This window comes from Halichoeres trimaculatus, unplaced genomic scaffold, assembly GCF_033239565.1.
Source record: "Halichoeres trimaculatus isolate MK-OKI-2021-1 unplaced genomic scaffold, fHalTri1.1 fHalTri1_scaffold_16, whole genome shotgun sequence".
In the NCBI taxonomy this organism is placed as follows: Eukaryota; Metazoa; Chordata; class Actinopteri; order Labriformes; family Labridae; genus Halichoeres; species Halichoeres trimaculatus.
Genome location: NW_027437194.1, coordinates 30,700,460 through 30,844,638, shown reverse-complemented (window position 1 = coordinate 30,844,638; position 144,179 = coordinate 30,700,460). Strand labels below are relative to the sequence as shown.

The following is a 144,179-nucleotide window of genomic DNA, read 5'->3' as shown; positions in this document are numbered from 1 at the left end:
TTTCAGCTGAAAACGATTTCTGTGATTAATTTTGTAGTGATGGTGGACACTGGAGCCTAACTGTCAGACAGAAAAAGGACAGAAGAGCAGAAGAAAGAGAAACAGGAGAGAGATGGAGCACGGCCTAAAGGCTAACACAGGGGTTAAAAGGTTTGTGCTAATGTTGATTCCAACCCACAGTCAGCAGTTATTCTGCAGTGGTCTGTTCAAACTTGAGAGTCCATCAATAAAATGAAGGGTGAGGTTACGTTAGCTCTGATTGGTAAATGACTGGCAGGATAAAACCAGGGTTCACTAACGTTACACATTACATACACGTCGCTGACGATAGCACTACATGTAGCTGGCTACAACAATGTTTACTTGATGTCATGTCGAAACCGAAGCACTATGTAACTGTATAATAAATACGTTACCTTAGCGCATCGTGACCAGTAAAAAGTTGACCTAATCAAAGAAAATTTGTTTTGACCTAATCTCCATTTAACCCCCCAAAAAACACACACCTCTCTAAAAGTATTTTACGATCGTGTGCGTGAGACTCCGGGCCAGGAGGTGGCGAGGGAGAGCAAATGAAACAGATCTTCCTCATAGCATCTTTAACCTGAACTTTCTGGAATCATATGCAATACAGCAGGTTGGTCTTTGTTTAACTGCGACAAAAAATTGTCTTCCTAATTAATATCTTATCGGACTAAATTGAATCAGACACCAACAAAGACTGTTATTCTGCATTATGAATGTGTGCAGCAGCATCAGAAGAGATGAACTACCTCTGCTTTAATCAAAAATTAACCCTGCCTATAAAGTGCATTGATGAGATTACCTTGCAGGAGTGAGTCATAGATGAGATCAAAGGGGATTTTATGACCAGCTTTTTTATTTCAAGAGTTTTTTATTACAAGAGTCACCAATCAGCACTTCTGATTACAGCTGTCCTACTTACCATCATCGCCCTATCCATCCCATCAGCACTTCCTGCTCGAGGACACGCTCACTCGTTTGATATGTTCACATCTCACCCTTCCAACCCCCGTCATCTCGTCGCTTTTTTTCATTTCCTTCTACCATCAGTCGTCTCAGCTTCACACAGGAAGTGTCACGCTCTGCCCTGCTTCTGTCACGCCCCATGCAGCATCAGGAACTACGGAGAGAAACTGCAGGTTGAGGTTTCTCATCTTCAGAAGTGACCCTCCCATTCCGGATCCTCTTTCTGTCTCCTCACAGATGATTCTTCTGTCAGTCACCTGAAGCTGTTTCTATATCAACACTGCAGCCACAACATGAGCCTACGGAAACTGGGTGAGTAGGGTGTGTGTGTGTGTGTGTGTGTGTGTGTGTGTGTGTGTGTGTGTGTGTTAAGTGTGTGTATACATGGCATTGGCACTTAGTTTACAGTTTCTAAGCCAGGATATAAATGTGTAGGTTTTTAGTTCAAAAAAAGTTTTTGTAGAAAAGAAAAAGTAGAAACAGGAAGTAGAATGTAACAATGGGAACATGAAATAAAATGTTTACACTTGATGGAAATGAAACAAACAGAACAAACAAAGCCAGATCTTATCAGTCTTTGAATGATTGAGGCAACCCAGACATGACAACAAATCACATATTTCACACATTTCATTTTGTTCCTGAAGCATGAGGAGTTCATTAACATTACTGAGAGCACACCGCACAAACAGATTACATTCACCAGCAAACACAGTCCAAAGTCTAACAACCGGAAAACTCACAAAACTACGGTAGCCAGTAGGTATCAGATGATTCTCCAATTAAAATTGCAAAGAGGTAAACTTAAGCGGTTTTCTATTCCTCAATTTTGTAACGGTTGGCTATCCCAACGGTCACAGAGAGGTAAAAAAAAAAAAAGGATTTTTTTTTTTTTTTTTTAATTAAGCTTTGAAAATATAGCTATTGTGCTAACATGGCATGACTGATTCTTAGAGTTAGATTTAAAATGAAACATTACCGGTAAACATCATAGAAATATAAGTACCACGAAGGTGAGACCCCTACAAATCTCCATTACCATGGCTGCAGTTTAAAAAGAAAACACTGTTTTACTTTCACAACTTTTCTGTGTGCCTTAAAAAAAACCTTAAGTTGACCTTTATTAACTTCTGTCATGTTGTAGCGTTTGCGTTGTTTTTTTTTCCCCTGGTGTGGTTGTGTTTCTTTTTAAAAGCCTCTTTAATTTGCAAATCATCTGACACCTACTGGCCACCGTACAGAACACACACAGACAAACCAAGGAGAAACCTCCAGTCTGAAAATATGAGACGATGCTGAAGTGCTAAAATCTGCTGTTCCTCCAGTGTTCGCTTGGCTGACTCCAAAAGTACTGGAGGTCACATACACACCAAGCCAGAATTTTTTCTTTTCTCACAGCAGGTGTAAACATGTTTACAGCCTAGTACCTGTCTGAATCACTACTTTCACTATCAGCGCACAGTTTACAGCAGTGAATTTTTTTTCTAACACTGCAGTTTAATGCAATTTAATTCAATTTATCAAAACTTTATTCATCCCTGAGAGGCAGATAAAGACACATAGAGCAGTAAACAAAGAGAAAAAAAAACAGCACAGACAGTAATACATATTAAATTTAAATGAGTCTACTGTTAAAAATGACAAAATACTAAATCCAAGAAAATAAACCCTTAAGTTGAAAACAATTCTTTATATTGAGTACTAAAAATACTGAAATACTAAAAATTCAAATTCTAATCAAATACTAAAAATCTGAGAATTGGAGACCAACATGATGGGTACAAATAACTGTGAAGTAAAGTGAAAAAAGGGTTTTTAGATGCAGACAGAGGTACACTATATTACCAAAAGTATTGGCTTACCCATCCGAATGATCAGAATCAGGTGTCCTAATCACCTGGCCTGGCCACAGGTGTATAAAATCAAGCACCTAAGCATGCAGACTTTTTTTTACAAACATTTATGAAAGAATGGGCTGCTCTCATGAGCTCAGTGAATTCTAGTGTGGAACTGTCATAGGATGCCACCTGTGCAACAAATCCAGTCGATACATTTCCTCGCTCCTCAATATTCCACAGTCAACTGTCGGCTTTATTATAAGAACACGGAAGAGTTTGGGAACAACAGCAACTCAGCCACAAAGTGGTAGGCCATGTAAATTGACGAAGAGGGGTCAGTGGAGGCTGATGCGCATAGTGCAAAGAGGTCGCCGACTTTCTGCATTTTGCTACAGAGCTCCAAACTTCATGTGTCCTTCAGATTAGCCCAAGTACAGGACGCATTCATGGAATGGGTTTCCATGGCCGAGCAGCTGCATCCAAACTATACATCACCAAGTGCAATGCAAAGCATCGGATGCAGTGGTGTAAAGCACCCCGCCAATGAACTCTAGAGCAGTGGAAACACGTTCTCTGGAGTGACTAAATCACGCTTTTCCATCTGGCAATGTGATGGACAAGTCTGGGTTTGGAGGTTGCAAGGAGAACGGTAGATTTTAGACTGCACTGTGCCAAGTGTGAAATTTGGTGGAGGAGGAATTATGGTGTGGAATTGTTTCTCAGGAGCTGGGCTTGGCCCCTTGGTTCCTGAGAAAGGAACTTTGAATGCTTCAGGATACCAAAGCATTTTGGACAATTTCTTGCTCCCAACCTTGTGGGAACAGTCTGGATGAATTAGAGCAGAGACTGAGAGCCAGGTTTTTTTTCGACCAACAACAGTGTGTGACCTCACCAATGCGCTTTTGGAAGAATGGTCAAAAATTCCTATAAACACACCCCTCAACCTTGTGAATAGCCTCTCCTGAAGAGTTGAAGCTGTAATAGCTGCAAAGGTGGGCCAACATCATATTGAACGGTATGGGTTAGGAATGGGATGGCACTTCAGTTCATATGTGAGTCAAGGCAGGTGAGCCAATACTTTTGGTAATATAGTGTAGGTGGGCTATAGCTGTTACGCTAAGTTCACACAGGAAGCGCCGCACGCGGGACGGAGGCGCTGCCATGCAGCGTTGCACACATGGCGCTTGGCTGTTCACACATGAAGCGTTTTCTGCTGCGCTCTGTGTGAACTAACAGACATAGACATCGACTCAGCTCGGCAGTGATCGGACGTTTCCGTCTGCTCCCTCCAAACTTAATAATTGGCGCTTGCGGCGCGCTCGGCTCGCGGAAAAAATAGAGAGAAGCGGAGCGGAGGTGCTCCAGAGCATGAGCCGTTCCACGCGCGGCGCTTCCGCGTGTGCTGTGTGAACAATTACAACGGTTAACCCCGGCGCCGATCCGAAACTGCTGTGCACGGCGCTTCCGTTCCGCTCGGCGCGTCCTGTGTGACCCCACTTAAAGCCCATTTCCAATATAACTGTGCCAGCTGATCTGCTTCAAAACTCTGTTTCAGAAACAGACAGGTGATGTCAGGAAGACTACATCCATTTATCATACAGTGTAAGGAACTAACATGCACTGTAAATAGTAAAATCTAAGCAACTGTTTATATCCGATGTTTAGTTCCAATTGTTTTATTAGATTTTGTTAGATATGAGCCCTATTCACAGGGGGAAAAAATCTTATTTCAAGGTAATAAAAGACAAAAATGAGTCTTGAACTGCTTTTAAAGAGTAAAAAAATATCTGCTAATGGGAAAAATGTATGTATATACATAAAAATAAACCTTGTTTACAGTTTGATTGCTATATTTTGCTGGACATATTTAAATGATCTTGCCGCTGCAGAAAGATTGTCCTCCATTATAACTTTAAGCTGTGCTTTTGCTGCCACTGTTGTCGCCATGTCTACATATGTAGAGGACCTTCTACGATCAGCTCACTTCCCACCCTCCCAGAATGCTTAGCTGCCCTCCGGATGCCGCCCACACGCACGTTATCTGATCACGTTTATTGTTAATGTTTTACAACTTTGATTTGGCATGACCTTGATCCTTATCAGAGCAGATCCAGGTAAATCACAAAACCTATCTCACACCAGGAAAGATAATCAGTCAAATTAAGGATGTAAATATTTTTCATTTATTGTTATTATTTTGCCAGAAAAGGAATATGAGGCCTGAATCAGCTTTGCCACCTTGTTGTCTCCACATCTCATTTGAACAGCAACTAAGACAATAGCTTTTCAAAGTAGACAGTGATGATTTAAGTTAAAGCTGAGTTTTTTTTTTTTTTTTTTTGTTAATTTTGCAATGAGGGAGCAGCAGAAAAAAATGAAATCGACCAGGTTTAAAAGCATAAAGCTGATGTCTACAGCCTGGTGAAAACAAAAGTAACAGTTTTGGTCTGAGTCACTTATTTCTCTTTCAGTGGTGCTTTTCTCCATAACTTTTGAAATTATGAGTTTTGCTGCCACGCATTGACTGTTTCTTCTTTATTCTACTTCCCTTTTCAAGGTTTTAAGTGGTTTGGTAGCCTCACCAGCCTCACTTTCCGACGCTCCACTGAGAAATCTGACTCCAAGTCCCCTCAGTCAAAGTCCGGGGCAGGAGCAGGAGCTGAGGATGGCCCCACCACGTCTATGGCCCCCCTTGTTGAGACAACAGTGGATGACATGGATGGCATGCGTCCTCGCACAGCCAGTTATGTCCGCTCCAGTGAGAGCTACACACACATGGGGACGCTGCCACGGCTCCTGATGAAGAGGAGAGACAAGAGTACTAAAGGTAACTCAGCAGAAGACTGTTTGACTTAATATGGGATGTCAAGTTCCACAGAGACTGAACCTGTTTTCTCTTTCCTCTTTTCTAGAAGGCAGCAGCAGTAAGAGGAGTAAAGACAAGAGCAGCATCAGAAGAAGTCAAAGCCAGCGGCCTACAGCTCAAGAGCAACAGAAACGTGGTATAACAGCAAACTCATCCACAGATGCTCCAGTTCAGGCCAACTCAGACTTCAGCCATCACTCTTCACCTGATCCTTATCCCAAGCCTGAAACTCAGAGTGGTCCTATCATTCCGAACATCATCTCCTGGCCTGGAGCAGAGACGAAAGATTTGTCTCCATCTAGTGGATCAAACGCTGCACCACAACCAGAGATCTCCAAGGAGCAAGGAACGGCTCAGACAGATCCTGAGGTGAAACCTGTAGGGTCTTCATCACCTCTACTCAACCAGGGGAAAAGTCAAAGCCAGGTGGATGGTAAAGAGGGGTCAGAGTCCAGACCAGTGCCTGAACCAGAGGAGGAGACAAAGAGCACAGAGCAGATCCAGGAAAATCAAAAACCTGACAACATGAGCAAGTGAGTTTTCTATTTCACCGTTTCTTAAACCTCTTGATGGAAACTGTTTTGTGACAGTTTGTGAACAAAAAAACACTCAAGATGCATGCACTAAGTAAATCTGTCTCTGACTTAAACATACAGGGTGATTATTTCTAATGTTCATGAAAAAAAAAAAGTAATACCCTTACGTCCATAAAACAACACTCTGATAGGATCACCTCAGAGGAGATAAGTTGTTCCTAAGGCCCATGGTTTGGTTTCCTGTATGCAAACAGCACACTGTTACATTTTTAAGCCTAAAATCTGGCTAAATTTTGCACGACTTTCACAGTAACCTCCACAATTATCAATTGCTAAGTATTCTCACAGTAACTTTTGTAACTTTACAACAATAGCCTGTACTTTTACACTTTTACCGTGAAAGTAATACAATTTTTGGGCCTGTAAAATTACAATAACATATACTAAATGTAACTCAACTATCTGGTGAATAGAATGAAAACAAGGAAAGCTAAGGTCAGTTTACTGTTTTAATCAAAACAGTACCAAAACAGAAACTTGTTATAATCTATCTATATATATATCTATATATATATCTATATATCTATATATATATATATATATATATATATATATATATATATATATATATATATATATATATATATATATATATATATATCGACTGGTTGGAGCTGATAGAAAGACAACAGTAACTCAAATAACCACTGGTTACAACCGAGGTCTGCAGAAGAGCATCTCTGAACACACAACACGTCCAACCTTGAGGCAGATGGACTACAGCAGCAGAAGACCACACCAGGTGACCCTCCTGTCAGCTAAGAACAGGAAACTGAGGCTACAATTCACACAGCAACACCAAAACTGGACAATAGAAGGAAAAATGTTGTCTGGTCTGATGAGTCTGGATTTCTGCTCCACATTTGGATGGTAGGGTCAGAATTTGGCGTCAACAACATGAAAGCATGGATCCATCCTGCCTTGTATCAATGGTTCAGGCTGCTGCTGCTGGTGTAATGGTGTGGGGGATATTTTCTTGGCTCAATTTGGGCCCCTTAGTACCAACTGATCATGGTTTAAAGTCCACAGCCTACCTGAGTATTGTTGCTGACCATGTCCATCCCTTTATGAGCACAGTGTACCCATCTTCTGATGGCTACTTCAAGCAGGATAACGCTCCATGTCATAAAGCTGGAATCATCTCAGACTGGTTTCTTCAACATGACAATGAGTTCCCTGTACTCAAATGTCCTCCACAGTCCCCAGATCTCAATCCAATAGAGCACCTTTGGGATGTGGTGGAACGGGAGATTCTCATCATGGATGTTCAGCTGACAAATCAGCAGCAACTGTGTGATGCTATCATGTCAATATGGACCAAACTCTCTGAGGAATGTTTCTAGTACCTTGTTGAATCTATGCCACCAAGGATTAAGGCAGCTCTGAAGGCAAAAGGGGGTCCAACCCGGTACTAGCAAGGTGTACCTAATAAAGTGGCTGATGAGTGTTTATAGACCATTCAGAATCAATGATCTAACACAGAGGAGTGTTCACTCGAGAGTTGATTGGAGCACTTGTCTGGGTTGATGTTCAAAAAGCACTTTTTAACAGTAATCAAAGATAACAGTTTCAATTTTAAACAGATTTATGGTTTGCAGGCAGCATTTATCAAAGGTTCATGCAGCGGTAAATACCATATCTACCATTTTTGAGATATTCTCATTTGTGTTCAGTGTGAAGATTCTTATGAGAAACATCATCTTCAAAAAATATTTAGCTTTAAAACAAAACTTTTCCTGTTAAAGGTGTCCACTCTTCCTTCATACTGAGTGATCTGTGGTTTCAGTAGCTCTCAACCTTCTGCAAGTACACACATTATCACATGGCTGCAATAAGCACACATTAATATATGAACTGTGAGAGTAACACTTTATTCAATGCCACATCTTCCTTCAGTATTTTGGAAATGAACAGGAATTGACTGGTATTTTCTGATATTTATATCCCTATATATAACTAAAATTACCTGGTCATACACATGTAATATTAAACAATTTAGTTCTTTATGAGAAGACATGAACAAACATTTCTAATGCAATATTTTTTATTGACATTTTGAATGAGTTTATCGGGAATTTACCCCAGCTGCGTCTCACTGTCATGATTAAAGGCGTAAATATTTGTCATAAGCAAACGTAAGCCATGGTTACATGAGGAGTTTTTCGTCTTTCCGAATGGAATCTTTCCGAAAACAATAGTATACATGGAAAGGAATATTCCAATCTCTGGTCTACATGCGCCGCTGTAATCAAACAGAATAGTCAACGGGGCATGCACAGAAAAACACAAACATCACTAGAATTATCAAAGCTGGAGGATGACAGTTTGTTTATCATGGTGTTGCAATACTCCGTATTGCGAGTTTGTCGTCCGTCCAGTCTTGAAATTATGTTCATTTCTTTCAAAGTTTGAATCAAAAACAAACTTTCCACAGCGGTCCAGGGCTGTTTCCCAAAGCCAAGGTACCTTGCCTTGCCTTGGTCTGATGTGGGCGTTGGGTGGGCGTGTGCAGGCATCCACATCATCAGTCGCTGCCCAAGTGCTGTTCCAATGTTCATGTCCTCCGGAGGCATATGTCCTCCGTTTGGTTAGCATGTGGCTAATTGACCAAGGATACACTGGTGTATCCTTCGTAGCCTTGCCACGGCCATAAATACCCAACATGCAACGCGTAAATCTATGGAAAAGGAAAGAATGGAAGGAAAAGACGCACCAGAGAGAGACGCTCCAGCGGAGGCGAGCAGTAAATTCCAATTTAAATGTAAGTAACAAAATACACCTCTGAAAATAACAACTTATGTCATGTCCAACACTTGACTCTTTTGTGTGTCACTCACGTAACTATAATTACTGAGAAGCTGCACCTGCAGAGTGTCAATGATTGGCCAATAAAAAAGCAAAAAGTGTACAAAAGTGGCAAGCCATGACAATATTTGTAGCCGCTTGAGCATACGGTCTACTCCCACGTTTGTATTTAACTTTCCAAGAACTGTCCACAGTGCAACATGTGTAATGTAAGACATTGTAACTCCAATTACACAAAAATTTGTGAAAGGAATCTGATGGTAAAAAATATGCCTTTGTAGGCTGTTCCATTAGCATCTCCTTTTGAGCAGAGGCAGGACATTTGCCTTGGATTGGAAGGAAGTGGCTTCAGAGGCACTGCCTTCCAAGGCAAGGCAAGGTACCTGGGCTTTGAGAAACAGCCCAGTGCTGACGGCTCGCCGCCATTTTTAAAGTTGAGGAACATCTCTAGTTGCATCTCACGTCATATCTGAGCATGCGCTGAAAGAACGCACCCTGACAACTTTCCGTTTGAGTGGATACATGATTCCTTAATCGGTTTGGGGAAAGGAATATTCCACCCCTGTGAAACCGATTAAATGTTCATTCAGATTGGAACTTTTCTGTCGGAATGAGGTGTATACAAAGGTTAAAGTCTTTCCATTAGAGCAAATAAACTGAATGCAAGCAGAATATTTGGGTCCATGTAAACATGGCTAGTGATGCAGATGTGCCTGATGCAACTTTTACAAATGACACTTAACAGTTTTTAGATTAAGATTCTGGCATTTCCAACAGCCTAGACATGTTCATTATGCCCCCTCAGCACCTCAATAAAAAGTCCCATTCAAAAATGTGGAAATACTTAGTTTGCAGTCTGCAGGTTCACAGGTGCATCAGTTAATCTAAGAAAGAAGAAACAGCTCAGGTCACGTGACTAACGAGCACCCCATAGACGAACAGACGGATGACGTCGCGGAGGTTGCGTCCATGCTTTAACCAGTCTATGGTCTGCACATTGCAAAAAAAATTTTCTAGGTGCTTTTGCAGAACCTTGTAACTCTCTGAAACCACCAAGGGGCAGAATTGGGATTGTGAAGAAAAATGAAGCCTATGGGGAAGTGCTAAAAGTTGCTGCTCATCGAGAATCCGCTTGAGGCTGGCTGCAGAAAGACTGGAATTCTTGTACACACCCAGTAATAAAAACAGACTTTACAGCATTAAAAACATATTTACAGCCTGGTTCAAACAACGGCAATCAAGTGATCCTAATAACTTCCGAATCGCAGAGTTAGAGAAAAAACACTCACCGTACAGTGTGTGCTGATAGTGAAATCAGTGTTTTAGACCCAAGATGTTTTTTGAACTAGGCTGTAGATACGTGTTTTATTGCTGAAAGAGTCTGTTTTTATGACTGGGTGTGTGTGTGACTTCTGGTCTTTTTGCAGCCAGCCTCAAGCGGATTCTCAACAAACAGCGACTTTCAGCACTTCAACATAGGCTTCATTTTTACTGACCTGGTGTTGCCTCTTGGTTTTATCAAATTTGTAGCACAAACTAGCAGCAGACCAGCAATCCATAAAAAACAAAGACGTGCGAGACTTCAGTGAACACACTGTCTTTTCTAACCTGGCTCAATCCTTCACACTGCCAAACAAAAGCTGCTTTGACAGTGACTCCTGCAGGATAAGACATTTACACTTGAGACGGATTACTCACACAGGAAGACTTTTATTCGCATAAAGATGTTCAAATTAAAAGCTATAATAAAACTTCTTTTTCGTCTTCTTTAGTGTCTCAGTCTTGACTGAGCAGGTAACCGCTGAATGTGGTAACAAAATCATTACCCCAAACGTGTGTGTTCGCACTCAAGCGCACACACAGCTTGTCACCTTTCTGCAGCTGCAGGATCACGGCGTTGCCTCCATTATCAGCTGTGTCTTCGGTTGACTTGTGGTCAAATGTCTGGATAATAAGATCATTGTTCTTCATCAGGTTAAGACCTGCTATTTGGTTTCCTCCAGCGTGATGGAACATCATGAAGACGTAGGTTCCTGCTACAGGTGCACTGAAGAAACCTGTGAAAACAGATTTTCACACCAGGTCACTATCACAGTTTCGGTGGTGATAGTTAAAGATCTTACACATTCTAAAAAGGGTTGACAGGTTTTATAAAACTCTGCTGTGCAGCCTTTCTGGGAGAACCTAATTTTTTTCTCATGAGATGCATTGCAGCAACTCTTGCATCCATCGATTGTCAGTTGGAGAACGTGAATGGGTCCATTTCAGAAGTAGAACCCTGTGAGCCAACAGAGTAGAAAAGGCAGTAATTTGCCTTGTGCTCTTAGGCAGGCTATCGTTGAAGACAAGTCCTAAGAGACAGAAGGGGGCTTTGGCTCAATAAAAACCCCAGAAATTTTGGTTAGTGTGTTAAATATGGATGCACAAAACTTGATCAGTCTGACTCAGTCTCCGCAGGAAACTGCTTACACCTATTACAGGAGTCTGTTCAGGGTAAATTTTTGCCTACCCAGCGTTGGTAAGGTGAATAAAAAACAAATTTTTCCTTTCTACACTATTGAACTCTTTTTTAGCGTCAAGTGACGAAATTATCTCAGGGAAGTCTGTAGAGTGAGAAAAAAGAATATTAAACAGCCTTCTGGTGTTAGAGAATGAGTGCCTATGAAGCCGGTTTGAACCGGATTAACCAGAACTAGCATTACTCTTTGGAGGTGTCCTGTTAAGACTTTGGCGAGTATTTTAAAGTCCACATTCAAAAGAGAAACGTGCCTAAAGTTACCACAGATAAGCAGGTCTCTGTTCTTTTTAAGAAGCAATATAATTGAGGCCTCTGATAAAGTTGGGGGCAGTTGTCTTTTGCTGAAGGCATTGTTAAATACTCTTATTGAGAATGGGGCCAGAGGAGTAAGTTTTAAAAAAACTCTATGGTGATTTGTTAGTCGGTAAAGATGATATTGCTTCTTGAACTTAAGAAATTGTTATGGGCCCGCCTAAGCAGCATCAGCCACCTGTGGATATGTAAATAATTCAAAAGGGTTAGGGTTATCCCAGTCATTAGACATAGCCGATGAGTATAGCACCAAATGGTAATCTGGAAAAGCATTACTGATTTCACCAGGGCCAGTCGTATCTCTTGAGGATAGTTTTATCTCAGGGATTAGTCTAGATGCACTTATTGTACAAGCTTAGAATAGAATAGAATAGAATAGAAAAGAATAGAATAGAACTTTAATTGTCATTGCATCAAGTACAACAAAATTGAATTGCTTGATATGCAAGAAGCTTGCCTGCCTTATCTCCATGCTCAAAAAAATCCTTGTCTTGTGTATAGTAGCTGCTTTTCCACTTTCCCTGTTGACAGTGTGTCAAAAAAGACTGTTCTCACCTGTGCCAGTATCGTAGGCCTCGCCGATGTTTGTGTGCACCTTTCGAAAGACCAAAGTTGTGTCTGCGATGTAGGGTCCGATGGCGTTATTACCTCCTCCTGTTGCAGCACTGAATGCCACCTTGGTGGATTCTAAAATAAGAGCACACACAGATGGATTCACTCTTTTTTTTGTTTCCTTGAACCACACATGTTCTTGACTGTCTTTGAAATAGAAACGAAAATAGATTACCTCTGGCCTTCAGCTCAACAATCTGGTTTTCACTCTCCTTCAGCTTAGTTTCCAGGGCTCCAACTTTTTCCCGTAGAGCACTGAACTCCCTCACCAGGTCACACACAGGAAAGCATGGTTCATTTGTGTTCTCTGTTTCAGGAGTCAGAATGTCACTCCGGACCAAAGCCAAGCTGCCAAACAGCACCATGGACAGCAAAGCAGAGAAAGCCATCCTCCAGTCTTAATGTCCTGTAGTCTACTGGACTCTAAACTCTGAGGCTGCTGTAGCAGTTTTAAAGCTGACTTGTAAATGTTTAACATCTGTCAAATGGGGTACATCTTGTGCAATAAGAAAACAGTATTAGCTTTATTCACTTAGTCTTAGTTAACCTTTGAAATGTAAACATGAACATAGTTCAACTTGTCACTTCCCCCGCAGTACCTTTGTGTTTTTCTGCGTATACCCCATCAAAAGTTCCCCTGGAGAATGCAAAAAAAAATTAAAGCGATGTATACATGAACACAAACCATTTTTTAACCTCACAGACCTTTAACCCCAAGCAGTGTTAACCAGGCAGAAATATCCAAGTCTCTAAAGATATGAAACCCATGTGGAGAAGCTAAAATCAGCATTTCTTCCAGAGTTTGCTTGAGACTGGTTGTGGGATAGATTTTTAGGATAGTAAAAAAAAAATAATAATAAAATACAGCCAGCTTCTTCAACTGATTAACATAGACCTCAGTGATGTTTCTGTTCGCTCAAGTGCAAAAACACAAGATGCAATGAACAGTTATTTATCATCATTTAAATGAATATGAATAATGACAAAGAAAACCCCAGTCAGGTCAAAGGCTGAAAACCCCATGGAGAGGGACATCTCTTATCAGAACTGCTTAAAGGATTGTCTGAAGAGAGAAAGAGAAAAAAAATGATACAATCGATCAACACTTTGCTGGAAACACTTACAGTATTAGCAAAGGTAAAGGAATTTTGTTTGATGGAGCTTGAAAAGCTGGAATTTAAACTGAAAAGCCAAACCTCTTGCACAGATTTTATTGAGAACAGTTTGAAAAAAAAAGAGCTTACAGAAAAAAATCCATGAACCTGTTAGGGGATACAGACTGAGCCGTGCCAGGATGAGGAAAACACGGCAGACAGGGAAAACTCCAATCAGGTCGACCCTGACTTAAATCAGGCCAAAAACCTCTTGGAGGAGGACATCTCTTCTCCAAACTGCTTGACTAGAGAGTAAAAGTGCAGACGCAGCCACATTTGATATGAACTGAACAGCTGTTAAAAGTTGGCAATGTTGTCAAATAGTTAACAGCCGTTCAGTTCATATCAAAGCAACCAACCAACAGGACATTGATGCTTGTGCTGTCATGAAACCCAGGAAGAACAAAAAGGAGGACGATGGAAATGCAGATGAAACTCAAATGCTGTATAACACTAAACTAAAAAAACAAAGTTCAAATGAAAACTCTAATGCCACGGCCACACCGGATGTGAATTCACAAAGACGCGCGTCGAGATTACATATAAAGTCAATATTCATCTTCAACTTAAACGCACGTCTGAATCCTCCACAAGTGGGCCTAATGCACAATCAAGCATAACGTATAACTGGTTAAAAACTGGATGGTAGGGGTGTGCCATATCATACCGTCTACGATAATACCAGAATAATTTTTTTGATGATATAAATTTGTCATTTCCCAATATCCGTAGAGACAACAGACTCAATGATGTATGACGCTCCCTGCTGTGTACGAAACAACAAAGTCCGAGAGCAAAAGTAGCATGGCAGCATCAACTTCGTCCTCACCTGAGGATTTAGTGTCTGAAAGAGGAGCTACCTCAGTGATGTGGAGGTGGTTTGGCTGAACAAAGATCAGACATGCAGCAAAACACATTAAATGCAAAATGTGCAGGAGAACTATTACCACAAAGGGTGACAACACCACAAACATGTTCCACCACCCAAAGCTGAAACACACGGCTGAATACAACCAGGCTATGAAGACACATAAGGATTTGAAAGCTACGTCAGTATTGTTGGAGTTTTTTGCCTCCTCGACAGACGTGTAATCGAGCCACAGGTCTGAACCCCATAGCAGCATTACCCCTAATTCACACATAAAGCGTGAGCGCCGCACAGCGCAATTCTGTGGATTTTTGAGTGCCGCGCAGCACAGCACAGGGCAGCAGTGCCCAAAGCAGCTGGATACCCAAGATCACAAGATCACAGGAATGCTTTTTAATGCCATAAAAGTCTGTTTTTATGGCTGGGTGTGTACGTGACGGTCTTTCTGCTGCTAGCCTCAAGCGGATTCTTGATGAACAGCGACTTTTAGCACTTCTCCATACACTTAATTTTTACCTCTTCCCACTGTACACTTTCTTAAACCATACGTGTATGTAAGTGTTTTTTTCGTTAGCTGTAAAAATAAAAATCTAATCTAGATTTATTTTCAGTGTACGATATAAATCAAAAAGGATGATTCTGCTGTGATATGTTCAACAAAATAACTAAAATGCAAGGATCTACCCAAAGTTTGTGCTGTACATTTATAATAGAGGCAAAATAAAATCCATCACTCGTAGCTCCATTTCCTGAAACTGAAACCAGGGTAGTATCCTACAAAACAGACCCAACAGACAATCATACAGACTACATGCAAAAGCAGTAGTGAGTATGGGGTGCCCACTACATACTACATTTCTACTCACTTACTCGCCAGCCGCTGACGGTGACGTAATTACTCTTGTGTCGCTCATGGACAGTATAATAAACAACATTTATTACACACTATTTTTTTAAATAAATATTGGCCCACCAACTTGTGCTGTGTTTGAGTATTACAGGGTCTAGTGAATGCATCACCCACAGTGAACAGTTCAGAGAGATAAGTGTTATTCTCTGATGGTTTTCAATGTTATGTTATCAGCTATTTCTTCTGTTTGAACTGTAATGCATAATGGTATATATTGCTCACATAGAGAGCATCCCTAATACTCAACTTTTTAAAATGCATTGTGGGATACATGAGTTGACTATATAGTGTATGACCATGTTCATCATTTCGGACAGCACTACAGAATGGGGTATTCACTATAAAGTGCACTATAAAGTGAATATAGAGTGATTTCAGACACAGTCATTGATCTGTTGGCTGAGGCTGATATTTTTGCGTGTTTAATAACTTAGTATTGAGTTTATTAAGAAAGTAAAATCTTTTTTTAGATAATGAGGGGAATGTGCTCCCCTCCTCTCCCTCCTTCTCCCCCTAGCCGAGCAGAGTGCTTTCCCTCGCTGCTTTCCCATGACATGTCAAGATCTCAGCCTTCAATATCCCATATGCATGATAGCAGAGTGCATGTATCATGTTACAGGCGGATTTACAGTGCATAAGTATGTGCATGCGCGTGTTAAGGCATGTGCAAGCGTGTAGCATCAGCCCATTAGTTCAGCTCAGGGACCGTGGGAAATATAACAGTATGTTGTAGAGCAGGTCCAGTCTGCTGCATCAAAGAGCTGTCTCTGCTCTCTGCCCGTCTGTTCAGCTCCAAATCACAGGTCCTACAGCCTCACACTCCACGTCTTTCCCCTCCTCTTCTTCATCCATCCAAAGTACTGCTGCTCACTTCTGTGCTTGAAACCAATTTCACTTTATTCTCAGACAGTTTTCATGATGCACTGGGTGGTTGGTGAGTCTTGAACCAGACAAGAGGAGCTGTCATGGTGTTTTATAGACAGTCAGACCCTAAAACACAGGGTTTGTTCTGTGGCCTTATCATCCTTCAAGGAGCAAGGCTTGTTCTGCTTGTTTGGTGCTTGATTGATCGACAGAAATTCATCTAAAGCTGCTGTTTAAGCTGTTTTTCTTTTTTAAACAGACAAATAAATTAAAAAGTTAAATATTTTGCTTCCCCAAACCACAGGGCCAAGCAGTTTTTGTGTTGTTGTAATCAGTTAAAATTGAAGCAAAAACCTGCAAGACTAAAATATCTACACAACATTTCTCATGAGGAGTCTAAAGAGAAACCAACACATCTTGCTACATCTTAATTTATGTTTTGTTGGTTATCTCTGAGTCTGAAAATCCACTTTAAAGACGGGGTGTCATGCTTTTCCATATTTAAACATGGATATAAAGTAACAGTCCTAGGTGTTCATACTAGACCTGAAGATTCTCAAACTTCTACACTCATACATATGTTGTAGAAATCCATGAATCTTTCTGTGAACTGATCAGACCTGTTCAAAAATGCCCCTGAGATCTTCACCAGATCTTTGTGAGATCTTCGTGAGATCTTCAAGCTGAAATGATGAAGTCATCTTACTCCTAACTTGCTCATGACACATGTTATGGCCGGGTCTCAAAAAGCAAGGTCTGCCAGCAGTTTTGCTCTTAAAGGGCTTCCAGAGGGCTGACCAATTAGAGGCAAGGGGGCTCGGAGCAGGGAGCCTTAAAGAGCAAGTAGCTGAGGACACAGTCACACCAAGGGGCAACATCCGGTTTGTAAAAATGAAGCCTATGTGGAAGTGCTAAAAGTTGCTGTTCGTCAAGGATCAAAATGTGAAAGGTATCCATCCCATGTCTTGAGGGATCATACAGGGGACAGTGGAGGGGTATGCCCTGACATCCTGCCAGACCAAGTTGAACTGTTATGTTTCCCCTTTATTTTTTTTTTGGTAATATCTGATAAAATTCTTTGGTTATGTGATAAATACTTGTGACTTTTGTGGTTAAATAAGATTTGAATAAGAGTGTTTTATATTTAATGACAGTGATAAAGTTGGCAGCTTTGTTTGCACCTACAATTTCAGCTCTACTGTAAAAGCTGCAGGGACTGTTTTTCAATCTTCATCTGGTTCTTTTTCAAAGCCTCACGTGTGATTAGTATGTTGACATTTTGTGCTGGATAAGTGCTGGTGTTGTTGCTGTGAATTATGGAGGCAAATTTTCTTTTTCTTTTTTTCTTTGTAAACTACCAGCTGGGGAGGGGTTTGTAAGACTCCTCTTGTGGGACCTATTAACATTCCCCAGCCCACTGAGTGCCATGTTGGCACCCTTTGATCCAGCCTCTTTGTGGTCATGTGTAACAAGACTTTGCTGTAGGCCCTGTGAGACCCATCATGCAACTGGGATCTGGGATGATTGATCTTTTAACTTGTCTGGGGGTGTAATCACTCCCCTTTAGCTCGCTCCTGCTCTGTATCGCAAAGCTGCACAGCTCTATATGGCTCCCAGGACTGCAGCACAGCAGGAGTTTCTGACACATGATCCACATCCATCAGGAGTGTTAAAGTGTGAGTTCTGGCACCCGAGAGATTTGAGAGGCCAGTTTCATATTCAGCAACCCGAGACGCTCGCTGGGGTTTGTTATCTGTCTGTTTTCCATGAAGCTCCATTCCAGCAAGAACATGTTACTCACAGGAGAGGCCGCTGCAGAAATGAGTCATGGGAATTCAGGCGTGTTTTTTTCCCCTTTTTCTGTAACATGTAGTGCACCTGTTACCACGTCTACCCATGCATCCATTATCTTTTACTGCTTTTCCCTTTCGGAGTCTTGGACCCTGGAGTCTATCGTAGCCGTGATTGAATGAGAGGCAGGCTACACCCTGGACAGGTCACCAACCTGTTACCTCATCAAAAAGACTTTTAATTGAGCTTTAAAGCCTTTTTTTTTTTTTTTTTTTTTTTTTTTTTTTGCTGTTGTTGTAATGGTAAAAAAAAAAAAAAAACTGTTTCATCTCTTCCTTTCTCCTTTTTCTCTTCCTGTAGCCTCATGGAGCCAGCAGGAAGCCAGGCTGAATATGTTCAGGTAAGTCTACTGTGCTCATGTCAGTCCTCAGGGGAACATTCCAGGTATCCAAAAAAGTGAATTAAAAAAAATGTGCTTTTTGATTCATATTCTATTGTTTTGCAAATTATAAGCCTGGGATGGAATAAATTCATTAATTGGCAAACTCAAGCTACGACTAATTCTTAAATATTTAAGTGATTGAAAAACAAAAAACTAATCCTTATTTTGTCAACTGTGTTATGGACAAAAGTTGTGACTATTTTTCAACATAAATCCATATTGTACTGAATTTAGAGTTATTCAACATTTCTCTGTCAGACTACACTCCCTAGAAATGTACCTCATCATTTATATCACATTATAGACAAAATTTAAAAGAATTGTTGCACAAAAATCACATTTAACACAGTTGACAGCACATACTTGTCTCCATATGGAATCAGAGTAGTGCCAAAATTCATAATTGCAAAATGTGTGTGTGTGAACACATCCCAAAATGTGTAAACTGATCCATAAATGTGTGAAGAGATTTGCTAATGTGTAAATTGATCCTGTTGATCCTGTATAATTCTTAGACACACATCTTTGAAGTACCAAAATACCTTGCAATCTGCGCCTGCGCCCAGAGCTCAGGGCAACGTGACCCTCCCACAAACAATGTTTTTCTACACTTTTGCAGATCACTCACATGACAGAACTGGAGAAAACATCAAATATACACAGACAGCCAATTGGGAGGCTCGCCTCCCAGTTATAGCTTATCGCAGCTCTTAGTTGTGATTTCACTGTGCAGTACATGATCAGTTTATGCATTAGCAAATCTGTTTACACATTTGTGGATTGACTCACACATTTGTGGATCAGCTCACGCGTTGGTGGTTGCATTTACACACGCACAAATTTTGCATTGGTGAATTTTGACACAGATCTGGCTCCATATATTTACAACACTAACTATTGTGATGCTAACACAGTTGACTTTTTCTTGATGTGTTGTCCCTTTTGCAAACTGTAGACCTTGAACATGGCACCACCTGACCTCCATCAGCTCATAGTTCTGCTCCTTTTCTTCACAGTTTGGTCTTTATAACATCTATAGTAAGAACAGCAGAAAATGTTGGTAACACAGTTGATGAACAGTTAATGCGCCCCATGTACAGACAATCATTCTGATGAAATATTGGTGAGGAGAGGCTGAAACATGACACACCTTCTTCAAGGTCCCCGCCAAAAAGGGTGGGACCTCAGCTGATTTAAGTCATTTGACTTTGGAGCAAACCATTGCTGACTTATAGGAGTCTTTTTTCAGTGGGTAACACAACTGACACAGATTTCTCAGACACACACATAGTGATTTATTTTATCCATATAAATTATTAAATTAGTTTTTAAAACATCTTTGTCATGTTTAATGATTATTTTGAACAAATAATACTAAAATAGTAAACACAAACATCTATTCAAGTGTTCATTTTGAAGAGCAAACTTGACGTTTGAGAAATCGGACAGCACAAAAACAGCAAATTCCAACACATGATTTGCATTTTTTGCTAAATAAATGATGGAACCTGTTTCAGTTCTGTAATAAATTAAAGTGAAATATCACCCAAATGAGCCTCTGTAAAACTGGTTATTGCCTGAAATTAATATTCAGTAAAACTGATAAGTATACCCCATGGACATGAAATGTTCCCCTAATTAAGGTCAGTCATATGATGTAAAATAATCAACTAAGTTTCAACTTTAAACCTCTTACCTCTTAAACCCTTATTTTCTGAGATCTCAGAGAGACAAGAGCTTTTGTTTGAGTTCCCCCTCCCCGCTCAGATTTTTAAACAATTCGTTTTTTCATCCTTCAACTCTTCAGTCTAAAACAGTTTTGCTCAATTCAGCAAACTTCCTCTGCATTAAGCCATATGTGGTCTGCCATTTAGCTAATTACATTTGAAGTGCGGCAGTGCTTCAGTCAGCAGTGTAAAGCTACAGCATGCAGTTTGTAAAGCAGCCAGCAGGTAGTGCTCCATTCATGAGTCTAAGATCAGAGAGCTGGGAGTGTTAGACAAGCTGTTTCCTAACCTTGGAGATGCATTATGGGGTTTATGTGTCCTGTTAAGTACGAACACTAATTAATAAAGAGCGTAGACTTAAAACTAAGAGTGAAAAGGGAAAGACGGGGAAGAAAACAAAGGCAGGAAAAGAAAAGTGAGTGAACTGCTAAGCTCAAGGGATCTGCTTTCTATTGATCATACATCAGAGACAAGGTGGTAAAAGCCTTCTCCTATAACCTGACCTGAGCTGCTTCTGTAAAACAAACATATCCAACCACAACAAATTGACTACAGTCAAATCTAAGGCTGCTGCTAGGTTTGAAATGCTAAGCAGAGACAGAATAATAGATACTGATCTTTTTCAACAGCTTTTATTAACACAGTGAGCTAAAATTGAAAAGACTTACACTTTCATCACAGGGAGGCAGAATACGTATCTGTCATGAATGCAAAGCCCCAGTTCCTCACTCAAATGATCAATATTCCTTAAAGAGGGGATATTATGCTTTCCCATATTTAACATGGATATAACAGATGTGTATTTATGACGATACACCTAGCCTTCTTTTCAAAAACTTCAAAAATGAGCTAAAGACGAAGCTGTTAGAACTCAGGTGGAAATTCATCAGCTTCCACTGCTGTAAACATCAGTACTACTACTAAATGAACTGCCTGATCTGGGTGACGTTAGCTCTACATCTCCTCCATGTTCAATCATGAAACATGTACGGCAACACCAGAGGCAAAAGTACAATTTTCTTTAAAAAATGAAGTAGTAAAAGTCCTGAGTATTCACAAAAAACAATACTCTTGTAAAGTGCAGATACTTGAATGCTTAAATTGTATACCTCAGCGCAGTACTCAGTAAATTTACTCTGCTCTGTCCACATGGTTTGTGGCTGCTATAGATCTGTTCTTTGATTCGCTTAAAGTCTCTTACACTCAGCTTCTTCTGTGTTTGAACCAATGACTAACTGTTTGGTACAAGGACGCAGTTTCTGTGACATCACCTGTTTGTTTCTGATACAGTTTGGAAGCCCATAGCCAGGGGCCATATTGGAAATGATGGACTCAATCTGGTTTTGTTTGAGTGTGGATGAGGTAAGGAGGCGGGCCTTCAGCTGTGTCGTAGACAGCCACCATGTGCCTGGCTGTTTTTACTCATAATTTTAATGACTTAAAAGAGAAGAAAGAGGTTGTATAGAATCCCATCCCACGTACAGAGAAATGAGCGATTGTTGCTGTAAAAATCAGCTTGCATGGTGCATGTGGTTTCTGGTGTTTCTGCAGCCATCCTCAGGTAGACGCTCCATGAACTGCAGTTTGTGGCACTTCCCCTTAAGCTTCTGAATAGTTTTCCATGTTTGACTGTGCAGGTTTAACTTCCTTTTATTGTCTAGTTTTTAACAGTACAGAACATTTTAATTGTGTTGCTTTGTCAAGCACACTTTGCCAATGCTGTATTGACTGACTCTAATTTATCCGTCTCATCTCTGAAGTGTTTTTCGTGTTTGGTTTCAGAAAGATGCCCAACATTTCACATTTTCACAGCAAAGTGTGCATATTGCCTGATCTCCTCTGACAATAAATCCATTCTCCTTTGTCAAGCTACGTTGGAAAGAGCAACTGGAACATGGCTTGCTCGCCATGATAACACCGCTAAATGGATGTGATTGCGAGCTAGCAGACTGAAGGCCAAGAGATTTGCAGTGGCGCACTTGCAGGACTCAGTCCCACACAATTGAAATATATTTTTTAATGTTATTTGTTAACTTTTTACATTGCGATGTTTGCAGTTTGCTCAAAGTTAAAGGTCCCGTATTCTGCTCCTTTTCTGCAGTTTAATATGGATCATTGATGTCTTCATGAAATGGTAGTAACATGTTTTTGTCCAAAAAGCCAATAAATCAAGCAGAGCAGCATTGTTTCCAGGCTCTCATAGCCCCTCTGTTCAGAACGCTCTGATTTAGTGGGCGTGGCCTTCATATGTAAATGAGCCACCTCTGATACCGCCCAGCTCTTCAGAGTCACTGAGAGCGACGCCATGAGCTCCGAGTGCACAATGTTTAGAAAACAGTGAAGCTCCGTAACATTACAGGCTAAAACAACAGGCTAACTGCAGCTTAAGTTAGCATCCTGAAGCTAACACAGAGACAGGGGGACACTGAGGAAAAGCTCTTCCATCTGCTCCACAGCACACACCATTTAAAATACTCACATTTCCAGGGTCCCAGGTTTGTTGGTGGATGGTTGGTAATGCGACTGGATTCAGGACCAGTCTAATCGCTAGCCCTCTGTTGGACTGTCCAAAGTTTGTAAAGCAGTCGGCCATGAAGTGACTAGTACACACATGCACAGTTTTACTTAGTGTAGCTGGAGTATTTCCCTCATAAATGAAGTCTAGACACTTCGTCACATCTTCTTCCGAGATAAGAAGCTTGTGCATGAAACTATGTAGCTGTTAACAGCCAAAAACAAAGCAGTGATGGCAGTGATGGCTGCTGGAGCAGCAACGGGGAGGGGAGTGGGCGGGGAGGGGGTTCGGGGTATCTGCTCAGACTTGCTCCTGATTGATCAAAAAAGGGAATCAGTGACGTCCAAACTACTTGTTTTATGTCAGGATTTTACATTCACAAGCTCTACTAAATACAGGTTTTGTCATTAAATGTCACATTTTGTGGGCTGGGAGGATAGCCAAGGACCCACAAAGTTCAGCAAAAGACTTATTAAAGTGATTTTTACACAATATGGGACCTTTAAATGGAAAAAATACAATAGTTTTGATATCATTTATTAATTTGTTTGTTTGTTTTGTCCTCTGCCTTGTTGTAATTATCCTCTGAGGGCCAACTTGCCAGCTATGACACCTGTGCCCTAGGCTGCCTACCCTGTATTCATGAATAACAGTATTTTGTTATGGTTCCTGTAGGAGGAGCTCTTTAGCATGTTTCATGAACTTTTGTGCAGTTACAGGAGATGGGACAAGGACTTATAAAGACTCGCCCTGAAACTTGTTCTTAATATCATCTCTCATGCAAACATGCTATGTCGCCTGACTACATTTAGCTGATGAGTTTTAATTAAGCTTGACGTCTGAGGCAGAGCGCTTCTATCACCACACTTCATACATTTATCATTCCACACTCTCACAACATGCAAAGATTAGCTGTCTCTTTCTGATGAACATGTGTATTCAGTGACCTGTTTTTCTCAAATTGTTATTTCCTTTTTCGCTCTCACCCATCAAAACAACCCCCCTCCCTCCGGCACTCCCTACCCCACCCACCCCCACTCCCTGAAAGCTGCTGGCAGTCCCTCCATCTCCTCTCGTGTCTCTGAAACATTTATGACAGCTGATGATTAAATCAGGAGCTGGCCTTGGTGTTCTCTGTTATAATGGCAGAGACCAGGAGGCCAGGGACTCTGCCCCCACTGTGTCACATGTGCACGCTCGCACATGTGCACTGTGTTCAACACACACACACACACACACACACACACACACACAAACAAAACAACAAACCGAGACAAGACGTTATCTAAATGCTAAAAAAAAAAAAAAAAAAAGCAATTTGTAAGCAAAGCCCTGAAGCAGTGGGGGTAAGTTATCCATCTTTTTGGATTTATCATAAAAAATCCATCATCATTCATTTTTCATGGGGATGCACGGCTGGTCAGGCAGTACTTCCTGTTGTTGTTTTCATGAGCAAAAGTAGAAGGTCAACTTTAGGAGCTCTGCAAAAGTACATCTGAGAGTTCTGTGAAAGCAGAATGTGTGAGCTTGTTTATAAATGTGTGTTTGTGAGACATGTAGCCTGTGTTTGCACTCTGTGTGCCATGATTGTATGCGTTTGTTTTAGCCTCCAGCTTGGCCCTGCTTTGTCTCTTGTCCCATTTACCGGTTTGAAGCTGCTTTGATAGGAGACAGGGTGAAATGATTTGGTTTTCTCATTTTCATATGAGGCTTATTAACATATGTCTGGCACACTTGTGTTCTATAAAAAATATCTGTGTGTGTGTGTGTGTGTGTGTGTGTGTGTGTGTGTGTGTGTGTGTGTGTGTGTGTGTGTGTGTGTGTGTGTGTGTGTGTGTGTGTGTGTGTGCGTGTGTGGGAAGGGGCTCAGCTGTGTGTTACTGCATGTTTGATTATGAGAATGGTTTGAATTTCCAAAATTTGTATGTGTCTGTGAGCCGCCTGGTTAAATTAAGGCAGTGCCCTGTGGGTGCATGGAAGTGTGTGTGTGTGTGTGTGTGTGTGACTATTACAGTGTATTGAATTAATGTGGCGCCTCCATAAATGAGCGGGGGTGTAAACTGTCAGGGTTGGCCGACAGTAGCACAGTCTTCATTTACTGCTCCTTCCTTCATAGTGCAGACACACACACAGAGATATATCAGCCACTGTTTTTATCTGTGAGGATATTTACATCTCCAGCACTACTCAGTCATGATTAGTATTGCCTGGGAGCCTCTGGTAGTTTGTGAATTACCCTCTGATGCCAGTGTTTGGCGTGGTGCATTTGCACTTGACAAAGTCTATAATTTACTGGAACGCACTGACATCTGTGTTAGAAAAGCTGCACGACGTCCACCTCGTCTCTCAGGGTACAATCACAAACATTCAGTGCACAGCTTTCCCAAAATGTACAAAATGAAGACAACGTCTATAAAGTTTAACACTTTGTCATATAAAGTTTATGAGCTACCACGCAGTAAAACAGTTTATTCTGAGCCCAACCCCCAGCCGTCCAATCTCCATTTAGTAGTCAGGATATTGATTTCATAGTGTCTGAAAGGGTGATTTGGGAGTTAACAAACCTCAGTAATAAAGTAAGCGTTGGGTAAACATGTTATCAAAAACAAACAGCACTTCTTCATGATGTTTTCTCGCTGCTTTAAGCTGATAGGGTTTAGGTAGAGTGGCTGTCACTTATTTCAACTGTTTCCATTCTGCTCCAGTAGTCTGTAAGCAAACTCACGCCTGCAACATGTTTGTCACCATCTTTGTCTTCTCTTCTATGGTTAGTGGCTACCAGTGAGGGGTAAATTACTTTAAAATGTAATTAGTTGTAGTTATTAGCTACTTTCCACAGCAAGGAACTAGAAGAGAGGGGCTTTGGAGAGGAGTGAAATGACCAAAGATTCAACTCATGCACACTGTTGCTATATTATATGGGTGGCTCAAGGGCTTTTGACTTATGACAAAAAAAAAAAAAAAAAAAAAAAAAAAAAAACTAAGTAAATATCAGTGTTGGGGCCCACTTTGGAACCAAAACGCATTTGACAGTTCCCTCCTTGGAACTAAAGCATGGACTAAAGAGCCCCCCAGGGAGCCAAAACGGACTAATGTCCTCTTTGAAGCCACGATCGCTATATTGCCCTCTATGGAGCCAACACACACCTAACCGCCCTTTTGGGTGGAAAAAATACATACAAAACTCAAAACTGCTCCCTGAGCCGATCAAAGTATGATAGAATTGAATATTCTTTATTGATCAGCCCCGGGGGAATTGTTATGTCACAGCAGTTCAGAGACAAAGTGCAGAAATGCAATAACAACAATCAAAATAAGAAAAAAATAAGAAGAAAATGAAACTATAAATTTAAAGAAATAAAGAAAAATTAAACTAGAAACTAGAAAAATTTTACCGTTTACACAAAGAAACAAAAGAAGTAGTAAAAACATGCGCTGTGTGTGCCTTTTTTAAAATGTATTTATTTTTTATTCACCTTTCATTTGTAGATTTTTGTCTTTTTATAGCTGTGGTTAATGCTGCTGCTCTTAGAGCCTATAATACATGGAAAGTTGAGGCAGCACATATAAAGTGCTCATCGAAAAGTTGCATACACTACAAACAACAACATTTCTCCACCTTTAAGCTATAAAACCTCACTTTAATGCAGATTTAGAGACATTGCTTAAGATTTAGAAATCTTAGATAAATGTTAAGAATGAAAACTAAATGTTTAGAAACAAAGCTAAATATTTAGATTCAGGACATTCATTTTGAACATTTATATGTAACATTTGACATTTAGAGAAAACAGTCGACATACACATATATAATATTTGGCAAATATTGTTTGCAATCATTTCTCTGAATCTGCATAAAAAGTCATGTTGTAGGGTAAACTGTGGAAAATTATTGTTATTTGTAGCGTGTGCTACTTCACAATTGGTGCCCTATTGGCGCTGCCCATTAGTGGTTAGAGTACTACTCTTTTGCCAATACCACTGAGAGCCATTGCTGCCTGATGCACTAACACGTTATAAAATTAAATGTTTAAGAATAAAAGCAACCAAATCTGCTAAAACATACATAATAATGGTGCTATATCTTTATCTACATACAAAGGGTTATTTACTAACTTTTTAAATTTAGGCCCGCCCAAAATTGAAACCCTGGCTCTGTCCCTGCTGTACAGTCAATGTGCTGAATCAAGAATATCTGTAACATACTTCTGAGGTATGAATGTCAAATGTTTAACTGAGAAAAAAATTAACCCAATGTTGGCACAAAAGAGTACTTGGAGGACCACAGTTATAATTTGGCAGCTTGTCAAACCAACATATGCGTCTCTCTCTGGAGCTGTGCTGACTACGAGCAGACACTTTTCTAATTAGGTTTCAACTTTTGATGACTCATTGTGGAGCTGCTGTTGTAAAGATGATAAACAACACCATGTCAGTTCACTGAGCTCTTTGTGCTCCAGTCACAAACAGAACAAAGTCACAGTTTAGGTAGAAAATAAGACAGACAGTCACAGAAATCTGACCGGCACGTGCATGGTACAGAAAAACAACAGTAGTAAAAGGGGCACTGGCGCTGTCACTGTGCTGGAAATGTTTACATCTCATTTAACATCTGAGGAAAGAGCTTCTAAAGAGCTTTTTATCCTCAAGTGTGTTCTGGTATTTTTCTCCGTGCTGCCCAAGGTCAGCGTGCTCCTGCCACAAAGCGGAACACAATGAAGAGAATAACGACACGTTGATTCCTCTAAGACCGCTTTATTCTGGCTGAACATGTGCCCACTTTCTACAGGAACACGTTTGTGCAAGGTTGGGTCATTTTAATGCGATTAAAGCAGGAGAGCTGATTTTTAATTGCACCATTTCACACGTAATGAATATTTTTAACACGTCTGCAGGGACAGAGTGACGCCGTTTCAGCCTCTTCTTCTCACTGCTGGTGTTTCAACAGGCTTTGAAACACATATCTGCTGGTTCGATACAGATTAACCGGCTGTTGAAAGGGGTCTGCCCTGTGAAGACACACTGATGACAATCACACACATACACACTGATCATTAGCAGTAGCCTCCAACCCACAATGGAGCTGGCTCTTTGTTTTAGGACACACACACACGTGCACACAGAAACACACATTAAGATAGTGTGTGTACTTTTAATCTCCATCTGCCCTTGGTGTAGCTCTTTTCATCTCTCTCACACACACATTTTATCACACTCTCACTGTCTTTCCTCTCCTGCTATCTCCATACTCCATACACACACACACACACACCACACACACACCCACACACACAGACACACACACACACACACACACACAACACACACACACACACAACACACACACACACACACACACACACACACACACACACACACACACACACACACACACACACACACACACACACACACACTCCTTTCATTAGTGGGATGCTTGCAGGCACATGCAGGGATTCTCCATTGTGCTCCCTATCAGCCTGCGGGAAGGGGCTCACTAATTAATATTTAACTGAAGACCGCCTCCAAGCAGGGGAGGAGATGTGGAGATAGAAGTGTGCAGAAAAGGGAAGGGAAGGGAAGGGAAGGGAAGGTGGTTTGCTTCAGAGGAGAAGGAAAGGACACAGAGGAGAAGAGAGGAGGAGACAGGGATCAGAGGGAGGGAGGAGGCTGGAGGGAGGTGGTGAGCCTCATGATGAGAGGCCAGGATAAGGAGGAGAGACGAGGGGAGGAGCATGGTGATAAGGAGGGTTGGATTTGATGGAGCAGAGAGGGGGAGCTGGAGGATCCCTGGAAAGAAAAGGTTCAAAGATTAGATAAAAAAGACACGAGGGAGCGTGCATGTGTGTACACATTTGAAATGAGTAAATGAAAGGAAATAGGACAAGATATAAAAGGTCATTAAGCTGTGTTTATGATTACACTTTAATTAGTAAGATATGCTGATTTCAATATCAAGATGTGTATACTGGTATTAGGTTTCTTATATTTGTAGTTTTATCAGTATCATTGTGGAAAATAAGGAACAGGCATGTGTTCAAATGACACAGACATCTCTGTCAATATCTGCATAAGATGTGGTAAACGATGTCCCAGCCTCCATATACAACTACTTAGTGTATGACATTAGACAACAGTAGGTGGTACTGGTTGGTTTAGTGGTTTTAGCACATTCCCTTTTACAAACACAGCCCCTTTGTGTATGTCTCTCCCGAGCAGCAACCTCCTGTATTTAACCCTATAATGCTGCATGTTTAGTTTGGTTTAATTGGTCTTTATTTTTATTCATGTTGTCTTAAAAATATATGTACAATATAAAAATAAAAAAATCTCAAAAGAATGAAAGGAGCAGAAAGAAGAAAAATTCTTATTATATCTGCCCCTTCTCTCACAAAATGAAAAAACAAAAATATTGTCAGCATGCATGCCTTTTAACTTTCCATCAATTCTTTCTGACAGAGAGACGACAAGCAGAACAAGCCACATAAATGTTTATTTCCACAAATCATAAGAAAAAAAAGAAAAAACTTCTTCTTCCTATCATATATATATATATATATATATATATATATATATATATATATATATATATATATATATATATATATATATATATTATATATATATATATATATATATAATTTTTTCTTTTTTTTTTGCTAATAAATCAGGCTTTACAGAGTTAAATAAAGCCTGTGTGCAGTTCATCTAGTGTCCACTTGAGGCTGTCTGCAGGAACCACAGAAACCACACACACTTTCAAGAAAGTTTTTTTTTTTTTTTTAACATCAAAATCAAACGTGCACAAAAGTGTTCTGAAAACAGTTTTAGTCTTTAGTAAAACATTGACTAGTGAGCAAATTGCCTGTGAACAGTGTCCTCAGCCAATGTGACCCTTGTAGTTACCTTTTGTATGGCACTAAAACCAAAATCATGCTTGGTATCACTCTTTGTACTTGGTTTTGAAGCCAGTTCATATCCATTTCTCATTCTCGTTAATTGTTTTTTTCATAGTGTAAAAACAAAGAATATTACAAAACAAAAAGAAACCTGCCTTTATTATCATGACATTTACATGTTCTGAAAAGTTAACTGTCAACTGTGATGTAAATGATTTTCTGTATCAAGATAGACCAACAAGCAAGATTATACATATTTTGATCAAGTATCTAAGATAATGAAAGATAGATAAACAAAAACACAAGAGAGCTAAAACAAACAGGGGTAAGAAAGGGAAAGAAACAGAGGGAGAAAGAAGACTCTGGAAAATGAAATATGTAAGACATTAAAGAGGAAATGAGACTTTTTTCCAGTTCCCCTTAAGACACAAACTGTGACTAACTTACAGCCATCTGTCTTTCTGCTGAGGGGAGTTTGGTCTGTCACATTTAAACATCTTCAGCGATGTATTGCAGCAAAGCTTTTGATGGATGACATCCTACATTTTAAAGACATTTGTCACATTAAGCTCTGTACTAAAATCTGTTGACTCTACGTAGAATGAACAGCAGGCCTGTATGTCTGATCTTTGTGAGACGGGGAGCCAAAAGATCACGTGTAACAGAGCTGGTGTGGTGACCTACCTGGTAGAAACACGCATATACAACTTTCTAATGAGATGCTGATGATCTCTCGGGTGGGTGCAGTCCACAGATTGTTGAGTTGTTTAAAGCAGCCACACTTTGCTATGGAAGATTCATTGACTCTTGTGTTACTTTGGTTTCTCTCTTCATTCTTCCTCCACCCTGCTAATCTATTACATAACACTATCAATAAATCAACTTTGTAAAATCTGATAATAAAACTTAATTTCTTCTCAGGAAAATAAACACTTTGGTATAAGTTAGGTTTTGAGGTGTGTTTTAATTTAATAGTTTAAACCAGGCATGTCCAAAGGCAGACAAGGGGGCCAATCATAGCCACTTCCTCTTACAAATAACCCGTCTCTGAATTGGGTGTTCATTTAAATTTTCTGTGAAGAGTCAGACAAAACTAGATTATATCTGGTAACATCTCACAAAACTACATTTGGACTGTGCATAGGCTACTTTTAAGCTCTGTACATCTGCAGAAACTCAAGAATGTGCTTGATAAACAATGAGAGTTCAAAAAACACAAGACAAATCAAAGGACAAATAAATGGTACATAAAGATGTTCAGAATGCAGAATAAATATTTGGGGCTTTAAAATGCTGTTTTCAGGTCAAAAAAAGTCTCAGAAACAAACCTGATTAAATCCAGATCTAACCCTGCCATAAAAACATTGTGACATATTTTACCCACATCGCCCCCTAATGGAGACCATGTTCTTTGGTTAGAAGCAGAGTTTGCTGATGTTTACGCAGCACATATAGAAAACTGACCTCTGATCATCTGGTATTAAGAGACAATTGAAGAACAGGTGAGGTTTATTTCATCAGTCTGTGATGATGAGCACACTCAGTTTACTACCTTACATTTCAACTGACTTGACAGTTACAGACAGGTTTCCATCAAGTCAATCTGTCGACTTACACTGGATCCATTCTGCTGCAGTCCAACTGTGTGGCTGGTCCATTGTGTTGTAGGTGATACGCAGCCATCCTATTTTTGCCTGACACGGAGCTGTGACGTATAAATTCACCGCAGGGAAGATCAAGCAAGACAAGAAATCGTGTAGTGAAGCTATCTAAAAGACCCAGTGACTTTCAAAATAAAACAGACAGTGTTAAAAAAAATCATAAATATTTAGCTCTACTATGATGACAAACAGCCATAAGGAGCTGAGCCAGACCAGGAGTTAACACGTTTAAGGTTTTACAGCCCAACATGAATAAAGAGAGACTTGTCAATGGAGTGGGAAGAGCAGGAACTCCTCAGTCTGTGACTCCAGCTGTCTGTCAGTCATGCAGCTTGTTGGACTGAACACGTAACAGGTGTGAGTTGACAAATGCAGTCTCACAACTGCAGATGCATCTTCTGCATTTGAGGCATCAGCATTCAAGTCTTATTCTGCAGCCAGTCAGCAGGGGGAGCTCTAAATCTGCTGGTGTCATAGTTGGTGAACGCTTGAAAAGTCCATTTTATTATAGAGTGTAGGGCTTTAACACAGGGGTACATGTTCTTCACTTTGTTATAAAATGTGAATCTGACTGACAGAACAACCACTCAGAACAAACAACTTGATGTGTGTTTTTATTTTCTTCAATTCATTATATCTGTATGGTTTCATGTGTAATTAGGTTTAATGGAGAATCCTGATGAGTAACATTTCAATAAATTCTATAAATACTGAATTCAAGCCCTGGTTCTTGCAATTTGCAGCATTCAAGCACAAGGAGCAGTGAACTAGAATATCTGCCTGTGAGTGTTACATCACAGATCTAAATATATTTTTATCTGTATAAAAGTGTTTCCAGAGAACATTGTGTGACTCAGTTTCATCTTTGGCTTTGATTTTAATGTCACAGCTCCTCATAGCAGCCTTTTGATATCTGTTTGACTTCACTTTAGTCATCTGAGGATGGAAAATGACAGGTGGAAACACAAACCAGAACGTTCACAAAGGTTTTTCAGAGAGCTTACTCCTCTAGGAATATCCAAATAGGTCTTGTTTTACAGGATTAGATCTGTAAAATAAAATATGCACCACTTCACAACGCAGTAGCTTTAGTGAACGCTACATGAACTGCAATACTTTTTCATTATGGTGAATGTGACTGAGAATAATTCCTCTAACGCTGGGGGTGTTCACCACTACACAGACCCTCTCTGATTTTAAATCAGCATCCATCTATGTCACACGTTTCCCCCCACGCCGTGTCAGACTGTGTGAGTGTGTGTGTGTGTGTGTGTGTGTGCGTGTGCGTGTGCGTGTGCGTGTGCGTGTGTGTGTGTGTGTGTGTGTGTGTGTGTGTGCGTGTGTGTGTGTGTGTGTGTGTGTGTGTGTGTGTGTGTGTGTGTGTGGTTTAGCAGCCAGATGTAACTCTGTACATTGGGATTGTTTTGGTGAGGTATTACAGAGGATTGGGGGGGAAAGGAAAGCACAGGGCCCCTCTTATGGGATTATTTGTGTCCCCACTGTGTAATCTGTCTAATCCAGAGCTGGATGGTTTGAGATTACATTAAGAGGAGTCGTTGCAGTTAATGAATCCATCCTGTGTCTTGTGGCTCCTTATCTTTCCGCCTGTGACCCACGAGCATGAACTAAAGAGAAAGATTTCAGATATCTCGAGGAGGAAAAAGTGATAAGCATGGTGTTTACTTTTCCTACTTCTCTTCTCTGCATCTCCGGCACCTCGTAATGCTCTCCTGCAGCGGTGCACACCCGACTAAATGCAGTGTCAGAATTTGGGATGATGTCAAGACTCTCGCAGTGTTGCCATGGCGAAGCGTCCTCAATGATGTCACTCACTCAGGGCCTCTGGAGACAGAGCCCCGCCTTCTGACTTCTCCCTGCCGGTATGTGTGCTTTTATTGGTGTGGGTATGTGTGTGTGTGGGTGTAAGTATATGTGTGTGTGTGAAATGGGCCGGTGAAAATCACACTGTGTTATCCTTGAAACACCTGCCTGTGTATTTCAGCTTATAATGAGCTGTCTAGCTGCAGTCTGCTTGGGCTTTTTAGGAGACACATCATTATATTCTGCTGCACACTCTTTTTTTTTCCTGTCTCACTCACTCACACACACACACACACACACACACACACACACACACACACACACACACACACACACACACACACACACACACACACACACACACACACACACACACACATTACTTCACCACAGGAACCAAAATTTAGTATCTCCCGTTATCTCCAAGAATATACTGTGTATATGTGTGTGTAGGTGAAATAAGAGGTGTAAATTTGCATGTGTGTGTGTGTGTGTGTGTGTGTGTGTGTGTGTGTGTATGTGTGTGTGTGTGTGTGTGTGTGTGTGCATATATTTCCCTGAGTGTTGCTGTGTGTGTGCTGTGAGGAGATTTGGGGGTTGGGGGGCACCCCTGTTGGGTTCCTTTCATGGCAAAAGAAAGGTTGGATTCCTCTGGGAGGCTTCTCTCCTCCTCCTTTCCCCTCTGCTTCTTCTTCTTCATTCATTATTTCATCTGCCATCTTTTCCCACTTTCCCCACTGTGTCCCGGCCCGCGAGCTCTCCAAGCCCGTGTCAGCATTGTTTTAGGACCGGAGCTGAGGGGGGGGTCATCGGTGCGGGGGTGGGTGGGGTTTTCTGCATGCAATTTCGACAGCACCTCTCTCCTCTGCTCCCTCCCTCCCTTCATCCATCCTCCCACCCTCTCCCTCTGACTCTCTCCCTCTGGTCCGCCCTCCCCCCACCCACACTCCTTTCATCAGCAAGCAATGAGGTAATCCCTCGCAGCCGCGTGAAGTGCAGCAAGTGCGGTGAGAGCGCAGAAGCCGGTGCGGGGCAGAAGCAGCAGCAGCAGCGGCAGCAGCAGCGGCAGTGACGGCGTGGACGAGATGTCAGGAGCTGTGATATCACTCGCTGTTTTCACTTCCAGCTGTTAGCTCCCAGCTCCTGGCAGATGTAGTTACCGGCAGCTGCTTGCAAGCTGTATCTTTTTGGGGTGTTAGCGGTTTAGCTCGTAGCTTGTTTCTGGATTTAGTGTCACTATGTTCAGAGGCTGTTAGCCAGGCAGGGAGAGCCGACAGAGAGGGAAGACGAGCAGGGCTGGGACGAGGTTTAGCTGGGCACCCTGGAGTGGGTAGAGGAGAGGAGGAGACAGGAAAAGAAGTGAAAAAAGAGGAGTAAGGGTTTGAGGGAAGGTGTGTGCCCACCATGACGGAGAGGTGTAGTCTGTGGAGTGCCCTGTCGGCTGCAGCATGCTGCTTCTACCGGGGCTCCTTCATGCAGGTGCAGGTGAGTTTGCATCCATCTCTGTGTGACATGTGTTGTGTTTACTGCAACAAAGTGCATTAAATGTCACAACTAAACATATGCTATCATCTTCCTTATGCCTTCTGACTTTCTGTACATTTTCTCTATGCATGCATGTGTGTGTGTGTTTGGAGGTTTGTGTGTATTCGTGGGAGGTTTGGCTCCTCTCCTGTGCCAGCAGCCGGTAATGTCAGGCTGCCTGCTCTAGCTGGCAGACTGATGATATCATAGGTGCTGTACAGTACTTGGGTGTCAGATGGACTGTGTAAAATCATGGCATGGAGGGAGATAGAGGGAAACAGTGTAAGGAGGGAGGCAGTGTGTGCAGGGAAGAGCACTGTATCAGTTTAACTATGGTCTAAATCCAGCTTCATGCATGAAACCTAATATCTGACCTTATTCCTGGGACAAAATGACACCCACAGTGTATATGTGTGTGTGTGCTCGGTGTGTTCAGTGTGTTTGAGACTTGATACCCGTTGATAAAAAGCTTGTGCTTTCAGATGATTAACTATCGAGGGACCGACAAAATCAAGTTTGTTTAAAAGGGATTTTGGGAACGTTGTGTTTTTCTCATGTGGTTTGAAAAGCTCCAAGGTTATAAGACATAACCAAACACTCTTTCAACATAAAACACAGTGTGCACTCAGACAGCTGACTTTGAGGAACCAGGAGATGTTATTGGCTCTGTACTGGACTAAGTTTTTGTGCTGTCAAAGAATATCTCCAAGTTTTCCCTCCCTTCTCCTCTCTGCCACGTTGTTGGTAGCCGACTGTTGTTGTAATTATAGATTCAGTCTAAATAGGAAAGCTGTGGAGTCATGTTTGTGTGCGGTGTGACTGAATTTCAGGGCAGTAATCCTTACATTTTGAGCCGGACTCTTCAGTGAGACGCTTGGAGTGTATTCGTGCTGGATTACTTTGTTTGGTTGTTCTGAAAAACACATGTCAATCCCAGAAAAACAAGCTCAAGGACAGAAAGAGTCCAATTTTTTTGGCGCTCCTCTGGTTTTGGAGGCGTCTGCTTTTGTTTAGAGTGAAGTGTTTCAGAGCTCACTAATGAAGTTATTTTAATTAATTCTGTCATGGGGCTCCTGTGTAGTGGTGCTTGTGGTACGTCTGTGTGTGTATGTGTGTGTGTGATAACAGAGGGGAGGAGGGGGTAAATTAATTAGCAGTCACTGAATGGTTAGAGTTAAGTGGGAGCTCTTTCTTTGTTAAAAAAAAAGAATGAATTTCTTAATTCACTGACACTTGGGTTTGTGAACAAACTGTGCTTTTGCCCACAGACTCGTATTGATCCCGTCCAATCCATCTTAATTAAACATGACCTGTCAGGCACAATCCTGTTTGTCACATAACACCGGCAGAGGAGCAATGCTCATTACTTGTTCTGAAAATTCAATGTCTTGTTGTTCTGTTTAATCTCGTATAGCTTGACTGATCATTTAGGCCATGTGGTGTCTAAGGGCGTATTCAGACCTGGACTGTTTGGTCCACTTTAAACGGACCAGGGTTTGTTTCCCACGCTGGTGCGGACTTTCCATGCAGGTGTGAATAGACACAAATGAACCCTGGTGTGGACCAAACAACCGGACCGAGACCCACTTTTTGAGGTGGTCTCGGTCCGCTTCCAAACAAACTCTGGTGCAGTTCGTGGTTCTCCGATGCAGGTCTGAATACAAACCAAGGTCCATCCGAACTAACTACAGGGTACATGCGCCTTTTGGGCCTAAAAAAGCCACCATAACCTTATCGTCTTTGGTTCATACCTGATCCTCCGTCTTCTGTTTAGCCACGCTGTTGCTGGCATGTTGTGGGTCAGGACACGCAGAGCATAGTGTCTCCTTGCTGTGCGCATTTGTCTTCGCTTTTCCAAAATGTGAAACAGTGTTGTTAAGCCTGCTTTGAAGGAGCTGCTCTTGGAACTGAAAATGATTTTGCAGCTCTAATAAGAGCACAAACACACATGTTTACCTCCATTTCCAGGTCTGTATTCTGTGTGCCGCCCTTTGTCAGTGCTGTCCAATGAGAGCACTGATCGTCACACACGTGGATGTGTTTACAGAATATAGTCCACTTGCAAAAGGTACAATCTGAATACGAACCGCACCAAACAAAAAAAATAATGTCTGCTTTTGGTCCAGACCAAACAAGTGGACCAAAGGACTTTTCTGGTCTGAATACAGCCTAAGTCTCCCCACTCAATAAACCCCCTTGCCTCTGAATGGCCAGCCCCTGGATGAGCAATGGGCAGACCTTTGTGTTTAATGCCTGCTGCAAAATGTGTCATGAACTCATCATTTTAGCACGACTTGCAAAGATATCATCAATTCATTGGCTGCCATTGACATCTATAGAAGTAAATTATGTTTATCGGTGGGGGGAGCCAGGGTCTGGCGAAGCTTGCCAATGAAAATCATGCTCGTAAACTTCTGGGGGGGAGAGCGGGGCGCTCTTTGGATGAGAACTCAGGATAGATATGAGGAGAAGATGTGATGACAGAGACACAGTGTTTGCAGTAGTTCAGAGAGAAAGAGCGTCTTAGGTAGTTTTGGTGTATACATAGTCATAGAAAACACACGTGGATGTGTTTACAGAATAAAAAACAAAAAAAATATAGTCCGCTTTTGGTCCAGACCAAACAAGTGGACCAAAGGACTTTTCTGGTCTGAATACAGCCTTCGACCATGCAGAGAACTTTGTCAAACTATAAACACCAAGAGGACTCTGATGCCCCTCTTCCACTCAAGCAGACCAGGGCCTAGTTCAGAGTTGTCTTGTATTGAGGCATGTATTTACACTCTTTCAACAAAGATGTTGATCTGAGTGTACCTGTGTCAGAAATACAGGAGAAAATACGCCCTATGTTGTGGGTATATTCTTTGAAATGTCAACATGCAGTCCCATGGTGCTTAAGTACCAGGATTCTTTGACTTTCACCTAAATGCCACATTAGATTTTATCCGTTGATCCATGAAAGAGGACCTATATGTCAAATATAAGTGAGTGAATCCACAGAGAACACATTGCATACATCATTACAGTCTCCCCTCCAAACTGATCAAGATGAAGGAGAGAAAGCTTTAAAGTTTCAGGAGGAAATAGAGAAACACTCTGTGTGTTTATGTGCATGCAGCGGTCTGAATAAAGTCGTAACAAAATCGTAAAGTCACAGCTGGGGGATCTAGTCCAGTTTGCTAGGTGTGGGCTGTTCAGATACTCACAGATTGTTTTTTTTCTTTTTTTTGGACCGTAAACAAAAATAGGGTCTGTTGGACACCACCACCTTTGATTGAAGAATCAAAGTCTTTCCATCCATCTTTTCAACTCTCTTAGATGTTGTTCTCCGTGGCTGTGGCTTGTACTCTGACTAAACAGATGCCATCAGCTCTCTGAGGCCTTCACCTTCCACTAAACTTAAAAGAAACAAATCTCCAGTTAACATTTAAGTTATTAACAGACTAATCTTCTTAGCCCTGGTTTTGTCACAATGATATGTGCTATCAGGGTTAGCAAAAATCAGAGACTGTCTTTTTTCTGACTCCACTATTTTCTCCTTGTGCTTTGACCTCATGTGGTTTACCATCGAGCTAGTTATTCACTGTAGAGCTGAAACGATTCCTCTAATGATTCGAGGTACTCGATTACAAAAATTACTCTGGTAATTTTCTCCGCCTCGAGGAATCGTTTAATTTTAAAAAAGATCAAAAAGTGGTATTTCAAATAGAGCTGAGGCCATATAAAGAGAGTTTTCGGACCCCTCAAGCTACCTCTTGTACAAAATAGCAACTAGCAATAAATCTAGCTTCTTTGATGGAGTTTGGAGACTAGTGGGTCATTCTACGAAACAGGTTCCATTTGGGTCCGCAACATTTGATGAGATGTAAAAGGCACAAAAAATGTGTCAAAGTGTGTTTACAAATTTTGGAGCTACCAAAGCAAGTGCTCTTTTTGACATGCTGTATCAGAAAATTCTATTTCTTAAAGAGGAAAATTTTCATTTAAAAAAATAACTGCGCTTTAACTAAACAAAAATTTATTTTATCCGATTACTCGATTAATCGATGGGATTTTCAGTGGAATACTCGAATACTAAAATATTTGATAGCTGCAGCCCTAATTTGCTGCACATTAACTTAGCTGTTTTTGTTGAAGTACTTCCAGACATCACTTTTCTTGACTGTCATGTCACAGGTGTAGCAGACGGTTCTGTATTTGTTCTGATTTTGCTTTCGGTGTAATAACATGTTCCTAGAGAGTTGTGGTAGCTGCCGTAAAACAGTTGTTTTTGCCGAAATCTGGTTTGGTGTTGAATCTGTCACCGGAGAAGTCACAAGTTTGTATGCCATTAATTATTTTCCTACCAAGTATCTTCAGTGCTGTGAAGACAAAAAGCTGCGTCACACATGTAACACTGTGTGTGTTTAAGTTATGTTGCCAAAAGCAGGGCTTACACGTGTGTATGAATAACAAGATGTTAGTTGAATAATGGCGTCAACAGCAAGTATTCAAATGCCTCTTTACTCGCACACATCCCTAGTGTAAACTACACGGGTGTAGTAAGTCTTACTGTGATAACACCCCTCCATCTGGTGTAAGCAGTTCTGTTGTCTATTCAGCAGAGGTGGTGCCCTCTGGACTAGTTTTTGCTGTCTTGAGGTCAGTTACCTGGTGGTTAGAACAGAAAGGAACTGGTTCCTGATCACGCACTAGCTCCAAACTAGCACTGGAACTGGCTTGGAGTGAAATGAGTTGGTGTTGTTGAGCTAAATCTTCTTACAGAGCCACTTTTACTACAGAAGCATTAATGAATGAAATGTGATCCAGACATGTAGAGAGAAGACATACATCCAAGATGTTTCAAGCCAAAGGGTGACATGTTTGTGCTGTAACAGTATTTTCCTTTCAGAGCTGAATCACACATTTAGAAGTGTGTTTCTAGATACTTCAGTCTGTATCTCTTTGCTGTCTGTTCACCACTGATGACTGTAGATTCATGCAGGCCTGAGTGTTCAGTATTGGTCAGTGAACGCATCATGCAAATCTGCTCAACAACAGAACACTGTCACCATTGTACTTTCTTTTTCTTCAGCCTCGATTAAAACAGATCAACGTCAAATTTTGAAGCTTTTAAACAATTATCGGCCAAAAAGGGTTTAATCTCGTAAACCAGTGTGTTTGCACTAGATTCATGAAGCACTTATTAACCCTGACACACAGAGACGATGTAGACACAGCGACAGGGCTGTGTGACCCCTGCTCATCAGCTGTATCAGAGCAGAGAGATTACATCTGATCCCCTGGTCTAGACTGCAGTATGCTAACTATTGACACACACACACACACACACACACACACACACACACACACACACACACACACACTGACAGTCATGCAGCTCAGCCATTGTGTCCGCATTATGCCCAGTGCTTCCAGCACATCTCTGTAACTGGGACAATGTAACTGTCCGCTGGACTCCTGCAGCGTTAAACCCTCCCTGAAACCCCCCATAAGAACACTCTCTTACACACACACACGATGCACACACACACACACACACGATGCATAAATGTAGAGACAGATGCATGGACACAAATACTCTGATGTGTCCCCCTCTTCTTCAATTTGATTGTTTTTGAAGTTAATCCTTTTTTTCTGCGAGCCACATTCTCTCTTTCCCGTTTTCTCCTCCCCCACCTCTCCCACTGTCTCTCCCTCTTCTTCCTCCCGGCTCCGTAGCCTGGTTCCCTGCTGACCTGACCAGCATGTGGCAGCGGTCATGCCAGCCAGCAGCCGGCCCCTCTGTCCTTTCGCGTTCCTACAGCCCGGCTGTATCTGGTACATTGCTGCCAACCTCCAACCCGGCAACATGGCACCTCTCTGCCACCCAGACCCCGTTACACTGCTGACCAAGTTTCTGTGCGAAGGGGTGTTACTGGACAAAAGAAAACAACATGGACAAGAAATACTTTATCACTAACCCTGGGGAAACAGAATGTCAAATAACATCTGAGGTGCTCAGTCTGCAGGCGGGCTGTGGTGGTGCTGATAGCGTCACACACAGTTGTCAGGATTGTAGAGGAGGGATGTTAACAGCCACCAGCGTGACTAACTAGTAGTCCCTGAGCAAGTAATATGGTCATAAACCCGCAGATTGACGGCAGCAGATCTGTTTCCTGGTCAGCCTGAATGTTCTGGATGCTGTTGATGGTGGTGGTATGGTCGGTAACGTGCTGATGCAGCCATGCCTCTGTAAAGCCACCATCAGAGCACGGGTGTAAACATAGCAGGGCTGCTGCACAACTGCATCAATAACAACAGCGCAGTGCTAGCTAAAGTCTGCCATTTCACTGTGATCTCTGCAAATGCACGAAGAGAGAGAAACAGCTAAAAGAAAAAACCAAAGAAAGATCTGATGTTTAGATAAAACTAGAAGTGCCCTGATACAACCTTTCACTTTGGATGTGATACTAATATTGCAGCCTTGAGTATTGGCTGATACCAATGGAATGTTAGAAGAGGCTTGATCAAGCGTTATAACTTCAAATAAGTGATGATGTTGATCATAACAAACCTCCCCGGTACTTTGCCAACAAGGGAAACTTTTACATGACAAGTTTTTGACAAGCTACATTCAGCTGTGACATCATTTTTGGATTTTAACAGAAAAATACTGCCTCATGGTCGACGTCACTTGTACTCCTTGGTTCTTTGTCAGCACCTTAACACACACTGATGTTGTGATCAGGTTGGGTCTGCATGCAGAATCTGGGCCCCGTTGGATGGAAGTCCTGGAGCGGAGTCTGAAATGGACTGCTACTATCGTAGTACTATAAAAAAGGGCTTCTGTCGTGTTAAGCACAGGTTGGTTGGGGTAATCCACTTTTCCTGTGAAATCGACGTCAAGAGATTTTGGAAACTTCTATAACAGGGGCTGATACTGAGCGCTCATCCTGGCACCCTGTCCTGTGGGGGCAGCAGTGGCTCAGCCCATAGGGTTACTTGGTTTTGCTGGTTGCTGGTTCGACCCCCGGCCCCCTGGAATTGTGCGTACTGAGAGTGCAGCACCATCAGCCTGTCCTCTCTAATCAGTGCATGTTTCTGTGCAAAGTGTGTTTGTGCGTGTGTGTATACCAGTGGGGAACCCTCAGGGCCTTCAAGGTATTCAGTGAAGGCCTAATAAAAAATATTGAAAGAATTTTTGTACTCCGAAATAATTATTTTATTTATTTATTTTGTTTTATTTTGTTTTTATTTATTTATTTTACTCAATGAAATCATAGCAATGAGTTTTATATTATTTTTATAAACTTGTCCTGGCAACAATGGGTTAATATGACTAAATGGAAAATGGACCAATCACAATTTTCCTGTTGATGGTATCTGGGTAAATCAGCGACACATTCTGGCCGGCAGGGCCTTCAGTAACAGCAACGAATGCCTGTGTAACTCAAGCGAATGTGGCCACAATTTGACGATGACAGCTGTCTTAGCCAATCATATTTTGTTCAGTTGTGGGCGGGATCATTTCCTGACATCTTCCGGGTATTCGCGAATACCTAGCAAGCACCCCCTCCCTGCTCCTCTGCACTCAGACGGGGCATATTTTACTTGACCAAAAACACAAATAAACGGACTCCCACCAAAAAAGTCTGATATCGGTCTGCATTCACGCTTTATTTAGAGAATTTTCAGCGCGTTACTTTCACACAAAAACACCGCTAAATAAGGCTCTAGTTCTCATCGTGTCGTAGAACGGCGCTACCTCCGCTGTAGAGCCACAGCTGGCTACGAGACTCTTGCCGCTTAGTGTATCAGTCCGCGCGCAGCGTGTAAGATATAAACAAACGCAGGTGGTCTGCCAGGACGAGGAGACACGTGTTTTGTGTGAAAGTAACGCGCTGAAAATTCTCTTCTTCTTATATGTGTTTTTGGTCAAGTAAAATATGCCCCGTCTGAGTGCAGAGGAAAGAACCTGACGAGCAGGGAGGGGGTGTTTGGTGCGAGCGCTCTGGGCTTCTGCTGCACTAAAACACTGCTGTAGGGGTAATTTCTGCCCTAAACCTTGTGATAGGACCCAACTTGTTCTATCCCGGTGTATCACTTATTTCACTAATTAATGGATAAGCCAAAAATATTGTTGCATTTTCTTTTCTCGTTAACGTGGAATCTGCGGTTTTAGTTGCAAGCTTTTGAAAACTGCCTTCAGAGTGGATTTTTTTTCTGAAACGCTACAGCCACCATTGCCATGTCAACAGCAAGCCAACGCTGAAGTCACGCTCCACTTTGAGCATGCCCATATACAGTTTAAGAGTACCGTTGTTGCGGTTGTGGCGGACTACCGTGTTGTGCTTGTGCTGCTTAATCTGCTGAATCTACTGACTGTCTTTAACACAATGTGCGTCTGTGCAGCCTGACTCTACTTCTACTAAAAGCTGCTTCTGGACAAGACAGTTATAGCTACTACAGGCCTGGCATGTTTACTGCGGCGTTTCAGTCCCTCTGTGTTTCTGTGCGTTTTGTAGTGAAACCCTGTCACGTGAACAGGGCCTCAGATGATGTACAGATTATAGAACCAGTAGAGATGAATACAAAGAGCTGCTGATTGTACAGTCCATTAAATCTATCAAAGAGGATAAAAATAATGTGATGCATCTCAGCACACATATATGTTTGTTTGTTATTGTCTTCTTCTAGTCATAACAACCCCAACATTTTGCTTTAAAAAAGGTTTTGTGTCTGAATTTATTATTTCATGTCATGATAAAGCTCTACATAATGCGACATGCTTTATGGAGATTTTCCCCTGCAACAAGCAGGTCATACATATTAAACTGGTCAGCTTTATTGCTCTGATGTCCCGACTGATGTCTCATCTGCACTTAATCCCTTTTCCCAAGACTAGTTCCCCTTTTTAATAACAAAGATTGCACTGAGGCCATCGGTGAGGCTTCCTGTCTGTAACACCTCATATATAAAATATACCTCAGCACTCCTCAGAGCCTGTGCCTCAGTCTTATTACATTTACAGCAACAGAAAAAAGTTTCATCATATATCAGCTCTCAGCTCTCAGCCATGTATTGTGTCCTCCCACAAGATGACGGAGAGCTTAGTGGGTTTGGGTCACTCACTCAGTCACAGCAGGTTAACCAGCACTCAGCCTGTAAGTCAGATCCCAGGAGGGGGTCTGGTAGTGGTTTTGTATTAGCTTTACCCATCCCAACTCTCAATCTAGTCCGTGCTAAGCTAGCTGTAGAAGATATCTTGCTCTTAATGCCCTGATGGGTGTGTGTGTGTCTGTCCCAGCCAGAAAAGGCAGCACGAGCCAATTGGTATGTTTTAGTATTGAAATATTCGCCGTGTAATCCCCTCCACTCCACTCCTCCTATCTCTCACTCCCTCTCACCCCGCTCCCCAAAGCTTTTCACCACAAATCCTCTTTTGGCGTGCCTGCCTGTCACACCCTCCGGCGCATAGTGTGAAGGGCAGCTGTACATGTGTGTGTTTTTGTGTGTGTGTGTGTGTGTGTGTGTGTGTTTAAATTGCCTTGTTGTTGAGTCCATATCCTCGTTAGAGTGCTGTGATGTTTTTGGCAGTAATGAGGAAAATCCTGTGTGTGTGTGTTTATGTTTCATGTGTGTATGAATATGTGTGTGCACGGCGCCCCAGACCATCCTGAGCTTTGTTCTCTGTTCACATTTCTCTGGTCAAAGCTTGCTTTGGTCTGGAATGTCTGGATTAAACAGAGACTCAAACCGTCACATCTTATGCTTTACTTTCTTTTAATTGGGAGCGTTAACCTGTTTCTAGAGCAGCAGCTTGAGAGAAGAATTAGTTTAAGTCTGGTTAATTAATCAGAAATTGTTTCGATAAATTACTGTCTCCAGATTTATTCCATGTTGACATCCTTTTGAAGATTCCTTGTCTTGAGATCTGAGAGAGTCTGTTTATCCGTCTGGTGGTCAGTTCTTCCATCACTGATCCACCAGTCACTCCATGTGTTTCATTATTGTATTATAATGTAATAAAGCTAAATGTTTAAGGGGATCTGGAGCTAAGCCTTGTTAAAATTAAGTGAGGGAACAGTGAGGGCGTATTTTATGGGTTCGCTTTTTTAAGCTTTTCCTGTCCATCTAGAACCCCATAAGTCAATCATGATTTACAGCTTAAAAAAGCTATTTTTCTCACACTGATGTTTAAGAAAAGCTTTATTTCAGCTAACACTTCTTTTTAACTGATGTTTCTTTAAGGGCGTATTCAGACCTGGACTGTTTGGTCCACTTTAAACGGACCAGGGTTCGTTTCCCACGCTGGTGTGGACTTTCCATGCAGGTGTGAATAGACACAAACGAACCCTGGTGCGGACCAAACAACCGGACCGAGACCCACTTTTTGAGGTGGTCTCGGTCGGCTTCCAAACGAACTCTGGTGCGGATCGTGGTTCTCCGGTGCAGGTCTGAATACAAACCAAGGTCCATCCGAACTAACTACAGGATACATGCGCCTTTTGGGCCTATAAAGCCACCGTAACCTAACCGTCTTTGGTTCATACCTGATCCTCCGTCTTCTGTTTAGCCACGCTGTTGCTAGCATGTTGTGGGTTAGGACACGCAGAGCATTGCGTCTCCTTGCTGTGCGCATTCGTCTTTGCTGTTCCAAAATTTGAAACGGTGTTGTGAAGCCTTCTTTAAAGGAGCTGCTCTTGAAACTGAAAATGATTTTGCAGCTCTAATAAGAGCACAAACACACGTTAACCTCCATTTCCAGGTCTGTATTCTGTGTGCTGCCCTTTGTCAGTGCTGTCCAATGAGAGCACTGATCGTCACACACGTGGATGTGTTTACAGAATATAGTCCACTTGCAAAAGGTACAATCTGAATACGAACCGCACCAAACAAAAAAAATAATGTCTGCTTTTGGTCCAGACCAAACAAGTGGACCAAAGGACTTTTCTGGTCTGAATACAGCCTAAGTCTCCCCACTCAATAAACCCCCTTGCCTCTGAATGGCCAGCCCCTGGATGAGCAATGGGCAGACCTTTGTGTTTAATGCCTGCTGCAAAATGTGTCATGAACTCATCATTTTAGCACGACTTGCAAAGATATCATCAATTCATTGGCTGCCATTGACATCTATAGAAGTAAATTATGTTTATCGGTGGGGGGAGCCAGGGTCTGGCGAAGCTTGCCAATGAAAATCATGCTCGTAAACTTCTGGGGGGGAGAGCGGGGCGCTCTTTGGATGAGAGCTCAGGATAGATATGAGGAGAAGATGTGATGACAGAGACACAGTGTTTGCAGTAGTTCAGAGAGAAAGAGCGGCATGATCGTGAGAAAAGAGAACAAAGATCATGGAAAGGATCAAAGGATGGAACGGCTGAGATGCTGAGATGAGCACTATATAAAAGACTGTTTTCTCTGTTTTTTTTTTTTTGATCAAAAACAGGAAAAGGACATGAAAGAGGAGAGTCCACTTGTCTTAGGTAGTTTTGGTGTATACATAGTCATAGAAAACATTATTTTCTGGGTCTTGAAAAAATGGTCAAAATGCTCTGAAAATGACTGACAGCCACTGAGTTCAGATCTTGTTCTATTTGCAAAATGGAATATTTGAGAAGACAGATTCAGGGGTTTCTACAACATGTGAACATGAAGCGGTTTGGAAATCTGTGCACATGTGGTATGAACGCCCAGGATTTTTACTTTAGACCCATTTCTGAAAAAAAAAGAAAGCATAAAGTCATCAAAATTAGATCCTCCCATCCTTAAAGATACATTGTGCGGGAATAAGCATTGAGTAGTTGTATACCATACAAATAACATGTTTTGATGTACAGACACTTTGATACGTCAACAGTCATCCAAGTGGGGACTGAACAGGTACAGACGGAATCAAAATGGTTATTTAATACCAGATTATAGCCAAATAGGTTTCCTATAAATGGAAAGTAATACTTAAAAGTGTAACTGCATAACTCCCTGGATATGAAAATGACTTTGTTTTGTTCATTTAGAGTCAGCCTATTATGTTTACAGAAGACGTGGGCCCCATCTACAAAGGCGGCTGTTTTGCACAAAACATCTCAAATGCTGTGGTTGGAAGAGGTCGACAGTTGTGGTTGTGTGTGAAAGAATTTCCATAGACGTTATTGATCGTTAATATTGACAGATGGAGGATCACAGTTGGCATGCATCACAGGAGGGCTGGGCAAGGAGTGTTTCAGTCTAGAGTATTATAATTTCTGCGCACTAGATTTCCCCCCATGCTGACATCCATTCTGAATTCTCTGTGTTTGATCTTCATTTTGGTGAAGGAGGTCAGAGTTAAGACTGAGAGTTCAGTAACCCTTCAGCTGTCAGTCTCTGAAAGGCAGAGGGACCACTTTGATTCCTCAAAATATACTAAATGTGCTTTAAGGTCGGCTGATAAATGGTTCAATGTGCCTTTTGCCAGTTAAAGTTAACCAAATTGAAGAGTTTACTGTACTTGAAATCCAGCTTTAGCTTCAGCCCTAAATGTGTTCAGTGGTTTGTCCACAGAGAAAGGGTTTGGTGAAAGAGCTGTGAGCATTGTAATTGACATTAATGTGATCACGCTGTCTCTCAGAATTGTGTCTGTGGGCTTTTTATGCTTCACCAATCCAAGCACATAATGAGCTCACCATTCAAACAAGTGAAAATGCAAAAACATAATGGTGTCATCTCATGACTGTGAGCTGCAGGCCAGGATCACAGAGGTTTCCAGCCCAGTGCTTTAAGCAATCATCTGCTGTCTTTCTGGACATGATAGAAGACAGCTTTGAGATAGAGAAACATAAGGACATGGTGTAGACCCTTTAAACCCAGGCAGAGGAGAATACCTGCCTGTGGGTCAGAGATGGAAATGCCCTTTAACTCTGTGTTATAATTATCTTCTCCTCTCTCAGCGTTTAAGGAGTGGGGCTCAAAGTAATTGCTTTGGTGAATATTTACATATTTTATCTTTTGGTGCCTTTCCCTCTGAAGAAACTCATGAATGTTTAGCGCTGATCACTGATCCCACTGCCACACTCATGTTCCACTTTGTTTTCCTTTGTTCTGTTTGCTGAATCAAAGTTTTATTATTTAAACAGCAGGTTTCTTTGAATCTATGAATGGCAATAGATCTGTTATAGTATAAACACAGATTTTTTTTCACTGTGTTTTAGCATTTTCAGATGAAATGTTGTCATGTAAATGGGGCCTAAAACTCAGAGGAAAATCTGGAGCTATTTCAGGTCAAAACAATGACAACTAGCACCATACAAATGCTAATGATAGAATTCAGCTACCAGCATGCCAAAGCTGCTGTTACCTTAAAAGTGGCTAAATAAACACTAACCTTTAAAGTGTAACACCTGACAGGGGATGCCTAGCTTTATTAACCCATGCACTTGACTACCCATCAGCTAACAGCTAAAGCTAGCATTGAGAATGTCCCCACCTGACACAACAGTGTACTTTTCGACCTTTGTTGTATTAAACAACTATATAAATGTCTTTATATATATATAGCTACTGCAGGGGTTCCCGATCTTTGCAGCCCCCCTTGGGTGGTCTTGTGGCAATAAAGATGTGGGGAAAACAGATCAAACGTTTTCTGTTTACATGGTTTTAAATGAAATTGGAATCCTATTTGTGTTTATAATTTTACAATAATGGAGGAAATATGCAACACCCTCACTGTTTTGTAATTCTATATTTAGCAACTGTATCGCCAGATGGCAGCTGGATTGTGGCGTAATGCAAACATAATTTTTTGAAAAGTCATGATAAGGGTTGGAAAAATGCAGATGGTCCAAGATTGTAAAAACAGCATCCTGGACCAATTAATATAGAGCTCATTATTTACATTTTTGGGAGCATTAGCATTCCCAATTTCAAAAGGTTAGGAACACCGACAAAAATTTTGGAGTAAAAATGACATCATTGTTAATATATCACTGCACCAAAACAGTAATGTGAATAGGTTACAATACAGGAGGATATGTGGCCAAATTAGTCCCAATTTCAAGCACTTACCAAAAGCTGCCATCAGACAACAGCTGCTATAAACACATATCAACGTTTAAGCTTACTTATGAAAAGCCAGGAATATACAGCCTTCCTACTACCTTCCTTTGGCAGATCTCGCTAGCAAGTTACAGCCAGAGGTTATAGGTCTAGTGGTCATTAAAGGGTTAACAAGTGTGATGTTTACAACCTAAAGACACAGCACTGTGACATAACAGTATCTGAGTTTGTGTTTTCTGAGTGTGATGGCAGCTGTATGGTGAAAAGACTGAAGAAAAGAAATCCTTTCCTCCTTCTTTTTCCTTATCTCCAGCTCTCTGTTCTCACTCCGTCTCCTCTTTGTACCATGCTCATTCAAAAACTCCAATTCTCAAATTCTTTTGAGTTTGGAGATGAATGAAGTCAGGAATCTGCTAGTTTTACAAGCAAACCTTCAGAACTGACAGGGAGAGATGAGGAGAAAATTCCTCTGAAGTCTCTCCATTCACATTCCCACTGAAGAAATGACACGCCTGTCTGTGGATCCACACGTACACACGGCGTGCTCACATATGCTGGGAGCGTCACAGCTGAGAGGGAGTGTGGCATACTGAAGGGATTTGGTGCAGGCGGCTGCCAATTGTTTGCCCTCTTCATCTTTGACCTCAGCTGACCCCAGAGGACGTGGAGGTTATTGGATCACACAAGCGGCTGCAGCTTTAAAGGCTCAAATCTCCCACGTGGAACAAAAAGGCATTCCTGCATGGGGAGGTCCACTCTTGTGATTTTGGCACCTATTGTTTCATCCAGGGAGCCAGGCCCCCTGGATGATGGGTGCATGGTGACTGAGCGTTATAAACCCCTGTTGTCCGAACTGATACCAGTTCTGGACGGCCTGGTCTCAGTTCTGGGCAGTTAGAAGACATCAACTTCAGCTTCAGCATCTTCAAAATCTTTCTAAGCAGTGTGGGAAGTATTTCAGGATTTTCTCCCGCAGCACTCTGAAATCTTATTTTAAAACGATCTATTTATGTAAGCTGAATAGTCAGTTCAGAGTCCGTTTGCCGGGGATAACATATATTCTTTGGGTTACGGTTTCCTGGCTTTCTGTGCCAGTGTTTCTGATTCTCTCTGTTCTAATTTCTAATAACTCCCTCTGGGTCGAGTGTATTTGACTTACAGAAGGCCCTGGACCTCTGCGGAGTGTTTTAATGCATCATTTTAAGAGAAAAACCCCGGGCTGTTAGAGCGTCTCTGGGTGATTTGCAAGGAGTAGCTCAGAATGGCAATGAACGCACACTTGCACACACTCCTTTCTCTCATACTTGTTTTTTCACACGCATGCATGCCTGCGCATACAATCAAGACACTTCAAATTCAGGGTTTGATAATCCTTTTTCCTGTATTTTTTTTAAGGTCAGTGATTTTATTTAGTCCTTTAGCTGTCAGACAATGTGCGATGCATTCAGGGTCTTTTTCACAGTTCACAGCTGAAACATGTCTCAGATACATCTTTAAATAGTTTCTTTTTCGGTTGACTGGCTGACAGGGCAGGAAGTGTTCTCTTTAAGAGATGGAGAAGACAGATGGAGCGCTGCTTTTCCAAAGGTTCTAAGAACATTTTTCAGGTTTAAACCAGGCAGAAAGAAGGCGTTAATAAGACCCAGATACAGATACTGATAAGAGATTAAAGAGATTTAACTGACTGGAATGTGATGGCTTTGCTGCATCTAATTCAATTCAAATGAGATTACATCCCTGCTAATAAGATGGAATTTATGCAGTGTGGACAGTGAGATCATGTGTGAGAACATGCATAGCTCATACATACACATGATTGCTGGATTTCTGCAGGGGTTAGATGAAGCACAGACAGATATGAAGACTCTGCAGCGACTCTGTTATTAAGTTTCTGGTGTGTGAAAAGTGTCCAGACATAGACGGGTAATGGATAAGGCAAAAAACATCCTGCAGGATGTCTTCAATTGTATTATCATGGTTGGAGAGATGATTAGAAGTATCTGCTTTTGTGCTCTAGTCAAATGTTTCATATAAACTCGCTAACTCAGTGTACGCAAAGGAGACTGGGAGCCAGTTTGCTTTTTGTTTTCACACGTGGAATCTTGGAAGAAATCCCAAAAGCTATTACGAACCTGGGAGTGACATCATGCTCTTAAAAAAGGGGTGAAGGGGGTGAGCAGTGGGAGGTGTGGGTGGGTAGAGAGGGGGAGGGGAGTGTGGAGCGTGTCAGAGCAGGAGAGGAGAGTGGGAGAGTGAATGCACAGCACTTTGTAACAGGCTATCAGAGGCTAATTTCCCATGAGCATCTCTTTGAGGAACGACTCCGGTGTCTCTCGAGGGAGTGTTTACACTCACACCCTCACACACACACGCACACACAGAGGAAGCCTAGTCCTTTTCTGGTCCATGTTTCCTGTGTTGCATGAAAGCAGTAGCAAGGGCAAGGCTCTTGCAAGGTGTGCACGCCTAGATAAAAAGAGGTGTGTGTGTGTGTGTGTGTGTGTGTGTGAGAGAGAGGAAGAGATAGAGTGTGTGTGTGCATGTTTAGTTTATTGCAACATCCCAGCTAGCAGTAAAAGCTCCATCTGCATCACCATGACAACAGCCTGGTAACAACAAGGAGACAACACCCATATCAACCCTCCCAACCCCCATCAGATGTGTGTGTGTGCAAGGAGAGTGTGTGTGTGTGCATGCTTGATTACGTGCATATTTGATAGTGTGCATTTAAGTGGAATTTATATATACATGTGGATGTGTGTGTGTGTGTGTGTGTGTGTATGACTGAGACAGGCTCCATTAGGGAGCATCCCAGCAGGTACTGTCTGTCTCTGAGTGATGGACACGGCCCTAATGGCTCTGCCTGTATGTATCTGCTGGGAGTGGTCACACAAACACACACATGTGCGCACTCTTTCACACACACACATGAAGACACACACACACATACACAGGCTCCATTGCTGCCTGTGTATGAATGGAAGTGATACCTCAGTGGCGCTCTCCCCTGTCTGCCTCAGCTCTCTGCTCAACCTCCAGGAAGAGATGACATCATCGTTGGCCAATGGCATCACAGCTGTAGGGCGTGCTTTGTTTTGACGATCCAGGGTCGGTTTTGTGTGTAGGTGTTTGTAATGGGGATATGGAACTGATTGATATGCAGCATGGTCTACCTTTGGGATCAAACTGTTCCTCTTTTCTATCTCAACTCAGTGTTTTTACTCATTTTTTCTGTCCTCTTCCTTTTTCTTTGAGTCTGTTTATGTATTTCTCATCCCCCTCTTTTTATGTTATACCTGGACTGCTGCATCATCATCATCATCATCATCATCATCACCATCATCACCACCTCTTCCTGTGCTGGTTTTTGTTTGTGCGTCAGTCTCCAAGGCCAGTCAATAGGTCGCTGTTTCCGTTGTGACTCTGCAAAATTTCTGTGCGAGTGTGTGCTGACTCAGCAGAGAGTCGGATGTCACAGTGACCGAGTTCTTGATAAAGTTGTTTATGACACACTTCCATGCTTTGACCTTCTGTCCTGAGTGAGCATTTGCATCATGGATTTGTGGCCATGGTGCTGTTTATACTGAATGACGTGTCCTTATCTCTGGAGACATAGATTCCTGTGTTACTTACACCTATAAAATGGTATCAATGAAGGGGAAAATGTATATTTTGTTTGTTTTTGGCAGTAAAATGTTCTGTTCCAGTTTATGCTATTTGGCAACTTTTGATCGGTATTCCCATGCTTAGCTAAGCTAACTGCCTCCTTGTTTCAGCTTCATGTGGAATACCTTTGTTGATTGTTCAAAAAGAGGGGTGACCTGACAGCTGTCCCAAGGTGAGGCCAAAATGTTTTGAGCCCCCCTTGTATGTCTGGTTGTAATATAGGTTATAGAGCTTGTCTATCCATGTTAACAGACAGGTGGTGTGTCAAACTCCAAAATACACATCCATGCTTGGTTTCTGTGACAGAAAAATGCAGCTCTCATTATTATTAATTTTTATCTTCAGCTGTGACATTTTAAAGAAGTTTGGTGTTTTATTAGTTATTTGATGTTAAAATATAATCTGTAATGCCAGGTTGAAATCTCTTTTCACAAATGCAGCTCCTGGGCTCTGTGCTCAGGAGCTTCAGAGTAAAACCAGAATGATAAGAAGAAGTACCAAACATGTAGCCTTAGCGAGCACCACCAGCCTGTCCTCCTTACAAGTGAATAACCATATATCAGCGCTGATTTGAAATGCTCTGGTTAAATAGTTGTATGAAAGGGAAACTTGACACACCTATGCACAATTCAACTTGACTCTATTTGCTAAATCAAAACTATGGAAAACTGAGCCGTGCAGCAATGTACCATCTGTTTTCTATACTTGTTTATATCCAGGTAGGAGATCATTATAGCGTTGCAGCAGTTGCTATAAGAGCCCAGGCTAACGCAGAGTGGTTCCACTACTTCTACCTTCTAAATGGGGCCAATGCCAACACTTGATGTAGGGAAATGCAACAACAATAGTTGAATGATGTTAACTGGTTAGCAAAGGAACCAATAGGGACACATGATAACGCTGGTCTTTGTTAGTTTCTGTGCATAAGCCCATTTTGTGAGAGACTCATAACTCTGTTACGTTGCTTTTGGTTAATTTATGGCTCCCAAATACACCTTGAATGTAATTATCAACAAAAACAACCCCACACATTTTGCCATCCACTTGTTGTTCAAATAAAAATGAAATAAAGTTTATGGAACAGAGAGACATAAAAATTTCAAAGTTCTCTAATGAAGCCTGTCAAAGCCAGAGAGCTCAGTCCTTCAACATCTACAGTGCAAATGAGTTTATTAACTCTCACGGTTCAAAAAGAAACAAGGGGTTACAGCTGTATTCCAAATTCTGGCTGAGTTTCAAAAAGAAAAGCTGATTAATTGTCTGCTGTCAGTCACTGATTAATTAATAAGATGCTGAGTCACCATATGTGCTTTAGCTTCAAGCAAATCCTTTATTGGAAGTACTTAACACAGGCAGTAACTGAAGCATATAATTTATAGACTTTAATAAGTACAAGGTGAATTAATCCAAAGCTTTTAATTTAAAGTATCATAAAAATGTCATTTTTTTATATTTGGAACATTCTTCTGATTATCTGTCACAGAACCACATTCACAAAGAAGCGACATTCATTTGGTTTTTCTTGTTTTATCTCAATTGAAATCACGAGTTAATGATTATTACAGCTCCCATTGTAATGAACCAAGGTCCTCTTCAGGTCCCCCCTCCCCCCATGTGGCCTCTCCACTGTCTGTCCTTCAGCCGCTGCTTTCTGTCTCTCTCCTATGTCTCTCTCCTGTTTAACTGCACTGGAGAAATGCATTGTGGGTTTGTGGTTTTCCTATCACACCTGTCACTGCAAAGATAGATGGTTTCAGTATGGATGGTAATGACACTGGCTTGCAGTTAAATGGCAAGTAAGGACTGACATTGTGTGTGTGTGTGTGTGTGTGTGTGTGTGTGTGTGTGTGTGTGTGTGTGTGTGTGTGTGTGTGTGTGTGTGTGTGTGTGTGTGTGTGTGTGTGTGCGTGCGCGCAATTGGCTGCAGTATATGTTTAAATTCAGGCATGCATGGCTGCACCTGGACAATTGTATGAGAAATGTGTGTTTCTTTTGTATACATGTGTGTGTGTGTGAGAGTGTGTGTGTGGGGTGGGGTGATACAGATGAGTCCTGAGACCTTTCATCCATCAGTTTGACGACCTTTTACCCCAGAAAGGCAGCAAATTAGCCATTAATGGTGCATCCCAGGATTGAGGAGGATGAAGGCAAGTGGCACAGGCCTGGGGGCTAATTGTGTGTGTGTGTGTGTGTGTGTGTGTGTATGTGTGTGTGTGTGTGTGTGTGTGTGTGTGTGTGTGTGTGTGTGTGTGTCTGTGTCTGTGTGTAAGTGGGTGGTTGTGTTTGGGCCAAGCAGGGCAGAGTGTTTGTAACTGTGTGTGAAAAATGATCAGGTATGGTTTTGAGATCATCCTTTCATAGTTTTCTAACGTTTACATCTTAAATTGTGTTTTCCCCTGAGCTGCTGAAAACCAAAGGTTAGATTTGTGTTTCTGGACGAGTGAATAAATGCCCCAAGCATCGTTCAGCTGTCAGTGCTGGTCCCTACTGATCCCTGCTGTCATAGACACCAGTGATTTTGGTTTCAATCAAAGACAAATGAAGGGTAAATCAAAGGAGACTCATAAAACTGGGGCTTTGACATACAATTTGCAAGATTTGGGCATTCATCTGGTAAACAAATTTATTTCACCACTTATCGCTGTTGACTGGAGCCTTTCCCAGCTGTCTTCATACCAGAGGTGGGGTACACCCTGGACTAGACGCCAGTCAATCATAGAGACAGATAACTTTTCAGGAAAGAGTCAGTGCATGTTAGGATGGATCAAGATGGTTTGATCCATCAGCATCTTTACCCTTTTTGCCGAACAATTCCCCTATCTATTGTTTACATTGAGCCAGAGCTGCCAGACCTTACATTGGTGTCACATGACGTGCCACTAGGGATGGGCATTGATAAAATTCTATTGATACTAATGCCCTTATCGATTCTACCAATCGAATCGATTCTTTACCAATTCCTCCTGTGAAAATTTTCTGTAAAAAGTAGCTTTACAGTTTTTCTGTGTCAACAACATTAGATTGAGTTTATACATGAATAAATATGTAATTGGTCACTGGATCTGGATATCTCTAGGCGTACATATTCAGAAATAAATAAATATTGCACGTAACTTTCATTTGCCTGTTAGCATTTGACAATCAGAGTCTTCAGTATTGTTTACGAATACTAACTGTGATATGTTTCTGTGATGAAAGTTGAAGTTCTATTCTGAAGCCAAACCCGATGTATGCTAACCACTAGTATATCAATGCAGTTTCCCATATATGTTAGCATCAAGTTAGCGCTATTTTGTTTGTTTTTGGTAAATAAGGAGATTTATAACATGTTAAATGTAGTGAAAAAGAATCTAGTGTGAGAGAGTAATGCACATTTTTTTGTGTGTTCAGTTCTTCAGTAAAACTTAGAGCAAAACGATAACGATATTGATGGTTTGGAACATTTTTGTAGATTCTCAACAGGAACTGGTTTTCGAATCCCATCCCTACGAGTCACATGTCAGTCACGCTCATCAGTCAGCTGCAGAATTTCCAAGGGAGGTTGGAGAGATTGAAGGTTTGGCTTCACTTTACCAAAAATTACGCTAACAACGCAAAGTGCAATTAGTGCAAAGCTGTCACATCATGCATCAATTTCTACATAACCACAGTAAAAATTTCAGGGTTTGAGTAGAAAATACTACCATTTTTTTTTAACTCAGCCAAAGCTTTTATGTTATTGGTCCAAAGAGGGTACAGGACTTTACAGAACTTGAATATAAAGGTCCAAAGGTAGCTTAAACAGTAAAAGGAACTAAAATTTAAGTGTTGATGATGACAAAAGAAGAGCTGCTTGAGTTCTTTAAATGTGGTTGCATCAAACTTAGGTGCACACTTGTCTCCTGCTTTTCCCCTCTGCCTCCTAATGCACCACTCTCCCCACGCTCTGTCTCTCTGTCTCTGTTGCTGATGGAGCACAGTAATGGTCTCACTGTTGTTTTATATCAACACACACTAACACATGCACACAAACAGCCACACACCCATACTCTGCAGACAGGCGGAGTGGATCAGAGCAGGAGTAAGCGCAGAGAGGGGGAATGATATGATGTGTGGTTGAGAGGATGGCAGGTGAGAGCAGAGAGGGGGAGAGATGAGCTGACAGTGGAGAGACAGACACAGGGACGAGGATGGCTGACGCAGAGGTGAAGGAATAAAGGAAAACTTAGTGTGGAGATAAAAAAAGAAAGATAGGAGTAAATCAGAAGGTAATGGAGTGAGTACGAAGGATAAAAGCGTCCATATTAAGAGGGGAAAAGTGGGATGTGGGGTGGACGGATCGATCTGGATGCTGGAAAGAAAAGAGGAATGAGACAGCTGGGCCTCCTCCTCGGTTTAAGAGGAAAATCAGGGTTTCCCAGAGACTCTGGAGCCAAAAGCAAAAACGCAGTGGAAAGAAACAGAAAGCTTTATGATGACTCAGAAGTGTGTGTGTACATCCAAGCTATCTATAAATTGCACAGCAGAGAGGAAGAAGTGAAGGATGAGAGGCAGGGGAACGCAGGCGGAAAGGAAGCAACTCTACAGTGAAGCTTCAGTCCTCGTTTGATTGCTCTGAGCTTAAACCAGCCCAGAGAGATGGACCGGGTCAAGACAGCTTTTCCAGTCAGGGCCAATAAACATCCTGAAGGGGAATCATCCTGAAAGGCTTCCTGTGGGATCCCTCATATATAATACAGTGTCAAGGATTTATTCGGTATCACTGCTAAGTGTGCATTATTAATGTAGGCTGCACAAGGGTGGCTGTGGTATAACAGAGTGTGGAGGTGTCCATGTTTGGGCACAGTATGAGTGAAATATCTTGCTTCTCAGATTTTAACCCAGACACTGCCACATTTCTGACTTTCCAATAAAACACCAATAAATGATTGGTGTTTTATTATATGTTTATATGTATTATTGGCAATAATCCTTCAGGTGTGTGTAGTCCACAGCAGAACAGATTCTTGTATTGGTCTGACCATGCAATCAGTGGCTCTTGTGTTTGTGTCTCCCCCTCTGCACAACCAATCTGGTAATGAACACAGTCATCTTTTCTTCAACATCAAATAGATTGTTAAACTTTTTGGAAAAAATGTTATGACTTCAAGTATGTTTGGGAAAAATTTATTTAAAGTGTATTCAAATTTTCTAGTGTGACAGTCTATTATTTCTTTATGTATGAAAATGTATACATCCCTTTCAAACGATGTACCGTCACTGCTCAGATACTTCAGTGAGTTCGTTACAATGGCATTGCTGTTAACAAATACAACCACCAGGGGGGGCAGCCCAGAGTCAAAAGTTTAAAACTCAAAAACAATCATAGGGACTGTGGTGGAGGTATTGCTAAGGTAGCTCTTGCATAAAAGACAAAAACTGAGGCAGCGTTGTAGGAGGCAGCAGTCAGTAAAGCTGTTAAATAAAAATGATTGTCTTCAAAAAGTTTTGCCATTGTTACTTCTTCTTTGTGTCTCACTAAAGCTAGGTAGTAACAGCAACACTCTACAGTTTAAGGTGGTACTGCCTCATTTGGGCAGTACCCATAAGCCTTATTGAAACATACAGAAATACAGACAAAATAAACACAGAGCACAGACAGAAGGCTCCATCTGTATCAGGATGTGTACTTAACATTGAGCATAAATGGGCCAAAAGGGGCAGGCTTTTGAATCTGTACTGCAGGCAACCATTAGGGGGAGCTCTAGAAGTTGTGGCTTCACTTTGGATAGTGGTCCATTTTTCAAGTGACAACAATTTAGCAATAACAAATAAAAAGAAGCCTGCTCGAAGCCAACGTGAGTAGATATAAAATAATAATAATAATAATATAAAATAAATAAATGCAATGTTAAACTTGATGGGAATAAATCTCATTGTAAAAATAGTGTTGTTTTTCAATCAATTTCACAGGTGTCTGGTTTTAAAACTCCATACTTGCCAGATGGTGGCTTTGAACAGCTGTTTTCTGGCTGCACTGTAACTGCATCAAACAGCTGTTGAAGAAGTCATCGTTAGGGACAGTTGATAGAAAAGGAGATGTAGTGCTGTCACTGCTGTGAGATTCAGAAAAAGGAAAGTTTGTGTGATCTGGCGTAAAATGTAAATCTAAATTGCATGCTGGTGTGATTGTATTCAGCCTCAAGTGGACACTCTTGGTACTGCAGTGGCTCATTTTTCACGACAGGAGGTGTCTGATCGGTTGGAACTGGAACCTTACTGTAATGTTTGTATCATGGGTGGATGTGTGTTAAAGAGTGCTTTGCTGAACCATCACATCAGCTGCTTTCTGCCTAGTCAGGCTGATTCAACCATGTTTGTCTTGGAAATTCAATCAGGACATGTCATTTCTGAGTTTCTCATGTATGATAATCTGTGCCTCCTGTTATTCACCACAGAAATCACAGCCCAACCCATTGCATCAGTAAAAATGACCTGAACTATCAGTGAGTCTTTCAGTTGTGTATTTGTGATTAGAAGTCCCACAGTGACCCAAACAAAGATCTAGAAACGTAACTCCCAAATGTTGTTTTTTCTCCTAAATCCTCTCAGTCATGTTGGCAGAGGCCCAGGTCACCACACACTGTAATGTGTGTAAATTTAAAGCATGAGTCATTGTAAGAAAACAGCAGAAATGGCTGCTACATTGAGTGGGCTGATGAGCTAATTGTTTTCTCTGGTGCTGCTCCATGACTTTGTTTTCAGCTGCTGTGCTGCTTTGACTATTAGATTTTAATTAATGTGGAGTGAGTTCTTGGCAGTAAAGTTGCTTTTTAATGCATTCATTGTTTTGTCTGTCGGCAATCTGATGTCTTAAAAATAAATGTTCAGTTCTGATTAATTTAGACCTAGCCAGGGTTGAATTTCCAGAACAAGAAACTAAAATAAAGAGCTTAAAAAACATCACACACACACACAATCATACACACAAAGTGATACCATGATAACTGCTCCAAACCAGCAGTGTTTTCCTCCTCAGTTCACACCACTGCACATGACAGAGCAAGACACACATGGGGCACATTAACCTCTCTCTGTCATACGCACACACTCATACATTTTCCTCAGGGAAACACCAGCTGGGGCATGCACAGTATGGAGTTTCCATGGTAACTGCATCTATAGGTGTGGCCTTGCTGAGTCGACAGGAGTCGAGTGTGGATGTGTGTGTCGTTTTATGTGTGGTGGTTGAGAGGAGTTAGTTTTTATAATGATCTGAAATGACGTCAGCGCTCACTGTGTGACTGTCAGAACGTGCTGCTGCTGGTTCCTCATCCAATAGATATTCAGATTCAAATCAAATAGAAATGACAAGGAAGTTGTCTGGTTCCTCATTGGTACTTTTTCTGAATTGTTTTTGACACAGCTTGGCGTGATCAGTTTTGGAAGTATTGAGGGCTCCTCATTATAACACGATGCCTGAATATTCCGGCCTTTTATCTGATGTGTGCTTGTTTCTGTCCCGATGATAATACTTCAAGATGGATGTGTCAGAACTAGTGCAGCCGCCCAACATGGGTCTGTTTCTTAGGTTAATGGCTACTGTAACACTACATTCAACCACCATGATCTAATGAAGCACAGTTTACAGATTTTATCTAGAAAATGGGGATACATGTGTATAAAAGCTGTTTATTTTAGTTACTTAAGCTGGTTATGGTCTGCATTAACAACGACCAGAGCATTTATCTAATCTGTCTCATTTTGAAGGTAAAACCTCTCATTGTGTTTAGTGGTGGGGGATAAAATCGATTCTTAGATGCATCTAGATTCAGGCAAGGACGATTCTGAATTGATTCACAAACGTCCAAATTCCAATTTTTTTAATGTGAAATAATGTCAAATAGGCGGAACTCAGTAGTGCAGCGCATTGTCACCTGGCGGACATTTTATGGGTAGCGCATATCAAAGAAGCATGGATGAGCACGAGATCCACCCTGCCCCTTCCGGATTAAAAGCTACTGTTTGGAAGAATTTTGGCTTCTACAAAGTTGAGGGTGGACTTGAACTGGACAAGAGCCACGCTATATGTAAACTGTGTCACACCAAGATTAAATACTTCGGTAACACCACGAACATGAGGAGCCACATCACTCGTTTTCACCTGAACGAGGGGAGGAGATGCCCGGCTGCTGTCGAGGCTATGACTGCCTCCACCAAACAGAGAACAATCCAGCAAGTAATTACAAAGCTCCCCCCATCATCGGAAAAGGCGATACGAATCACTAAGTCCATCGCTTCATGTGTTGCCAAGGATTTACGTCCGTCTGCTACCTTTTGTTCTTTACATGAAGTTGTAACTTTCCTGTTTACACATTTCCATTAGTGTAATAAAAGATAATGGAAATTAATTCATTGAATTGTTTCTCATTATTACTATTTTAAAAACACAAAGTGGTGAGTGATTACACAGTGAGACAAAAAGAAATGTGTAATAGCTGGGGTAAAAACAGATAATCGTTTCAGAATCGAATCGTAGCCCCTGAATCGTAATCGTAATCGAATCGTGATGTGCCTGAAGATTCCCACCCCTAATTGTGTTGACTTGTACCTGGTTGTAATGTGGAATTCTAGCCAGATGGTGGCTGTAGCATGTCTTAAATCTGTTTGCTAACTGTATTACATAACAGGAAGAGGTTAGTAGCTTTATCAGGTAGCAAAAGAAGAATGTTTGCAATAGTATAAACTGTTAACAAGTATGTCACACTGCAGAAACATCAGTGTAAATTACAGACACTGCCTTTGTCTGCATACAGCAGGTGTTGTCCCATTGCTGGCCAATGCCATTACCACTCAAAGGACTGTTGACAGATCCAGCTCCAGTTAATCCCATTAAGTGTCACCAGGTCCTTAACATTTTGGTAGCACTTATGAATTCTCATCGGGTATACATAAATTTACTCATTGAGTATAAATGTCAACAGGCCTCTGAATTTTAATGTAATAAATTTAGTCACAAAAGTATACAGCAACGCCACCTCTATTTACTACTGATTAGTTCTGTCCTGTGTTTGTTAACCAAATGCTGAATAGTTGCCAGTAACTGACAGAAATGTTTCTGGACAGATAGTCCATACCTGATTCATAACCAGTGGCTTGTAGAGCTAATCTGCAACGGTTGGTATGATGTCCAAATCTAACACGTTTTAAACTTCTTTAAACAACATATTAGATGTTTGTTTAAATGTGTAGTTTGCATTTCTGTTGGTGTCATAGTATTTTATGACATTTCTACTATTTTAACTAAAGAATCAGTTTCATTAAATTGTTAAATGGTATAATGACAAATACATGACAGGATTAAATAATTCACCTTTGTGGAAGTTACGCAAGTGTACTGATGAAATAAGTTGTTTGTTATGAAATATAATCTTCGCGTGTATTAAAATATTTCCTTTCTAAACTTTATAATCTGGGTTTTTGTTGTACTGAGCAGCTCAGTAGCTCAGTTGGTTTAGAATCATTTTAAACTTCATTTTACAGTGTCATAGACTGATAAAACCATATTCAGAGTAACTTTTTGCGCAACATTATATTTTTATGAAAACCATTGGTTACATCAATTGACATTTATTCGTTGCACAAAATGACTACGTCTTTCACCCAGGGACTAAATGCTGCTGGTGCTAGCTGCTAACAATGATCACATTTTTAACTAAGCTGAAGAAATGGTGCTTAAATTTGACTCTAATTTTCTGAGTGTTTTCATTTTCTTCAAGCTGTAGTCTTCACGTTGACGCATCTCTATCAAAAAGGTCTGAAGCAGAATCTAAAAAACAACATAACCATTTCCATTTACTTTTGAGTGGCCTTCATTTCTTTTTTCTTTTTATCCATGCACTCAATTTTTCATGCCAGTGAGCCAGAGAAAGTGCAATCTGAAAGCATTTTGAAGGTAATCAAATAGCCATGTTTTCACTGTGGGAACAAATTTGTAATGGGATTAAAATATCTCATTTAAAAGTGTGCTCGATTGAATGACCAACACTGAAGTAGCCATTTATTTAGTATTTTGAGTTGTGCTGAATAAAAGCTACACCAACAACCCTCTGAAAAAAACTTTGTGAGGGAATGAATTGCTCATGTCGGGTTCAATCTCTCATAATAAGCAGATGATTGAGTTTTCAAGGCCTTTAAGCTGACACGCTAAGTTTAGACTCAGTCATTAACATTCTGCTGTGGAGTAATTTGGCGAGTCTATACCAAGACCAACGCATGTGTTTGCGTTATTTAATTACAGCAGTTTAATGCACATGGCCACATTTCTGTGCCATTAGCAGGAGTATTAGACTAATGTGAATTGAATTAAGTTTGTTTAATCTATCCCGTCTCACCCACAGAAACGTCTAATTTAACGTGTGTAATCAGTCACAGCGTGGGTGACATCAGCAGTGCAGTCACTTACTTAAAAAGTCAACTCCTCGTCAGTGTGGTTAGCAAAGTGTGGCTCTGTCATAGCTATTCTTGCCTGTGTGATCACCTGTGTCCGACACTGTGTCTGAGGTGTGAGTATCAGTGTGTTTTTGTGATGTTTGTAGTCACGTTTCTTTTCTGGCTTTTGTTTAATTTGTTTATTTGTGAGCAGGCGGTAGGGGATTTGTCTGAGCAGGCGCTATGGGGAAATAGAAATTATCCCCTCGCAATTCAGAGTACGCCTGTGTTTGTGTGTGTGTGTGTGTGTGTGTGTGTGTGTGTGTGTGTGTGTGTGTGTGTGTGTGTGTGTGTGCCTGCGCGTGTGTGTTTGTGTATGTGTGAGAGAAAGACAGAGATGGTTTTTTGCCTATAGGCTTACTTAGTGAAGAATCCGCGGGTCAGGAGTCGAGGGAGAGACGTGCAGTTAGGAGGCGAACTTCACAGTCAAACATCATTAAAATCTTCTCCGTGTGTGTGTGTGTGTGTGTGTGTGTGTGTGTGTGTGTGTGTGTGTGTGTGTGTGTGTATGTGTGTGTATGGCTCTCTGTGCTTCTTGTTAGCGGTGGAAAAAAACTCTTAAATTCTCTGTTTTTATTTAGCATTTCTGTGATGTCGAGGTTATTTCTTTCCAGTTTTCCACCATCATCATTACCAACAGTGCTGTCAAATGCAAACTAAAAGACTGAGATAAAAGAGGCAGAAAAGATACAGTTCAATTCACAGGACTGTCAACACTGTGGATACACAATAATAATAAAGAAAGCCAGGCTCACTTCTGCAGCACTGACGTGCATTCAGACTTATAAGTCATTTTATCATTGTTGTTTCGACGTTTCACTCTTTGTAATAGTTTTTCATCAAAGTGTTGATAGATGTTGCTCACAGGTTTATTAAACAGAGAGAGGGAAAGAGAAAAAGCTGCAGTTGGTTTTTGAGGCTGAGACAAGAAGCAGAAAATAAAGTGATTCACAGGAGAAGGGACACAGGGACAGATGGATTAGGACAGGAAGAGAAAGTAGAAATTGTTTATGACAGCTGGATCGAAGCAGGGGGTTTTGGTTTTAAAACTGTTAAACAAAGGCTCACATCTGGACAGACATGTTTTATACGTGTTTCACACACAAAAACCCTGATTTTCAACTACTCCTCTTAAAGAAAATAGAGGGAAAAGATCTTAGTTCACCGTAGAAATCAGTCAAATTATTTTGTTAAGTGTGATTAATCACATGATTGTCTGTAGCTATTGTGATTAATCGCACATCAATCAGCCATGGTTTCTACTCCTTTTACTATTCTCATTAAACCACCAGCAGCAAGCATTCACTAAATCACCAACATTCAGGACACCAAACACCATAAAATCACTCTTTATGCTGATGACATAAGTCCTGTTCCAATGAGCGGTCCGGTAGGATCAGTACAGTTTGGTACGGGTTGGATCTGTAAAGTTCGATCCTGTTTGCATTTTCACAGCCAACTGTGCCCTTCTTGGTAGACGGTGCGTAAGCCAAACACTGGTAGCCGCGTCAGCTACATAATAGCATGACGGCATAGCAGTGACACAGTGTACTAGTGCGGCACGATTATCCATGGCAATAGCATTGTCAGCACATGCAATTACGTAATCACAAAAGATGTTATCGCAATCGCAATTGCAATGTCAGCACATGCAATTACGTAATCGCATAAGAGGTGCGATTGTGCAATATTTTTAAAAAGTGTAAAAAAATGAGTGTGTTTGTGTGAGTGATGTGTGTGTGTGTGTGTGTGTGTGTGTGTGTGTGTGTGTGTGTGTGTGTGTGTGTGTGTGACTGAGTAAGAGAGCGAACGTGAGATGACTAATCAGTCACTGTTTCGACTGGTCATGTGACTACCTGCCCCCCTAGTACGGCAGTTTAATCAGACAAGATGGAGCACAAAGAAGTAAGTGAGGCGCTCAGGGCGAAAAGAAACTCTACCTCTGTTATTTGGTGTTATTTTGGTTACCGGTTGAATGACACAGCAAAAAGATGTAATTTTCAAAACATGCAAAGCAAAAGTGGCATGAATGTGCTATTTTGAATACAAACAAAACAGTACTGTTTTGCTGTACATTATTGTTTGTATACAGTAAGTTTGGATATTTTGAGAATTATTACACAATTAAAATCCTCAGTATTCCATCTCTGCTTTTTTCTTGATTTTTCTACCAAGCAAGTCTGTAGACTCATGACACAACTTTTTTTATTTAATCGCAAGCACAGTTGTAATCGCAATATTGTCCACCTAATCGCCAATCGCACCTTTTCCCCAAATCGTGCAGTTCTACAGTGTACCCCGCTGATAAATCCAAAGAAGAAGAAAAATGTGACACAGTAAACAAAGAGCAACGATTGAAGACATCCAGCAGTTTATCAGAAGGTCAACTGGAGATTCAAACATGGCGGGGTTATTATTATCATTTATTATTGCTGCTGCCAGGGAGTGATGATTCTTTCCACCAATCAGCACAGTGTTTGTAGCTCCATCTTCTGGGTTTAGATCGGTTTGTCTGGCATCCCAACGGAAGGGAACCTAAAGGTGGGACGGTACAGGTTGGTAATTTTGAACAAAATATGTGTTGTACCGGGACGAACCAAACTGATCCTCTTTCTCTGTACTGCTCTTTTTTTCTTGCCCTATTTGTCTCTACAAGAAAAAAAACAGACCAAGAGAAACAAGCTCCAACATCTCCACAAAGTTACAATATTACTTGTTGTAAAAGTATTTGATAAGGGAAGTATTTGCCAGTTTGGGGGAACTCTTAGGTTATAATTATCATAGTGTGCATAAGTCTCTAAGTTTAACCCTGATCTGCTGGGAAACGCCACAGCTGTTGGATATTCTGTGCTACATGCAAGAAAAAATGTGTGACAGACATTTGGGGTGCATCCAGTTTCATTTTTATCTTCCACACTAGATAAGGGATGTGAAAAAAATCATCATACTTTCAGGTTTTTAGAAATGTGTTTATTGCAGATTTGCCTGTCTCTTCAGACTGAGGTCCGAAGGAAAGAACTGATAACTCAATGGAAGTAAAAAAAATCAAAGACAACAGAAATGGCAAAAATGAGAGGAGCCATGCTGGGCAGAGCGGCACTGTGCTTCCTGCAGTCTCAGTGGGAGTGTATCTGTATGTCCTCTCCTGTCCACCAGCTGTCACTCAATCCAGGAGGTCTCTTCTCTGACTCCACTCTGACTGACAGCTCCCAGCACAGCGCTGTGTGTGGATATGTTTCTACAGTAATAAATATATATATCACATCCAGATGCCTCAAGGGGTGCATGCCCTCTGTGTGTTTCTCTGTGTATGTGTTGGTGGAGACACTCATTCATAATGACAGTAGAAGGTCACTGTTATGAGTCTCTCATCTTCTTTCTGCCCCTCCACCAGTCATCAGTCTCTATCTCAGAAGCTAGCTGGTTGATACTGTTTGATGGTATGAGACGTGACAGTTAATGTTCCTTTTATTATGCCTCTTATACCCCATTTGTGCTCATACAAAAAAAGTGCAAGTGAAATCCTGCAAAATGCCTTACACCATCCTAACACAAGTCACTTTCACACGCCAGCTCCTGCCAATTTGCAGAACATTTAAGGACACTCAAGTCTGCAGCGATGTCTGTTTCCTGATAAATAAAAGCACCATTGCAGAAAAAATGGTACCTCCGGCAACCTGTTCAAGTGGAAGAAGTTTAAAGTCGAGGAAGCTCTGTGAACATGGCTGATGTCATCATCCAGCTCCGTCTCATTCTGACTCAGAACAGACATTTTACTCTGGGCCTTGTAGGATGAGGTCAACATTTATATCCATACATGTAGCCCACCTTAAAAATGAGAGGGGAGCAGTGTATGTGTGATAGATATTCTGACAGTCAAAGCCAGTTTTGGACAGTTTGTTTTTCTAAATCATATCAGTTTTTATGTTGGTTTCTTAGATTTCACCTGATGTTTTGGGAAAAAGTGTATTTTTTGAGAACCCCATAAAGGGGCTTAGGGTGCCATATGTCTTATAAAAAAGGTGTGTGTCAGCCAGATTAATTAGTTGAATCTGTTAGACTATGACTGAGACTTGAGCCCCTAATTCATTAAGCGGTTAAGTTTAGCTGTGTTTCCACCAAGCAGACCAGTTCGGTTCGTCTCGGTAAGGCGCACATTTTGTGGTGTTTCCACTGACTTATCCCGGATCACTGACAGATCCCCAAAAACCGGAACAAGCCAGCCTACTTTTTTGGGACCCTTCCGTATGGGTGCCAGACTGAACCAATTCGCTCTCAGAAGGTGGAGCAACACAAGCTTGATTGCACTTTGTATCAAAGAGCTACATGCCAATCACAGAGAGTATGAAATGCTGCATGCTTTCCATCTATGCTCTTTGTTTACTGTGTGGCGTTTTTCTTCTTTGTTGGATTTATTACTGGGGTAAAATGTGTTGCGCTGCTACAGCGTCATGCTATTGTTTAACAGCTGGGGCTTGCGGCATCCAGCTTTTACACAGTGCCCACCACGGGAGGGCACAGTTTGCTGTGGAAACGCAAACGGAATCAGGCTTAACTGTAACAAACTGAGCCAAACCGTACTGAACCGACCCGGACTGCTTGGTGGAAACGCGGCTTTTGGTTCCTCTAGGTGCAGCCACATTTTGAGGTGTCTCCTTTGACTACAACCGAGACTGGTCGACCTGTACTGTCCCACTTTTTGGTACCCTTCTGTTGGGCTGCCAGACATACCGGTCTGACCCCAGAAGGTGGAGCCAGAAACACTGCAGTCCACTGTTAGAAAGAATTTTCACCTCCCTTGCGACAGCGGTAATAAAGAACAAAACGTAACCCAGCCCTGTTCTCCGGTCAACCTTCTGACAAACTGCTGGTTGTCTTGTGTTGTTGCTCTTTGTTTGCTGTGTCATGTTTCTCTTCTTTGTTGGATTTATTACCGATGTACACTGTGTTGCGCTGCTATTCTGTCATGCTACTATGCAGCGGACATGGCTTTCCACATCCCGCTTATGTGGAACCCAAACCGTACCAAACTGATCCATACTGGACCACTTGGGGGAAACAGGTCTTTGGTGTACCATTTTAGCCTGTAAGATGAACATCACGTCATGACATGCTGTGACGCCTCAGCCACATGCACCAGTCTGTCAGCATTAAAACTGTAAAGACCCTGTTATATTCTATACCCCAGTGGATGTGGGTTTTACAAAGTTGTTTTTTGAGTTTGAGGAGAGAAAAAAAGTTGTCCAGAGAACTTGAGGACAGTAGAGGACATTTTTTGTCTGTTTTTATTGGAGTGGCATTGAGCCGTGTCCTTCTTGTTATCAGAAACTTGTGCAGCTTGGCTGAACAGAGTTTATTAAAGCCTTTTGAAGGGCAACTCGCTCGTTAAAGAATCTGAGAGACAACTCTGAAATCCGGGAAGGACACATGTATTCATACCAAGAAACCCCTCGAGTGGGATTTTCAAAATAAAAGTGCGACAGAGGTGCAAGAGCAAAGATAAACAGATGACCAAGCTCTGCAGCATTTTTCTAGAAGATGTTAAGTCATAGTTTTTATGACTCATGTGAAGCTTCAACAGCACAAAACATGGGCTACTAATGGTTTTAAAACAAACCTTCTTCCTCCTGCAACTTTTTACTTCTCTCACAATAGTTTTCTAAATTATGATCTTTATCATGCAGCATCAGTTAAATTCTCACATCAGTCTATGGTATTAACTTTGTTTCACCCTAGCTTTCATACTCTGTGTTATGCAACATAGGCAATACAGGACCTTCTGACCCCTCTTATTTCTTCACTGCATCTTTGCTAAAGCAGTTTCATTGCCTTTGATTCAATTCTGTTCTCCTCTTTAAGTCTAAACAATGAGGTCTAATGTTTCCGACACTCCTCTGATGCTCATATCATCTTCCACGTGTGGTAGCCCATTATACCCGTGTGAAGCAGTGTGAATGTAACAGTGGAATCAGGCTGGAGGGCACAGGGGGATTATAACGGTCTGGAGAGCAGTGATATCAGACACATACATACACATAATGTGGCTGTGTGTGTGTGTGCAGGAGTGTGTGTCATAGCAGATAGGCGGCTATGAGGGTCTTCATACGGTAATCCTGGTCTCTATCCCCAAAAGACAGAGGGACATGGAGTGGAGGGGAGGCGGGGGGAGAAGAGGTGAAAGAGAAACGAGATCAAGGGATAGAAAGGTTTGTCCAGGACTGACCTCTGACCCTCATATAGTGTGTGTGTGTTTGTGTGTGTGCACACATGACTAAGAGATGGGTCCCCCCCACCTCCTCTCAGGGTGTTTCTATGACAACGGGGTTAGAGGCTAGCCCATGAGCTGAAAAAGAAAGGAGATGCATCCTGACATGAGCTGAGATCTCAGTGCTGCAGTCTCTTCAAAACACATTCCTCTCTTTTCTTCTCATCCCCCTCTTTCCATCCACACTTCATTTTCCTCCCTTTCTTTTTAACTCATCAGAAATTATTTTCTGTTTCATCTCTCATTCATGTCGCTCTCCTCCGAGTTGTTTGTTTTCTGCATTGCATCCTTTTTGAAACTGCTCAAGGTACTTAGCTTTGTGCTCCTTCCACAAGAATTAGCAAACAAACTATTCCAAACAAACAGCAACAAGCTGATTTGTGGCAGAGTTAACGCTGTATCCCGCTGTGAGGTGCATCGTAAAAAACCTGTGGCTGAATATTTCTGACTTAACATCAAACACAAGCAAGAGGAGGTCGGAAAGTGGTGACTTCCAGTTTTAATTGTGCTCTTCTCCCAATTAAAAGTGCACACTGGCACACAAATGAGAGCATGCAGGCTGAAAAAGCAGCCTCAGTGTAAATAACAAATTCAGTGTAACAGACAACACAACAAAATCAAACCAGCAGCAACACACATGCAAAAATGCAAAAAAAGTGTGTGTGCATAATATATGTATAAATATGTGCATACATTTAAAATTTCCCCCAATTATCATCCCTTTCATTTATTTTCCTTTTCAGCTGATGCTTTTTTATCCGGCTGATGGTGAGCGATGGCGGGGTCACTTTACACTCAGGCTAGGTTGTGATGATGTCACTGGATGCAGCCGTCTAATTGGATTTGAGAATGCAAAGCTGAGGTGCATGTTGGTGTAAATTAGATGATGGATCACAACATATTGTTGTGTACATCTCAGCCACACATGCACACGCCCCATTCGCCTCCTACAAGAACATCCTGCACCCTTCCCCAGAATGCTACCATCTGTAAAACAAACTGTGACGATCTAGCTCTCAATCTATCTGTGTGTTTAGCGTGCTCTCATCTTTGGTACCATGTTGTTCCAGCTAACTCTGAAAATATTATACTGCCCCATTCATTAAAAGTGTTTCCCATGTAGCACACGCCTACATGGATGGCAGCACACCTGCTCACACTCTGCACAGAAGCACACACCAATCACTCCCCTGTCCTCTGGGGGAGGAAAGTCCTGCATCAGCTGCTAAATTGTCCAAACCCTCTCATCTGCTAATGGGCTAGCTGTCTCCCTGCATGTCTGCCCCTCCGTCTCCAATAATGAGTTTCTGCCTGTCTGTCCGTCTGTCTCCCTGCCCTTCTTCCTGAATGTCTGATGTGTTGTCTGGATGTGTTGTGGGTTCACCTGTCTGTCTCATGGTCCATCATCCTGTTGGACTGTGTGTGTTTTGATCTGACAATCTGCTGCTGCGTTGATGAGTCCTCTCATGTTTACGCCGTCAGTCTGCTCAGTCTTTGAAGGAATTCTGATGGTGTGTTTGTGAGCTGCTGCTGCTTGACCCAAAGGAAAACACAACATGGGTAAATAAGGGAGCCTGCTAACATGCCTTTTTTATTCAAGGATATTATAAACTACTACATCTGATGGAAGTGAAACGCAGAGGTTAAAGTTGGATTTAGAATATTTGAAGTAGGGTGCTTACCAAAGAAACTCTCCACTGAAAGACACTGACATGCTGTTTATACTGGTTTAAAAACATCATATAGCACAAACAAACTTAAAGTAGTACTTTCATTGATAATAATTATTTAAATAAGTATAAAAAAGTAGTGATGAGGGTTAATTTTAGTAAATTTTGAATGTTCTAATGGTATCACTGTTACTCCTTGTCTCCATGTTGGATGTGGACAGTATTTATGAACATAATATGTCAGTGAGAGAACTTGAATATAGGTTAAGTTGTAAAATTACTGGAGAAAAGTGAGATATTGTGATAACAAGAGTAAAATTGATTTTTAGTGTTTGCAGTTACAGTTGCTTTAAACCAAATCTCTTTTCTAGATTTAGATTCTACATAAAAATTGTTGAATCTTTTGGCAGAGGTTTGACTTTTTTTTTTTTTTGATTCAGTGAAATAAAATAAGGAGTCTGTAAACAAAATTGTTGTGATGTCACATCTTTTCAACACACAGCTCTATGACATAGACCATGGTCTGCCACCAGGAGGAGCTCCAATTGTTGTGGCTTCACCCTGGGTGCCAGTGGTGCTGTCCTCGACTTTTACACAGCCTGAAGTGTCTGTAATCAAATGTATATCGGTAGTAGCTAAGATATTCATGTGAGGCTAGACGTACACTCAATGATTTTGTCAGTATCTTGGTGGAAAACCAACTCACACTTTAACAAATAATATGCAGGACCCACTCTCCTGTTACACACACTCAGTTGTTAAAACTGTACAGAATGGGGCTGAAAGATAAATCGTTATCATATCTATAACTTTAAATGTAGATACGAACATTCAAGATTCTAATGTATCAAAATCAATGCTATCAGCAATATAGATCCTCCCTGCTGGCCCTTCTACAGCTCAGGCAGTCGCCTGATTATTGGTGACTTTATGCTAAAGATGACTGACAGTGAGTCCTAATCAATATAACTGCACTTTCCACATCCTTTAGTGTTAGGATGTTCTTATTTTTCTGAAAAACGCTTTTCACGGAGACCATAGCCATACTGTGTGGATATTGAGATATCTGGCATTAATATCAAGATATGACATTTTGTCTTTATCATTCAGCCCAAGCTCAGAACATCAGGAATAACCTAAATGCTCACTCCGTGGGTTGTTAAAAAAGGAAAGAGCTTTGACAGATGCAAAAGTTAAAGGTAGAGAATTTCATTTTTTTTTGTAAATATGAAGAACAGCTGTCACCTTTCTGACTAAAAACAAAAAACTGGCAAATGTTTAAGCCTTATGAAATCGTAAAGTGTCAGACTGTGATCATCGTCTAGAAGAACATCTTGTGTGGATGATTTCAGTCGCCCTCACCTGGATTGTTGCCATGGTGCTTTCAGACGCTGCCTGACACACAGGTGTAATCAGGGGGAGAGAATCTCACAAGTTCTGCTTTTATTGGTTCCATTTTGGAAAGAGTCCTAGATTTCTTGGATTCATGGAGTTGTTCAAACTAGGGATGCACGATATTATCGGCACAATATCGGTATGGGCTAATAAAAGCTTAAAAACACGTTTATCAGTATCGGCAGAGTTGAAAATTTCTGTTGTTATGCAATATTAATTTCTTGTGCAAAATAAGAAAAATACATTCTTGAAACAAAAAAAAAAATCCAAATAAATCTTACTAAAACTGGGATGATGCTGTTCCTGAGAAAAATCAAAATATTACCCACAACCAGGGCAAATGTGGCTAATTTCACAGTTGACAGTCAGTAGGCATTAGAGCCCGACCGATATGCGAGTTTTGGGGCCGATACCGATACTAGGAGCAAAAAGAAGCTGATATCCGATATATCGGCCAATATCCAATACATCGACTGATATCCAATATATTGGCTGAAATATATGATAAAATCATTGATATACACAGGATAAATACTGTATATGAACACAAACTATTACTAGCTATAGAAAAGTTCCATCTTCCATTTATTGCATGGGATTAGACTAGATTTTAAGTAACAATGTAGCTGCTTTCAAAACGTGCAATAAATAAAACTACAACAAAATACATTGAAACATTTTCAAAAATAACAATAACATGTGAATTTAAAAGCCCAGGTTAATGCTGCATGGCATTATGAAGTGAGACGCTGTGTAGTAGCCTTATATTACTTAACACACAGGAGCAGGAGCAACAGAATCTCCGCGGAGCAAACATTTTTATAATCGGCTACATTTTGGCCAATGTTGATTAATCTGTGACAGGCTATAATCGGCCCGCCCAATTACTCGGTCCGGCTCTCGTAGGCACAACCCCTTAAAACCCATAACCCTTAAAATCAACCTAAACTTAAACAGGAGCCAAATATCAGTTCAGGTGGTTGGCCTGTTTTTGATATTTTATTTTTAAGCCGATACCGATAATGTGCAGAAAATATCGTGCATCTCTTCTGAGAACACATTTCACTTTTTTATCATGCTTTTTTGTACCTGTGAGTACACCTCTGGCTCCCAAACTTATTTGTTTTTTGTGTATTGAACAGAATGTATGTGGCACCACGACACAATCTCTGGAGCTGAGTCACAATCAAAAAACAGGAATACAACACGTGCAAACAGCCCCACAGAGTAGTTTCTCTGCAATATTACCAGGAGGAGGATTTAGAATGAGGGTTACCACAGTGTGTGTGAGTGTGTGATTGTGTGTGTGTGTGTGTGTGTGTGAGATGCATACTTCCCATTCCTCCTCATATGTCAGAATGCTATCCCTCTGCTCTGCAGTTCTCCATTATTGTCTGTTCATTTTTTCCTTCCACTCTCAACACATCCCATCTGATGTCAGCCTATTCCATGAACCATATCATAAATACAGCCCCACTGACATTTCAATTTGCCCCATAACCCCTCATATATATGTCCACACACACACTCACTGGAAACCACAGACACACTCATATGCACACAAAGTTCATCACAGAGCATCAGTTCAGTGGCGGCCTCTCCTGGGTTTCCACAGAGACGGGAAAAAGCAATAACTGCACACTTGACCCCTCTGCTCTTTTATTGGCCTCTTCACACACTCTCTCTCTCTCTCACACACACACACACACACACACACAGACCTGCACAAACACCTCAAATCTAATCTGGGAGAGTGAGCCTTCCCTGCGATATTCCTCCATCTTTCCCCCAGAGGATTGGAGAGGAGGAGCAGAGGAGTGAGAGGGAAGTTAATAATTTCATCCTGCAGCGACCTGGAGACGATAAGATCGATTGTTTGGCACTTGTAGTCTGCTCGGATCTCACACACATGCTTTCACACAAGTTGGGAAAGGTGGAATAACACTCAACACACCCAGCACACACAAAACATCATCAGTTTCCCATCTTCGGCTCACACTCACTGCCTCTCTTCGTCTTTCCTTATGTTTCACAAGTCACTGCAACTTTCAGCTTGTGAGGAAGAAATGTGGGCACGAGGGGGAAGAGAAGAAGAAAAAGAAAATGAGAGAAGAGATTGAAGGAAAATATTAGGACAAGCGACAAGCTAGCCTTAGCGACAAGTTTGTTTACTGTTTATTTTGGTCTCCAGTCTCATTTCTCTTCATATTGACGGAGTCAAGATGATTTCCTTATTCACAGGGTTTATTCCTGTGTGACTTCCATGTGTTGTGTGTGTGTTTGTGTGTGTCTGTGTGTGTTGGTTTTTAGCTCATCTTTCTGATCTCAATCTTTCCACAATCAGTGGTTGTTATGGCGTGTTCGTGGTCCCAGGGCAGGAGTTCATATTTGTTTTTGTTTCCTGCACAGATAGCTCTTGAGTGAAGCAGAGTAATTGACATAAAAAGACCTTCAGAAAATCATTTCTTCATATTGAATCACACACAACGTGAGGATAGAGAAAAACTCGCTTTTGATAGTGGATTTATCCGACCCTGATGTCAATAAAGCCGCACTTTCTTCAGCGTTCTCCCCTAACATGGTGTTTAATGTTGCAGCTTGTCCCTGAACAGAAATACAAAGCTTTTAAATCTGAAACATGATCCATATATTGTGTGTGTCTTTGTGTGTGAGTGAGTGTGTATTTGGCAATCAGCCTTCCTGAGTGACCACACTCACAGGCCTAAGCTCAGTCTCTGCAGAGCATGAGAACAATAAGAGATTACTGGAGATGATTTCTGCCTCTTTGTAATCAGGTCAGGGTCAATTGAATAGTTCTGTGTATGTATGTGTGTATGTATGTGTGTGTATTTGGTGCCGGAGTGTGTGTGTGGGTGCATGTGTGGAAGGCAGAACACAGTGTTGCTTCCCTGCAGTGTTGCCTTCTGTAAGGCAGGTGTGTGTTTTGTATCTCTGTGTGTATTTGGAGAAAAGGCCTTTCTGCTGTGGCTCAGACGTGATGATGTTACATTTTGATTTCACAGGATTTTATCCACCCCCACAGTAAACTGTGGAAATACACATTTAACAAACTAAAATCCTTCATGAAGCAGATCCAGATCTCCTGGATTTGACAAAATGAGCTCAAGTTTTGAACAGATTTTGTGTTTGATCTTGACTTTTTCCTCTTCCTCTTGTTTTTCTCAGTTCTCCAAGGAGAAGTACCTGCTGGAGTCTCCTCCTGAGAAGCTTCGTAAAGAGCTGGAGGAGGAGCTGAAACTGAGCGCTGCTGACATCAGGAGCCATGGCTGGTACCATGGACACATCCCCAGAGAGGTAAACACACACACAAACACACACTTACATACACACATATGATGATGAAAAACACTGGAGATCTGTGTGAGAGTCAGTGAATAGTCGTTCATGACCCTGGATGAAACAGTGTGTCATTGAGCAAAGATCATCTACAGTAGAACAAACTCACACAGTGATGGTTCGATGAGGAAACAAGGTAACTGGACAGACAGAGAGTTGAATGATTGATAGGTGGAGGTTAACATATAGTGAGACGGATGAGAAGTTGATGGATGGATTGATTGATGGATGGGTAGATAGATGAATAAATCATATAATGGATATATGGCTGAAAGGATGGATGGATGATGGATAGATTGATAGATGGATCAATCCTTCTCTGGGTGAAATGTGAAATTTAGCCTCTTTGCTTTCTACGCAGTCATTGTCTCTTTTGGCAAGTAAAAATATTTTGGAAAATTTTATTCAATTCCTTTAGCACACGTGACAAGACCAATAAAGTGTTTGACATCAAGCAACAAACACAGGATAATGTTAGAGTAACGTAGTCAGGAATTGCATAGAGGTCAGATTAAAGTGATAAACCACAGAACAAACCAAAAGAACAATGAATACATAATTCAAAAAAAGAGAAAAAATAAAACATTTGAAGACGATGCTTTGTCTCCTTCACAATTGTTTGACAGTGTATAGAAAAATGACAAATGAATCTGAAGATTTTTTTAAAAAACATGAACATGATCTTTAGTTTCCTCCATGAAGTCACAAAAATCTCGTTCAGGACGGTTTTAACTTTTGCAGATGTGCCATGTAGGGATGGGTACAGAATTAGGTACTTTTATGGATACCAACCAACTTCGTTCTGTGGTACCAAGTACTGATCCAGGTAAAATCAAACAGTAGATAGATAGATAGATAGATAGATAGATAGATAGATAGATAGATAGATAGATAGATAGATAGATAGATAGATAGATAGATAGATAGATAGATAGATAGAATTTATTGTCATTGTGACATGTAAAATGCACAACGAAATTTAAAAGTGCCATACAGTTGGTGCAACATTAAAACTACAACATAAAAAACACAGCACAACAGTAAAACAACAATGATGAATATAAAACAACAATACAAAAATCATTTCATTTGCCATTGCACAGTCCCATAATTGTAAAAGTGCTGTTAATGCTTGTTTTTTGCAGCGTTAAGGGTGGTTATTGCTGTTGGATAGAAACTGTTTTTTAATCTGTTTGTTCTTGTTTTGATTGTCCTGTACCGTCTGCCTGATGGCAGCAGTTCAAACATGGAGTGGCCTGGGTGAAAAGTGTCCTTTACGATTTTCTGGGCTCTATTAAAACAGAGAACACTGTGCATTTCGTCTAGTGAGGGGAGGAGGCAGCCCACGATTTTCTGGGCTGTGTCAATCACCCTCTGAAGCACAGTTCTCTGGGCCACTGTGCAGCTTGTGAACCACACACACAAACAGTATGTCAGTACTGGCTCAATGCAGCACCTGTAGAAGGACACAAGCAGTTTCTGTCTGGTGTTGTTCTTCCTGAGAACCCTCAAGAAGTGAAGTCTCTGCTGCGCCTTTTTGAGCACCTCTGTGCTGTTCACGTTCCATGTCAACCCCTCCTCAATGTGGACCCCCAGGAAACGGAAGTGTGACACCCGCTCCACTCTGTCCCCGTTGATGATTAGTGGTTGAATGACAGTTTTCTTCCTCCTGTAGTCGACCACTAGCTACCTTGTTTAGGTACTTAAACACATCCTTGTGACTGTGAGGGAGTGGAAGAGTAGGAGATTTTCCATGCTGGACATGAACACAGCATTATAAATATATATATTGAGAATTAAATGTTTTATTTAGAAGCTTAACACTTGAGATTTTATTATAAACAAATAATATTTATTACCACATTAGTTAAATATGTGTTAAATTACAGTATTACAGCTCTAGTTGAAGGTGTCTTTGAGAGGCTTGCAGTTTGTGTCGATTTGTCGACCCCTATGGACTAAAAGAGCAGAGGATTTGTGTCCAGTTTTGAAAAGTAAACAGGTTTTCCTTCTTGGTTTTTCTTAGTTATCTTTAAAGTGTGAACCACAATTTGGAAAGGATAGGACAGTGGATAGAGAAACTGGGAAAATGTGGGAAGAAATGTGCTGCACAGGGGGCCCTGCTAAAGGACAGCCACCATACAGGGTGTACACAACTAAGACAGAAGCTCAAACCTGCGCTCCAGAGAGATGAATTTTACAACTTGAGTATTTACTGAGGAAAATGGAAAGATAGGGCTTTTCTTTGGTAGCGTACAGTTGGTCACTTCATCTGACGTACATTCAAACGTACCCTCTTGTAGTTTCGGACTTATAAAATGGACTAAAGAAAAAAAAAAGAACCCTGTCAGTTTTAACCCCTAGATTTTTAGCTCAAGAAACACATCTTTATAAGTTTGTCTGTTTTTATAAACAGGCCAAATCTTATTCGAGGAACATTTTATTTGATCAAATTCTGACCAAGTCCAGAGGCTGACACCGGAGAAACTCCAGATCCCATGTCTGTGACACATTGACTTGAATAGAAACCTATCAGATCTGGTGCCGTGACGGAGCAGAAACTGATCCAGTGTATTTTTGCCGATAGGGCCACTTTATTGTACTTCTGTTAAAAATTGTAGGAGCTTGTTATTCTTGTGACCTTTAGTAACAAGAAACCCTCTTGCATGTAAATAATGAACCTAAGGTTAAACTTCATGCCACAGTCTCTCAGCCCCTTTGGCATTAAAGAAAAAAACTCAATGAATAAATCAATTCTGAAAAGGATGAACTGCTTCAGTGGTTTGTATTTCAATTTCCTCCTTTCATGATCGACTCAAAAGCCAGAGTGCAACGAGACAAAAATACAACCATAATGTTGTGTTTGCGTGGGTTGATGTGCTTGTCACACAGTAGTAAATGGTGTATTTGGCTGAAGTGCTGGGCTTTGAAAGCACAGTTTAAACATGCTTACACACAGAACGACACTGATTAATGAATCCCATCATCTGTCACTGCTCGGCAGAAAACTGCTCCAGCGCTCAGAGGGAGGGGACTCTGCCAAACAGACAGCTGTGTGTGTGTCGATGACCAACACGATTGAGTTTCACAGCTGCTGATTAGGCCTCAGATACACAGGGAGAGAGATCTGCTCCATTTACACACACACACTCACACACTGAATGCACATGTGGAGGTTACTCACTCAGCCTCTGTCTCTTGATCAACCTCTGTTCTCACACAGCAACATAAATGCAGATTCAAATCAGCCATCTGTGAGTCTTCCCTCTTCTCATTTACATAAAATATTCATTTATTCATGGATTTGCCCCTTGAGTAAAGTTGGGGAAGCCCCGAGCCCCCTGGTTACCAAAACAGTACTTACTGTTACACACACCCTGCTTTCTTAGTAGCTCTTTTAAACCTTTCCTTCCTGCTGTCTTCTTCCTCCAGTTCCTCTCTTCTCTTTAAAAACCTGACGGGGTATAGTTTGATTTAATTCAATTATTTATTTATTTTTCCAAAACTCTTCCAGGAAACTGACAATCAGGTACCACAGCCTTAATTAACTGTTATTAAACTGTTATCTAGATGGTTCAAGCAGGGGTTTTTCTTAAAGAGAAAGTACGCAGCTCTGCTTTTTCTCTCATTGAAGTCTTAAACTGGCAGATGTTGGCTGGGCAGAGTTTACTTGTTGTCACGTTTTGAACAATGGTCCTATATGACTACAAATTAATACATCACCCTGTCACTTTGCATCCTGGAAGAAGTCTGTCTTGACTTCCATCAGTGTTAAAAAGATTAGCTCTCAGTTGGTTTGCATCCAACACAAATGCACTAAGCAGTTCAGTCTAGTTCGTCCCAGTATGGCACGCATTTTGTGACATTCCCTTAAAACTAAACCTGAGACAGAATCCAAACCGACCTGTACTATCCCGCTTTTTGGTACCCTTCTGTTGGTGCCAGACATAAGCCCCATTTCCACTAAGCCATCTAGTCAGTACAGTTTGGTACAGGTTGGCTCGGTTAAGGCTGGTCCTGATTGAGTTTCCGCTACAAACAGAGCCCCCTTTTGGAAGCGGCGTGTAAGCTAGATGCCAGTAGCCGCATCAGTTGAATAACAGCATGACACCATAGCAGCGTGGCACAGTGTACCCACTAATAAATCCAACGAAGAAGACAAATGTGACACAGTAAACAAAGAGCAACGATGAAGACATCCAGCAATTCATCTTCTCTGTGACTGGCATGTGTCTCTTTATTACAAAGAACAAACAAGCTTTGTTTCAGAGAAGACTGTGTGCTGCCAGGAGAAATACAGCAGCCACACAGGAAGTGACCATTCTTTTGACCAATCAACAGTCTGCAGTGTTGTAGCTCCACCTTCTGGGATTGGATCAGTTTAGTCTGACACTCCTATGTAAGGGTCCCAAAAGTGGGATGGCTCGTCTCGGTTGTTTGAGGATCTGTCCCTGGATTATTCAGTGGAAATGCTGTAAACGCGTGCAGTGCTGAGATGAACCGAACTGAACTGCTGGGTGGAAAGGGGGCTGTATTGATCCGACCCCAGAAGGTGGAGCTAGAAGCACTGCAGTCTTTTGATTGGTCGAAAGAATCGATACTTCCTGTGTGACACTAAAAAAAAATAAAGAAACAAAGCTTGATTGTTCTTTGTAACAAAGAGCTACGTCAATAACAAAGAAGACAAATTGCTGGATGTCTTCATCGTTGCTCTTTGTTTACTGTGTCGCGTTTTTCTTTTTTGTTGGATTTGTAAACAGGGTACACTGTGTCACAGTGCTTTGGCGCCACGCTGTTAGGTAGCTGATGCCCGTTACGGCATCAGGCTACCAAGTGGGCTGTGAAGACGCAAACAGGATTAGACTTTACCGATCTGACCCATACCAAACTGTACTGATCCATACCAGACCATTTGGTGGAAACAGGGCTTTAGGCTTAAAAACACCACCTGTTCTAGCCAAAGGTGTCACTGCATTTGACGCCAACTGAGTCCTCACCTTGGAAACACAAATATATGTCGATAAAACACATCCAGGTTGCACAAATTTGATCAAAGGAAGTCCAAAGTAAGGGGACCATATAAAGCAGACCCTGCTGGTCGGTTGTGGTCCATGAGGGATGCAGATTCTGTCTCCAAGAATGTTAGAAAATCGTTTTTAAATCCTCCTTGGTTATCCCTGAAATAAAATATTTTCTTTTAATAAACATGATGCTCCATTATTGATCCATCTCCTTTATTTGGAGGTTGTTCATCCATCCAGTAAATGGCTGTAGGAGCTGATTCTGATCAGTTTTAAGTTGTTTTTATTGATGTTTTTAATGCATGTGTCACCCAGAAGAGTTACACTCAGCTTTGCAGGAATCTAACTTTATTCTGTGGATGATTTTATACGCAGAGTATTAACAGAGAAGTCTAGATAGCTCCCAGCTCATCTGCTGTAAAGGTACCTTCTGGGTCCTCTCCTCACTTGTGTTTCACTCCCAGTTTGTCCATCCAATGAGAGACCAAAATGTAAAATTACCGGGTAAATACAGGGAAAAAAGCTTTTTTATCCTCTGTTTCCCTTCACAATTACTTCTAGATGTCACTTCCACAGATAGTTGCAGATTTTGTTGTTCTGTCATAGTATAATGTCTGACCTGAAGGTATTTTAAAAAGTGCTCTCAAGGGAGCCTGTAGTAAGAAAACAATTCTCAAACTCGAAAAAATTCAATCCTTTAAAAAGTTTTTATACCTTTTGTGTGCCTTAGTTTTGTGATAGTATCCCATAAAACCTTCAGACATGGCTGGGTTTATAAGAGAAGGAGATATGTCATAAATAAACTTGATGCAGCCTGGTTTTTGTCCTGACTTGTTCCCTCATCCTTCGTGTCTGTTGTTGGTGATCAGATTTGTTGTAGCAGATCAAAGAGAATTAAAGGGGCTGATGTTCAGTCCTTGGCTTCAGTTTTATTTTAGGAGTTTCAAACTGTCAGGAAAGATGTGTGTATGACCTGAGTGTGTGCTGCCCCCTGCTGGTGTGTGACACTGTGGAAGCACTGCACACACTGTGCTGTGCTGCATTGCATAAATCATGCCCTGTTTCCTGTTCAGAGTAAATTCAAAGCTTCAAACCTGTAATCATCAGCTGTGCCTCTGCAAGTGTTTTTAAATATAACTCTTCTAACTTTGTAATATTCGTCTCCATTGCTGCCTGTAACAGGATCAATACTGTGATCTTTACTCCTCGGAGAAAGTAGACACACGTCTGCAGTGTTTGATAACAGCAGGATGTACAGCCTGAAGCGTTTCCATTGACGGGGAACGGAGGGGGAGATTGCTTTTCTTGATTGCTTGTTTTGTCAATACATTCAAAACAACTTTCATTATTGCGACAGTGCTGCACTCAATAAAATGTGTCCTCAGAAATCATCCCGGCCATTGTCGCCAGCATTTTATCCATCATTGCCAATTCAAACAGCGCACAGCAGAGAGACTCTTTGGCAGGCAGAGAGATAGTCCTGTTTGTTCAGAAACTGTCCTCAGGCGTGCTTATGAATTATCAGGATTGTGTAAATTCAATTATTTAACAGTCAAAGTGTCAGAAACTAAATATGCACGCTCCTGCTGTGCTTCAGTGAGCCAGCTCTGCTTCAAGCTCTTCGTCTTTTGTCTCATTTTACTCATTTAAACCATGATGTCTCCTTCTCTCTAGGTGTCAGACACTCTGGTTTTACGTAATGGAGATTTCCTTGTGCGTGACTCTCTGACCAGTGTGGGCGACTACATCCTGACATGTCGATGGGATAACGAGGTGCTTCACTTTAAGATCAGTAAAGTCCTGGTCAAATCCAATGAGACAAAGGTATGTATTAAAGCATTTCCTGCTTCTCTGTTTCACCACTCTAACAACTACTTCAATTCACCTACACGTGGCTTTTTGGCATCGTTGTCAAAGTTCCTGTGAAGATTTTTCAGATAGTTTTGAAACATTAACACCAAAAAATCTATACCAGCAAATAAAAAAAACCTGGCCAGTTTTATAGTCTAGAAGCTGCTGCAGTAGGCTACTCTTGATCAACTTAATGCTGCCAAAAAGACAGTAACTGTCCTTGCAGGAATTTTAACTTTTCTTCCATGTTGTTGTTTTTTTACTGAATTACTATGACTGTTGTTTTGAACATAAATAATATGTTGGGCATTAAAAGACATAAAGAGACATGCTCATAAAAATGCATCTCCAGGGCAACTGCAAAACTGCATTTAGCATACAAATGTATTAAGGTCATTAGCAATATCAATATCCCCCTTAGGCACGTCATAAAATAATAATAAACACTGTACTTTCTGGTTTATTCTGCACACAATGCATATTTATAGTGTTCAGAATAAAACAGAGGCATTAAACATTTGAGAGCCTGAGTGAAGATTCTAGACTCCTGGTTCTCTGTAGAAACACAAAGCAAATATCAGATTACTTTGAGTTTTATACTTAGTAGAACAAGTTCGGAGCAGGTTTTTTTTGCAGTCACAACAACAGGGTTGATTTCATAGACTGCTTATAATATGGGTTTTGTTTCTGTGACTTTACCCATCTGTTTTTGTTTCGGCATTCTCACTAACACCTTTAGACCAGTTTACAGTCTAAGTCATCATAAAGATTCACCCTCACTTCAGCAAGCATTTAGCTCCATTCATTCAGTTGAGTAAGCATTTTTTTAACATTAAATCTAACCTGTTAGCAGCATCAAAATGTTCCAATTCCTACTTTCATCACAGATATCAATGTGTTTCTCTGCAGGGTATACAGTCAAACTTTATGTTAATGGGAAAGGGTAATCCCCGAGGTTCTTCCTTGGGTCCACTACTGTTTAGCATTTATATCAATGCCCTTCCTCAAGCCTGTTCCGATTGTCACATTCATCTTTATGCAGATGATACTGTAATCTATACTTCTGGGCTCAATATTTCACAAATACAACCAAAATTACAGTCAAATTTTGACAACATACATTTTTTTTTCCAATAAACCCCTACTTAATAAAAAGAAATCCTATAGCATGTTGTTTGGCACCCGACAGAAACTTTTACATCCCGATAAACTGACCATTTTTTTCAACTGACCTTACTTGACTATGCAAATATTGTATACCAGAATACCTCAGAATCCAATCTGTCAGCTATTAAAGTTATTTATAATAATCTTTGCAGATTTATTTTAAGATGCCCCTGCAGAACTCATCACTGCACTCTGTATTCTTCTTTAAATTGGCTGTCACCTGAGGCTAGAAGACAGTTTCACTGGCTGCAGTTTATTTTTAAATGTATTTATTATATCTATCCTCCATATTTAAAACTATATCTGATTCCATATAGCTTTCAGCATAACCTTCAACACATTGATAATCATTTTTATTTGTTCCAAGAATTCACAAAGAAATTGGACGCTTTTCCTTTAAATATAACGCACCTACAGACTGGAATTCCATGCCTGATTTTCTAAAATCTATTAATTCTTTTAATCTCTTTAAGAAATCCCTTTTCATTTACTTATCTAAGCTCTGTTTTTGTTTTTTACATTCAACTGATGGCAATATTGGTGTGTGATGAACAGTGATAAACTGCTGTCAAATGTTAGCTTTTGTATTTGGACTGTATGTAAGATTACTGAGGACATTGGGTAAATATCATGATGGGTATGTATTATTTTCAGATGTTATAAATGTGAATCATTATTGGGAGGGGTAAAAGGGAATGGTGGGGTCAAGAGTGTTGTCTATATGTTATGTTTTGTAATGTACTGTGTTGTCTTTGTTCTTTTCTGTTCAGTTTTGTATACTCTGTAATGTTTGGTTTAGTTATGTATCGATGTAAAGGACTCCCTCAAAAACAAGATGCTGCATCTTAAGGGACTATTCTTTACACATTTAAATGAATATCTACAGCTGTGTCTTCTTTCTTCAACCTTGGTTCAACAGGTTTGACCATAAGTACATAGCATTAACGGCAGATATTCTAAATCCAGTTTTGACTTTGCTTATTTACTGAAAAAGTTGTTTTGGGGCCAAGGTTCTGACCAAACATGGACTCAATACAAAGAGAAAATAATAAGTGAAGCCATAAGTTATGATGAACAGAAACAGATTTCAGGCTGAAAGGGAAACTATGGTTTATTATCAAACTATTAACCAGTCTTACTAGTAATCTGGAAAAACAGACCATTAATATTCTAATAGATTTGGTGCGGTTCTTTGTCTTGATTTAGTTTTCTGGATCCTCTGTTATGACCCAGGTCTTAGTGGTCTGAGTGCTTGTCTTTGGTTTTGGAGGGTTTCTGATTTATTGACACATGTTTACGTCCTGGTCTGTCACAGTCTGGTAAGTGTCCACGGATAATGCAGTCATGAGCAGAGTGTGACAATTTTTTGTTTAAAATCCTCTCTGGGTACTCGTTGGCTTGGCGCTACAGTTCTCCTCTAAAAACGTCTGTCCACTTGTTGATTTCCTCTGTCCACTCACTGATTCCTCATTAACATGTAACTCATTTACCATCCATCAAAGTTGAGTTATTAAGATAGGACATGAAATTTTTCGGGGTTAATGCCATCACATCACTTGACCAACCATTCTACTCTGCAGCACTTCTGTTGCCAAAATGCACACATACACACAGACATACACACACACTTGTTTGACACTTGTCAGTCAGCTGAGCTCTGCCTCTGGTTGTGTAAACTTGTGATCTGAATATGGTCTAAACTGCTGGGTTATAAAAGACATGCCTCCCTGTTCTGTGTGTGTCCATAGAGGAATGAGGTACACAGACCTTAACTGTTTTCTGAACAAGGCTGTAAATATGTTTATCACTGCTGTACGCTGTGGCTCTTCTGGCTCTTTGTGGTCTTTCTTCAGTCTGCCTCAAGCAGAATCTGGAAGAACTGCAGCTTTTTGCTCTTTTGTGTGGCTTCATTTCTCATGGCCATGTGTTTGACGTACGTCATCTCATCGTTTCCAGTCTGCGTAAAGCCCAGATCATAATCTACGTTGTTGCCAGTTTTATGCAGTCGTACCAAGATTTACAGAATGAAAATCATGATGTGTTGAAGAAAACTTGAAAGTAGCAAAAGAGACTAAAAATCAAGCAAGTAAAGTTAGAAAAATTTCGATGAGGTAAAAAATCAGCTGAGAAGTAGGGTTGTTTTACTCTGTGCTGTGCTCAGTGAGACTTTCCAAGAAGCAGAACTGCCCCCTGTTGGTCACTGTGAAGAATGCATGATCCTATAAACAGCCCCAAAATGAGCGTCTGTTCAAATATAAAGAGACAAAGAATAAAAGCATGTTTGTTTTTTGTTTCCAGGTGCAGTATGTGCTGGAGGCAGACAGTTTTGATTCAGTCCAGGAACTCGTGCGGTTCTACGTGGGCCAGCGTAAACCAGTCTCCCAGTCCAGCGGGGTTCACATCTACTGCCCCGTGAGCAGGACTCTGCCTCTGCGCTACCTGGAGGCCACCTTCGCTCTGGCTACCAGCAAACAAGGCTCGGCCTACTCGCCGTCCAGTCAGAGAGGCGCCTACATCAAGAGAAGGAGCGTCACCATGACCGACGGGCTGACCACAGAGAAGATGATACCTCACAGGTAGGCCAGCAGAAAAAATGATAACTCTGAGCATTTTCTTTCCTCATATTTGTCATCGTTTCATTCTCGCTCTGTGTTCGGTCATGATCAGTGACTCAGACAGTCCAAGCCCAGTTCAGACGCCAGTGGCACCACCAGAGCCAGAACCAGAGCCGGAACCTGTGCCCATCTGCAGGTTGTTTGTGTGTCGTGTTTGAGCACTAAACTAGTGTACTTACCTCCCACATTCCTGCAGCCCCCTCACTCCACACTCACCTCCAGCACCTCCCCAAAGCACCGTCTCCTCAGAGTCAAGTTTGACTCATTCGCTCAGCCACTTCTGCACCAGGATTCTCAAGATTCAAACCAAACAAGGCCGTTTGAAGCTTGAATCCACAAAGAAGGAGCAGACAAATGTGTTGTGTACAGTGCAAATAAATGTTATCCTCACAGGGAGGGTGGAGGGGAGTTCAGCAAGCTGTCAAAGCAGGGGGTGAAACCAGAGCCAATGATGCAGTGGGTTTTCAGCAAGCAAAAAGAAATATAATCAGACAAACTTTTCCAAGTGTTACTGAGCAAAACCTGGAGATGATCTACCTTAAACATCAATCGAGTTCATCTTTTCCTTGGTGGCCATTGTGCTACATGCTCTGCTCCTTCTTTAAAGATGTGTACACTGTGACAGCTCTGAGATAACACGAGAATCAGAGACCCACTCTTCTCTCCTCTCACACCTTAATGAAGACGCTCCTCTAACCACACCGATCATTCACACACTCAACCACACACACAGGGCACTAACATGCTGAATGTGCTGTTCTTGCAGCCCGTCAACAATCCACCATCATAAAGATGCTATGAGGAACTGTGCAATGAGCATGGACCAGATCCAGGAATATCGCTGCCCCTTGTCACCTGTAGGGGAAACCCCGCTGTCTCCTGCGTACACAGCTAGTAAGTTTAAAAAAAAACAAAAAACAACATCCAGCTCATGATGAACAACAGATTCAAGACTAACGTCTCTTTGTTTCAGTCACCAGACAGAGAGCCCACTCAGGCGGGCGGATCCTGGCCGTCATCCCTCCCTCCCCCGTGATGCGGCGTTCCAGCGACCCCCAGCTCAGCCCCTCCAGCTGTGACAACCCTCCAGAGCATCCTGCGCACACCTTGCATAACTCCGCACACTCCTCGCCAGCCCACCATCCCAGCTTCCAATCACATTCCTCAGAAAGCGCAGGGAGCTACTGTGACCTCAGACCGTGCCCTGCTGGGCCCCCCAAACCCCCAACCAAGGGCTACGTGGAGCGGTTGCGAGTGGAAGAAGGGAGGCAGAGTGGAGGGAGGGAGGAAAAGGAGGGAATGTTCAGCGCTCCACAGGTGGAGACAACGTCCTCATTCAGACCATCCAGGTACAGCGCACAAAGAAACACACTCATACACCACATTTTACATCCAACCTGACACACAAGTGTTTCTGTTTTCAGCTTGACTTTAAATGCCACCCGGAAAGAACTCGCAACCCACGGAGCTCTCTGTTTAATACTCCAGGAAAATGACTTTAGAGGACAAGGAAAGACCAAGAGCAGATTCTCTGCAGAATTATAGAGCTTCCCTCTGTTCTGATGCTTTTATATGCAAAATGGTTTCTGCTGGAAATGCCAGCTTTCATCTTGTGCTGCTCGAACTACAAATGCATATCATTAAGATGAAAACGAAACACAACAGCAACAACTTTTACACCAGCAACACACTTCTTCACAGAGATTCCTTTTGATTTTTTATTAGAAACAAAGTTGCAAAATGAGAAAAATCTGGATCACATGGAAATATCTGAATTCATGTGAAGAAATGTCTCTGTTAGCTACAGTGTGCCCAATTAATTCAGCTCTCTTTTTTTGCATAACATGTTGAAAAAACAGGAGTTCATTCAAAGATTTTAAAGCCATATACATTATTAAAAATAAAAAAAAAGATGCACAGCATTTCAGCTCTCCAGAAGTGAAGCCAAAACATTTTGGGCTCACTTAACAGACCAGCTGGTCAGAATAGCTCATTAAAGCTCATCAAAGTTTTGGCACCTGCAGTATTATGTGGACCATGGTTATTATAGATAATAAAAACTAATGTAACTCCAGACTTGTAATTCCTTCCATACACATGTCTAATATTTATTTCAAGTCAAATCAAGATGTAGATATCGGGGATTATTATTTGGCTTCACTTTTGTACAGTGGCAGAAGGGGGAGACATGCTCATAAAATTTGGCTGTCTTTTTCTCACCAGTGCCCTCCTGCCCCCTGCTGGCCTTTTTAGGTAGTTCTTCTGTAACTTCATTCTTGAAACAGCAACATCCAGTTCTTGAATACAGCACACACAAAGTATTTATGTGTTTGTCTAAGTCTAAATCAAATTTTCAAGATCAGAAGAGCAGCCAGCTTTCTGAACCAGAATAAGGACTGTGGAGAGTTGTCAGTTTAACGTTACAGGTTTCAGTAGAAACTCAGTGCCCTGTCTGTTACCACATCAGTATGAATATCAGGATTTGACTGATTGAGCAGGTAGCTTTAAACTAGAATCTCATGAATGTTTTAATCCGAACCATAAAGCTTGTTTTACGCTTGACAAGTCCGTGAGGTCCATGGGTTAGTGTGGACAAATGACATCATTTTTGCAGTCTCGACCCATCACTCGGTCATTTGCAAGTAGAAATGTTTGCACTGTACACCTCTAAAAATGTTTAACTTCCAAAACAGACCAACAGGAGCTCCTAGTATCTAAAGTACAAAAATTACTGGCATTTAACTAATCTTCTCTGTGAGCTAAAGGATTTTATCATCTGTTATAATAAACTTCAGGTTCATTAACCCAACGGGAAGTAAAACTTTGGTGCTCTTACATGACATAAGGGGACTCTCTGTAATAAGAAAAGGGACTGCCAACAACACTGAAATGAATCCATGAATGAATGGAGAGTACTTTGTTTTGCTTGTGCTTTTACCTCTCTCCACAGAAGGATCTCTGGATGAAACTCTGATGTATTTAAAGGTAAAAGTACAATGGCTGACATTTTGCCCAAAGCAGAAGTGATTCAGCATCCACCAGACTGTGAGCAGAGAGTGAAGAGGTAGCTTTCAGAAACAGTTTAAAATCTTGTGGGGGCCAGCCTGAGGGGCAGACTCTGTGCTGTGGATCCACACACAGCACTTACTGTATTTCACGGGGTTTACGGTGCCATGGAAGGACACAGCGGATGAGGCTTGTAAAAAGTGAAATGGTCAAGTCCGCTGACTCAGCAGAAGCGATGAAGCAGGAAGCAGCTTTGGATGTCCAAATGTCCCCTGTGAAAGTTTTTGGTGCAGGAGGATTATTGTCTGAGTTCAGACTGCTGGGAAATCAGCAGCTCAGGGAGTGACGGGTTTAGAGTCACATAGATGAGCCGGTGAATAGAGAGGAAGTAAGCTTGTAAGGAAACAGTTGTTGTAACGTTAGAGCTCAGGTTAAAGGCCACACGTTTAAAGAGTTAGAGTTATATTGTATATAGTGTTCAAGAAATTCGATTCGCTGATGATATAATTTAATTTAATGTTACTCGTCCTGTTACCACTTTTTGTAAGGAAGCTAAACATGTTCGGCTCTTTTTAATATAAAGCTTAAACCTGGATACTTTTGATTAAAAAGAGCTGTGATGATATATGGAAAAGCTAGTGGTTTGCCAGAATGAAGACTCCATTTCCCATGAGTACTTGTACCCACTGTTGTGAGGACGTGACTCTTACAAAGGCGTGAGTTTGTTTTGACCCAAATGAATTGAGATCAGATCTTCTTTCTAGCTTGACTTTACTTTGTTCAAGACAATTTACTGGCTACAACTTGACAAGGTTATGTTTTTATCAACAGTTATCATCGCTGAGGCTGCACGGTGGCACAACAGCTAGCGCTGCAGCCTCAGAGCAAGAAGGTCACTGGTTTGATTCCCAGCTTGGCTGGTGGGCCTTTCTGTGTAGAGTTTGCATGTTCTCCCTGTGTATGTGTGGGTTCTCTCCGTGTACTCCGGCTTCCTCCCACAGTCCAAAAACATGCTCATCATGTTAATTGAACACTCTTGTCCGTAGGTGTGAGTGTGTGTGTGAATGGTTGTCTGTCTCTGTGTCAGCCCTGTGATTGGCTGGTGACCAGTCCAGGGTGTACCCCGCCTCTCGCCCAATGATTGCTGGGATAGGCTCCAGACACCAGCGACCCTGAACAGGAGGAGCTGTTAAGAAAATGCATGAAGGAATGAATGAAAAGCAAACTTTGTGAACCCAGTTTGTACTGTAGTTTGGTAGCCGGCTATCAACAATGGCTCACAATCAGGGATTAATCTAGGAGAAAACTTCTTCAAGCTCACTCAAAAACTCCTCACAGGGACTTTAACTATGAATATAAAATGTTCATGAAACACACAGTCTTATTTCATGTGTGCATTTTGCTGTTTTAAGCACAGAAGATACACATTACTAAATGCACACTGTGTTGCTGTTACTCTCTCCTGGGTTGTAACGAACTGGGCCTGTTTACCTGATAATGTTAGATGAGTATGTGGTTGAGTTTGAGCTGAAAGGAAATGGATTAAAGGAAGAAGAAGACAGTTTTTTTAGCTGTCTTTACTGTCTTTGCCTGAGTGAGGTCATTTCCTGCTGTGATAAAAAGTCATGTTGACATGAATAAAGAGATAGGAGTGAATAAAGACATAAAATTAGATGTCTGGATATCAGGTAGAGGTGGAGGATATTGTATATATTCAATATATTCTAGGTTGTTGCCGGTAAGATGTATGAAATGACTAAACCATCCATCCATCCACCCAACCATCGAGTACAAATTGTCACGTAAATGTTTCAAGACGTTGGTTTCACTTCTTTCACTTCCTGCTGGTGCTCCTGTCACAGTCGCAGCAAGCAGCCCACTCCCCTGCCCACCCAGAAAACTCTCCTGTGGATGTTTTCGCTTCAGGAGAGGAGGAAAAGTGTCGCTTGCATAGCTCGTCAGATGCAAATTTTAAAAATCCACCTGATGAGTCTGCGTGAATCTTTATACTGGTGTCATTTTTTGCATCAAGGGGTTGAATTTAACATTAATATAGTGTTTTAGAGGAGAAATCAGAATAACGATATATATATTGTGTATCGTGATATAGCTTAGAAATATGGAAATACTGATTTTAGGCCATATCATGCTGCACTAATATCAGGTATTTTGTTATTTTGGGTAATTGGGGCAGTCCTGACCTGCTCATGGAGTCAAGTTACAGACATTTTTTATTTTTACAATTTACCAGGTGATCCAAAAGCTTTTCTCTCAAGATTTCAGAGAAAGTCTGAGAGATTTCTTCTGCATGAGCTCCTTTTCATCCTTCCCATAAAATTTAAAAAAAAACAGATGGAGTCACAGAGTTTGTGGAAACTGCTCAGAAAGACTCAACTTATCCTTCGTTTCCCAGATGAATTCAGTCGGTTACTGTGGTGCAAATGATTTGCTGAATTTCAGATTTGTGTCGTTGCTGTTACCTAACAGGAACCCAGATCTTTACATTGACTTGACATGTCATGAACTGGATTTTAGCTGTGTTCAGTGTGAACACAACGTAAGAGGCCATTTTTTTCTTGTCCTCTCTCTAACACGTTGTGTTCTCTCTGCAGGTACGAGTCCTGTCTGCTGCCAGCTGAGAACAAACCTCTGGAGATGTCAGTGCTTAAGAGGGTCAAAGAGCTGCTGGCTGAGGTGGATGCAAGAACAGCAGCTAAGCACATCACCATGGTGGACTGCAGGGTACGTACACACACTCTCAAATACACACCACGTGTTGACTCCAAAAGGCTTCCCTGTGCAGACACACACACAGAGTATACATACAGGGCGTTTAATGTGTGTTTGAAATTCTTTAACAGGTGGCGAGAATATTAGGCGTGACCTCAGAGATGCAGAGGATGATGGGAGTGTCCTCAGGGTTGGAGTTGCTGACACTGCCACATGGACACCAGCTGAGACTGGACCTTCTGGAGAGGTACAAACAGGCGTTTCCTCTTCTGTCTGCTTTCAGACATCACTCACTAAATCCTTCAGCAGCTATTGATTATCTGTGCTGTTGAATCTTCTCCTCCGTCTCTTCTCTCCTCTCTTCAGTCCTACCCTCTGAAACTCCCCTCCTTTTTCCTACCCTAATCAGTTTATGTGAAACCAAACTGGATAAACACTGAATATGAATCATCAAGCCGGGTGTTAAAGCTTTAATCATGACCAGCTCATAAATGAGAGGAGACCTTGAAGTGTTTTTTTCATTGAAGCAGAAACGCTTGATTTGACTTCCTCTTCTTTCCCTTCAGCAGCAGAAATGTGCTGTTTTTAAAGACAGAGGATGACATGCTGCTTTGTCTCCTCTCAGATTCTACACCATGTCCATCATGATGGCCGTGGACCTGCTGGGCTGCACGGGGAGCACTGAGGAGAGGGCGGCGCTGCTCCACAAAACCATCCAGCTGGCAGCCGAGCTGAAAAGCAGCCTGGGAAACATGTTTGGATTCGCTGCTGTGATGAGAGCCCTGGAGCTGCCGCAGGTACCACAGATGAAGTGAGTCATCAGAAACTTCCCATTTCAGTGACTCCTTTTAATTTTGTTGTCCTGTCGCTCGTTGTTTCAGATTTCCCGCCTGGAGCAGACGTGGGTGACGTTGCGTCAGAGACACACAGAGGGCGCCATTCTTTACGAGAAGAAGCTCAAACCTTTCATGAAGAATATGAACGATGGCAAAGGTGGGGGTCCTACTCTGTGTGTGGGCGCTAAGTGTCTGTGAGTGTTTCAGAAAAGATTTTGTGTCTCAAACCTTCTGTCTTTCTTCCCCAGAGTCAAGTGTCCTGTCCAACACCACCTTCCCTCACCTCATTCCCGTCCTGTCCCTGCTGGAGCGGGGCATGGCTCTGGGGGAAACACTGGAGCCCTGGGAGAGTGCCGAGGTGGGAGTAGACGTTGTGATGTACCACCTGGAGGCAGCTCGGACCATTGCACATCATGGAGGGATTTACAGAAGCAACGCTGAGACCAAACTGCAGGGTAAATACATCCAAAAGTTACTTTTTTACTGTGTTGGTCCAATGTTGAGCAACTGTTTCTGGATAGGAGCAGACATTTCTGAGCCCCCATCATAAACACTCAGCTGTCCACTGATAGGTTTTACCTATCCACTTTATTTTACAGTCAATTGGATGTGTAGACGATGAATCCAAAGAGTTAAGGTAACTTTTCCTTTGGAGGGAGATTCATTTTCTATCTGTTCTGGAACATGGAGACATCCTTTACACGAACCCTCTTCTCAAAGCTAGGCACGGTGCTCTGGGCTCTGTGGAGCATGGAGGTCTATTGTCACACAGAAGAGTACAGGAACCATAAATTGTTGGTCCCTGGAACTTTTTATACTGTTTGCTCCAAAGTCAGAGCTGAACCAGGGAAAAAGTTGAGAGAGCTCACTGCTCCCTTTGCTGTGAATGTTTTTTTAACCCTCAGACTTGAAGAATAGGTCTCTCAAGAGGCTTTGATGGAGGTTTTGTGATGCAGATGTTCTGCCATATATATTTATACTTATGCTTGTTTTCAAAAATATTTGCTGATATTTTTTTAATTTCTGTGTTAAAGTGAAGTGTTTCATTTGTATGGCAGCTGATTGTTGGTCAGAAACCTAGCGAGCTGTTTTACTGCCTGTTAACAGGGACTGCCTTGAAGACAGATTTTTCATCTTAAAGCTTTTCTCAGGTTAAACACTCTCTGCTGTTGAATGTCATGATATTTTGTGAATACTCCCCTAAGGAAAAGTGACATAGTTTAAGCTGAAGTATCATTTTTTTTCTTTTTGTGAGGTTATTTTTTCAGACTGTGTATGCAAAGGGTAAAGGACAGGCTGGAAAGGGACACGGGCTAGAGTCAAACCCAGGTTGACAGCTCGAGGGATAGCCATAGGGTGCACGGCCTGACCACTAAGCCATACAGGAGCCCTGAGCTGAAGTACTCAAACAGCAGCTTCACAACCAGTGGCAAAACATTGTTTTTGACAAAATGTTACTTTCCTGGTTCTGTCTTTTCCTGAAACACACAAAAGCTAATTGACTAAACTACGGCATTGACATTATATGGGCATATAAGCAGCATATTAGCCTCATGATCAAACAATCAGTCAAGCAATTGATCCATTTTTGTTTATGTATTTATTTATTTAGCACCAAATCCTAACAAATGTCATCTCAGGACACTTTTCAAAAACATTAAAAGGTCCAGACTTAACGTTATCAGAGACCCAACATCACGACAAGATAAGGAGCCTGATCTCATCTTAACCCACCATGAGTTAGCAAGTTACAATGGAGAGGAACAACTTCCCTTTAACAGGCAGAAACCTCAGACAAAACCGGACTCATGTTAGACAGACATCTGAGGAGACTGGAGGGGTTAGAGAGAGACAGATAGAGGAGAGAGACACAGAGACAGTTTGGCATTGTAATGATGATTATGGTGAAACTGTAAAAAGTTGTTGTCTGACAGGTCAACATCCCCCATCCTGAGGAACCTTTGAGACACACTCAGAGCCTCCCAGAGAGGTGTATGGTCAGCAACTATAACAGGACATTAAGACTAGAAGTTAGACTGACAGAAAAAGAGGGAAACAGGAGCCCTGTGTGTCAGTTCCCCCCAGCAGTCTAAACCTATAGCAGCATGACTAAGAGCTGGTTCAGATCTGATCCAGCTCTAACTGTAAGCTTTATCAAAAAGGAAAGTTTTAAGTGCCATTAAGTGCGTTATAAGTCAGAAGAAGAATTTTAAACTCTATCCTAGATTTAGAGATAAAAGAGAGTTGCAATAGTCCAACCTGGAAGAAAGAAAAGCATGGACTAGTTTCTCAGCAACACTCTGAGACAAGATGTGTCTAATTCTGAAAACATGAAAACATGAAAAGATGCCGTCGTTGAGACCTGTTGGATGTGAGAGTTAAAGGACAGGTCCTGATTGAAAAGAACTCCCAGGTTTCCCTTGTCAGCATGTTAATGTTATTTAGTTCAGTTTAAAGCTAACACAAAATGCTACATTCCCACACCACCAGCCCTGTAGCGCTGAGATTCTTGGGTAAAACTCATTCATGCAGATGGCATTAGGCTCTATCATGACGTCCATATGGTAGTGTAGTGGAATGTGTCTGTGTGTGTGTTCTTGCTATGTTAACTGCATTGATCCCTGATTCCTCCCAAATGGTTTTCAGAGCCCATTACTGCTTTATTGAACCAAGTGTCGATACCTATCTGCTCACTCCTCTGTTTTCTGTTATATCTCGCCATCGATCAGCCTGACCCTCTCGGCCTGCTCCCCTCATCTGCAACTCCACCAGCCAAAATTAAAACATTCACTCAACACAGCTGTTAAGATTTGTTTTTATCTCAAGTTTCATGAATTTTTAAAGCTTTCCTCTGTTAATCTAGAGTTTGAGGTCAGCAGAATGTGATGATTGAACTGATCCCCTTGGCTGTGTTTACTGGATGGAAAATAAAGACAGGTTAAATCTTATGCAGCCTAGTTTCAGTAAGGAACAGACAGATATTTAGGAAGTGATGGTTGGTCTTTACTGAAGGAACAGTGTGTGTGAAATAATCCTGCCTTAAAGGCCAACTTAAAGAGCTTTAAACCTCTTTGTCTTCAGTCTGTGATGCATTTGATTTATGTTCAGTGGTAATGATAAAGTCCTCCTCTCTTCTCTCCTCTTCTCCAGGATTCCAGGAGCGAGCAGAAATCCATGAGGTCTTCCAGACTGAGTTCCAGATGCGTCTCCTATGGGGCAGCCGGGGCTCTGAGGGCAGCCAATCAGAGCGCTACGAGAAGTTTGATAAAGTCCTCACCGCCCTGTCACATAAGCTAGAGCCTCCTGTGCGCCACAGTGAGCTATAGCACCTGCCGGGACACCCAGTGATTCTGCAGTTGCCACTCAGTGTGGTGCAGTCTTGTTTTGCATCGAGGAGGATGATGTTGAAGAGTCTGAAGTGGGAGAGGATAAAGAGGCAGCTAACGGAGCGTCTGCAGTGAGCAATAGGACGACGAAGAAGAGGGTCTGGTTTGGAACACATGTTGCACTCGGTGTTGACTTCTCCTTCTGTTTCTCCATGTGGACTTCCTCACTTAGCGCTTAAATATTTTAATGAGACAAGCTAAGTGGTTTAAAAAAAAAAGGATGGTGGAAATGGACAACAGTGTACGGTGTGTCCCAAGGGCCAAACAGAGCTGCAGAGTTTGGCTTTGCACCAATAAAACAGACACTGTCTTGTTCCAAACAACTGCTGTCACACACTGTAGCAGAAACCATGACAATAACCTGCATAGCTCATATAAAAATGTTGTCCGTATGAACGAGTGCGTGCGTGTTTACATTCCTTCATTACTTTACGTAATTAATGTTTCATGATTATTTATTTTTATCTCAGTGATTGGAAGAATATCTGAACATCACGGACATGTCTTCACCAAACTGCAGAGAATGTATCAGTGCTCATTCTGTGGGAGCCATGTTCATAAAAAGCTCATTAAATATGTATCAAACAGTCCCATCAGATCCCATTAAAAATGTATCAGGCATGCATTAATAAATGTATCAGAAATGAAACATTTGCCATGCTAATGCAGCAACTTAAACATGAGGGCTTTGTATGTGGTAACAATGTAAAGAGGATAAAGAATCCCCCCCCTCACTACTGCTGTTGGATGTATCTAATACTGTGTCTTGTGCACCAAATTTAGCTGAAAGTGTCACTGTAATTTCAACAGTACTTTAACTGTAAGAGGGTTTGTTTTCTTTGGATGAAGATAAAGTTTCACTTAGCACACAGACAGTATGAACAGCTTAGGTTGAAAATCTGCAAAGCTTTTTAACACCATCTCAAATGTCACAGTATGCAGATGATACAGTGATGTCTTTACTGTACGTTACATCCCTTTTAAAAATGGACGTTGCATCTCCCCCTTCCTTAAAAGTGATGCCAAAATGCCCTTTGTAATGGGTGCCTTCATCTTGTTTATTTTAAGCCAGTCTGCTCGCTTTCTGCCAACCAGTACTTTCAGAGAGCTTAATGACTACCATATTTTCCAGACTATAAGTCAGCCTTTTTCATACTTTGGCTTGTCCTGCTACTCTTATATCAAATACATGAGGTGCTGTGGTATTGGATACATTAATTGATAAGGATCACTTCATTCATACGAATATGACGATTAATGACGAGGAAATGTCTCCGCAGCCTTAAAGGCAGTGCGTGCTGACAGAGGCTCTGCATCTCTGGTTTGGACAGCCGGGCAGCTCCCGGTGTTTAGCGCCTGATGACATGATTAAGAGAAGCAATAGTTCTGTCATGACTTCTTTGCTTTCTGTCATATTACAGCAGTGTTTCAGGATTTGAGTAACAAACAAGAGTCAAAACTCCTGTAACTTTTTAAAAGTGAGGATGTTTGTTCAATGGGGCTTATTTAAGCTCACACTGCACTGGTCCAACAGGCAACACTCACAGTAGAGCAGAAGAGGATGGGATGAGCAAAGTGAGTGAAAGGGGCACATATAGAGAAGAGAAACAGAAACTTCACTATGGTCACAGATATGAGGTGCTGCAGGAAAAATATTTAAACCTTCGAATAGACAAATACGTACTTATCTATATTTTATGTACATACTTTTCTCTGGAAATACAGTAAACAAACCAAATCATTCTAAAGAAACGAGACTTCTGTATGTTTTTTCCCCTTCATGATGAGTTTTTTGAGCAATGTACTCAGAGGGACTTATAGTCCAGAAAATGCCGTAATACAGTTAACAGCAATGATGCCTCAGGTTGGCGCGTCACATCATTTACGTCTATGTGAAGTGTGTTACTTTTTCTTCCAGCATTCCTCCTCCTCCTCTGTGATAATCCTGTCCTGCAGGAGCTGTAAATGACAAAAAGAGCTTTTATTTATGATAAACCCAATAGCATCAAATCTCTTAGTGTGAAATAAACATTTGGTTATGAATTGGCATGGTGGGCACCAACCGTCCCATGAGAAACAATGTTTCAGAAAAATGTCCTTGACTTGTGCTTTGGTTTTAAACTCTGACCCACTTATCATCTGTTAACACAGAAGAGGTGGGCTTTATGACCCATACTGACATCAGTCAGTAGGCGCAGCTCTATAAGTTTTGGCTTCACTTTTAGGGAGGTGTGGTGTCATCCATCTTTTTCTAAACTAACAGTATGGATGGAAATCTATAAAGTTTTAATATATATTGATGAAAAAAAACAACATTCAAAAGATACAGTCATGTCAGCATTGACTTCATTGAAACTGAAAATAAGAAATCTGCTTCCTTTTTTGTTTTTGTCTTACTCTCTGAGTTCCTAAACTGAGCCAAGAAAGGAAATGTAGACCACATTCCTGCTGCAGAGGATTACTTTAGTTCTGATGATTTTTCACTTTGTTTTTTTTTCTTTTTAATGTTGTTGTTGTTGCAGCAATAGGCCTATTGTTGCTGTAGGATTACGTTTTGGTCAGCTGATCGCTGTTTAATCTTTGCTGTGTTTGCAGCATGCGAGTCTGAGAGGGCTGGAGCCAGCTCTCAGAGATATGCAATCATCTCATCCTTAACCAAGGGAACAAAATCCATTCACAATGTCTCTGAGTGTTTCAAAAGTTATTTTGAGTTGTTATTTTGAGAGACTCTATGCCATGTTCTTCCTAAAGCCTATCCAAAAGGCTTAATCTAAATATGATTGAGAGTCATTTCAGATATCAGTCAAACAGAAATAACTAACAATATCACACACACTGAAGATTTCATGTATCAGAAATCCTCTTTCTAACTCCAACCACATCCAGTCAGCTGTACAGATGATGAGTGCCAGTTCCCACTGTGATCCAACAGGGGGCGACCTTAAGTCAGCAAAAAAAGACAAACATTGAATCATTAATTGTAATACAATTTAACAGGAAGGCTTGAACACAGGAGGAAATAATCATGTGTAGAGTGTGTGTTTTCAGACCAATGTTTGACATGTTATCAGAATGGAAACCTACAGGTTTAGGTTTGTGTTTGATAACGCTGAAGGTGAAGGGTGATGATGATGATGATGATGATGATGATGTTTTTACTTGTTCTCTGTTGAATGCTGTACAGGAATGATCTGAACGTGTACGGACTCTCCTGTTTTTTATGACGGGGCTGTATGAGATGAATTCAAAAAAGCAAAAAGACAAGAAGTGTTTCAGGACGAGCTCATGTTTTTTTTACATACTGTACATAAAAATTCCCTTTTTGCAAATAAAAGGATTGCTTGTGTCAAAGATTCTGAGTCAGTCCATGAATTTAAAACCACATATATCACTAAACATCATGTTATAATGCCTGGCACTGAGCTAACGTAGCACATTTAAACTATGAGACTCAGTTTAGAGAACACTTTCTACTCTCCTAGATCATCACATGCAATCCAAACATCCCAACAACAAGAAAATCTTCAGTCAGTGAGCTGAGCTGCTACACAGAGTGTCAGGTTGCTTTTATATTATTCACAGTTTTATTATTTATGGTTGTTTTCTTCATTTTACCCTTAATTTAACCTTCTTTACTGTATATTTGGCATAAAATAAAGACATTTAGGTTAATGAACTAAACAGTTTTTGACTGAAGGTATTTTAAAAAGACAAACATAAAAAATATAATGTTATTAAAGAGCAATAAATTCCCACATATGTGAATCAAAGTTTTGAAGGCCAAACCACCCGACAGTGTTGTACCACAAAGAATAACAAATGTCAGTTAACATATCAAAGATTAAATTCAAACCTTTATTTTATTTTTTTGAATGCTCATTTGTATTTTTTTATTCACTTTTAAATTCTGTTTTTATAAGATCTGAAATATTTATATTTCATTGTAACTGCTCATGGTTTTTTTTTTGTTTGTTTGTTTGTTTTTTTTACTTTTTGTCTTTTATCATTTAATTATTTTCATTTCTGTTTGTCAGTCTCTTCTTCATAAACAATTTATTTATTAATTTGTCCATATTGTCATATCATTTGTTGTTTTATCTCATATCCTATCACTGTAAAGTATTTGAATTACATTGGATTTATGTGAAATTAAAGCTGAAAAAGCTTGAAATAATAAAATAAAGCTTGGTATATCTGTTATTTAAAAACCTTACTTTTTTTCATCTTCTTCAAACCAGGACAAACACTAATTACTGACAGCTGATGAAAACACTTTGCAACTACTTCTACTGTTTACCAGTTTATTTGTTCATCCTCAAGTCCATTTCATTTTTTGCAATACATATCAGCCACCAGTAGGTGGCATGATTTCACTGTCAAACTCAAGCCAATCCCTCTCTGTCCTATAGTTCACTTTAAGGCTCAGCTGCAGATTAACATCCTGGTTCTTGGTCTACTTGAGGAGGCTGGCAGCTCTCTACTTCCTGGGCTCCAGTGCTCACTCCACAGGAAGACGTCACATCCTTCAGTGTCCACTCATTTCTCAGCTCTCACCTTGTTTCCGGCACTAATTCTCCTTTTTGCTAATGTTAACCTGTATAAATCTAAAATGCAATCGAAGTTCTGAGTGATAACATCGGTTGAAGTACACGGAGCATGCGTGTTGTGTGAAGCATCATGTGTTTTTTTTTATAGACAGACCCACGGTGATGGCAGTGGGAGGGGGACAAGACAGATGGAGAGTGTATGTGTGACAGTGTGTGTGAGTGTGCAGATCCATACATTGTGAATTTGATTTTGTATTTGTGCACATGTGTGTTTTTGTATGTCTGTTTAAGTCAAGGTGTGTGTGTGTGTGTTTGTGTGCTCCTCACACAGATGTTCTCGTTGCTTTCTCCCCTTGTGAAGGACGCTGCAGCTGTGAAATGAAATGAGGGAGGATGTTCAGCTTGTTCCACATCGAAACTTGTGTGACTTAAAAAAACAAGACAGGAGAAATTAAAAAATGACCTAAGAGCAGAGGACAGGATGCCGTGTAGTCAGCTAAAGCAGTAAATGATCATTCCTTCCTCTCTTTGTCTCCCCTTCCCATACAGTTCCATAGGCGTAACATGTTATGGGTGTAATCTCTAAGAGGATTCTCTCTGCTTGGTATCATGGTACATGTTAATTTCACCTCTTTATGTTCCTTATTGAAACAGACCCAGGATCTCCCAGGCCGGCCGGCCGGCCAACCAGCCCGCCAAGCGTCATCAATTCACCCCTAATCTCTCCCCCAGTCCTTTTTACAGCTAATCCATTGTGTTGGTCATTGTCATCTGATCATGTGTGACCCCGGCTGCTTTATAGCTGGTGCCTGGCAGCGTAGCATTGACTTTTGACATCCATCTACGGGCTGAAATCAGGGGGGAGGGGGAGATTCAAACTTGCGTCCATGTTTTTTCTTGGTTAATACTGGATTCGGGTTGTAGTGAAGTTTTTAATCAACATTTTCTGGAGAAAGTTTGACCTCATGAATTTGGTGCTGTCAGATTTTTAGTGTAGGGTATGGAGTCTTGACTGGGGAAATAGTCATGTAAATCCAATACTTACATTCAGTTTCTTCTTTTTAGAGAATTTTCTAATACACATGCATAAAAAGAAGAAAACACACAGCAAGTCTCCCAAAAATAACAGAAGCTTGATAATTAAACTTGCAAAGTGAAGATTTTTTTTTAAATTCATAAATCCAAGATTTTTGTGTCCTCTTAACTCAACCAAATAAAGACTAATTTGCTGTTTGCTGCTCACAGACATAAAGAAAGCAAAAGAAACCCACACAAAAGAGGCGAGGCGTACCAAGCACAGCTTTACATGAACCTCAACCCAGCTTAGCAAACATGACGTGACACCCGGTGATGGTGTGATCATCTCTGGATCACTCATGAAACGTACAGCCATAACAATCCCACGCACAGCCCCGGCCTCTGTTCCCCTCTACCTCCCTCTGAGCTCTCCCCGGGAATGTTTAAGGATACTTTCTACACTCCAAACACAAACATCTTCATCAAAACCTCCACACTGGCCTCCGCCATCAGAGGATTCTTTTTCCCGCCTCACTCCTTCTCACCCACGCCTCACTCCTCCCCTCCCTCACCCTCGCCAGGCCCCTGGTCGATCCGTCTATCTGCCCCTGCACTGACTCCTCATTAACACATGAATGAAGGCAGGGAAGGGCCCGCTAAGGCTTGGACGCCAACAGAAGGCTCAGATTTGCAATTCAAACCTCTGACCAACCCCCTCCTACCCCCAGCTCAGCCTCCCAGCCCCTGTGTACTGGGACTGGAACTGTCACCAGTATGATTGAGGATGTATATAAGGAGGGAGAGAAGGATCAAGAGGGACAGATGTGCATTCACACATGCATAGCAGGCACATGCACGTTCTCATATTGATATGCACAGAGCACATACATGCAGACATGCACACGCACAGGGCATGAGAGGAAGAAAGCCTGGAATGACTTCCAGTGAAAATGACTTTCAGAAATCAAGAACAAGGATTTACAAGTTCATGGATCATAGACTGGGTCTTATACAACACTGGACCCAAAATACATCAGGTTTATTAATCGTAACCAACAAACTAAACTCAGGAAAACCAGTTCAAGTCCCAATTTAAATTCCAGTCCTGAAACTCGATTTTAAACTCTGTTCCTTCAGCATGTTTCTTAAACTGTTAGAAAAAAAACAAGGAAATTTAAGCCATCCGAGTTCCAGCATCTACACAGTCAGAAAGTGTTTGATAATAGACCTGTTGCTTGTACATAAATCTCTTTAAGTCTTAAAGAACATTTTTCTTGCTGCTTGCTGTGCCTTGAGGAAAAACTTCATAAAACATAACCTTAAAACAACCCCTGGCTTCTACTTTTCAAAGCTTACAAAACAAAACGTCAAACTTGGAAAGAACAAAACTCTGAAACAAAAAAAGCCAGAATGATTTAATGTTCATCTCTAAAAATGAGAAATAAAAGAAAAAAGAAAAACAAATAACCCCTTAAAAAGAAATCAGGTTTCATCACCGGACAAAGAGGTAAGTTGTAAAGCAAAATTGTTTAAAACACTCCTTGGCTTTTCTATAAGATAAAATCCTACGTTGAGCAACAAAATGTGACAAAAGAGAGAAAAGTGAAGGCAATAAAGAGACAAAGCATAAAAACCAACCATGAATTACTTTTTGAGAGGAGATCAGTCAGAGATCTGTCGATGCAGAGACACACATCCTGTGGAGCATTTTCCTAAAACAATCACAAAATTTACTGTACAAAGTATTATCTCTTGAATTTGCTGGACACAATAATCAAACAAGAAGTGGAACAGAGAGGTTCCTCCTCCGTAAGTTAAGAACACTTACAGGTTTTAAGAAGAATACAGGAAACACTTCAGTACCGAGCAATCACTGGGCAGAGTTCCTTACCAGTGTCAGGTGACAAAGATTGGTTCAAACTTTACACACCCCTTACAAACCGTTATAAAATGAAAAGATTTATGTATGGAATCACTTTAGACAAAAACAAAGAAAGAAATGAAGGAAGGGAGGGAGGAGTGCATAGCAAATGACATAATCAGAACTACGGCTTTGCATTTCTAGTAGTAGTAGAATAAACTGAACAACACTAACCACCTATAGGAATCACACCAGGTAAAGCGTTGAAACTGTTTATTATTTTAGAATTTTAATGAACATTCATCAGCCAGAAAATGCACAATGGATTTTTTTGGAAGCCACAGTTAAGATTTTGTATTATTATTATTATGTTTTATTTATTTATTTATTTTATTTTTTTGACTACATGCATGGGGATGAATTGACAGAAAAAGTACAAACAAACTAGACTTCACAAAATAAAAAAGGCTTTTATTTTCATTTTTTAGTCTTTCACTTATTTAAAGTTTTTCTTATTTTACATCTTTTTTAAACATGCATACAGTTTGGTCACTTGTCAACATTCATTCATAAGAATACACATTATAGGGGAGGTTGGGGACAGTTGCAACACTTTTTTCATTACTCTCAGTTACTCAGAGAATATTTGGACTAGTCTCACCAAATCTTTACATATTAAACCTACATCTGTCTGATAAATGCCCATACCATTTAAAGATGGCTACATATAACATATTAATCAGAATCTTCATTTGAATAGAGGAATTCAGATGTTGCAACTGACCCCAAACCTGGGGACAGTTGCAACACACACACACACACACACACACACACACACACACACACACACACACACACACACACATATATATATATATATATATATATATATATATATATATATATATATATATATATATATATATATATATATATATATATATAACAATAAAAAACATTAATTTTTCACTAATTATCCTTAGTGTTTTGTCTAAATAGGACAAATACTAATGTTACGACCCAGAGTGGGCTCAAATTCAATTTTCTTTTCTGTACAGCTTTAAGGTATTTAATTTGTTTTGTTTTGTTTTAAACATGGGCCTACCTTGAGTCAATGTGTAGATATTTCTGAGGCTATAAAAACTCAATATTGCATTTTGGGACAAAAAGAATGGAATAACTTGCAACATTATTTTTTGATGCCGTGCTTGCAAGATTCTTTTTTTTTCTTGTGGAACTTGAACAATGTGGTGTGGCATATGTCAAAGGCCTTGGCCACTGCCCTCGCTGATTTGCCCTCAACTGTAATAATATCTGAGGCTTGTTCCAAAATACTGAGGGGAACCCCTCTGTTAGTGACTCTCTTCCTCACTCTTTGCATACTGAAAATAAACAGAATACAATTTCTCTATTTAGATGATTCATTCACTCTATGACAAGTTTATATGACACATACAACATACAACAATAACTAAGGGCTAATTTTTGCTTAACAAGTTATTTGGGAAATTATTCTGTTTATCATTAGCGTTAGTTTCTCAATATGATTGCCTGTTCTGTTCATCATGATCAATTAAATATATTAATTTTGCTTATTTTGAACTAAAAATCTTTAAAAATATGGTTGTGCGGTCTCTTCTGGTATGACTAACCTAATAGCATGGGGACAGTTGCAACAGTTGCAACTGTCCCCATGGTACCAGTCATGACAAAACACCATGTGCTAGCTAGCCACATTGACATTGACACATGCTCACCATGTCATTTAATAGTCAACAAACAGTGATTCAAACTAGAAAGGTTTGGATTCATTCATACATAAGGTCAGGACAGTATGACAAAAAAACAGCTCATGAAAAAAGCTACTTTCATACCTCCAAAACAACTTTATTTGATAGAAGCAGGGCCAGATGCTCAATATGGCCTCTCTCTTCTTGGTGGGTAGAGGGTCTAACTGAGCATGTGCAGTGTGAGTGTCATCACTCTAGCATGTTTCTGATTAGAGAAATAAGGCTTGTTGCAACCGTCCCTTGTTGCAACTGTCCCCAGTCTCCCCTACATTGTATATTAGCTACAGAGTGAATGGAGAAACGAGGAACAAGTGAAAACAGGTAAGAAAACAATAAAAAATTCAATAGTACAGAGTTTTTTTATGAGTAATCTCCGTAAAAATAAATAAATCACATACTGCGACAGTTTTAATCATTTTCTGTGGAGCAGTATGCTTTTCTTCAGCCTCCTGAATGCCGAAACGAAGATTAAAAAAAACTCTAAACGTCACTTCCGGTGAATCCCTCCAATACTTCCTGCATGTGCCGACAATATGGCAGCGCCCGTAAACATTCAGCTGGAGTTTGGGTAGGAGAATTTAAACATTTCACCGGTTTTCTAAGCCCAGCTTTGTTATTCTGTGCGTCTATGTGAAGACAGTCGCTGGTTTTTGACCACTGAAAGTGTTGATTTCTTTACATAAATACGTCATTCATTTATTTATGAGAAAAAAAAACTCCTCAGACTTGTTTAAGAGCTAACTTACAGCGATGTTGGTGTTTGTTAATTGAATATAAAACATTATACCCTGTGGTCTCGTGTTTGAAATAGCTTGACGCGGACAGTGAGGTATTTTGTTTGGATCATAGTCATAAATGAAACACTTTTACCGTCATAAACCGTATGAGACAGCCAAAATTATTCGTCTTTACTGTTTTTCTAGGTTAAGTTTGCTGGAGTGTAGCCTGTCAAAAAGTTAAAAACGACACATTTACCGTAAATCTTTCCAAGAGAAGCAAAAAGAGCCCCACGTTTCAAGTCAGGGCTCTCCTTCAAACACAGTCATATGATAAAACTCTGTCATGCGATACTGAATTGCTGTACTTACTTTATCAAACCAGAAGAAGAACAGACTTACTGAGTCCAAAACATACTGCTTTCACAAAACTGAGACCTAACTAGGGATTGGCTGCTGAAAAAGTGACCTACATAAGGCATGTGTCCCGAAAGACTTGACCTAATTTTGAGGGAGGTACCAACAGATAGACTCAAGTTAAGCCCTACAAAAAGAAAATGATTTAATTCTAATGTAAAATATGCAATATAAGATGATATAATAAATATATCCAGTTACAGTTTTTTTATAGCACTTTTAATTTTAGTATTCCTGTCACGTTTGAGAATTTAAAGAGTAATCTACAGCAATGTTGCAGGTGGTCAGCAGAGAGAAAACACAGATTAATCAGGTGTTATACAACAATGACCTATAAATACTGCAAATTTACCTTCTTTACAAAAAAAGAGGTCCACAAAATGAGCGGTTTACTCTTCTTATAGGGAATCAATTGTGGCCAAACAAATGGCCATTATTTTTTTCTGTTATTTTCTTGGTGATTCAGGTATTTAACCATCAAAGCTGTAAGCTAGCACACATCTCATGCACTCTGTTTTCCATCACAGCAAGCTCATATCTTTTGATTTTGTTTACACGTGTTAGTGTCTCCACTGTCATCATGTCATGTCATGGTTTGGCCAATCGCAGTGACCAGCCTGTTGTGTTCAGATCAGCAAGAAAATATCCACTTATCACAAGAAAACAAGCTTTGTTCAACTCCAACAACATGAAGAATATTTTTTACTCTTGAGTAAGCAGCTTGTCGATTCTGTGCTTTTCATGAGGAAACAGTCAATATAATCCATGGATTAATGTCCGCACTGAGCTACAGTGATAAATAAAACATAATTGATATAAGGCTGCTTTGTTGCATTTTTTACGATATGACTTCGTGCAAGCAGAGCCAAAAAGAAATATGAGCAAAGGTGCGAGCCTCATCCTCCACTGTTATAATCTGGATGATTTTTGCACTTCAGACTCTTGTCAGCATGAAATTTATAATTGAAGGCCTTAGGTCTCAGTGGCATTGTGTCATGCTGTGGTGGAGAATTTCAGAAATGCTCTGACAGTGTAATATTTGTCATTAAGGAACCCGATGAATGACTGAACAACTGAAAGATCATTACAAGTCGTGTTAGTAATTAGCTGATTATAAACTAAAGATCTAAGCGACACACACTTGATTGATTTTTCTAACTTTGTTTTTGCCCAGTGGTGGAGCAGAGCTGCTGTTTGACGGTGTAAAGAAACACCATGTGACCCTTCCAAGCCAATCAGATCCCTGTGAGTATCACCTTTCACTGGTCTGCGGATGTCATAAGTGGAGCAACAGATATGGCCCCTTTTTTGTTATGGGTAACAATGTTGAAGAGCTTCATATCTGTGTTAGTCTATGTGTATTCTGTGTTATGGAAGACAGGAAATAACAATCTGAGTCATCATCTTAATCCAAGTTAAAAAAAAATAATCACATAGTGTTATTGTAATGTCTAAATTAAGCCCATTGTTCTTTTCTGCAAAAACATTTGCATTTGGTGTTGAAATCATGCTCACAAAATCCACCTTAGCCAGTAGTTAGATTTCAGGTCTCACTTTTGTGATGAGACATTCAAGATTTGTTGACTTCTTCTCAGTCAAGACCCCAGAGAGGATTTCTGGATTCAAAGGCTATCCATATCATTAAGGCTGGGACAACATGCTTTCCTTACGGTTTGATTCTTGTACAAGTTTTGGGGTGCCAATTCAATTTAAATTGTGAATCTTCATCTCATTTTTGAGATTTTTTTTTGAGACCGTGTGAAAAAGGTTGAATGATGATGATAATGTCTACAGACTATATCAGGAGCCATATTTACCCGGAAATATGGCACACATCACATGTGAGTCAGTTTTTAAGATTGTTCAGGGGATCTGATATCTCAACTTTTATCCAACCCAGTTTATAAACAAAGACTAAAATGAAGAACTCAAATAAAAAATGGTTTTTGAACAAAAAAATCCTGATTTAAAATCAGTAAACCAAAAATCCAGATACAAAGAGATTATTTTTTTCTCCAATCCCGACAAATCCTGACCTTCATGGTCATTTGTTGTCACAGAACTTTGTTCAGAATATAAATTCCAAACCATCCATGATTGCACAATTAAGGCTATGTCCACACTTAGCTGGGTATTTTGAAAACAGCACATATTTTTAGTCACTTTGTCCTGTCATCCACACAAAACTGCATTTTTACATCACTAAAAACAATGTTTTCTGAAAACTCCAGCCAAAGAAAGTGAATATTTAGGAAAACTCTGGTTTCTTTCATTCATTTTCTGAACTGCTTATCCTGTTCAGGATGGCGGGTGACTGGAGCCTATCCCAGCTGTCATTGGGTGAGAGGCGGGTAGAGAGTGGTAGAGAGTAGAATGATCAATTAACCTGATGAGCATGTTTTTGGACTGGGGGAAGAAGCTGGAGGACCCAGAGAGAACCCACGCATGCATGGGGAAATCATGCAAACTCCACACAGAAAGACCCACAGGCCAAGCTGGGAATCAAACCACTGACCTTCTTGCTGTGATGCTGCAGCACTAGCTGTTGCTCCACTGTGCAGCCCCAACTCTGGTTTCATTTTTTTTTTATTTCTTTATTTTTTTGAGTTGACCCCGGGTCACAGAGTTCTTGGCTCTTAAACGTCGCAGCTGAGTGGCTGGGGGTTCATTCTGATCACGGGTACGGCACGAGTTTCATGTCTGAAAAACAGTGTCATGTATGGGTTTGACGTGCTTCGAGCTGCTCTAATCCACAGATTACATGTAGACGAAAATATTTTTAAAGACAAATTGAGGGATTTTAGTTTCTGAAAATACCTGCCTACGTGTGTACAAGGTCCGAATCTAATATGTTTAGACGAAATAAAAACTCTATAGAGTAACCTTACTGAGCATAGAAGGCTCTAAGATCTCTGAAACATGCTTCAGATTTGTATTTATGTAGTTTAAGGTGACAGCAGTGCTGCAGGATGTCAGAGAAACACGGCTCCATGAAACAACCTGTTTTATTCTCCTCTTGAAACACACGCTCATAAAAATGTTTAAAAACCTCACTGAAGTTTTTGGTTTGGTTTTGATTTATAGCAGCTGATAAAACCAGGAGCCTGGATTTCTTTGAGCTGGCTGCTCCAGGGGGGGAAACTTAGGATGGTTCTGAGAGCTTTGAAAACTATCAGAACGTTAGCAGCAGTGACATTTAAGGAGCGGTGTATTGGCGCCAGATAAACAAAATACAGTTTTCCTTTCCTGTTTGGCTGTTGGTGTCTCTACTTCATGACTCATGGCGGTGGCGCTAACAACATCAATCTATGCTTTACTTATTGGAGTCTTTAGTCAGTCATGTGTTGTGGGTTATGACTTTTTTGATATAATATATAATGAGTGTAAATAAGATTCCCACCTCTACTTGAAAGAGTCTGTTAAAACTTGGTGGCAGTGCACTTTTTAGTCGTGTTTTTTGACACCAGGAACTTTCTCCAGGAACTAGGGGCCCTTTGAGGCATTTTGTGCATTTTCTCAGCAGGAAGCAGGATCTAAATTTAGATCTGTGTTGGTTATTCTCCCCCCAGAAAAGTTAAAATCCAGCATCTCTGGGGGGTGGGGCCTGTAGTCCTGGAAGTTTCTAATTGGTGGAGCACCCTCTGAGTATTAGTTTCTGACTTCAACCATGAAAACATCAAACAGAGCTGGGATTGTCTTGGTTTGATAACTCCTAAAGAATCTTCTTCTAGTCTGATATTGTGACAGTTCCCGGTGTTGCAGTGTGACCCTGCGAACCAAAGACCCTCAGCTGAACGGCTGATGTGGAAACAAAGCTAACAACTACAGGAACAGGAACCACGTAGGTTGTTGAAGAGAAATCCTTGGGGCTAAAAGTTCCAGGTATCTCGGGACAAAAAGCACCATCAAGCTCTGAACAGAACATGTTAAAGTAAAGCCTGTTATAAACCCCAAAACCAACATTTTTAGATATCTATTAGCCACATACTGGATTTCACTTTCTCTGCCTGAAACTAATCTGTGTCCCTCCATCCTCCTCTTCCTCTCTTCTCTCAGCCTCCACTCCAAAATCTCTGTAGTTGTCTACTCTGTTCCTGAGTCTTTCTTTCCTTACCTGTTAATGTTGCCCACTCCCACTGATGTGCATTCACCTTAAGACCAGTCGAAAAACCAACCAACCACGTTCAAAGAGAGAAAGCTTTTTACCCTTTGCTATCAGGAGATCATGGCAGAGAGAATACCTGACAGGAAATCATACTGAATCCACCGTTTTTGTTCAGATTTTGTCTTTCAGAGGTTGCTTTGTCAATGTGTTTTGTCTTACTCCCACTTCCTCTTTTTGCATTTTGAAATTCTACTAAAAACCTTTTTAAGATCCAACTGAGCAAAATGTAAATTTCTGCAATTTTTCAGCTGGTCTTCAGATTTTGATCAGGTGTGTATAAATAGCCGTCATTAAAGTGGCTAAAAGTGAGTTCTGTTTTTTCCACGTGTCACAGAAAAGCAGAGGGACATTAGAGCTGGAAGTCGTGTTCATTGGGTCATTTTCGACTGCTCATTTTTCACTTCATAAAAACTTTACTGCACACCTCAGGATCCACATTGATTGGATTTTATTTCAGGTTGTTTCCTATAAGAGTCACTAACTCAACAGGAAGGAGTCAGAGGAAAGAGACACATTTTATTTCCCTGTCAGGACTCAGAAAACAGAGAAGGAGGAATCAACGCTTTGGGTAGATGTTAACATGCAGCCGAGGAGAGTGATGGGATATTTTACCCAAGTACAAGTACAGTCACTGTGATGAAATTTGACTGAAGTAGAGGTTAAAATATGAGTCTGCAAATTAACTGAGGTGAAATTAAATCTCCTTAAAGTCCTAAGTGCTCCTTTTCAGATCAGGGGCTGTGGAGTGAGGAGGGTGGAGAAGATGTCAAATCAGAGCTCTGAATAATATCCCAACATCTCTTCCTGTGCTGATTGTCGAAGTCTAAAAAGATCATCAATATGAGAACAACACAGATTTAGGTTGAAGTTCCTGAAGATTTGAGTTTCCTCTTTGTTTTTACTTTGACTTTGTAGACGCTCCCTGCATCATGTCACAGCCTGCTATGTCAGGATCAAGCAGCAACTTTCGATGTAAGAATATGACACAATGTGGAAGTGCTGAAATCTGCTGTGTCCACTTGAGGCTGGCGCCAGAAGTACAAAAAAAAGCCATTTTCAAAGCAAAAATTAACCTATTTACAGCCTGGTTCAAAAAACGTCTCCTGTCTGAGTCGCTAATTTTACAAGTGGCACACACTGTATGAGGGGTGAATTTTTGTTTAACTCAGCAGTTCAGAGGATATTAAGATCGCAAGCTCGCCCAATCAGAGCCACAGCTCGCGCCCTATAGCTGTAAGCAAAGCCCTTGCCACCAGTATGGCCGCTATAGTCGATGTGCTTCATTTTCTGTTTCAGAAAGTGACGGGTGACGTAGGGGAGACTACGTCCATGTTTCACACAGTCTATGGTCAGGATCAGGTTTACACTCATGTTTGCTCTGACTGTGGTTGGAAAGAGGTGTCAGCTTCATCAAATCTCTGTTTCTCTGAGCAGTCACTGACGTGAAGGACCAACCTGAGGAAGTGTTTGTTGTGATTCCAGCTTCTTCTTCAGGCACGCTCTTGATGGACAGCTTGTGTCCTGTCTGCTTATCACTTCTATCTGATGCAAATCAAACTGTAGTTAAGTTTAAAACTTCCCACAAAAGATACTCAAGTAGGAGAAAAAGTATCGGCTTCAGAAACTGCTTAAAAAGGTTCAAGTTCACAAAAAAGCTTCTAGATGAAGGACTTACGTAAATGTAATTAGTGACTTCTCATAAATGCGTGTTTTTGTGATTATGTTTGTGTGTTAAACATAAATGAAAGAATTATGTGTCTTCGGTATTTGACTAAACAAAGGGTGTTCATCCACAGTGCTGGTGTTACCAAGACAACTAAAAGACAAAAGTTGACCAGAACAGAGAATGTCAGCCAGATATGACCTTGCTGCACCAGTGGACCCCTGTGTGTGTGTGTGTGTGTGTGTGTGTGTGTGTGTGTGTGTGTGTGTGTGTGTGTGTGTGTGTGTGTGTGTGTGTGTGTGTGTGTGTGTGTGTGTGTGTGTGTGTGTGTGTGTGTGTGTTACTGAAAAACCCAAAGTTTTCCACAAAGGAGCTTCAGACTTTTAACGTTGGCGGTTCACAGACACTCGGACACGTTTTCTGTTTGATTTCCTGGTTGCGATCGTACGTCTGAGCTGCTCGGTTTTGTCTCCGACTCATTTCGCCTCATGCTCCTCTGATGAGTGAGTGTGCACACAGACGGGGTGCGATGGAGGCAGATATAATTGCTTCTGAATCCTCCGTATTTCTCTTTGACCCCAGTCGGTGATTGATGACCCTCGACTGAAAGACCCCACCCCCACCTCCCCTCTCTTTCTCCCCCTTTCTATCTACCTCTCTCCGTCACCCCCCTGGTTGAAGGATCACACACTTTCTGCCCCGTGTTTTAGCAGTAAGATGGATCGCTCACACCCCCGCTCACACACTCGCACACACATGACTGTCATAACCGCACAAAAAAGCAGAAGAAGAAAGGGCAGGAAAACGGCAAACACAAAGAGAACGAGTTTTGAATCGGCGTCAAAATGGCGCCTTTTTCCTGCCCTCCCTTCCATCTATCTCTCCCACACATGCTACGCAGATATCCCAAGATGCTCTGGGGGCGTGTGACGCATTTTCCCTCTCATTCCTCCTTCATTTTCTTTCCGTTGTACCTGGAACGCCAGCGCTATGGCACACCTTCCTTCTTTTCACCTCTAATGCGTTTGCATCATCCGCCATGTTTTTACACACTGTTTATACAAGCCTGTGTGCTTTAAAGAGCTGCACGTAACCTTTTACGAGAAAGCCATTAAAGGGACGCCGTCTGATGACGGTTTCTGTCATAAACATCTGAACTGATGAAAGTTCGAACCATTATCGAGCGTCAAAGCCAACCCTGGACTTTTCACGTTTGCTTGTGTGTGTTGAGACAAAGAGGCAGGAAAGTGAGAGCAGAGGAGAGCAGGCTTTATGGGAGACTTAAAGTGTGTGTGTGTGTGTGTGTGTGTGTGAGAGCAAATGAAAAGTAAATGGGTGAGCAGATGAAAGAGCGAATAAGGGGGTAATGGAGGAGAAAAATTACCAATAGTCAAGAACAGAGAGAGAAAGGAGAGACCGAAAAGAAGGAGTTATGACTGCTGGAGTGATTAGTTCTGTTTTTAGCCCCACAGAGGTCAATATTCACTGCCTGGTACTCTCTTCAGTGTGTGTGAGTGTGTGTGTGTGTGTGTGTGTGTGTGAGAGTGTGAGTGTGTGTGTGTTGCAGAGGGAGGTGTTTGTCTTTTTTATATGGAGGCCTGGAACCGTAGAAAAGCAGCACTATCATTATACCACTGAGCCGGCCGACAGCAGCGCAGTTAACTTGAACGCCATTCACACACACTCTCACTCACACACACTTTAGGCTCACATCACACATCACTGAGAGGAAGGAGCCTCCAGGATGTTGTGTTCAAGCTAAATGCTGCAGGAAGAGGCCTCGTAATGAGATCTTCTCTCATGATGACGTGTTGTCTCAGGTTGTTTTTTTCATGTATGTTTGTGTGTGAACATTTTTTAATACTTTTTATTTGGTCAGGTTTTAAATTTATATAGAGTAACAGAGTACAGACAGAAACGAGGTAAATGTGTTACATCAAGTTTGAAGAAAATGAATAATCATTCTTAGCTGGAGTCCATTACAGTTTCGATTCAGTCACAAGAAGATTGTGTCCTTCCTCTTTGAGACAAAGTTCTTTCTCCATCTTTCCCACTACTTAGGCAAGGATGCTCTTAGTCTCAGAGAAAAAGTCATCGTTTCAATTTCATATGTTTCCCCAATTTCCATCCATTCGTCTCGATTGAGAGTATTTTATTTTGCCAAGTATCTCAAGAATACAAGGAAATTGACTCTGGTTTGAACCACAGTCTCTGTGTATAACTATTGTGAATAAACACCAAATATTACAAAAATAACTTCAGTTGTAAGAAAAAATAAATGATTTTATTATCATTATAATTATAATAATAATTATTATTTATAATAATAATAATAATGATAATAATAATAGTAATATAATAATACAAGAACTTTGTACAGAAGAGCAGAGAAGAAAGAAAAAATGTACATGTTTAAGTTAAAATAAAAATAGAATAGTGCACTGAATAAGATTTCAAAGAAATATGCCACTTGCAAAAGGAAGATGAAAAAAAATGAGGAATGAAAATGAAAAGGTTTATACCACCTCTTTCTTACTCTGTAAACCAAAACACAGGAACCCATAACCAAAAATCTTTTCTAAGTAACACAAACATTGACCCAAAATGTCACTTCCAAAAGATGTGGGAGTGATTGGCGTCAACATGTCCACACAGTCTCCTGCATCGTTGATGTGATGGAGATTGTCAGTTTTTAATGTGTGGTGTTTAAAAAAAAAAACGAATCAGATTCTATCATCTAAACCTTCTCCACTTCTTTGAGCCTGTTGTTGAGTCCTGTGTGTCCCACACTGAACACCAGTCCTCCCTTGGTATTTCCAGGTTAATTTTTTTTTCCCCATTTGAATTGATAGAATGTGTGTTGTTCCCTGTCTGTGTTTAAAATAATTTCCTTTTTATATTCTCTGTATGCTTTAACCAAAACATCCACGACTTAAATTTCCCACGTCACTTGATTGGTCTTATCATTTTTTCATAATAGTCTCTTGGTTCTGTGTGAACATCTTAAAAATATTTTTGGTTGATAGAGAGAGTGTAGGGCATTTTATTCCGGGATAATGAAGTTAACCTTTGATTAATTTAGATTTTTTTATGAAAAATCTTTTTATTTCTGTGTAATCTGTGATCGTTTGAAGGATTTCCTGCTCATTAATGTCTGAAATCTTAAATGTTACACTATAAACACCTGACAGGTGAAGCATGGCCCAGCTTCCTCTCTTCTATAGGTGTGCTGTGTATTCATCATCATGTCTAATCTAAGATTTGGAGTCTGACGTGCGCGTTGCTAAACTCCTCGGCCCCTGTGAGATCCAGCATCCACCCGCCCCGGCTCCTCAGCTCCTCTCCTTACACCTGGCTCAGGATGACTCACCCTCGTCCTCTCACCCTCTGTATTTGCTCCATCTGCTGCTGCTGCTACTCTCCTTTCCTGTGTCCTCTGACCACATATTTCTTCTCCTGCTCCTCTGTTTCACCCTCTCCTCACACGTTAACAATCCTTATCTTTTTATTCCCTTCATTCCTGTAAAAGAAGGCTGTTAGCGATCATTTTAAGGTTGTGTGTCAGAGCGTGTGTATGTGTTGCGCTGGTGCTCTCGCGAGCCATCTTGCTCCTGTACATTAAGTCCACAGCTGTTCTTATACACACACACACACACACACACGCCGCACACTCGAGCACACAACCAGGAAATGGTCAGGAGGAATCATACGAGCTTTTCACGCTGCTGGTGTGTCTGTGTGATTTCACTAATTTTACAAGAAGAAGTGCAGACACACACTCAGGCTAAAACACAGATCCTCAGGACCCCTCACACCTCCTGGAGTGGCAAAGCTAACAGCTGCTGTAACTCTAATATATTCATTATTGGTAGTTTAGTGGGGATTTATCCTGAAACCTCTCATTGTGGTCGCCTTTGTGACTCTCTGTCAGCCGCTCTGAGAGACGCTCGACCTATTGTTGAGACAAGGTCAATCTGATTGTTTATAAGGTCAGACAAGGAGAAAATTTAAGCAACGCTCTGATTTGAGCTCATGCGGTTTGAGCACGTACAATTATCATTTTAAAACTGGAAATTTCTTTGACTGGATTTATGAAAACGCTGGAAAAGCGTGTTTCACAGACCGGGTTCAGGGTTTTTAGGATGCAGGTGCTCAGAAAAATGTCTCACTGAATATCAAGATTTTTTTTTGTTCATTAACCCTAAAAAAAATGTCACAGAAGCTTTGAACGCGCTGTGTTCTATTTTTAGTCCAAAAAGACATTTTATTCATTTTATTTCTTTATCCAAGGTGAACAATGTCGCTCTTGGCCATTGACTTCCCCCAACCCTCCCCCCATTTCCAGTGGTCTCTCCTCCCCCCAAACATACACATACACTCATAAATATACATGCACACACACACACACACACACACACACACACACACACACACACACACACACACACACACACACAAACGTATAGATATATATATGCAGCCTCGTCCCGCCTGGTGCCTCCGTCGCGTCACATCGACCGGAGGGGCTGGAACTGGTGCACCTTGACCCTCAACCCCTGACCTCTGACCTCTGTTGTCTGCCTCTGTATGGGCTTTGTGTGTGTGTGTGTGTGTGTGTGTGTGTGTGTGTGTGTGTGTGTGTGTGTGTGTGTGTGTGTGTGTGTGTGTGTGTGTGTGTGTGTGTGTGTGTGTGTCTATCAGGGGATGTGAAGCACCTGCTGGTCTGGATCCAACGGAACCTCCTGAAGGAACGGCCGGAGCTCTTTGTCCAGGGTGACTCTGTGTGAGTGTGTGTGTGCACTTGACATACACTTGATCTGTCTACTCCTGCCAACCCTTCAAGGTTTTTTACACATTATTTTACTGCAAAAACACCTGAGTAAATTTAGATTTTTAAAATAAAAACATTTATCTCAGATCAAAATGTGACACAGATCTGACGTTGTCGTCGAGCAGATTTCTGTAGCATTTCTCCTGGAGCTTAAAACTGCTGAAATGCTGAAAAAAAGCCTGCCTTTCCTCCAGGTTATGGGTTTCAGTAAGATGATTACCTGTGTGCTGGTGTGCTCCGTGTATTTCTACACACACGTGTATATTTGTGTGTGTGTGGGTCCAGCTCTCCCAGCAGTCTTATAGGACTGGCTGACTTTTACTGCTGCCTTTGTGCAGGACTATTTATAGCTCCACCTAAACCAATGAATGGAGAAAAAGCTGGACTACCTATAAACCTTGTAGATTAGATGGTGTGTGTTCAGAGCACACACTGTTTTTTGTGCAAACCCTCATCAAAGTGTTTCCCCATTATCTTCAAAAATGAAAGAAAGAAATATGTCTTTGATTACTTTACGATCTTTGTTTCCTAATGCAGGCCTGCGTTTGTGTGTGTGTTGGTGATGAATGCACAAACACACTTGTTATCACAGGTTCCTCTCATGCTGCCCTTCCTCGCTGACGTCACAGAGTTACCACAAGGTGGAGAGGAGCAGCGTGAGGGGCAGCAGTATCTGTAGCATGGTTCACCTTAACAGTTCACTCTGCGGCTTTCAGAAAAAAAAACAAAACGCACAGATGTGTGGACACGGCTGCACCCATAGGTGTCTACTGTAACCCTCCCCCTCCTTTCCCAGAATCCTTTTAGAAAGGAAAGAGGATTTTAGAGTATGATTTTGGGCCACTATTATTGTGTAGAGACCCCCACCCCCAGTCTTCATCCTCTCTTACCTCAGTCACACACACATTTTCTTTTAGCTGAGGAGTGTTTCAGATAACAAAAGCACTTTTTCATATTTCTAGAAAGAGAGGATTAAAAGTGTTTTGGAAAGCAGCAGTGAAAGCGATAAGAATAACCTAACAGTGCTTGATTATCTCTCTTAATAATGACCTGGACATAACTCACCTGACACTCACACACAGACGTTTACATAAGCTGAGATTTACTATCTTAAATGCAGCAGTTTGTGATTGGTCTGAAATTACACTATATGTCTTTATTTCATTAAATAAGAGTCTGAAAATTAAAGCACACTCTTGAAAGAATAAAAAAAAATGTTAACAATTATAATAATAGTAAATAATAATAACAAAAAACAGTAAATAAAAAAACAGCAGCAGAAGAAATTCTACTTAGTTTTGAGTACATTTCTCAATTATCTGTGTTTTTCATTTATAAAATGAATCATTTTATTGCAGTGGGATCACCTGGAAATATACTGTTATTGAAAATATTCCAAAAAAAATAAAATTAAAACATTTAAAGCATTTAATGCAGGAAAAGTTATTTTCAGATTCTGTTTTTTATTCCTTGTTTTTTTGCTTTTACTCATGTAGTTCTTTCATTTGTTGGTGCAGCTTTCACGGCTCATAATTTCGCTTAATTTTCTTGTAATCAAACTGAAAAGTTAAAGTTTACATTTATGTATTTCAGAGGATTTTTCTTTAGCTATAGGCTTTTCTTCTCTTTCTTCCTCTGCTTGTTCACACGTGTGTGTGTGTTAGTGTCTTTGTGTCACTGTTACCTTTGGGAAATGTGTCTCAACCATAGCTGTGTGTGTGTGTGTGTGTGTGTGTGTGTGTGTGTGTGTGTGTGTGTGTGTGTGTGTGTGTGTGTGTGTGTGTGTGTGTGTGTGTGTGTGTGTGTGTGTGTGTGTGTGTGTGTGTTTTCCCTTAGGAGACCTGGGATTCTGGTGCTTATCAATGATGCAGACTGGGAGCTAATGGTGAGCATTGGGAGCCACGTTCACTGTCAGATGGTGTGATGTGTGTGTGTGTGTGTGTGTGTGTGTGTGTGTGTGTGTGTGTGTGTGTGTGTGTGTGTGTATTCTTATCTACTCAAGCATTATTTTTATTTTATGCTATTTTATCCCATGTTGTCAGTTTTAAGGATGCATGGAGCTAAATAATGGGAGAGCAGGCACGTAGATGTGTTATGTCTTTAATGGCTGTATGAAGAAGCCTGTGCTCAAATGGAGGATGAAGACTGTATGTGTGTGTGTGAAGGTTAGCCTCTGAGATTGTTCATTTTCTCTTGAGTCACTTCGTGTTTCATGTAATGTGAACACAGCTGCAGAACAAGTTTGTCCTTGGGGCCTCATATATCTGAACACATATTTACATGCACACGCAGTTTGAACGCTTCAATTTGAACCCATTGATTCAATTACGGGACGTAACATAGGATGTAAATGAAATGAAAAGTTTGTCATTGATTGGAGCACGCTGGGAACACAGGAGTATTTTTCTCCTCTGACTTGCAGAGGTGTTTGAATATTGAATGCTTTGTGTGTTTTCTTAACCTCAGGGGGAGCTGGATTACCAACTACAAGACCAAGACAACGTGGTGTTTATTTCTACCCTTCATGGAGGATAAAATGAATCGAGGAAAACAAACATCTCTGTAAAGCCTTTCTTCTCCACATCCTCTTCCTCTTCACCCCCCCTCCACTTCTCAACAATGCGTCACCCCATTGGACGCTGCCCGCACCGTGACATCTGTGGTGATTGATGTCGGTCTGCAGGAATGAGGGAAAATTCAGAGATGGTTACCAAGAGTAATGGGGACACAAAGAGACAGGGGTTCTGTAGACTTTAGTGGATGAACCAACATTGTTTATACAGTACATATAAAACTGGTCAGGTTTTTAAGGGCAGACACTGAAGATCTGTGTGTAGGGGTCACCTCACAGGTGTGTGTTAATACCCACATTTGGTGTGTAAACCTTTATTTTACTGCACTTTCTATTCCAACATGAGACTGAAAGTGAGTATAACCTTATCTGAGGAATCAACAGACCATAAAAATTATAATAGTTTAAAAAAAAGTTTCCACCCTTTGTAGTTATTTTTTCTTATAAACATTTAATAAATTGTCAAAAATACACTCTAACAGTTAAAACACTGATAATGCTTGTTGAGTATCACATTTTCAATTCTAACACCTTCCCCATACTTTTAAGGATCACTTCTGTGTAACAGTCATTTATTATCAATTCATTATCCAGCAGACATTTGTGGATACACCGGTATGATAGTGTGTCATAATTTAGCAAATATTCAATTATTGCTTGTGAATGTGAACTGTTTTTTTAGCTTCTTTTTTGTGTCTTGTAATATAAAAAATAAAAAAATAAAAAATAATGTTTTATGCTTCAGTTACCTTTCCTAGGCTACTGGATACATAAAAATAGTTTTCATTCTTTCTATCTTTTCTGTTATTTTATTTATTTATTACTGTTTTTTTTCTCTTTTCTGTTGCAATTTGTTATTTTTATTTTTGATATTTTTTTGTTTAATAACTTTAATTTTCGTAAAAACAAACTATTTCGACGTATTCAGTAGGAAAATTGAAACGCTGTTTCGACATTTTTATATAAAATATATTACATCACTTTGACTTAAGCTTAAAACATTTTTGGTGGTGAAAAAATGAAGTAGCCTATAAGCTGTATTTTTAGAAAAAGACAGGCCTAATTCTCACACTCTTGATTTACGAAACACAGTCGTAATAATGTGTTTTGGAGCACGGTCTGCGCTGTGTTAGGAAAAGTAGACTTTGTATTCTTCTCTTTTACTCTGCCCATGATAAATATGAGGTGTTTCTGTACTTTAACATGTCCACGCAGAGTCCAGTGTGGCGGCCATGGTGCCCCGCACACTGAGGCCTTCATCCACACGCTTTCCTCAATTAGGATTTTGCATCACGCTTCGATAATTCCAGCTGATAGCTTATATCTGATCGATTTAAGGCCCTCTCTGTGATCACACCGCAGTTTTAGGCTGATTAGACGAGACTTCAGGGAGATTTCACCGTCCCGTAGCCCCTCTCAGCTGGAATATTCATAAGAGGGGGTGCTGTGTGTATGTGTGTGTGTGTGTGTGTATGTGTGTGTGGTGGGTGGGTTGTGAACTACAGGAGCACTGCGGGAGGTCGAGTTCTAGCCTCCGGGTTGCCCTCCTCTGAACGCCCGGGGCGACCTAAAACCTTTTCTCGGTGGTGGAGTCCGATTTGCAACGGGAAACCGAGCGATAATGGCGGCTAGAAAGGAAATGCTAATGAAGCTATAGGAGGTGTTCAGAGAGGAGAGGACGCTGCTGGTGTTTGGGCCTTTTCGGACCAGATATTACATTTTTTTTAAAATGCTAACCAGTTTATCCAGCCTCTGCGTATTCTAAGCTTCTAAGGGTTTTTATTTCAGTTATAAAATTACTCCAGTGACCCATACTTCTTGTCCAAATTCAACGCTTTATCCCCTCTCGGTTTCCGTCCTTATTTATTTCAGCTATAATAGGAAATACAGACATAGTTAGACCACTGGAGGTTTTCCATGAGTCCTGCAGGGTCTGGACTTTTTCCTGGGATCAGCCCTGTAGCTTGCACACTGACTGTCTGGCTGCTCAGCAGGAGGGATGGTGACGATGCAGGTGGTGACAGTGAACGCAGCATCAGAGCACACGCGTGTAAATCCGGGTTATAACAGAGGGCATTGAAAGCGCCTGAGCTCTGCAGTCCTCAAGAAAACACCAACCAATGAAAATAAACCACCAGAATATGATTTCACATTACTACATGATTTACCTGACAGGTTCATCAGTTTGAATCTTTTTATCTTGTAAAAAAAATGGAGCAAAATAAAGCGGAAGCCCCACATTATAGAAATGCTTTATTTACCCCTGCTCAGCTTATTAAGACCGCGCTGACAAATTTTCATCCCTTGAGATTTGCGCACATTTTAATGTAATCTCAGAGTGTGAGTTAACCAAACTAAAAATAAAGTCCAGTATATGAATTAACACCCCCCTGCTTAGTTTAATGCCAAGACACCTGCTGTCTGATTTGCAGATTTGGAGTTTCCAGCAAAGAGTTCAGAGCTCAGACTCAAATATGCAGCTCATATTTCACAAACCTAAGCTGAGCCAAATAACTTTTTAATTACATGTATTTTCAACCCTTTAAAGGCTTAGCTTTATTACAACAGTGCAGTCTGATATGTAGGATTTATAAGGCTAAATACTATTATTGTTATCACTTTTACAGTATGCAGCTTTTACATGGAGGAAAAAAAACTTGCACAAATCCTGCGGTCATGCAGAACAAACATATCACATATTCAATTTTATTTTTGTACAGTCCTAGTTTTACAAAGAGAATCAGTGGCAGTGTATTTCTCAGTTTAAAGACCCTCCGAAATTAACAAAGGTTAGCGTTTAATGTTATAGCACATATTATGTTAGCTGCGTGTGCTAGCTGTGTGTGTGGTGTGTGTGTGTGTGTGTGTGTGTGTGTGTGAGTGTTTGTGCTTTGAATCTGAGTCTAAACCTACAAGCTAAATAGAAACAATTTTATTTAATATATTTTAGAAGCTTTTTCATAGGTAATATAATTCAAACCATTTCTGTACCAGCTAAACGTTAAAACATCTTTTCCTTTTTATTTATAATTTATTTTCTATGGAATTAAAATAGAGTTAAATATCAAATAAATTAGCAATTAGCTGAAATTAATATGGGATAGAGCTAAAGCGTTAGTTAAAATAAAAAGGAGGAAAAATAAAAATAGGAAATATAAAAAATGGTCCAAAGAGCGTCCCACGTGATGTCTCTGTGACGCTGTTAGGCTCCACAGATTTGTGCAGCGTCAAACAGCAGGCCTACTCTGCTCTGTGTTTTCTGATTCTGCTACTGTGTCAGAACACCAAATGTTCACTTATCATCAAGTTCGAAGCAGGTCCAGTGTCTCCTGTAAAATCCCACCTAGCTCTGCATTAATAAGCTGCAGCTTTGCTCCTAAATACTCAGGAATAAGTTGAGGATCTTTTCTGACAGCTGAATTCAGCTTTCAACGAATTTCTTTTCCTCAAATCAAGAGTCAGCTGTCTTCTTTCACAGCCTGTTTAATTCCTTCCTGTATGACTTTATATGTCTGACGGTCCCAGCTTTGCTCATCTCCTCCTGGTGCCCACAGGCCTCTCCCTGACCACTCCACTCTCTGCTTTCTACTATTTGCCAAACACAGTCGATACATCGATGCTCCCCGTCGATATTTGCCATTTAAAACAAACAGCCCTGATTAGATCTTCGACAAAGTGTAAATACCAATCGGGTCATGCAAAGGAAGAACGTGTTACATGAGGCAGGATCTTTTTTCTCAACTCCACTTTATTGGAGTGTGTGTTTTTCTCTCTTTTGCATCTTACCTGAAATGAGACAGTTAGAAAACAAAACGGGCCTTTCTATAAGAGGCGTCTTTGTGGTGTGGAGGGAGGCCCACATTCTGCATGTGGCGTTTGGCCAAAGACAGCAGCAGTGATGAATGTGAGTCTCCAGCAACAGATGTCCATACACAATTCTTGGGGTTGAATTGGAGTTTACTCAAGAATTGCGTTTGGACAATCAGACGCTAAAGACTCTGTGTATCCTCTGCCAGAGGTTAAAAACGAAAAGAGAGCTTTTTAATCAGTTTAATCTCAAGAGCATGAGCAGTTATTGTAGCTGCAGGCCCATGGCTGCACCTGCTGAGGCTGCCTGCGTGCCCTTTGACAGAATGAGCTGCGTCTGACACTAAAACTGTTTCCCTTTCCTTTTTTTAAAGCGAGGGAGCTGCAGCAGTGTGCATTATCCTCTCTTCTCACATGCATCAGCAACACTTAGCTGGAGCAGCAAAAAATAAAACCCAACACACTTAAACTGCAACCCTGTGAATGCCTCTGCACACTCCTTTGCAAAACATCAAACAGAAGCTAATGCACTCATTTGCTCTGATTGCCATAAAGTGAATTATCATAATAAAATAGTTCAGGATGCATAAAGATGCATCGTTGCAGCCACAGCCACTTTCTGACTTCTGTTCCTCTGTTTCAAAGCAGCTCATCCCCCACTTTCCCTTTCAGCTACCGCTCAGTTGTAAAGTTAACCCCAACTCAGTCCGCCTCTCTGGGGCCTAAGATGGCTGAAATGCATCTTTAAGTAACATGTCATCCTCTTTGGTTGCGCCAGAGTCCCACTTTCAAAGTGTTATTACAAAGAAAAGGAAAAAGTGAGCTGGACTCCTCTTTCATCTTTAAAGTCCGAGGTGAACACGCCAAGGGAAACGCTTCGCCATTTCTGCACCTGTTTACTGTCATCGATTTAAGAAGACTGTGGAGCCTCAGGATGCACAAAGGCTTTTCCATGGGTGTTAAACCTAAAGAAGAAAAAGAAGAAGAAGAAAAGAAAAATCCCTTCTTCCATTAAAAAGACTTAAAGCGTTTCTGTTCTTTCCGATTTTCCTTTCAAAAAGGAAACCCCTTAGTTCCCGGTGGTGCCGCGTCCTTGGTTCAGTTCCCACGATGTGCGTTCTCCCGGGTCTCCGCGCTCCAAATCCCCCCGAGCCAGCGGCGTCGCACGGTGACGAAAAGAGGCTGAGGAGCAGGAGGAGAAGAGCGGGCTCCTGCCTCCCTTCGCCTCCATCCTTCCTCTTCGGCTCTCCCGTGCTGACTGACTGCCTGGATGCCTGCCTGCCTCCCCTCTCTCCCTCTCCCTGACTGTGTGCCCTCCTTCCCTTTTTCTCCCAACAATAAACGCTGCGTCCGCGGCGCGAGGTGGAGAGAGGAGTGGAGAAGGTCCTCGCTTGGTACTGAATTTGAATAACACCACGGGGTGATAAATGTCCATTGTACTGCTTAAGTAATGAATCTCCGCTGTCCTCTATGTCACACACACACATTCACACACACGCACACACACACACACACACACACACACACGCCAGCAGCTGCGATGAGGGACCAGCAGCTCCTCTTAAAGACACAACAGCCCTATTTTCTCCCCAAAAAGAGATTACAATCCCGACACTGTTTACTCTCTGACCGCACTGCATGACGTTCACTGTTTGTCTTGTGCCCCCTCTCTTGTGTGAGCAAACTAGTGCAACGCTGTAACCAGGCACGAGGGCATAAAGCGGTGCCTTCAGCGCCATGTGCGGCCATTCTGCCTGAGAAAAGGCCAAACTACTGTATGCGGGCCTGTGTGGCAAGTTTTGTCCGGTGTGACAGAAAATGAGTTGTTTATATGATGCTGATGTGATGGAGGACTGTTAGGCTGACAGAGGCGGTGTTATCATACAGTTCACGTCAGGATAAATCATCTTTTAGAGGCCAAAGTTCACAAAAATACTTTCAATATGAGCTCCAAACTCAGGCAGAAGTGCAACAGTGACCTCTCATCCAATGTGCACCTGCTTCATCATGACAACTCTGACCTCTGAGCTCAGTTTAATTATTTTACCAGAATACTGAAACAAAACTCGTGCGAAATTTCAGGATTTTGAGTTTTTACGCACAAAGAATGTCTAAATAACACAGATCACAACATTTCTATGGAGCTGACATGTTTTTATTTGTGTGCATATCGCATAGACGTGTGCATACTGTCACTGGAAACAGGAATCTGTGTCAAGCCCATCCTCGTGTCGTACATATCAGCACTTTTGAGTGCTGCGTTTGCGCTGCAGCTTTTTGACGCTTGCAAACGCCTCCTCTCCCTCGCTCTCTCCTCCACTTTCCCTCTCCTCCTCTCTCTTCCTCTCCCTCTCACTAATAAATCATCCTGTCTGATCCCGCCCCGGGCGCAGGGGGTCCTCCTCTTTAAAGCTCAATCCGTTTTTTCCCCTTTTCATCCTGGTGAAGAAGCCGAGTTAACCTCTGCTGATCCACAGGGCCACGCAGAGCCCCCTCTCAGGCCTAGCCCGCCTCTCATTCATTCATTAATTCATCCATTCATTCAGCCAGTCACTCAAGCTCTTTTTGCTTCTGTTTTCAGGGAGCAGTAAAAGGCAAACCCCTCCATCTCCTCTCCTCTACCTCACTCCTTTTTTTCTCCCTTGTTGCCTTTTCATGCCTTGACTCATCCAGAGGCGGGAAACCTGGAGGGAGTCAAGAGGGGCCACTTTCACTCTCACCTTGACTTCATTTACTGCTGGTGCTCAGGATTATAAACATGAAGAATTTTACCTTGAAGATGGGCTTATGGATGGGCTTGGAACGTTGTACTTTTGTAGCAAAAATGACTCACAGCTTTAAAAAATGAGCGGCAAAAGAATCTCATGAAAACTCTCATAGTTTGAAGTGAAGTTCCCTCAAAGTGAAGGTCTTTCAGTTTTTGTGTGTGGGCTTCAGAAAAAAATCTCTGCTCATTCTGGAAACCGTCCTTTACAATTCAAATATCCAACACCAACCATTAAAGTCTAAGTAGCAACACAAAAAACAAAATTGAAACACTATCAACTTCCCTCAGAGGCTGAATTAAAGCCTTTTAGCTCACTAGCTTTCATGTCGTCTGTTACTCTTGGTGGTGTATAGTCGGGGTGTGTGTGTGTACACACAGAAACAGTAGGGGACCGCTACACTCCAGGCAGGGGCCACTATGCTTCTCTCCATTCACAAATCAATGTTTAACCCGCTGGCTAAAAGGCCTGGCAGGGGAGAGGGAGGCCCAGTCGACGGGGTGGGCTATGAAACCATCCTGAAGAGACGGAGAGGCAGGGAGAGGAGAGGAGGAGAGGACAAAGGGAGCGGAGGGAATCCTTAAAATAAACCTCCTCTGGTGAAGGCATCTCCTCCCTGCTGCTACAGGGCACTGCTGGAGAGGACGGGGAGCAGAGAGGAGAGGTTAGACAGAGACAGGCAGGGGAATGTCAGGGAAATTTATAGTGGGAAGCTTGTTTAGGAAAGACAGGGTGCTGAGACAAACGGACAAAGAGGTAAATTAGAATGAGAGGTTCAAACTGTGGACAAACAGAGCTGCTTCAACACTTAGAAAAAGAGTTTTGATGCAAACATTCATGGTAGTCATGGTTAAAAATAGCAGGATTTGTCCATCCCTATTAGAAAATAATGTTTGCAAAAGTGCATCTCCATTCACCTTATTCTCATATTCTGATTTGACTTCTAAAAATTAAAGAAAGTAGGTTAAACAAACTTTGAACTACTACTTGGAGACAACTTGGACAAATGGGCAACACAATACGAGGAGAGAAAATGGCTTGAACCAGAAAAACATGACTCTTGGTTCCTCTTGAGACTAAACCAGTCTTTGATCAAAAGAACTGGAAGACAGTTAAGATAAAACGTTAATGGGACTTGTACTCAGTAAAATAAAAAAATAAATAAAATAAATCCAAGTTTTAACAGGTGGGCAGAAAAAGGCCTTGGCTGTGGGTGTTCATAGGTGGTAATACCTGATAGAGCAGAGAATAGAGGAACAGCCCAATAACTACACATCCTTTTTTAGTGGTGAGATCAATGTTTAGGGTCATTTTCCCATTGTAACTCCCTCAAAACAAACTTCAATTTCTATTTTTCCAACTCTAAATCTGAACTACTTAAAATGTGTATTAGCCCATCTCAGGCAACTTTATTTCCCGTTACAAAGTTCCTCAGCTGAAGATGGCTACATTTTTTCTCAGTCCTGCAACCAAAACTCATGTCACCTCCACAAAGAATGTGTAAAAGTTTGTCAACTCCTTTGTTTTTCCCTCAAAAAATGTAAATTTTGAAGGAGCGTTTGGTTAAGTGTTCATAAAAATTGTATTTCTGTCACAAAAATCCAGTTTTACATTTGAAGCCATTTTTACAGTTTGAGGTGACCAAAAAATCAGCTACATCAAATTTCTCATAAAGTAATTTATCAAAGAGTTGTATAAATGATGAGCCAATAATCATTTAAAAAGAGGGTAAATTTATTCATTTATTTATTTATTGTTTAGAAATTACAATAAAGTAACAGTAATGAAAACTAACCTAAGTGTTAAAAGAAAGCAAGATGAGGCTTTAGCAGGATGAGGAGGGCAGGTGCTTCCTGTGCAGAGGCTTCAGTCCTCTCTGGTTTGACTCGGCCCAGCTCACAGTCCCAGCATGGTTTGATGCTTTTCATCCCTCCTCTCTTCCCACATTTTCTGTTCCTAACAGGCTGTCCCACCAAATACAGGCAAAGACCCCCAAAACCAGACTTAAAATCCCTGTGAGGAGCTTTTAAGTGATCTTGAACACTTCTCACTTTTGGATATGCCTGATTGTAATCTATGATAAAATAACATTAACTGAGCCAAAACAGGTGATTTCTATGTCTCAGCTTCACAGGCAGGTATTCCAGAACCGGATTGATTTACGGCACCTAGAATTCCTTATGACGACATTATACTGGCTAACAATGTTTAGCAGTGAAGAGCAAGGTCTGGGCCTGTATCCATCAACAAGTGATGGAAACAGACCAGTTTGTATGATCTAGGTTATTTTATTATTTTAAGATCATCTTAATTGTGCTCAGAAACACCAGATTTACCCTTTCCCAAACTTTCCCTTTATTCTTATTTCTGATCTTTGACGAGTGACCGCCTGACAACAGCCGTATGTTCAGTTTATATTCTTCTAATGAAATGACCATTTCTTAAAAAATAAATAAATGAAAGGTTTTCACACCATTACTGCTTGCAAAGCTTATTGCTGTTTACTAGCAGTTATGCAGTGGTCTTTTCAAACTTGAGAGTCTATCAGTAAAATGAAGAGCCAGATCAGAGTGTTTTGAATAATTTGCAAACAACAAACATCTACAGTTTTTGTGAGTTGCCATCTTATTCACCATGTCGAGCTATTAAATTTAAGGGGGGTAATGGGTCAATTACCAGGTCATGTGACTTCATGCCAGCATTCAAAATTATATCCATAAATTTCTATCAAATTTCAAATTGGCAGCCTAAGTGGAAAAAGACAGTGACCATGAGGCAAGTCCTAATTTTTTTCATGTAAATTATATTTCGGCGGAACTTGTTTAAATAAAATATTGTTCCTAAAGGATGAATGTATGTATTGCTTTTTAGAGTAAATGAATTACATCTACACAGCTTTGATAATCAGGTGTTTAATGTCTGTATCCTGTGGGATACATTGTCTTGATAGGGGTATAAAATGGGAAAACTCGATCACAGATATGCATGTGTTTTGAGGACAATACTCTATAGATCCCCTACAATACTACAATATTGTTTACTCTTTATATATATATATATATATATATATATATATATATATATATATATATATATATATATATATATATATATATATATATATATATTGCTCAAGAAATAGCGGGAACAAAATTCATAACAAAGTAACTCCAAGTCAGTTACACTTCTGGGATATCAACCTGCTCAGTTAGGAAGCAACACTGCTTTTGAATCACTTTCACTAGCTGTTGGAATGGAATAGATAACGTGAAAATGAAAGGCAATAAACAAGACAACCCTAATCAAGGAATTGTTCTGCAGGCAGTGGCCACGGGCCATTTCCCTGTCACTGTCTGTTTTCATTGATACTGGTGATGAATTTGGTATATAGTATAGTGTAGTATAGAATAGAATAGAATAGAATAGAATAGAATAGAATAGAATAGAATAGAATAGAATAGAATAGAATAGTATAGTAAAGTATAGTATAGTATAGTATAGTTTTCTATAGTATTGATTTTATTGCATAAACCTTTCCACTGCTTAATACATGTGTCAAACATTTTGATTTGTTCTGTACTAACTTTTTTTTTTTTAAAGTTGTGCGTAAGATCTAAAGGGTAGCTAAATATTTGCTTTTATATGTTTCAAAAGAAAAAAAAAACATTTTTCAAAAATTAGTTAAATTTCAAATTTATTCCCCTAAATGGGCAACGTATCCCCTGGGATACAGAGTGTAAGAATTGAAAATAAAGATCATATTTAGGAAAAAATCTTGGAACTGTGTTATTATAGCCTAGATACATTAGAAAATAGCAATTACATAATTTTTATAAATATCTATATGTGCTTGCCCATTTAAGGGTTAAATTGAGGAGACATAACATTTTTATTTTTATCACAGTTCATACAGAGCAAGCATGCACAATCTGATTGTGTTGGATAGGGTTTTTCAAGGAAGGTCCCTCAGCATATGATGTTCTCCACCAGCTTTGCTTTTATGATGAAATCAGGTAATTGGCCAACTTTTGGCAAATGAATATGCAGCTCACTCTAACCCTGCTTGGTGAGGTTGGAGTTGGTAGATGAGCACTGGTAGGACAGAACAGGCAGAGCACCGGGCTGTGAGGACAAACTGAGTTTACAAAGTAAAGCTTGTGGTCACTTTTCAAACAACAGCAATAAATAAATAAAGTACAGTTTTGTACTTAACAATTTAGGTAATTAAAACTATAAAATGCAAAACTTAAAAATCATCATCACGTCAACTTATAATTACACTAAAAAATTAACTGACTCAAAGTCTGGAGGATTCTACTTGCTCCTGTTACTGGTCCTCAGTCCTGTTACTCCTCATTCAGGAAGGAGGTCAGAAAGTAACATTAATGAGTTTTTAGCATGAGAATTATCCAATGCATAAAATGTAGCCACATGGCTTTTATGCTAATAGCAGGGTGACACTAAGCACATTACATTGATTATTATTATTACAATTATGGACTTTCCATGGTCTGCGGAGGATCTGAGGGTCTGTAGAGCACAAAAAGAGTCTGAAAAACAAGAATTCAAATGATAAAAATATAGAAATACAATGAAACTCAAAAGAGTTTCACAATTGATTTCATAACTTTCTATTTAAACAGTGAAATTTGAATAAAACAAAATAAATACCAAAAATTAGAGCTGGTGTAAAAATCAACTGAGAAAGATAAACTCTACTGTTACATCAAAGGTGTTGTTCCTAAATCTACTTTTCAAATCACAGAGCTCTTGGCTGTTTGACCCATGAGGGCAGAGAGCTCCTGCTGCAGGTGCCATACTGGAAATGCTGGACCAACCTCTAAGAGGCGGGTCTGAAACCTCCTCACTGACAGCTACAGCATGCTCAGCTGTCAATCAAGTCAGCTGGGCCTCTGATTGGGCAAACTCTAAATCTTAATGTCTTCTAAATTACTGATAAACCCCAACTGCACAGTGTGTGTCAATGAGCTGTTCATTCATGAAGTGGTTTTCTGAACCAGGCTGTAAACATTTTTATTTTGGCAGTAAAAATCATCCTTTTTACTTCTTGGCATTTCTGCATCAGCTTTGTTTCTCATGTCTGGAGGGTTTTGCTTGGTATAAATGGGAAGAATAGCTTAAAGATGCACAATATAATCAATGCACTTAGGTCTTAGATTATATGCCATAAATTTCCTGAAATGTTCCTAAAGTTCCACCTGGAGATCACTGCTTGTGTTATTCAGGGTCAAACATTTGACCCCCTGACTGGGCCAAACCAACCAGAGCCCATCAGTGCAAACATCAAAGGCGTGCTTTAGTGTGAGTGGGAGGTGCACATGTTTCCTGGTGACAGTAAAGTTTACTCACCACAGAAGAAGACTTCATAACTCTGATCACAAAGAGGACCTATACAAAATAATAAAACAAACTCTTACATAAAAGCACAACTGAGATTTCTGCTGCTTCCCTCCTCTCTGATCCAATACACACCTAAAGTGCCACCACACACAGAGACACACACACACACACACGCACCTTCCCACCCCCCTGCAAGCACGCTGCTGCCTAAACATCCCCCTGAATTCTTTGACAGTGGCTGCTCTGTTGCCTGGCAACGAGGCGACGGACAGCGTCATCCAGGGAGCAGCAGAGAAGATGAGAAGCCGAGAAGTCTGCACTAATCTCACCGTTACTTTGTAGAGATCACAGGGCTCAGGGGGGGCTCGCAAATATCAAGCTATTTGTTATTGTGTGTCAGCGTGTGAGGGACTGAAGCACGCAGAAATAAAACAGGTGATAGATTCTGTGAGTACACAAAAATAAAAAAGGCTTAAATTCATAAATCTAGTTACACCAAAAAGGAAATCACCAATTATGCTTCAAAGTGTAAAAGCACCAAGAAAAAAAAAACATCAGATTAAAGAAAATTGTTGGTAATCTGCTTTTTATTCATAAGAGCTCCTTAATGCAATCACACCTGTATCACTCACCTCCTAATCTCATTATTTCAGAGGGATCATCAGCTCTTCATGCTGACTAAGTGCTGCTGTGTGAAGACTGGACTTCACAAACAGGTCCCTCTCTGTCTTTTTTTTTTTTTTAAACTCAGGCAATCCTCTTAAAGCGCCGGACTCAAACAGCACTATTGGCCACTTGGGGTTAAAAAAAGAGCCAAGCCCACTGCCCAGCAGTCGATTTATCTATACCACTGCTGGTTTCACGACATCCTCCTCTTCATTTACTGACCACACTGACCGAAAACTGAGACGTGGGGTTTGTAAAGAGGGACACCAAACTCACAGACACAGTTTAACTTCAGTGTGTTATACTCTGTCGGAGTGGTTTCATACTCTTTTGCATGAAAGCTTAAATTACAACATAAAAAATGACCTGCCTTCTGCTGGGCTTAAAGTCATGTTAATAAAATTGGATCAAGTCTTAACACAACCACAATCCCCCAAAGTCTTCATCTTCTAAAGGAGCCTTACCAAAACCCTCCAAAGCAATAGAAGTCTATTTGTATTCTTCAGTTTCTGTTTTTTGAAGCTGATTACGCTGCAAAAAGAAATCTAAGCAAGAGGTTTATGTCTTAATATTCAGTAAAAACAATTTGAGTCAAAATTAGTCATGTTCACCTGGCAAGTTTAGAAATATGTCCTATTTCAAGATATCAAAAGACACAAATGCTGGATTGTTTGTAAAGAGTGAAACAAATCTGCCAGTGGGGTGAGAAACACTTGGGTGTCCATAAGGTCTCTTTACAGTTTAAAAATAAAAATGTATCACAAAAGCAGTTGATGAGATACACTCATCAGATTTTTTTTAATGTACTCAGTAAATACCCGAGTTTTTAATCACATTGCAGTTATGTGTTTCGGGTTTCCTGTTGGTATTTAAACTTTATGGTCATTATGGCCTTTAGAGTGCAATTTAGACCCCCGAGGTGCAGCTTGTGTCCTTAATGACACTTTCCCCCCTTACATTACTTTTATACTTTAGGTAGCTTTGAAACCAGTTCTTTACACTTTTACTTAAGTAAAAAGTTCAAGTCATCCTTTAACTTCTACAAAAGTCTTTTTAAACCCTACTATCTACACTTCTACTTAAGTAATAACTGAATACTTTCGACACCTCTGGTCATGTTAAAGATACGTGTGTGGGACAAAGATATGGGACATCACTGATCTAAAGCTAAAGATCACTGATGAGGATTTACAGCAGCCAACATGACAGGAAATCAAGTACCGCCTTAATGTGCTCTGTGCTCACAAAGAGGTGTAATAAAAGTACTTCAATATCTACTCTACAATTTCCAGAGATTTGTTTATTTGTTTTTGTAGTACATTTTCTAAACTGCAAAGAGACTTTTTGGACACCCTGTATTTTCACTTAGAGCCATGGGAAAAACGTCAACATTAAATGTGAGTTTTAATGAAAATATGGTCCCTGTGTTTGTTTTACATCAGTGAGGCTTAAAGGTAACTGACTGCAGGTCAAGCTGAATTAGATCAGAGTGTTTTGGTGATTAATTAAAAAAAAAAAAACAACAAAAAAAACATCTACAGTTGGTGTGAGTTGTCATCTTGTTTAATTATTTAATAACACAGTTTACCACTTGTCAGGAAAACTCTTCCCGTGCTCTGACTCACAGGTGGTCTTTAAAGCAATTTGGTGTCCACCCTTTAGTTGTTACTCATCAAAACGTGCTGAAACATCCCACACAGCAATAGGCAAATGTATTTGTGTATGTGATTACAAGTGTGTTAAAAGGGTCTTAATCTTCCTTGTAAATTAATATGGTTAAGTTTACACAGATTTGCATGTAGGCATTCAGAGCCACTAGCCATGGTGGAGGCCAGACATCCCCCTCAAGCAGAAATTAAACACAATTAAGCAAGCACGTAAAACTCTTTAGATATGCATAGTGGATTTCTGTGACTGTGAGTTGTCTGTAAACATAATGATAACATGTGTATACATTTTTCCAACAACACTGTTCAGTTCACACAATAAGAACCCCCACCACCACAGGAAGTTTCCAGGAAGTTCCCCCCAGCATATGATGTTCTCCACCTGTTTTGCTTTTAAGATTCAATCAGGTAATTGGCCAATTTTTGGCAGATGGATATGCAGCTTACTCTAACTCTGCTTCGTGAGGTTGGAGTTGGCAAATGAGCATTGGAAAGACATAAACAAGAAATCACTAATGTTACACGTGACAGACACATTTCAGAGCACCGGGCTGTGAGGAGCAAACTGAGTTTACAAAGTAAAGCTTGTGGTCACTTTTCAAACAACAGCGCTACATATCTATCAATAAATAAATGCATTTTATTGTTGCTTTGTATCCGGTAAAAAGTTGATTTGAAGAAAGAGAAGTGTTAAAAAGAAAATACAGTCTCCATCTATTAATACAAAGGCACACCTCCCCACAACAGTGGGTGCAAGCACTCATGGGAAATAGAGTCTATGTAGTCCTCACAGCATCTTTAGAAAGAGAGAATGTATCCAACTATAATTTTCATGAGACTGTCTTTAAGTTTATCATATTTTCAGTATGACAGCTTCAACAACTCAAGTGGGAGTGGACATTAAACCAAAATTAAACCTGTTTTTTTTTTTTTTTTTTTTTTGGATTGACAGAATAATAATAGTTGACTTCCATGACTAGTCTTTCAAGTTTCTCACTGCCAAAAAAGAAAGTATGTGTGGTTTCAGCTTCTGATGTGTAAAATAAGATGCAGTTTTTCACTGTTTCATTCACGAAAAAATGAATATCTGTTAGTTTAGTAAAATAAATGATGTGTTAGATTCTGTATGGATTTTGACACACTGAAAAAAAAAATCACACCACACCTGAAATGGTTTAACACATTTCCCTCCTGAGCTGCATCAGACGACATGGGAGAGGGAGGAGACGGAGAGAGGCCTCTGTGGCTGCTGAGTAAGAGGGTACGTGCCACGGCTCAGACCCTGAGTGACAGGTATTGACCCGCCCAGCCAAAAGACATCTCTGTGGGAACGCTATTGATTATTGCCACAGCAATAAAGGTCCTGGAAGCTTGTGAGAATGTCACGACTCTGTGCTGCCTGAACCAGACCAGGTCCCAACACCAAACACAAAGAAAGGAACACCTCTGTCTGTGACACAGCCCATGGCCTCTCACTCTCACGCTCACTGACGGGTTGTGACAGGGCAGAGGAAAGGCGCAAATAGTGACATGGGGAGATGAGATGTCAAATGTTTAAAGGTGGTACATGAAAAGCTAGTGAAATTTGTTACATATATATGAATATATATGTGTGTGTATATATGTATATATATAGTTCTCATAGTACTCATATTTCTTCATTTATTGGAAAAATATGTAATCTAAGCTTTATGAATAAATGGCATTAGCATTTAAGCTATATATATCAAAGCTGAAGGTCAAAACGAAAACAATTACTCCCTTACTTTGCTGTGTCCCTTAGGATAACTGTCCTCTCACCTCCCATTGTGGCTGCACTTCTGTAATGTTGTGGCTTTTGGATTCATGCCGTTGCTGTTGCATGTGTGTTGTAGTTTTTGCATTTATGTTATTGCTTTTGCAAATCCACTGACACCTTCTGGCCACTGTAGGAATATAACAGCTTAGTATTTACTACTATTAAGCGATGGTACAGTGTCAGATCATCTCAACTCCACAGAAACAACACAGAGCATGACACCCCTTGGCTGCAGGGACACTACTGGTTGAATGCAATAAAGCAGAGCAGAAGATGGCAGGAGCTTAAAGCTGGGGGGCCGATGTATCGGAGAGGAAGTATCAGATCGGGACTCAGTATCAACAGATATTGAAAATCAAATGACTCAGGCTCAGGGCCAAAAAAAAATCCTTGATTGGGACATCTGTAGTCCTAACTATGTCATAACCTGCACAAATAAAGATCAAACCAACTGCATGTGTGTGTGTGTGTGACTGTGTCTGTGTATTTTCAACAGCATCTTTGGTTCAACAAATTTGTCTTTTTGATTTATTGTCATACATGTGTACAACAAATGAAAGCAAAGGGAATTGGCTGTGAGATAATGTCGGGTTGAGCTTCCAGGGGTTTGTCTCTAAATTTGTGCTGTTATGAAAAATGTGTCACATCACATGGATTATGTCAGAAACGTCAGACCGGGGCTCTTTTCCAGGGATCATTTTAAGAGTTGCCCTTTACATTCATTGATTTGACAGAGGAAAAAGTTGCAGAATTATCACAGTGTCTGTGTTTGATATTCTACAACCTGCACAAATCCAAACAGGACTCTCAGTATAGATAATAAAAAAAATAATGAAAATAATAAAATATATGTTTACAATGGAAAACTGTTCAAGAAATACTTTAAGTTAAATAAACTACAAGTTTTAGGAACGACACATGACTATCCGTTCCCACTTTCCCTCAAAGAATCTGGTCAAAACAATGAAGATTTCTTTTGTCGTCCCCTGCCTCTCCTTCTGTCCTTCTTTCACACACCCCCTCACACAAACCCCATCTCCACCCTTGACCTCGCTGTGAAAAGTTGGTGCGCCCGAGGTTGAACTCTCCCAGATCTGCCACAGCCACAAACGCTGGGAAAGTGGCCCTGACATACGTGTGTGCATACGTGTGTTTGTGTGTGTGGCAACACTTGGGGTGTCATGAATAGGAGAGATTTGACCCTCAACCCCCCTGACCTGTCCACACAAACGGGCCCTTTAACTCAGCTCCGCTATTGTCCGCCAAGACGGCCTTCGTTTATTCACACAGGCCACCAGAAGGGCCAAAATTCATTATATACCACTTTGCTTATTATATTCAAACCAACATTTATGCCTCTGTTTTCCATCAGCCTCTTTCTCTTTTTCCCGCTCTTTGCTTCTTTCACAGCCTCTTTTCTTTCAACATCAACGTCTGATCTTGAATTTTCACTTGAGAGCAGAACTTTTGTTGGGCTGAAAAAATGCTCCGGACACATGCTGGATTTGAGAACTTGGGACTGGATGCATTCAGTGAAGCTGACTATTCAATTTGAAGGGGAAGAATTAAGAAATGAATAAAGTCTCTCCTGCACCAAATTAGAGAATACAACAGGCATGTTCAAAGTCAGGCCTGGAAGCCAATTTTCACACAGGCCCCAACCTCCACCTCACAATGTCTTGATGTGGCACCAGAATGAGTCATATCCTACATCATGTGTACATTTACTTTTTCTATCAAGTGCACAAACAAAACTAAAGCAAATCTAGTGAAGCCTGACTCACACCACTTTGACCAAGATTTGATCCTCCTGACAATCAGCAGAGAAATCTAGTCTAGGAAATCTGGTCGGCTCTAAAGTATCTTCTAGTGTGAGCAGGTTACAGCTCAAGCTTAAACCCCGGCTCACAGGCTCCTCAGAGTCGCCCCAATAATTTTTTAAACATGTTTGATATTCATCTGAATAATTATGCCACCCAGTTTTTCTGACGATGGCAAAAGCCCGTCAGAGAGAGCTGCCAGTTTGGGACTGGAAATAATCTGAAGAATCAGAGATGAAAATGGCTATCACAAAGGAGCAGCGTGTACAGGTGCTTTGGACAGCAGAGATGGAGGACGTTCTTGTAAACCTGGGGCCACAAATGTCTATACATGTCCTACATTTATGATGACAAATTGTTTACACACAAGATCAGCAGCTAGCAGCCCGTAGCATGCCAATGCTAACCGGTGCTATGCCTGGTGTTCCCCATGAGCTGAAGAGAAGGAGGCTAGTACTGTTAGTACTGCAGTGCGAGCTAAGAGGGGATGGCATTGACCTATCCTTCCATCCACTGTTATGGGGAATGTGAGGTCTACCTGTGATAAGATGGACAAGCTAGCCGTGCTAACCCATCATGTTATTCAAAGAGACATGGCTAATGGAGCTAACAACGGATGCCAAATTGAAGGATTTCACCGTCTGTGTGAACAGGGAATTTGAAACTAATGAAACTTCTTGGATGAGAGGAGAAATGTTTTCCCAAACTCTACAGTCCAGCTGTCTTGTTATTTGAGTCTTCAGAGAATTTATCATGATGTGAAAATGTTCTTCAAGGGTTCAAAACACATCAAGGAACACAAGGCTGGAGAAGAATATGAAGAGGTGCAGAAAAACGCAGCTCAGAATGCAGAATGAATAAAATTTGAGGTTAAAAATGTTTTTTTGTTTGTTTGTTTGTTTTTTGCGGTCAGAATCATCTTTAAAACATCCTGGAAAACATTCATTATCCAAATCCAGATCCTGATCCTGCCACAAAAACATCTTGACGTATTCCCCCCATGTCACCCTCTTATGGAGAACATGTTTCTTGGTTAGTAGCAGAGATTGCTGATGTTTACGCAGCACGTAACACTGCAGAAAACTGACCACTATCATCTGGCATCTAGAGACACTTGAGGGACAGGTGAGCTTTGATTTCATCAGACTATGATGATGGAACAAGGAGGTTTGACACCACTTTGACCTCATTTTTACAGAATTCATTCAAAGAAACAGTTAATAAACAGAGCATTCAAACCTCACTTTTAGGTTTACTGAATATGTCGCTAAGAGCTCCAGGCCCTTGGTCATTTTCACAAAAACAAATGTGGCCCTCTGAAAAAAAACCTTTGTGTATAGTTCAACTTTATAAACATTTAAAACTATGCTTGGTTCTCCTTTGTTTGTTTTTATGGTCCATCCAGAGGATAATTTAATTTTTTCCTTTCACTGAATTCCTTGATAATTGGACTGTTGGTATGTGAGCACAGCATGATTTCAGACTGCTGGAAATGTCCCCAAGAGACTCTGGCTGCTAACCTCTCAAGCCCCTATCCTCATAGCTGTCAAGTCTCCTATCTTTGCAAGGAAAGTACCTTACTTTACCCCTTTATACCTAGGTGGGACAGCTCGCAGTGGGCGCTGGAAAATTTCCCTTATTTTGTATGCCTATTCTGTAGACTTTTACCTGGGCCATCAGGCCAGAAAACAAAATTACTTTCCAACCCTGGTTTATAATTTCTGTTGGTCCTATGCTTTTGTCCTGGTAGCTTCAGTAGATTTGTAAACAGGGAAGGAAGTCATCTTTAATTTTGCATTTTAGCCATTTATGTATAACACACTGGCTACTTTTCTTATTTACAAACATCAGTAGTTGACAAAGATGAGAGATAAACACTTCAGTGTTAAATGTATTTTTTTTTAAAGCTGATGACTCCTCAATAAAAACAAAAATAAAATAACATCACTTTTTTATTATTTCATCATTTCTTTTAAGCAAATTACGATTAACAACAGCACATAATATGGTGTTTTAAGCTTTTTCACAGAGTGGTCCTCTACACTTTTTTCTTTGTGTCATGAAATTGTTATTATACCTGGTCGAAATGTGTAATAAATTATGACTCTTATTAAGAAACAAAGAGTATTTATCTTCAGAATAAGAAATGGCATAACCTGTTTAGATCTACTTCCTGGATTTCCCGGTCTTGTTCAGAGGTTAAGTGACCAAACACATTTAATCACCCACTTGTACAACCACACTGCCATGTGCCTGCTCCTAAATCCTCCACTCAGGTATGGATTTTCTAAAGTCCACTCAGGGGCACACAAATAAAAGACGCATCTTTTGACCCCTTCATTAAGTCAAGAACAACTCTCTGTTTTATGAGTTCTTGCTCAACAATAGACTCAGTATGAGCGGGAAACTCTGAGGCCTCTCATGGCTTTAGGGGTGTCATAAATAAAGCCAGAGTGCAAATGGAAAATGATGAATTACAAGTTAAACTCTGAAGAGTCTCTTGGCTAAAGACCAGGATGGAAAAATCTGGTGTAGCTGTTCTCAACCTCCATGATTCCACTTATTCACTAATCAGTTGCTCTTCTAGCTTAATTTAAATTCTTCTTTCTACCCTCCTGTTATCTTTGGGGTCAATTTGACCCCATTCAATGTTTATCCTTCAAAAAAAAAACAGTTAACTTTTTTATTTTGGCTTGATATTTCCTGACTTTTCCTAATTTAATGGGAACTGTTGATTTAACATAAAATTATTATGATGATATTTTTTTCATTTTGCTGTACACATATTGCACGCATCGGTGTTCCTCTGGGGTCAATTTGACCCCAAGCTGTTTTAGCTGTGTAAAACTTGTCTGTCTGTGTGTGACACATGTGTGACCTTATATTCCCACACCTGCAGGTGCAGAGTTGATTCTTTTGAGTTGATGCATGTCATGGGGGGGGGGGGGGGGGGGGTATGGGAGGAATGAATGTATGTGTGTGTGACCTACTATGTGGAAGGTGGGATATTCCCGCAAGGACATTGGTAGTTCATGTAAAATAAGGGAGGAGCAAACATAAAAGCTTGCATTGCAGCTCTCTGTCCAAATCATTAGGGCCGAGCCCGCCAACCGCAGGTTGGGCGAGAGCCCTATTGAAACCCTTGTGATTATTATTCTACGCCTTTTTTCTTCTTTATTATTTGTTTCTGCCAAAACATCCCCAAATTGCGTGCCCTTCGCTTGGAAAAATGTGAGCACGCCTAGCCCCAAAATTCGCATGCCCGAAAAAATGTATGAATCTGCAACTTGCACAAAAATGAACGCGCCCCCTAGGGGATTAAAACTGCTGCCCCTTGGGTGACTTTGAGCCACAGCCCTACAATTTGGTGTGTATAATAAGCATGCCCAGCCCTACAAAAATAGTCCCTTAAGATTTTTGTGCTTTACGAACACAGACTTCGCTATTTGGGCCTAAACATTGTAATTTAGCAATTTTGGCAAACGTATTTGAAAAAACTGTTTTTTTTTCGCTTATCAACTCAAAACTTGGCTCAACTATTTTACTCCCATTGAAGATCAATAATCATAATTGAATTTTTATATTTTTTGCGGTGTGGATATGACATGGGCTCAAACTCTGCCACTGCCAGTCCCAAGCCCAGATAACAAAAAAGGAGGGGTGAGTGAGACGTTATAGTGACCACAAATATGTTACAAAAAAGTAGATAAAATAAGTAAATAAAAATGTTTATGAGAGTGAAGGGGGAGTTACCAACATCAATCAATATGGTCCATTCTCTGAGAGTCATGAATGTGCACGCCAATCAGAAACGATTTGGATTAAAGATCTGAAAGATACACAAACTCTAAAACTATAAGTTTGACCTGATGGTGGCGCTGCAGGGAAAGGTCATATCACCACCAAAACCTATAGGGGTCATACTCTTGTGGTCATTTATGTTTTTAGTAAATTTGAGAAGATTTGGATAAAAACTTTTCAAGATATATTATTTCTGGTTGAAAAGTTTGGCCTGATGGTGGCGCTAGAGGACAGGTCAGGGTGTCATTATCAAGGGGTTATTTATGTATTCTGTTTAATGTATTTTATTTAAATTATTGGTACTGTGCAATAGGGATGTTCAGAATGCAATTGTGATGTGTTTGTGACTGTGATGTTTGTGCTATGAATTCATGTTGCTCTTTTATGACTGCAGGACCAGCAAGGAGCCCATGACAAATTTCCCCGTGGGGACAATAAAGTATATGAAATGAAATGAAATGAAATATTCAACAAATAAACAAAGTTCCTTGACCAAAAAACTTGGTCAACTATTTTCTGTAAATCATTTTCTGGGGGCAAAAATCCCTGGGGTCAAATTGACCCCAAGGGTAAAATGTGTGAGCAATATTTGAGGACGATAGGAGGGTTAAAACCAAAACTACCCCACCAAAAATAAGGTTAATTTCAAACCTCTCCATCACTGTCTCATATTTTTCCTTATCAAGTGTTCATGTTTTTCTGCTTTAAACTCATTACTTATTATTTATTATTTTGCAACTTTTTGCAGCTTTTTGCAGCCTTGATGCTGTCCTGCCCTAAGAGCAGATCAGAGCTTAAACCACGCCACGACAAAAACGCAGAAACACTGCTCCATCCCTTTATGTTTTTCATCATTTTAGTCCTCTTCCAGTTTTTAATTTCATTTGTGAAAACTTTTGTTTCCTGCACATATCTGTGTTCCCTACAGGGTGTGAGCTGTAATCAATGACCTCCCTCTTCACAGCAGACCCCACTGTGCAGTGTCTTTTACAGCTCAGCATGGCATTAAACACATCAGGCCATAAACAACTGCGATTGTTTTTTTTTATTTTTTATTTTTTTATTCAACTATTCATTTGTTTATTTATGGATTTTAATCATGAGGGTTTTTTTTTTTTTTTACTTTTTTTTTTCCTGTAAACACATTTCTAATCCTGTATTATGAACAGTTTTTATTCACAATTTTTTGCCTTTGCTGAACAATTTCATAACTTTGACCTTGTTTTGTTTCCTCAGATGTGTTTTTGAACTCCAGATGTCAATGAAACACATTTCATCATCAAGATAAATGCAGAAATTCATAAATTCATTTAAAGACATCAGCTATAAGAGCTGTTGAGTTTCTGCAGAATGTACAGAGCTTTCACTTTATACAAGCAGCCTGCACTCAGTACAAATGTAGTTTTGTGAGATGTTACTAGATATACTTCTTTTTATTGCGTGTGTACTTGACATAAAATGTAAATTTATACATGATTTAGAGCAAGGGTCACCAACCTTTTTGAGACTGAGGGCTCCCTCAAAGGATATGAGTGGTACAGAGGGCTACTTGTCTGATACAAACTCCCTGAACAAAATTGCATGGATCACTTTTTATAACAATAATAGTAGATGTAGAAGTAATAATATGTGGGGAGACTGTTTAAATGTCAATGTTAATTGTTTCACAATTGTTATTAATGATTTACACAACAGTGATCGTGGGAAACATTTCTAAAAGTGGCTCCATTGTGGCCAGAAGTGGTTCTTGCTGGTACCCAGGTGCCTGCGTGTACCACATTTGTGACCCCTGATTTAGATCATGCTTAATTTCAGTGCTATAGTTCATATATTGTAAAATGAAAACTGGCCTCTGAGCTTGACTTTGGACATGCATGGTTTAAAACATCACTCATGCAGGGTATGCATAAACAGCAACACAAGGCAAACCAGAGGCTGAGTTAAGTTCATGTTGATAAAGGTATCCAGGCAGGACTAAACGAACCATACAAATTCATAAAGTAAAGCATCCATCAGCACATTACAAAGCACGGTTGGTCATAGTACAAATATGCAGAGAGCATGTAAGCAGTAGCCCACCAAGACATTGTATACATGCACACAACAGGACAATGTTTATCAGTGGAAGATCTACGTAAGGGCTGTAATAAAACCCAAACTAAGTACTCAACAATAAAAGTACTACAGAAGTATTATTAGACATATAATATAGAATATAGAATATCTGTAAGATGAAAATGCTCCTTCCATAGATTTAAGGACAGTTGTATCATTTAAATACTGTGGGATAAAAGTACCACCAAAAGATAATAAAACCATTAACTGAAGCTCAATAAGAAACCCCAAATGTGCAAGCTGCATTTATTACACTTTAGACTTCGGCCTACATCCACTTCATCCACCACTAACCAGACAGAGGCCTTTCTTTGGGATCAAACCTCCCTCTGCTGGCCAATCCGAGACATTGCAGCAAAGAGACACTAGAAACTTCTTTGATGAACAATTTAAAACATTTTGCACATACTTTTACTAATTGAGCTACATCAAAAACCGTATGTCATTACACTTAATACGCACGCTTCATTTATTCATAATAATATGGAAAAAAGTCGTATCTGTTTCCTTCCCATTCCCTTATTATGCAACGAAGGCTTTTAAGAAATCAGTTCTGTGTAGATAAAATTAAGTGGATACATTAATATCGCCTTTCATGCCTTTACATGTGATTTTTTTTGGATCATCTCAGGACTTTTCCTCCTTTTTTCCTGACAGGAT

At 40.7% G+C, this 144,179-nt stretch overlaps 3 protein-coding genes and 1 non-coding gene across 5 annotated transcripts; 3 read left to right on the top strand and 1 right to left on the bottom strand.

Moving 5' to 3' along the window:
• Positions 1 to 10,871: 10,871 nt before the first annotated feature.
• LOC141805804 (caprin-2-like) lies at positions 10,872 to 12,926 on the bottom strand. The gene is made up of 3 exons (XM_074690996.1): positions 12,713 to 12,926; positions 12,481 to 12,612; positions 10,872 to 11,152 (listed from the first exon to the last, which is right to left on the bottom strand). The coding sequence occupies exons 1-3, from the start codon at positions 12,924 to 12,926 to the stop codon at positions 10,872 to 10,874; spliced, it is 627 nt and encodes a 208-aa protein (XP_074547097.1).
• Positions 12,927 to 34,162: 21,236 nt separating this feature from the next.
• Positions 34,163 to 99,457, top strand: sh2d3ca (SH2 domain containing 3Ca). Of its 2 annotated transcripts, XM_074689928.1 has the most exons (13): positions 34,163 to 34,674; positions 75,358 to 75,486; positions 82,224 to 82,373; positions 85,866 to 86,143; positions 86,235 to 86,318; positions 86,949 to 87,076; positions 87,156 to 87,531; positions 91,801 to 91,930; positions 92,050 to 92,165; positions 92,544 to 92,715; positions 92,800 to 92,911; positions 93,003 to 93,209; positions 95,905 to 99,457. In XM_074689928.1, the coding sequence occupies exons 1-13, from the start codon at positions 34,594 to 34,596 to the stop codon at positions 96,078 to 96,080; spliced, it is 2,139 nt and encodes a 712-aa protein (XP_074546029.1). In that variant the 5' UTR covers positions 34,163 to 34,593; the 3' UTR covers positions 96,081 to 99,457. The 2 variants fall into 2 exon arrangements, with proteins under 2 accessions (XP_074546029.1, XP_074546030.1); XM_074689929.1 differs by lacking the exon at positions 86,235 to 86,318 and having other exon boundaries at positions 95,905 to 99,456.
• On the top strand, positions 41,531 to 41,659 carry LOC141805958 (U11 spliceosomal RNA). The gene has a single exon (XR_012599750.1). It is a non-coding gene; the product is annotated as a U11 spliceosomal RNA (small nuclear RNA).
• A 6,391-nt stretch (positions 99,458 to 105,848) lies between the features above and the next one.
• urm1 (ubiquitin related modifier 1) lies at positions 105,849 to 120,354 on the top strand. The gene is made up of 5 exons (XM_074690954.1): positions 105,849 to 105,923; positions 107,663 to 107,733; positions 117,018 to 117,099; positions 118,984 to 119,032; positions 119,614 to 120,354. Exons 1-5 carry the CDS (start codon positions 105,889 to 105,891, stop codon positions 119,680 to 119,682), a joined length of 306 nt encoding a protein of 101 aa, XP_074547055.1. The 5' UTR covers positions 105,849 to 105,888; the 3' UTR covers positions 119,683 to 120,354.
• Positions 120,355 to 144,179: the final 23,825 nt, after the last annotated feature.

What these genes read in the sequence shown, in the direction of transcription:
- sh2d3ca (XM_074689928.1), top strand. Translation starts at nt 34,594, where the DNA reads ATGACGGAGAGGTGTAGTCTGTGGAGTGCCCTGTCGGCTGCAGCATGC. An exon ending in GCTCCTTCATGCAGGTGCAG is followed by an intron (nt 34,675 to 75,357) that starts GTGAGTTTGCAT and finishes TGTTTTTCTCAG; the next exon opens with TTCTCCAAGGAGAAGTACCT. An exon ending in GAGCCCTGGAGCTGCCGCAG is followed by an intron (nt 92,716 to 92,799) that starts GTACCACAGATG and finishes TCGTTGTTTCAG; the next exon opens with ATTTCCCGCCTGGAGCAGAC.
- urm1 (XM_074690954.1), top strand. Translation starts at nt 105,889, where the DNA reads ATGGCAGCGCCCGTAAACATTCAGCTGGAGTTTGG. An exon ending in AACATTCAGCTGGAGTTTGG is followed by an intron (nt 105,924 to 107,662) that starts GTAGGAGAATTT and finishes GTTTTTGCCCAG; the next exon opens with TGGTGGAGCAGAGCTGCTGT. An exon ending in TTTGTCCAGGGTGACTCTGT is followed by an intron (nt 117,100 to 118,983) that starts GTGAGTGTGTGT and finishes GTTTTCCCTTAG; the next exon opens with GAGACCTGGGATTCTGGTGC.
- LOC141805804 (XM_074690996.1), bottom strand. Translation starts at nt 12,926, where the DNA reads ATGGCTTTCTCTGCTTTGCTGTCCATGGTGCTGTTTGGCAGCTTGGCT. An exon ending in TGTTGAGCTGAAGGCCAGAG is followed by an intron (nt 12,613 to 12,712) that starts GTAATCTATTTT and finishes CTCTTATTTTAG; the next exon opens with AATCCACCAAGGTGGCATTC. An exon ending in GGCCTACGATACTGGCACAG is followed by an intron (nt 11,153 to 12,480) that starts GTGAGAACAGTC and finishes CTGTTTTCACAG; the next exon opens with GTTTCTTCAGTGCACCTGTA.